The sequence below is a fragment of the Anser anser genome (assembly GCF_964211835.1).
Source record: "Anser anser genome assembly, chromosome: 2".
Taxonomy (NCBI): Eukaryota; Metazoa; Chordata; class Aves; order Anseriformes; family Anatidae; genus Anser; species Anser anser.
Genome location: NC_139721.1, coordinates 108,283,987 through 108,405,882, shown reverse-complemented (window position 1 = coordinate 108,405,882; position 121,896 = coordinate 108,283,987). Strand labels below are relative to the sequence as shown.

Below are 121,896 nucleotides of genomic sequence, written 5' to 3'. Positions count from 1 at the left end.
GATTTTAGCTGACCTAGCATATATCAGTAGTACAGTTAGAGCCAGCAGCCTGCAGGAAAAAGTGGGCACAGGTGTTTCCATAGCAAGGCCTGTGAGTGTCTCCCATACATACTTCCAGTCTAAGCAAGCACATGAAAGGCTTGGCTTGTCGCTTACCTAAGGAACCAGGAAAACAAGGGAAAGCTAGATTTTGCTTGTGTCCTAATGCCCATATAAAAATAAAGACAGATGAAATACCCTTACTACCTTGTTAAATTCCATAAGCCGGAAGAGAATGTGCTGCACACAGGTACAAGTAAAATCCCTTGCTGGCAGGTTTGCAGAAACAAATTTTTTATTTACACAGGCAAGTCTATCTTTAGACCCCATTTACCTCTTTACATTTCTCGAATATTTACATGACTTCATGATGCTCCAAGAAGGGAGTGATGAACAAAAAGATTACAGAAACTGTCAAAAGCATAGCAAAAAAAACCCAACCTATCATTGTGCTTTAAAACTTATGAGCTAGAATAATGTAGAAGAAATGTAGTTTTAGCACTTTGGTCCTAACGGTCATGCTCTAGAAGACACTTAAATAGCAGAGGGGATTTCAGAAGTGACCGTATCCGGAGGTTGCCAGTGACAATTCATGAGTGAATCGTAGAGTTCTTCGCTTGTCTCCGTGAATTGTCTGTTCATTTCATCAACATCCAAGTAGAGCTGTGGATCTGAAAATAAAAGCCTGGTAAGTCCAAGTATCAAATCTGAGGCATTCGCACAAAAAAACTTCACGTGAAATGGCTAATAAAACGTATTTTAAGCTAAGTGTAATAAGCTATTAGATCTACTAATTTTAGTGAGGTATTTAGTCCTCTAAAATTTTGAGCCTCACAACTCCAACTTTTGGGAATTTGTATATTAGAAGGCTGGGACTAGAACTGTCTTTCAAGATAAAGACAAAGACAATGTTTAAGATAGTAAAGATAACGTTTAAGGATAATCAGCCATGAAACCCTCCCAAGAGTCATTTAATTCACTTCTACGGCAATACACGTTACATAGGATAGTTTCTAAACACTAACACAAAATGCCTCCACGTGAGGAACTTTGCAAACCTTCCAGGACACAAATATGTTTTGTACCGTATTTGTAAGTGCAAGCTGAATCCTCCTTTTGGAATCTGCAACATAAGCTTTTACCTCAGGGTGGAGAACAAAGCTTTTGCATATTACTGAGTTTCTAATATAAAATCTGTTTAGCGGAACCAATACAAAGAACAAAATTCTGTCTTAGACCATTTTCAAATGGGAATGAAGGCACAGGTACAAGAAACCTGCTGCGAAGCACTGACAGTGTCCCGTTTTACTTGATGCGGTCAGTGTATGCTGTATCAGCTTTAAAACCCCAGCTGATTGCAGATCAACCCCACAGAGGTTTGACCTCAGCTGAATTTTCAAGATGTTCTTCATCCAGTAGAGGTTGGCTTGTATTGTTAAAAGGCACAAGGATGGCTAAACTCAAGTGACAATGATAGAACCCTTATTACCGTCAGTAATTAGGTCATCACCGATTGCAGTCATAACTGAAGATTCCTGAAAGACAGAAAAGGCTAAGTTTAATCATAACTCATTTCAGAAAGCATCACAGATTCAAAGTGCTGCAGTCTCAACCCATTCCTTCTTCCTACAACTACAAGGATAGATGGCATTTTATCTACTTATTTTTAGAAGAAAGCCAATATTGCAGTACAGGTTGGAAGGGACCTCCGGAGGTCACAACTAATAAATTGACCATGATAAGACCACTTACAACAACTGTTTAATTTGCTTTAAGCAAAGCAAATCAGAAGAACAGGAACAGAAGAAGCATACGCAATTATGCTGTCAAAACCATTCTTTGGTATGCGTGAACAAATAATGGTGTATAAATCACTAATTCTATGGATTTACTATTTAAGCACTTAAATACAAACACCTCTGAATGGAATCTGCTCTTTTAACTTCACACTAAGCAGAAAGCATGTTTTCAACTTCGGATTCTTTTTGCTGATTCACACAAATCTGTACAACGTATTATCTGTGAAATATTTTCTTTACAGCAAGCGTGCAGTATCTTTACCTCAAAAACAGCTGGAGCCATTAAAGAATCTCCTAAAGAGCAGTCTCCAACAGCTTGCATGCTGTCATAGGGAGCATAGGAGCTGTAGTTGTAGTCAGCGTAAGCATCGTAACTCCTCTGCGAGTGGTAGTTCTGGTAATCTTGGCAATAATCATTATAGTTGTATGACTGGTACCGCTGCAATTCTGCTTTCAGTCTGAAACATGAGAAGTTGCATACAGTCAGAGAACAAGAGACTGTAAACCCAGTTCTGAACTTAAACAATTTGTCAGCTTACATACTTCAAAACTTAAAAGGAAGCTTTCCTAAACAGTCACCTAAGTGACAGCTTAAGTCACAGCTCAAAACCTCATTTCTATAGAAGCAAGCATCCTCACCTTTGCCAATACCAGAAGGAATTGTTCTCATGGATTAACTCCAGAGCCTTGACATGGTTACCTGTACACATCAAGTATTTTTAGCGTTGGCATAAGCAAGCTGCTGCTATGTCTATGTGCTTTGCTAAAGATTGATTTAAGACCAGAGACATTTATCAAGCACAGCTGCTTTAAAGATGCAGTCTTAACCCTTCTATCTTTTGTTTGGTTAATTACTAGATCTTATTTCCAGAAAGAAGTGAATGGAGTCAGATTATCCATTTCAAAGAAGCATCTGACGCTGCCTGTCAGTTTGCCATGTCTACCTCCACCTGCTCAGTTTTTTTGTTTGTTTAAAGTCCATTAAACATTCAACAGCTGCCAACTATACCGCTCAGGTGAAGTCAGTCTTGCTTAACAACACAATCGCGATTCTCCAGCATGACGCCTTATTATTAGCGGGAGAATTACAAAATACACTGGTTCTTAAGAAGAAAGGGCCAGCTGATTAGCTTTCACTACTTTCCCTTTCAAGATTTTCTCAGGGGCAGCTTCAGACTAATGACAAGAACCAAGACAAGTGCTATCTGTACTAAAACTGAGGTACACTGCATAAAGAACATTCAGATAACCCAGCTGCATATTCAAAAAAATCCGCTGTTTAGACTTGTCTTCACTGATTCTGTACAGGCAGACCTCCTGTGTTTGCAGTGCCCAGTTTCTCTGACTTGAATTGGGGATGCAGAGAAGTGAGTTCTATGCTTTTGGGGAAGAATACAAGCTGAAGGCATTCTGAAATAGCTTCCAAACTAAGCAAACATGAGGGACAAACTAATCCAATGGCTGGGTATTTCAATGCTAAGAGAGCACGGTACTCAGCCATTCAGAAACGTATTACTGATGTGTATTTTAATACCTACATTTGTTTCAATACTGCAAAGCTACACAAGTTCTAATAAAGAGGTAATCCATTGTCTTGTTACTGTAGTAAACAAACAGAAGATACATCATCTTAGGTCTTCTGCTTCCAACTGCACTCTTCCTACATACAGTTGTGTAGGGAAGGAAAATCTGAAAATACTGTTGACGTTCTTCTGGATAGCCGAAGCAAGAAAACATGTTTGTGGCTTATTCTTGTTTTCAAAATAAAACGATATTAATTTAATCAAAAAATTTTGGCAAAGAAGTTTGGACAGTGCTCTCTTGGAGAAGAGCATTTCCATTCTAAAGCAGAAGGAGGCAACATTTGCAGAATTATGCTAGGTAAACAGAAACAGAAGTGTCATTTTTTACTATTTAACAGAACACACAAGCTGACCTCATGAACATACTGAAATTGTTTATATGAAGTCCTGTTTTGTCAGTATCCTGGATCAAAGTTCATCAAATTTGGTATCAATTCTTTAACCGTTCAGAGACCTGAATTGCCTTAAATAAGTGATAGAACTGAGCCGGTAGAGTAAGAAACCCTCTCAGGAAGTGCTAAGCTTTAAACTCCCCATTGCCCTAAGCTCATGAAAAGCAAAGAATAGCATTCTAAACCTGTTCTAGTAATAACGCCTTTGGCTTTCTCCCTGCGTTCCCATTTTTCCCCCCCACTTCTTTCCTGTCAACCCACTGTAAAACTAGTTATGTGCTTCTCTCAAACTAGAGGGAAAGCTCTAAGAACAAGAACTCCCTAGCATATAAAACCACTTGTTGTCCCTTCTACCTTATGCAGGCCCAAACCTGAAAATATTTACCAATGCATTCAGCTTTGCTACTGTTGAGAAACAAGGCTGGTTACAATGGCAGCTAAGCCCAAGTTGCGCTGTCTGGCTAGACTTAACAGTTGGATTCCCCCAGCCATCCTGAAGCAGGTTGATGAATCCAGGGAGTCAAAACATAGGACTTCTGCATTTCTGGTTTTGTAGACTGCATCCTGTGTACAGCCACTACAGCAAGGGCCACAGACTTTCCAAAGGCAGAGCTACAAGAATCTGATTATTTAGAATAACTGTATCAATGCACAACTCCTTGGTTACCTTTTAGAAATTCCTATGCTCAGCCGGATTCCTTTTCCCCCCAGACCTGGTGCGTTCTGGCAGTCTTGCAGTGCCCTCATCTGATCACCTTGCTCACCAAATCTGACATAGGCATACCCTCTACTATTTTCAAAAGGGAGAAAACCAATTCTAGTATGCATAACAGTTACAAAGCTAACGAATTCAGTTTCTGTCTTCTACAAAAAACAGAAGATAGCAGCTACTATAGCTTCTATTACTTAAGCAACCTCTCTGGCATGTGCACGTGCACAGAAAAGGCTTTCACCAAATTAAAACACTTGGGCCAGAAGCAAAAAGCTTATTCCTTGGTAGCATTAAGATGCAACTCACTGAGAGCCAGCAAAACAATACATTTTAAGTGCTCTCTGCGTAAGTAATCAGATTCCATATTTCTGCATATACAGCAGTTAATCAGTTAGCACTAACCCACTCCTTTTGGAGCCACAAACTTTATTGGTCACAAACACCAAGAGCTGGCTGTAATTATCTGAACCAGTATTAACCGGTACCTCTGAACTCTTCAAACAAAAATATCTTTCAGGTGCTCTTAGAAGAACAACATCAATTGCCTGCAACAATTTGATGGCTTTGCTAAACGGAGCACTGAAAAGCACAGTGGTACAGTTTCTTTTGTAGCCTGTTCAGAAATTATAGCCCCGTGCCTACAGCTTCAAATCAGGCCAAGCTTACCAGCCCAACTCTTACAGCTTAAGTTCACTGCACTTGAATGCCTTCAAGACGTGCTTTTAGGAGCCATGGAGAAGAACCCTCTGGTAAGACCACCATTATAAAGTACTGAGTGTCGTTTTACACTTAAAATAGAACTATCTGTTACAGTCATTCATCAGCTTTCCCTAGGCTGCTGCTCTCTCACTACTGAATGTGATCCTGCTCTCAGTTTGCCACTAACTTTTTCCCCCAGCGTTTATGGCCTCTTTTCATCTATGACACTTTTAAGGGACTACACCGTGTTGAAAAATGCTGGTTAACATTTCCTTTTACACAAGGTGCCTCATCGAATTTTCCTGACTAAACCAAACCCCAGAACCTTAACTAGAAGAGGAAGCACACAAACACACACGCCTCCCTGGCCACCATATCTCCCCAAAACATATCTGTTCAGTAACAGACCAACTGTAAGAATACTGCGATTAAAATCAGTATAGCTCTATACACTGCTTTTGTTCGGGATTACTAGCTAATGTCCTTCCCCTTACCCCTTCTGGAATTAATACTGAATTCTGTACTCTAAAACGCGGTTCTTAAGTCATACAAATGACATTTAACAATCAGAATTTTTCCACACAGTGATCCTCAATAAAAACTTCAATCCTCTACTGCAGTCTTTCAACAAATTAAAGGAATACAAAACTGGCTAATAACTGTTCAGTGATTTTTGGACCTTTGTAGCACTAGAGTAACAGCAGTACACTCTGCAGCATAGTTGCAAGTACGTGGGAATAAGATACTCTCTCTCATCTCTTTTTTTCTCTGAAAAGTGTGAGGCCTCTATTTCACCCTACTAAAGATTTTACCACCAACTGTACTGCTAGCATTGAGACACTGCAACTTCTGTGCTTGTATGAGATGCAGGACAGGTTCCTTAAGGTGTCGCAATTTTTTGTCTAAACCTAGTGTTGAGATCAAAAAAGGGATTGCTACTAATTGCGTACGTATCAATAACCAGGACAGAAGACATGCTGCATATAGGAATTAAACTTTTTCTAAAGCTCTAGTACATGAACATATCAAATCCCGCAGATTTTTTCTAGTATGGTTTCAGAGGTCTTACTTGATGGACATAAGCGCACAAGTGAAGACAAAAGATACACTGTTTACCTGAAGTACTGGTTTGCAAGTACTGCTTCTCTTCTGTCCTTCCCAAAATAAACTGTGAGGCAGCTGCAGACTCTGCACCTGAACACTCTGAGTGAACACCCAATGTAAATGATGGCAAGGCAGCATTTTGTGGACGCAGCCGCAGCACCAAAACCTGCAGAAATAAGTGAATGTCAAGTCCGTAACCCACGGTGTATCTGCAGTACGTGAAGGTTTGAACTACATTCTAGTCCTGATCTTTCCAGTCAAAACTGTTTAACAAACAACCCACCAAACAGTAAAACAAACAAGAAAACCCCATGCTTCCTCTCTACATAAAACTTTTCACAATTGTGTTTTCTGCCCACCACCTGGCTTTAAAAAGTATACGAACTTCTTTGATGTTTTTAGTCTGAACTCCAAATGAACAAAGTGTAGGGCATGTAAAGAACAAGCACGTCATTAATGAAAGCTTTTCTCTAAAAAGGATAAACTTATTCTTGGGGAAAAGTGTGGAAACAGATGTTATCTAGGCAATATTCCTACAGGAAAAACGAATAATTTTGCCACACCTCAAAGGAAAAAATAATTGTGCTTAACAGGTAAGAAAATAAAAAAAATCAGAGCAAACCAAAAAATAAATCACAGAATATGCATCCTCGTTTTAATCATTAAGTATTACCTTTGAGCTCTGCTTTGGTGCTTGGCATTGCACTTTCACAGGCTACACACTTCGTGGCCTCTGCTTTGTTTTGAACCAAGCAGGTCTCCCAATCCCAGCTTCCTTCAGGCTTCTTGAATTTGTCTAAATCCAGAAATTCTCCAGAAGGAGCAGAAAATGCAGATGCACTACTACTGGTCACAGGTGTTGGACCCTCTGTGAGACAAACAAGACAGTTAACCATCCTGTTTGAACATGAACTATAAAATGAGCATTAACTTTTAAATTTGATTTGTCAAATCCCACAGAAATGTTCAAAACTACTCCGCAACTCCCCCCCCCGCCCCTGAAAAAAATAAAAGCCACCAAAAACCCACAAAGAAACAAAGAAACAAACAAAAAAACCAGAGTGGAACTCAAAGCTTCCAAACAACACACAACTCTGTTCAGCACACAAGCTTCTGCTGCTGTTGACGACAGTGTAACCTCCATAAAGAGGCCTGACAGGTGCCTTTTAAAAAAAAGGTGCCTTTTAAGAGAGAAGCAGAAGATAACGCTTCTAATTCAAAACCGGAAAGACAAGAATGGCTCTTCCCTTCCACAGCACACGCAGAAAACTTTTATCCTAGTATTACTTGCATCGCTCTTCCTCTTGACAAGTGCAACGTAACCGTGCAATTCACTGCACCATGGTCACAGTAAACCCCTCATTTCCAAAATTCCTCCTTGCAATGGCAAGAGCCTCAGACAAAGATGCCGACTGACCGCTCAGAGGTTGGAAGTCCAAGAGAATCAACTCTGTCTGAAATCCATTATCTTACCTCATGAAATTTCAGTCTTACCGCACAGGATGATTACAAAAGCCCGGTCTAGTCCATCTTAATTTGTTTCTTCCACGATATATTTGCACAGGTGTTTTTCGATGTAATGGCATGTTAAATGACATTTAGAGTCAAAGTTAGAATTAGAATCGTATTTTAAAAACAATACAACCACGCTCAAAATCAATTACGGTCACACACAATGGGAAACAACCCAGTACTGCCCTGAAGAAGTTACCCAGCGGGTCACTCGCTTTCTTGAAGCCTACCACTGACCTTCATAGGCATCTCTCTGCTTTAGCTTAAGACTAGTTAAGACTACACTGTCTTGAAATCTGGCTTCACATCTCCCCTCAATTACATACAAACGGTGAGTAGAGGCATTTTGGACACATTCTGTAATTTTTTTTACTTATTTTTTGAAAGAGAAAAACGCAGTCATTTTTAACTCTTTCTATGGAGTTCTCATTTTCGCCAGTGAAAAATCACTATGTTGTTTTTAAATTAAGTCACTCACTTCAGCCATCTTCCCTCACCAGCTGCAAAGCCGGGGGTATCTGCATTGATCCAGCTCCGTACTAATACATTTCACAATCAGTTCAATTTATGCGACAGGCTGGAACCTGGGCTGAGACCTCTGAAGTGCCTGTAAACCAATCCTGCAGACAGCCGCTAACCCATCAACCGTACCTGGGAATCGTGTTGCTTAAAATATTCCATATATGCAACGTACTTTTATTCTGTACAAGATTCACAGAGGCTAGGATGGAAACAACAGGAAAAAAAGGACCATACCTGGTTTCTCAGACTGACAGGCTACACATTTGTTATCTTCCGTCTTATTTGGTACAAGGCATATTCCACAGTCCCAAGAGCCTTTCGCCTTCTTAAATTTGTCTCCAAAGCCCAGAGTGGCTGTTGTGTCAGTGCTGCTCGAGGAGGATGTCACTGTCACCGAGCTGTCTGTGACCACTGGTCATGTCAGAGCAGGCATTACTCCCGTTCCAGGTTTTGGTGTCTCACATGCTATACATTTTGTAGCTTCCGGTTTGTTTTGGACAAGACATGTATCGCAATCCCACGTTCCAGGTACTGTTTTGAATTTGTCTCCAAAGCCCAGCATCCCTGCTGGGGGCGCTGCTGGCTTTGAGGTGTCGCATTGACTTGAACTTACTGTCTGTTTCATACTCTCAACTGTTGAGGCTTTAGTAGCTTGACAAGTTACACATTTGTCCTTTATGTCTTTGTTTTGCAGAAAAGGGTCACATGTATCAGATTGCCAGTACGATGCTTGTTTAGAAGTCTCTTTACCTGCAGAAAAAGTTGTTATTGCAGGCCTAGTATAAACCACTGTGCTTGTTGTAGGTTGTGCAGACGTAGAAGAGCGTGTTTTCAACAATCCAAAGTCTAGGAAGCAAGAAAAAAAAGTCTTCCTGTTAGCGCAGCACCTCACTACATGTAACTAAGTGACTTTACTAGAGGGCAAAAATTTCAACTCAGGTGCCAATGGTTACAACTAGACATTCAGACCGAGCGCAACAGGAAGTCCCCAGAAATCTTATCGAAACGGATGAAATTTCATCTGCTGCACTGGGTCACAACAGAACATTTCGTTAAAGCTTCATTTAACTCTTTGTTTCCAAGCAAGCTTTAAATCAACATTTTCACTGGTCGATACAAGTACAAACAGACAGTAGCTGACTGAAATCTGACAGTCCAACGTGGAATGGAAATAATACAATTTGATTAGGACGCGATGCCCAATCGAATCAAATTTCTAAAGGTCCTCCTTCCGTAGCAGATGACTCAAATCTACTCCAGTAACTGTACAGAAGTTTGTACTCGGAGCAGCAATCCAAACGGTATTTTCCCACAGATGCTGAATATTAATTAAATAATAAAAACTCAAGACAATTGAACAACTGTCTAATTTTCTATAATCTTTTTCAAAATGCATCGGACACAGGACAACTCCTTATTTAAAAGGTGGCAATTTTAACAGAAAAGACAAGCTACTAATACAGAAAGACTAAAGGAAATGCATCTTAAACAGCAGCTCAAGTTGCTTGTAAATCTACCTTGAACATAGTTGTTTTGTGGTTTGTTTGTTGGTTTTTTTTTAGTCAAAAATGAAGTCTTTGAACAATGTGGATTTAGATTCTGCTTCTTTTAAACCGATAAAGAAAGTGAATGTCACTTCACTCAGAGGTCTTTCCTTAAACAAAATGCACAATGTATTTTCTCTCACTTAGCTCTTTCCAGTAGAGAAATGTGCTGCCTTCTTAACAAGTATGTAAGTTAGAAGAAGACTTTTGGGAAAAGATCAAATTCAATAAAGCCCTTTTTCTTAAAAGATATCTTTTCCACAGACACACTTTATGAAACTGTTGAAAACAATTGCAATTGCTTAAAAACAAAATTCAGAAAAGGGTTTTTAACGTAAAACACTCCACTTCTGTTTGCAGTTTAAATTTTAATCCACAGGAGCCATTGTAAGCTAAGGCCCAAAGATTCGCAGCTTTCGCCATGTATTTGGAACTGAAGCTCTTTCCTATTCTTTCTTCACCTGGGCTGAAGGTGGGACAGGAGTGTTGAGTTTTACAAACATTTCCTTTTCAATTCCACAAATTGTATTTACTTAAAATGAAACACCGATTATCTGGCTAATTCTCTTAGTACCTCATTTACAATTACATCCTAACACGTAAAGGAGATGCAACCCATCTGCTTTTCATCTTGCAGTTTTACTTCCAGCAACAAACACCACTTAGAATAGAAGGGGGCAGATGCACCCTAACAAACGCAGCGCTTAATGTAATGCTCTCCTACATTCATATTTATAGCAGATACTCTATTAACCATAAGTCGTGTGTTGGTTTTTTTTTTAATAAAAAATGCTAGCGTATTTTTTGCAGCATCTTTTTAAAAGGAGTTCATTATCTCACCAGGATTTTTTAGAACGTCTAAGACGCTTCCTTCCTTTAAGACGTGGGCAGTGGTGAAGGGACCACCAGCAAAATCTTTGACCTCCTCTTTCTGTGTGTTGATGTTGGTTGAGGTGGTGGTGTCTTTTGAAACAAAAGAAAACAAAACCAGCTTTCACAATGTGACCTAGTTAGAGCAGATTATACTCACTTTTGTTAGAAACAAGAATTTCCAGCTTTCATGCTTCTCACATAAGAATCTTCACAAATTCTACTTACTTTGCAATGCTTTATGATTACAAGCAAAACAAAAAGCAACAAAACAAAAAAAAAATATAAAAGCAGATCTGTCACTGGAAAAATACTGCAGAAGTCCAACACTGCCTGGAATTGCTAGCATGCGCAGACAGGAGAGATTGAAGATTTAATAAAGAAAAAAAGAAAAATCAGCACTTCAGATCTGAAGTGCTAAAGTTTCAGTTACCTAGGGTAAGAAAGGGCGTCACTGGAGTACCACTGGGTCCAGAAAGTTCTGCCGATTTTACAACGGGAACACTAAATGTAAACCCAATCTGCTATGAACAAGAGAGGTTTTTCAGATTCTCAAGCCACAGGAACTTCAATCGAATGCACACACAAAACCAAATCTGAAAGCTGCTCTTCACATTTGTAGCACGCATGCTGAATGACAAATTATAAGCCAGAAGCCTACATACTTTTCTCCATCAAGGCAGATTCTGCTTTAGTGTTCTGCAACAGCCTACTAAATGCCTAAGAAAAAAAGTCAAGCTCCTTTATTATTTTACTTACAGAAGACGTAGGTAGCACTTCTGCCTCAGTAGATTTCACAACTGGAGATGAAAACGCGAACTCAGGACTGCTAACAGTACTTGTTGGTTGTATCTGTATTTTCAAAAGAATTAAAGGTTTATATTTAAGAGCAACAACTACCTGAATTCACTACCCAACAGAAGTCCCGCAGTGACGTTGAAAAACCTGATGTTTGAGTTATTTTGCAGATAAAAGTAATAATAAAACACAGGGAAGTTTCCAAGTGGGTATAGGACAATATCTTCAAAACCAAATTCCAGAAACTGAGAGGAAAAGCTGGAGATGCTACTTAGGTCTAAATGCACGGAAGAGCAAGCCAGGAAGCTGAAGAATGGCAAACTCAGCCCAATGATACTCCAAGAACTTCAGCAAACACCTCAACATGTTAAAGCAGCTGTCTACTTCAAACCGTACAAAAAATATTTCAAGTACTCTGGAACAGATTAATGTTTATTTTATTGCAATAATATGCCAATTATTGCACCCTAGGCTCATCCTATGTGAGGCTTATATGACCACGTTACCTCTAATTTAATAACTTAAATAAAGTTGTGGTTTAACCATTGCAGGCAACTAAGCACCACACAGCCACTCGCTCACTCCCTCCAAGTGGAACAGGGAAAAGAACCGGAAGTAAAGAAGTAAAGTTGTTAAATTTGAGGTAGCATTAATGACTCATCGCATGTAATGGCTACCTGGAAAGACAAATGCCATAACCCTGTACATACTCCCCACTCCTTCCCCTTCTTTCCCCCAGCATTTATTGCTGAGCACGATGCTAAATGGTGTGGAATATCCCTTCGGTCCTCTGGGCTCCGCTGTCCTGGCTGAGTGCCCTCCCAGCCTCTTGTGCATCCCCGACCTCCTCGCTGGCAGGGCAGCGTGAGAAACAGAAAAGGACTTGTCACTGTGTAAGCACTGCTCAGCAACAGCTAAAACACCAGTGCCTTACCAACACTGTTTTGCTCACAAATCTGCAACACAGCATCATCTAGCATCATCTACTACGAAGAAAATTAACTCTACCCCTGCCAAAACCACTATAAATAACGTGGCATAAAGTCCACACCCCCCTTCCCCCCCAGACTTCCACAGCATTTGAAGCAGTTATACAATCACGTTAAATGGGAGTTGGCAGGCTCTAAGACTGAGAGAAGCAGAATCAAAACATTTATGCCTTTTTCCCCAAACTGGCATACAACCCCAATTCATTCAGCTGCGTAGAAACTAATATTTGTTAGTTTCATGAGCACCACAGAAAAAGTCAACTCGCAATAAAGCAGTATACTCATTGTAAACATTATTTATAGCATAAAGATCTACCTTGCCCGCCGCCGTCGCTGCTGCATCTGACATGCCTGCCGCCTCCGTTGAATTTGCCACGCTTGTCGTTGCCGCTGTTGACCTTGATATGTCCTTTGTCATCAGCAGATATGGCATGCCCGCCGCCATTATTGGATATGTCAAGCCTGAGGGCACTGTTGAACACGTTATGCCCGACGTCGCCGTTGTATATATCATGTCCTCCACCTCCTCCTCTGATAGATCTGTCAAGTCCTCCACCTCCGATGGATCTGTCATGCCCTCCACCTCTGATGGATCTGTCATGCCCTCCACCTCTGATGGATTTGCCATGCCCGTCGCAGCTGCTGGAGTTGCCGTGCTCATTGCTGCTGTTGAAACAGCGCTCGGTGACGCTGAGACAGCGCTACTACCAACGAAACTAGAATTGAACTGAGGCAGCGATGCAGCACTGATGGGTAGGGGTATGTTCGGTAGCACTGGTTCCTCCACTTCCTAAAGTTGCAAATTTTAATTTTTCTTATACAAGACATACTACTTTCTCACCCCATCGCACCCAATTTATTAACAAAATTAAATAGAACAAAAATCCATACAAATTAAGAGAAAGTAAGTTTCCAGAAGAAATCCCGATCTCCCCACCTCTGTCTACCACGTCATTTTAATTTATGGCAGGCCTGCTTCCACATTATACTCTATTCAACAACTGTACAGCAAGAACACTGAAAGTTAACTCAGGCAGGGATGTAAGTTGGTACTACTGATATTCAGTGCATCCTGTAGCTTACATCTGTTTCACAGTTTTGATTTGAAAAGTTTATGGAACTGTTGATATTTGGACCATTATTTTATTTGCGTTACAGGAATAAACAACAGTGTTTACGATTTCTTTATATTGCATCATCCGGAAGTCCCATTTAATGATTTGAAACTTAAATTAACTTAAATACTTAATATTAACTTAATATTAATTAAATACTTAATGTTAACGTAAATACTTAAATTAACTTACAGGCAGCTTATATAACATCCAATAAAAGAAAAAATAATCTGAATATTCATGGTCATAGTTTTATGGAATAGATTTTTCCTATTAAAATGAGAAAAAAACTCTCTCACAATGAGTTTGGTGAGTATCAAAAACTGAGTCATCGTTAGCAGACATGCACAATGCTCTCTTCTACTACTCTTTTTCACACTCTTGGCCTGTATCTTTCTGTATGACTTAAATATGAAACCAAAAATTAAGCTTTTTTTTTCTTTTTATACTTGGCACTCGTTTCAAGTATCATTCCTGTAGAAAAACTATACAAACCTTCACCAAAACTTCTCTTCTTAGGACTCATTCATTCAATTGCTAACGAGAAATGTTATAGTTTGAAGAATCTCCAAGGTAAGAGAATTAAAAATTTCAAAATTACATAAGCAAAGTTCAGGTATTCAAACACAGGAAATCAATTGGAGCCTGCTCTGAAACCCACAAGAAAACAAAAACAATGCAAAAATAAAGCGGTATTGTTATAATTTACTATGATGCAATAAAACTGACACACTTAGCTAGTTACTTCAGTAAGCTCAGTGACAGCAATTAATTTAAGAGTCACTTACCTGTTCTTGTACAGCTCTTGATAAATAGTGTATTCCTCTTTCCCTTCTCATTTTGCCGCCTCCGCTACTCACTCCTGAAGACAGACCATTGGACGCAGCAGTACTGAATTTGTAGCTGGTCACATTGCTAGCACACGACAGTACAGAAGTTGGGGGAAACAAGAGAAAAAAAAATTACCAGCCAAATTGTTTTTTCAAGATATTAGAGCTGTTATTAGTCCTAGAATTGAAACCTGCTGATCAGAAAAAAACTAAAGCTGTCTCACAAGTTGCTAAACGCTGGTAAATACTTGATGTTCTAAACAGGAAAAACTTTATTAACAGCAGCAATGAAAAGGACATACATAAGTGCACCGTTCACATGGGAACAATGACTAAGCCAGAAGACCTGAAATAGAAGAGCTGATTTAGATTGTTATTTTCCAGTGCTTCCTTTAAATAGGACTGGTTCTCTGATTCTGCGATGCACGTGTATCTTTTGCAGGGATATAAAAGAACAGCTCACAAAAATACAGAAAGAGTGCACATATGCACACATACACATGGGAAACACTGCCAACAGCTCTGATAGAATAGGGACGCCTTAGACTTGTGTGGCAAGGTAATATGGCCTAAGCTTCAGAAGCAGCTCTGGCTTTCATGTGGCCATCAGCAGGAACAGCAGAGGTGTTTGGGTATGCCAACATTCCAGAAGTCTTTTCAGACATGAATACAGATCCCTTTTGTAAGGCATACAAAGGCGTTTTTCTGGTACTTAAAAAAGCCTAGCTCAAAACCAGAAAGATATCCTAATCCAAGAGCAAATGGGGAAAAAATAACCCAAACCAGAAGTGGAATAGGGAATAACTCTAACAAAAGTACTATGGCAAGAAAATGAAGTATGCCTGGAAAAACCGTGACATCAAAGCTTATCTTGCAGCCAATCAGTCAGTCAGTACAGAAGTGCATTAGATCGCACTGGAAGACACCAGGTCAAACTCCCACAATACTGAGGAGGAGAACTGGTCTAAACTTGTCAAATACTTGACAACAGCCTGCTTAGCACTGTAACTGCATAGAGGAAGACAGATCCCTAAGGCATATGCTCAGATTTTTCTCTAATCCGAACTGTCAATCCATTAGAATTCTGAAAAAAGTCTTACATCAAAATAGATCTTCATTCAGACAACTATCGCTTGCCCATAACAGCCCATATTCCTCTTTCTGTTAACACCTGTGAGCTTCAAGGGGGCAAAGACAGTTGTCAGCCTTCAAGCAAGTCTAATCTACAATTGGACTCAGGTTTAAAATATATACACACACACACACACACATAGATATATAGCATTGGTGGGCCAGAGATTTACTGAGTATTCCAACTCAACTGTCCAAAGGGACTCTTGCCAGCAGATCAGTGTGGTGCTCCTGCTCCAGAACATGGCACCCAACAGAGACCAGCATCACAAAAAACACTACCACCACTACCTACTCTACAAACAAAAGGTAGGGCACTGCAATAAACTTTGTGAACGAAATCAAAAGCAGTATGACTTTGCTGTATCTCCTTCCTAAATGGAGAAGTAGAAAGGAGTTCTAACAGAGACAATTTAGAACAGTTTGAAAAAAACATAATTAAAACCCAGCACCTGATTGCACCTGTACCAGAACCTTAAAGCCAGTCGCTTCCACCCCTAAAAAGGTGGTTGTTGTGAAGTCCAACTTTTAGATGCCAAAACAAAGTGTTGAGTTCTTTCTGCAAGCCAAAGAATGCCCATGGTCACCTAAGAATTGCTTGGCAGATGAGCATAGAGTCAACAAAATTCCCTGCTACTGTTCTTTGAAAAGAGCGACCCCCTAAAAACCGAGTGCAAAGTCTCTTAACTCAAGCATTATTACCCAAAACACCATTTTCCCAGAAGGAAAAGCCATCAATATTATCTGGAGGATAACTCATTTGACCTAAACCAAGAAAGCAGTATAACACAAAGCAGTCTCCTCAAGAAGAAATTCAATTAATTCTGCTGGATTTTTTTTATTTTAGAGATGAGTTAGCATTTGGCCTCAAATGATTCTAAAGAACACATGGTCTTCATGTGAACTCAAAGCAGACAATTAACTTCATCATGAAAGGAGTATTAAAAAAAAGAATAATAAATCATAAACCTTCCTCCATGTTTTTGCTTAAAAAATAAAGAAAAAAACACATCAATAAACATCCTCCTGAACTGTAACTCACTTCCCCTACTTCACCTTCTAAAGAATACTTCAGAAAGAATCATCCCATTAGGACAGAGCTTTCAAACTGCAAGCAATTAAATAGCTAAAACTAATAGCTTTTCCCCTAGGGAACATTAGGAGGGACAAATTATTTTGTTATAAGTAAACTGAGTTATAAACCATGAAATATCTGTCAAAGCAAAATTTGTAACGCTACAGATTTAGTTAAACTACAAAATGAGCCATATTTCCTGTAGAAGGAAAAAATTAGGCCTTCAATAGCAAAGATCCTTTCTGTGGATACAGCATTATAACGTGCCTCGTTTCCCATCTTCATATCCTACTCAGAAGATAAACTTGGGATAAAAAGTGGTGTATCAGTAGTTTTATTCTTGCTCATCTTCCTTCCTTTCATAAAAACAACAATTTTCTCAAAGTTATATTGATCTTCAAACACAATCCAGACTTTGCAGCTGCCTCAAAATACAAAATTTTCATTGGATTTCCCATTCCTTTTACTGAGAACTGTCACCACCTTTCAGGTGCAGACCGTACTGAAAAAGGAGATTTCTTTCTTCCTTCAAGTAAGTTTTAAATTAATAGATGTCATACCTTTCAGATGGTTCTGCTCGCTGTTCTGCAGGCAAAGTCTTCTCTCTCATCCCCTGCAAGTTAAGTTTAGTTCAAGACTTAGCTGAATATGTACAGAATACACAAAGTACCAACAACCACTTAATGTGGTTTTTTGTGGTTTTTATTTTATTTATTTATTTTTAATTTTATAGCACTGAATACACCTCACCTACTTAACGTTGTTCCCTAATTCAGCATTGTGGGTACAGTTCAGTTAAATTTTGGGGCTAAAGTAAGCATCACTGCTTCACTCAGCATTGAGGACAAACTGATAGAACACTAAATCAAATTTGTCAAATCCTCCAACAAAGAAAGTAATTACTTTAAACAAAATGACAAAAATTGTGTGTGTGGGGGGGAGAGTTTTCATCAAAACTTGTGTTTACCAACCCCGTAAAAGGGACATACTTTTCTGTTTTCTATCATTTATCAACAAGAAAAAAAAAAAAAACTCTACCCCCCTAAAAACTAAGCAGTTGCTGCTATTTCACAATGGTTCCCACTGCCTTAAAGCTCGCCTCAAACATACTATCAGTACTTTTTGCAAAGATAGGATAACAATTGGTTTGAGAAACATTCCAAGACTGGAAAAAAAAAACAGGCACATAAGGACTCAAAAATGTACTCACTTGGAACTTTGTGTCTACTCTCTGGCAAATTTTGCTGGACTGAGTAGTTGAAGTCGGTGATGGTTCAGAATACCGCGTATAACGCATCGGTTGACGGTTTACCGTTGGTGTCACAAGTCTCTTAACAGGTGGAGGCTGGAATGCATTCTGGGATTCCAGCTTTGAAAGGGAAACAGCAATCAATTTATCCTTACGTCCACCCAAATTAATTCCAATATTTATTGATGAAAACAAATTACAGAACTATAAACCTCCCCCCATCGGTCTTGGCACTCAGTGAACGCAATTTGAAAATTCTAAAGACCGTTCAACTTGTAGAGGGAAATCACCAGAAAACCAGTAACGAAATCCATAAAGCTATATATAAGTAGCCAAAGTCTGACTGAATTCCATTTCAAAATTTGGCAGTTAGCTTCATAGACAAAATAATTCATGCTACCATAATTAAAATAACCCATGTTCCTAGAATATGCTCCTATCTTTTCCTCTGCCCACACTGTGATTTTTTTTTTTAGTAGCTTAATTCATTAATTTAACATTCGAAGTGTTAAGCAACTAATTATACAGGCTTCTGGGCTTCACATTCCCTACATTTTCCCCCTTCAAAGTTACACAAATAATAGAACACACTCAAAAAAAAAACAACTTGTCAGTCTTACAATAATCTCATTCATTAAAATATGATCCAATGCTTTACATGTGCATTAGATGCACTTCAAGTAGTGGGTTTGACTTCCCTTTTCAAAGCATTTTCACAGACCAGAGTTAATTTTTAACACAGACCACTGCGTGTTCTGCAAAACTGACTTAACTGAACTGTCAGACAGAAAACAAACCCTAAAGGCTACAAGATTTACCGATGGCTCCGCCTGCGGTCTTAAGGATCAGAAAATACAGTCTTAGGAAGCATGCTATTGTTCAAATCAATACCAACAGGAAATTTTTGTTTACGCTGCAGCTTTAATTTCACAGTATCTCCCAGCTCTTAGTAATAGGATTCACACTCTCTCTAAAGTATATAAAAATGCGTCTTTCTAAAAAATATTACATTCAGTTTGAAACCTTGAATAAGACATGTTTTATGTAAGTTCACAAATCTACTTCGAGTGAACGACGGTTCATTGCTGGTTTTAAAGGTAAAAAAGAAAAATATTAATTCCCCCAGTTAGGCATTTAATACACCAAGAGCTATTCTGCCTGGTACAGTTCCTTGAAATAAGAAAAATACCACATCACTGCTACCCACTGCAGAAGTTTAGCCCGAGTGCACAAGTGTTCCGTCAACCGCATGTTCACTTTAGCAGGAAAACACACGATCGTCTCCTCAGCAAATAATTGCTTCTCATCACGGGCTACCCTTCTCCCGCCACCATTATGAATTCTAGTATTATGAATAGACAATCTATCTCCTTTCACCCACTGACAGCTGCGTGCAACATTCATTTAGTGGCTGACAATTTCAGGCTCTCTGTTGCAAATCTGGCAGATCTTTCTTAATGCCTTATCACAGGTGTATTGCTATAATATAACTGAGAATTCACACCAGATTTGGTTTTAGTTATTTGGATAATATTTATGATATACTTCACTTCTCCATGCCCTTGTAATTTGGCAGATGGTGAAAAGATGGTCCAGGAAATCTGAGATGTTTGTAAACTCTGAAGTGATTGTAAACTTAATTATACATCCATCCAATCAAGGAATTAGCACAGAAACTTCTTGAGACACTGTCCCTTTTCTCATTAGAACAGAAGATGAAAAGTTTGCACATCTTGTTATTTCCTTCAGTCACCTGATCTTCAAGTGGTCATTTAAGGGTTTTGCAATTTAATAAGCCCAAGGATACCCCTAACTAAAGTCGTCAAAAAAAGATGACTAGTTTTCATTTTTTAAAGAAAATGAAAGGAAGTCATGCTTTACCACAGCATTATCACCAGTTCTGTGCTACCTCCAAATAGGAATTTAGGAGCGTTAAGATTTATAGCGTCGGAAAAGAAAAAGAAAAAAAAAAACCTCTACCCCCCTAAAAACTAAGCAGTTGCTGCTACATTCATTTTAGAACTTTACCAAATGGAGATTGTGCTGGCTAAACAATACAGAGATTGAAAGAGTTAAAAGCAATAAGCAACCAGTATTACTGTCCACTTTGATTTCCAGCCTAAGAAGCCCATACACTTAACAAGTGGTCATTTGTACACTCAGACTGATACTGGAAACACAGATGTTTTCGCAGAAAGAGATGCCCATTTAATTTTATGGAAAATTTATCAGACTCCAACGATGGTTCATCGCTGGTTTTAAAGGTAAAAATGAAAAATATTAATTCCCCCAGTTAGGCATTTAATACACCAAGAGCTATTGTGCCTGGTACAGTTTTGCAATTTAATGATACCCCTAACTAAAGTCATCAAAAAAAGATGACTAGTTTTCATTTTTTAAAGAAAATGAAAGGAAATCATGCTTTACCACAGCATTATCACCAGTTCTGTGCTACATCCAAATAGGAATTTAGGAGCGTAAGATTTATAGCGTCGGAAATTAACAATTTTCCTCCTCTTTACTTTGAATGGTGATAAAAAGCACAAAAACTAGTTTTCTGTGCCCGAATGAACACGGAAGTCTGTACAAAGTCTATATGACCACTCAAGGAGTATTTTTCTATTTGTGATCATTTCTTCAAGAGAAAACTTGCCTCAACGGGAATTTTAATATGCAGCTTCACCCCAAGTTGGGGGACAAGATAAAACGACTTGGTGTGTTCTAGAGTTGTTGCTCTCAACTTACAAAGATAACATAATTCTTAACCTGAGTAATCTTCACAGCCCATCATCTACTGTGGATACATGCCAATATTAACTTGATTTGATGTCTATGTTGTCACTGAGGTTTGAGAAAATTTTTCTAATAGTGATAAAGCATTGAAAAAGTTATCTACCTCAGCTTAAGACATTATTGGTTCTTACCTTTCTTCGTTTGGACTGGAAGTCAGTAATATCCGGTTTATCTATGTCCGGAGGCTGAGGAAAAAACAAAGCATAACTATTAGAGGGCAATTTTTTTCTCCTGAGAGAGAGGGTTCCCTGCAACAAAAATGTGGGGGTTCATGGTCAACTTACACAACACAGCGGCAAAACAGATGCCATTCTTTTAGCATCCTGTTGAAAAAATAGCGCAATAAATTAAACCTGCCACAACGTAAGGAAGAATAGTTTTATCTTTATCCTTTGATGGCACATTTACTAAGTTTTATAAACACATGAAGCAAAAACAGATTAAAAGAAGTGCTATTTACCAACAAAGGGCTTGACAGCTTCTCCATTGCCTCCAAGATGCGCCGTGCTGAGGTACTTAAGGTAGCGCGGGACCGCACAGTTTCTTGTCTAGCTTTCGCTCTCCTTTGTGCCTGAAAAATTAGCATTTTAAGTGTTACAATGGTCAATTCTGAGCTAAAGAGGCATGTATTTTACGTCCCAAGGCTACACTGATGATACAATCAATATATTCTGATGACAGAGAAACATGCAGTCACTGGGAGTTTAAGCCATAAAGAAGAGAATACATTCGGAGTTTAATGAAGTTTACCTTGGGCCTCAGTGCATCTTGCACGTGCTTGTTGCACGAGCAATAAAAGAACTCCGTACTTGTAAAAGGTCAAGACGGATGATGCTAGGACTGCTAAGGCCTCCGAAGCAGTAATCAGGGAAACAGAACTCAAGAAAAGGCTTGTGGTACAGAAAGCATTTTCAGTAACAACACAGACCTCAGAGTTTCACGATGGTCTAAGTGTACCATCTTAAAATCAGTGTATACAATCATAACCAGGAACTAGTTTTACTTCTCTCTTGCTTCCTCCCTTCCCCCAAGATTAAAGTTGGCTGCAAATCTTTGTCTTAAAAGATAAAGATCTGATTTAAACTGTAACAGATCTAAACATTACACTGAAAAAGTAAACTGTTTATTTGCACCACCCAGCTTCAAATATCAGTCGAAAACTTCCTTTGGTGTGACTTTTTTTCTTCCCAGGTTAAACCCCTCAAATAACCACACTGTGCTTATCACACGATGTGAAGACAGGAAGCAGACCACGCAGCATAGAAAAACACAAGTGAGACTCACAGAACCACAGAATGGTTAAGGTTGGAAGTGACCTCTAGAGATCGCCTGGTCTACCCCCCCGCTCAAGCAGGGCCACCCCGAGCAGGTTGCCCAGGACCATGTCAAGTCAGCTCTTGAAGACCTCCAAAGAGGGAGACTCCACAGCCTCTCCGGGCAACCCGTGCCAGGGCTCCATCACCCGCACAGTGCAAAAGCATTTCCTGATGCTCAGACAGAGCCTCACGTTTCAGTTTGTGCCTGTTGCCTCTTGACCTGGCACTGGGCACCGCTGAAAACACAATGGCTCTCTATGCTCTTTGCACCATCCGTTCAGGTATTTATATACACCAATAAGATCCCCCCTGAACCTCCTCTCCTCCATGCTAAACAGGCCCAGCAGTCCCTGCCTCTCCTCAGAGGAGAGGTGCTCCCAGTCCCTTGATCTTCTTGGTGGCCCTTCGCTGGACTCTCTAGTACCTTGCTGTCATTCACAGCAAGCAGCAAGAAGCAAGCTACTCTCTCCTTTAAAAGCCTAGTATTTTGGTTCCTCTTTTTACCATAATGCAGTAATATTGTAAAAAACAAAAATAGCCGACCAAAGAGGGTTCCCAGCTTTGCACCACAAGGTTTCAAGGTTTCCCTTAAGTGAGGTACTTCTACTGCCCTTTTTCCGTTGCAGAAATGGACTGTCAGAACAGAGCCAGCAAACCCGCGTTTTCATTTTCTTAAAATTCCTTTTGATTTATCGATAAAAGTCACTTTCATTTAAATACATTCCTACCAAACCTGATTTGACTTTCCTTTTCGATTCAGCTCTAGCTAATCAGAGTTGTCAGCAGTTTTTATTTGCTATTTCCAAGAACTCTTGGGGGCAAATAACTCTCTCCAAGAACTATATGAATCGTTCAAAACAGAAAGCATGTTACTGCTTATCTTGGGACTGCATTTAGTCCTGCATGCCTCTGTGTAACAGAAGAACAAAGGATCAGCAAAGTTGATTTTAGATATTTTCAAAGACTGCAGGTTTATACAACATATCCATAGCATGAATGTAGGCATGCTTGGAAAAGAAGATCCACAGATAAATATTAGCCAGGTTTGACTACTGTAGCTTTTGCTACCATAAAGACAAGTTTTCAAAGTTATGCTGTCATTGGTTTTTTTGCATCAAGTTATTTTAACGTAATGTAGTCAGAGGCAGACAATGGCACTTAAATGGAATTTTTTGAAAGACCTAACAACAGAGGAAACCCCAACTACCAACAACTAGCCCAAACTGTCATTCTTGTTCTTTCTGACAAGTATTACCTGTGGTAAAAACTGTCATTAAAGAATTTAAACAGAAATCAATCTCGTCTATTTTTGTAGACCAAGAGGGCAGAAGAGCAACTGTTACCACATATTCAGCTCCCTGCTCAAAGCTCCTTTGGCAGTGCTGCTTTTTTTATTTCCATCACTATTTCCCACTACACTACTTTTCTCATACCTGATAAGGTTCCGTCTTTGGCTGCCTTGATCTTACAGCTGCACCACCGGCATAGGCCGTCTTTCCGGGGTAAAATGGAGAAAACCCAAGCTGGTTTTGCTTAAAAACAGACGTGCTTCCACGTACCTACGGAAACACAGTATGAGAAGTGGATAGAAAAACAGGTACACATTCAAACTGATTAAAAGAAATACTGTGCAGTACTTACAGGACACAGTCCTCCAAAAACAAATAAACTGAATGCAGGTTTCTTAGAGCTAGCTGCAGAATGCTGCGAGAGGGAATGAGTTCTTTCATCTTGTGTGGGCCAGAGCAGTGACGATGAAGTATTTTTTAAAACTGCAACATCTGCCAAAATGACGTATGCTAGATGTAAATGCCTCTCGTACGTACAGAACTTTAACAATAAAGATCACACTAATTCAAGTTCTTCAATACAGAAAAATAAGCATGACTTCAGCTTCTTTAAATAGATCAACTTCACGTACAGACTGAAAACCAAGTATCACCTACAAACTTGAAAACTGTTCACAGAGCTGCAAGTAGTTTTCAGCAATCTTACCAAGTTAATACTGTGCTTCCAATGCAGATATTTTTTTCCTTCAGGCTAAGATAAAAGAGGACCGCATAAACATCAGTGCATTTGTACGGACAAAGCTTTTTTCTGTGTTGGTAAAAGGCTGGAGGCCAGCACAGATCATAATCGCACAGGTTTTAAACCTGGAAGATTCCCCAAAGGCTGCTCTAAGAGTTAACGATCTTCTGCCCATGTATGTTTTACGAAGACACACCAGAAAGTTCTAGTGCACTCAGGTTATATTGCTAAAGCCCAGCAACTCTACTCTCAGCTGTACAAAAGTTCTCTGGAAAACCTGCTGAGCACACGTCAGTCCCTGTCTATATGGGGGACTAGAAAAAGCTGCAAACCTGCTGTTCGCCCTTTCAGCGAGAAGACCTACGTACCAACCTACATCGACACGATGCTTATTTTTTATTTTAAAATGGTGTGCTTTCCTCAATGAATTTGGCAAAAGACATGAAAGTATTGACAGCTGAAGCCTTCTACCAAGAAAGGTCAAAAAACAGCCTATAGCTTATGACAGAGTAGTTTCTTTATCTTCTCTTGCTGAAACACAGGAAAACATCTCGTGTTCCTATTTGTCACCTGCACTTATTCACATTTAACCAGCTGTCTGTTAGATATTCTGAGTCACTCTTCCTTCTAGACAATCAGCCTAGTTGTCAAGCTACGGCAAGTCAGCCTGATTTCCTACCGTCCCAGTTCAAAATTTACATATAACCTAGCTGAACGTGTATATTTCAGCATTGACTCTTTCTAACATCAGGGTATCATAAACGTATTCCAAAGCACGCTTCTATTAAAAAGGTGATAGGATTATATACTTCTAAAACACTAAAAATTCAATTTAATTCTCGCATCCAAAGTTGACATTCACCTATTTTATTTACTAAGGTGATGTGGAATATTAAAGAACGCAAGGTACTTCACATTAAAAAAAAAAGTCAATTAAACAGAGAACACAAAAATCACCTTCATCAGATGCTCTAGAGGAGGAATCACTGGTTGTTGGGATGTTATCATCGTCTTGTTGAGAGGTAGAATCTTCTATTTCTTTTATGAAGGACAGCCTAGGACTGCCAATGCCAAATATAGAAGATGTCGAGGGCTGACAAGGTGGGACAGGAGAATCCAGCATGGTGTAATTCAGACGGCTCCGATGAAGAGAGGGCCTTGTTAACACAACTGGGAAGTTCAGTGCTGATCTACTTGTGGATGGTTCTAGACAAGAACAGGGAGATAATTAGCTTTGCTATAGACAAGCTCACAGAAGCCAAAACCTGTTTCCTATCGACAGCCATGCTATTGCCAAGTTCTAAGGCAAAAAGAGAGAAGCCAAATTTAACTTCTTCCTCACCCAGATAGGGTTGCATCTAACTGTCTGGCTACAACAACAACACTGCTTGCGATACACAGTATTAATGTTGCATCCAGAAGTAGTTAACTATGAGGTTTTACAACACCACATTCTGACCCCGTGCTCAAATGCTCTAACGCTGACTTGGCCGTTCACTAAATCAAACATATATACTCCTTCTCCCATGTACAGCTTGCAATAAGCTTTACAAAATTTGAGATTACACGGTAAATTACAGATAACACTGCAGCTTCCATAATATTGGAACAAAGGTTATATTGATCTGAATACACAACATGAAAATGAACGTTTGCAGTACTTTTTTCCCAAGTTCTTCCATATCAGCTCACGTTAGAGGCAAAACATCATCTCCTACCCATTAACTATTGGGATTTTGACCCAAGGGACAAGGATGTTGACCCAAGTAACCAGATGAGCATTTTTCCCTCTTGAAGCAAAGGGTCTGCAAACAATGCCAGTGGCCTGGAATAGGTGGCCTTGAAGTCTGTCTTGCTAAATGAATGGAACTATGCATGGGTATTTTGCCTGATGAAAGCCTACTGTCTCTCCCAGGAATCTGGGCAATTCAAATGACTTTGAGCCACTATCCTCTTGATACTTGAACTGAAGCTTAAACTAGTTAGTTCAATCTTCATAACCACTGCAGTACCACTAATTAGCTCTCCAAACCATGAGCAGATTTTTAGGACAGCACCGTTTGAGATACAGAAAGGTATTCAGGCGGAAGGCCACCCAATATAGGCTCCAGCACACTGATACCTCAGAACTGAAGAAACACATTGGTTTCAAAATGTAGTAATAATTAAAAAAAAAAATCTTATTCTTAAGCATAGTAAGCGACACCCACGGACAGCAACATAAGCTGCAAAAGGTTCCAGGGTGTCCACCTGCTCCTGATCTCCTGGAGTTAGCAAGCTTGCAGTGCAGCTGTTCTTAATGAAAGCTCCTTTCACGCAGTTACCTAGGAAAGCCAACATGTGTTCCTCAGTCATGAAGACCTTCTCTATTCTTTTCTCCAAACTCATTCCCAAGCTACAGCTACACAGAAAGCCATCAATCTCCTTGTTTACAATTAGATGAGATTGGAGGCAAAGATATTTCCTCATTGTTTTTTGATTCTGCCAACAACAGAAGCAACTGACTTTCCACATTATCTATGGTTACCTACGCACGCTCAGACAAAACTTCTTTACTTATTAAAAGCTGACTTCCCCAAAACAGCTAATTTAAGAGAAACTCAAATAAGAATAGATGCAAATTTATACAACAGGACTACAGGAACAGTGAGAGGCACTGGATATAAGACAAATTAATCTTTCATGAGGTAAAGGACTTGCAAACCTCGTTGCCAACGGTCAAATACCTTCTCAAAGACACCCCCTCCCCCCGCGTAGACCTTAAAGTTATTGAATATTTTAAGGATAATAATCTCATAAACCACATCCGTGCACAAGTTCCCCAGTTCACCATCAAGTTAACGAGGAACTTTACTAAATTGATCAAAGCCCAGAACAAAAAAAAAACACAAAACAAAGTCGGGACACGAGACGGAATTTTCCTCTGCCATTCTAGCATCTAGTCTTTTGTTTCGAAGACTGCAAAACAAATTAATTTTTTTAATTGCCTTAGGCAATTAGACAGATTTTCATTCCATATCTTTTAAAAGATGGAAAATGCAACCCAGCACACTTGCAAATGACTTATTTTCAGCATTTAGCACCTGGCTAATAGAGTACCTAAAGTTAACTGATGCCTTCCAAGAGCATAAGATGTATGCTTCGTAACTGTGTATACAGTTTAAAGCTAAGACGGTTTCACAAACAGTTGTTTTGACTTTTTTTGTTTTTTTTTTCATTCTGTCAAAACCCTCATTCCAATTTCCTTTTGAAATTCAGATTCAAAACTAGAAATCTGTGAATAAATACAGATGGCCAGAATTCCAAATGATTTTTCACATACCTCGTCTACTAATTCTTGCTGGTTCAGGCGTGAATCTCTCATCGATTATGGTATCTTCATCTGAATAATCGTGGTGATAGTTTACCGGAGTCTCCTCCTGGTTTGCAGATTCATTTCTGTCTACACACTCCTCCTCACGCTTATTGAAATACTTCTGCAGCCAGGCCGGTACAATATTTTTCACCGTTTCTGTCATTCTGCTAATTATTCCCTGCTTGAAAGAAAAAACACTTGTTTAATTACAGAAACGCAGTCAACAGCATATGCTGGGATACCACCTTCCACGGACCTTGAAGACAGATATTATACAGCAAATATTCAGAAGACGACGACGAGGTTGATCCCTGGCATAGGATCGCTACACTTCTGGTAAACCTAAAATTCACCTAAGATTGATTTACAACTACCTATCACTTTCTGCACTTCCAAGTGACCTTGGCAAGGTTCAAAGTTCTGAAACCTCTGCCAAAATTCACCAGCAGGTCGTCAATCTGCAAGGCTATCAGGAAACTCTACGCCTGAACAGCTCCTGACCTACAGACTTGTTCCAGGACTCTTCCTCTTCGCACCCTCACGTGAAAACCAACTAAACCAGAAGTTCAGCAATTATCTACTGCGACAGTCAGGACCATACTACCCATTAAAATCAGTGAATCTAAATATTTTCAATTTTAGTAATGCTGAATTGCAGTGACTATACGCACAAAAAACAGTTCTGCTCTCAACAGTCAGGCTAACCCAGAAGATGTCCTGGAAGAAACACAGCTATAGCTATAGCACCAGCACCTCCTCTTGCAAGAGCCTTCTAAAGCTGTTGCTGTATTTTGTAGAAGACTGACTCTGCGGCATACATCGGGTACGATCGGAGAATTCCCACCTGACCGAAAGCCCCAGGAACTACGGTTAAATAAAAGATACATTAATATAAATGAATATAATTAATAATAAAAATTAATAATAAAAAATAATATCCAGAAAGCTGACAATCATTAGCTAGGCATCCTGCTAATCATCCCTCCTGCAGGCAGGGGGAAAAAAAAAAAGTAAATTAGATCCAGGACTAGTTCCCAGGAACTTTGAAGCTGCTAACTATACTGTCTACAGTGCCCAGGCACCTTCAGAGCTTAATGGTAAGAGACAGAGGGTTTGGTGGGCTGTAATTACGATCAGAAGCACACAAAACACATCTATTTAAGTATTTCTAAGAATCGACTTATCGACTAAAGTTGTAGGGGGAAGGATGAGAAAAACAGCGGGGTAGGGATCAGAACCAGAGGTATAACCTCACAAAATCGCATCGGTCGCTTTCGTGCCTCCCCAACTGCATCACTGAGAGACAATTAACATTAAGCCACAGAACCTTCTGCTGAGTGGACATGATATTGAAAATAAACTGAAATTAATTGACAAATGCTCTAAGCAAGCTATCTGCTCAAAGCTCGTCCTTTTACGTTATGAACATTTGCACGATTCGTCTGGTTACAAAGCTAACTGCTATAATAAATGCACACATGTAACACCTATCAGTTTGTCTATTTATCAAATCATTAAAATTCTTCCCCGATAAGTTACTGTTAATTTGATCTGCGCTGGATGTGCAGCAGCCATTCTCTGTGCAGAATCCCCCAGATATCCCCACGCACGTGTTTGCTCTGGCACACTCTTTAAATAAACCTACTGGAAAACACGCAGAGATAACAGACAATGGAAAAGTTAGAAAACCATCTCCACTGATTATTTTTAATCCACGTGTAAGGTTTATCAGTTAGCTACACGGTGTCGGCACACGCAAGCTATGGCACTTTCAACATTAATGCACTGTTCAAGCCAGAGGTTTCAACGGTTGCTCTGTAAGCGTGGGGAATGTTTGCATTGCCCTTCCAGGCCAGCTTTAGATGGACAAGATTGATTGTCAATATATGGTATAAGGGACTTGGCATTTCTGCAAGTGATAAAAACCTAATTGAGCAGCTATCCATGCGTAGCGCTCCCTTGGTTTTGCATATGATAATCAATCCCCTCAGCTACGTTGCTCATTTCATAGCGGAGAGGTTTTGGCTGAACAAACATGTGCAGAGGGCATCTCCAGAGCATCTCTCTGGGCGTCCTGACATTTCTTAGCAAAGAGCTGCTGGGAGGGATCTCGGCGCGTCCCCCCTCCAGCACGGGGATTTTCACACCCCGAATTGACGGACCGCTTTCACCGTCAACCTGCTGTACCCTACAGCACAAACGAGAAGCAAAGCCTGGCAGGTAACGTTCAGAGAATTGATGATGGGCTGAGGAGGGGTGCAGGGAGCGGGGAAAGCCCTGGGGGTGGCACTGGGGGTCCTGAGGGCAGCGGGCTGGGGGTGAAGGGGAGGGGGAGGAGGGGGGTAATGGGCTGGGTAGAGGGGTAAGGGGGTAAGTAAGGGGCTGAGGGGATAACTGAGGGGGTTAGGAAGGGGCTGAGGGGGTAACTAAGGGGGTAACTAAGCCGTTGAGGGGGTAACTAAGGGGGTAACTAAGCGGTCGAGGGGGTAACTAAGGGGGTAAGGAGGTGGGTAGGGGGTAACTAAGGGGATAAAGGGGCGGGTAAGGTAAGGGGGTAAGTAAGGGGGTAACTGGTGGGCTGAGGGGGAAGGGCCCGCTGTGGGGGGGCCGCTCCTCACCCGCTTGCTCCTGGCACAGGGGGGCTTCGCGGCGCCCAAACGGTGGCGCCGCCTCTTCACCTTGCCGCCGGCCGCTCCTCCTCCTCCTCCTCCTCCTCCTCCTCCTCCTCCTCCTCCTCCTCCTCCTCCTGCTCCTCCTCCTCCTGATCGGGCTCCTGGGCTGCCGCCCGGCGCCCCGCCGCCACCGGCCCTGCCACCGCCGGCCATGCCGCTGCCGGTCGCGCCGCTACCGGTCGCGCCGCCCGAGGCCATACCGCCCCCCCCCCGCGTTCGGTGCCGTCACGGGGCCCCCCCGCCCCCCGCCGCCACGCGCCGCGGGGCCTGCCCTGCCCCTCGTGGGAATAAAAATGTTGTTTTTGCAGAGTTACGTTGTTTAAAGGTAAGGAATGGGGTATTGAGGTGTGCTTGCAGCGATAAGAACGCTTAGCAGGCGACCTTGTAAAATGCAGACAACCAGACTCCGTAGAACAATTCGGGGAAAATCACGGTGTTGAGTCAAGTCAGGTAAGTGAAGAAACATTACCGCTTCAACCAGTAAAAAAGTCAAAAGAAATTCGAAATTTAACAGGCCGGCAACTGAAGGCCATGCATTGTCTGGGAAGCATCAGACAGATTGTGAGCCTGGATCACCCCCTCAGTGGGGAAACAGGGGAGGGTCCCGTCATCAAAAAGTATATAAACTGGGTTTTGGAACCAGCAGGGGCGCTCCTGCTCGTGGGACGCCCGCCACTGCGATCGCGAATAAATTCCTGCTTCGCTGAGCTCCTCGCCTGAGCCCAAGTTCTTGGCTACGGAGTGTTTCTCACAATTTGGGGGCTCGTCCGGGAGCCAGTCGCCTACTGGGGAGCCCCACCGCCGCAGCAGCAGGAAGGCATGCCCCGCTGATTTCAGCGGTCCTGTGCATCGACGGCGGCGGTTCTGCGGAGAGCTGACAGAGGGCCCGAGACTGATGAAAGAGGCAGGATCCGTGAAGGAGTGGGGAAGGGAAGAAGGCAGGCACTCCGGCTTTGAGAATTGATCCGGTAACTCTGTGCACAGACCAAGGTAAGAAATAGGAAGTATTGCCTTGGGGGTCGGGTGAGACTCTGTGTGCCGTGTGATTGAGACGTACTTTTGTACGGAGCGAGTGTGGAGTCCTGATCCGCGGTTCCGCAGCTCCGCGAGGGGCGCGGCCGGAGACGGACGAAGCGTGAGATAAGGGAGAGAAAGGAAGAGTCTCGGGAAATGCGGTGTATGGTAAGCCCTTGCACGGGGAAGTGCTTGGCAATACACCAGGGAAATTTGGTGTGCGGTAGTCCTCGCACGGACGGGACGCCCGCCACTGCGATCGCGAATAAATTCCTGCTTCGCTGAGCTCCTCGCCTGAGCCCAAGTTCTTGGCTACGGAGTGTTTCTCACACCCTCCCCCTCCCTCCCTCGCGCGCCCCCTCCCCTCACGGGAACGCGCGCCCCCCCCTCCCGCTGCCGCTCCCGTTCCTCGCCCCGCCCCGGTCCCGTCCCGGTCCCGCCGCCCTCCCGCTCCCGCCCTCAGGACCCGGCCGCCATAATGAACCCCGGCCCGGCCACCGTAAGCACGGGGCTAGGAGTCACCTCCAGAGCCTCCCCGCGCCGTGGCGCCGACCGCCGGTGTGCCGCAGCACCGCGCCGGGCGTGGGACGGCGCCCCGAGCCCACAGTGCTCGTCAGAAAAGCCCCGCACCGACAACCGATACCCCCGCACCGACAACCGATACCCCCGCACCGACAACCAACAGCCCCCACGCCGACAACCAACGCACAAGCAGTGTTTTAGGCCGGATTCGTGGCCCCGTTGGTCCGGGAAGCAGTCGTCACGCTAAATTCTACCCCACGGCAGGGGAACGATGGGCATCGTGACAGATCGCCGCCCCAGAAAATAAACACATAAATAAATAATAAAAACGATAACGGGACGTGAATCGTGCCCTTAATAACAGACATTGGGCAGTGAAATCACCGACTTCTGCAACAATACGTGCTCAGGGAACTGACTAAAACCCCTCCTGCATTGGCCATGTAATAGCTAGGCAAACATCACATAATGCTTCCCTCCCTCATGTACACCAAAGCTATTAAGGCAACCATAGTAGTGTGATAACGTGATTTTTCTCCTCCAGATCAGCGTCAAAGGCAGCTACGCTAGGTTTGCTCATAAGTTCAAACGCTGCTTTATTTGTTTATTTAAATGCCATTTTTCTTATTTAGAAGGATTTCCATAGGGTGACAGGCCTTTAATGACACTCACGACTCAGAAACATTTGCCGATGCAGTCAAACGGTGTCTATTAACGCGAGGCACTGAAGTTAATTGGTATTAAAAATGAGCCAAAACGAAAGGCAAGTATCTGCGTGTCCAGCAGAATGACAGCGATCATCACCATTTGATCAACCTTCCCTGTGAGTTCTATCTGCAAGTTACTTTGAGGTAGCGCTAGAAAGAAGCGGTTGGTCCGGAGCATCCCTGCAAAAAGAAACATCCACGGCTTAAGTACCATTTACTCTTTTGGTATCCTTTTAAGTACTTTTTACCCGTTTCGGACTCCTGCCTTTTCCCGGCTCACTGATGACAGCATTAGTAGCCCCTCAAGCTACTGTCCTACAGCCTTTCCCATCAGTGAAGAGATAGGAAAAACCCCACTACTTCTTGGAAAAGAAAACCAGCAGGTTTTTGAATAAAAGCACTCTCTGTTGCAGCTAGGTACAACGAAAAGAGTTTATGAAATCATTACGGGACATTCTTGTAGAAAACTTCCTCAAGCTTGGAAGAAAAAAAAACATTTCAGCTAAGTAAAACAGAAAATAACTGGAAGAAGTGAAGTATGGCGGTGTTGGAAAAGTTGCTTCAAAGACTTGTTTAATTAAAAAGAAGGAAGAAAGCAAGTTCCTACTGCAATCCCATCTTTGTCAAACTGATGGCGGGCACCAGTACGATGTGTTCAGCTAACACAGGCTGGAAGTTGTAACTGCAGCTGTGAAGTTTACCCAGTAAAAAGACTCCGCAAAGCATTGTAGCAGTTCCGATGCAATCACTGCTTCCTGAATTTGTGACTCATGGTTAACACGGCAGTACAGGAAGAAGTCTGGCATTCAGTGTGCTCTTACGGTAAAGAATCTGCACTGCCGCACACCATCCCAAGCCAGGTATGCGCTCCTAACAGGAAAGGACGATAGGCTGATAAGTCTCAGCAGAGGGAAAAAGACATCAGAGAACTACTTTATAACAGCAGCACGCGGGCTGCAACCAACGTTCTCTTCCTCTCATCATTTTCATTTCTGTGGACTCCAAGAGAATACACTCCCAACATTTTTCAGCTCTGGAGAACAAACAGCCCAACCAATCTCATTCACTGAACTACAAAACTGGTATTTTCGCTATCTAGTCCGGAAAAGGAGGCACACGTCTCTAACGTACAGTGTAGAGACCTTGTTAATAGGCAAAGTCTGCATAAAATAGGTGGCCACAGCCTGATTTTCTGACGTTCAGGGCCTTGGGTCACACACCACCACAGCATCAGACTTAATGAAGTCACCAATCTATGTGGGCCCCTCGTTACACAGGTCACATGTTATGGACCAACCTCTCAAAGGCCAAAAAACAGCACTGATACTGCCGGGCCAACACATATCTGTAGCATCCCATTTCTGGGTGACAACACAATGAATGTTTCCACAAAGTACTCGATGCAACCTAACTACTGTGTTTGGTGATGCAAAGCAAGCCGTGTCAAAGCAGCGTAGCACCCAGGCACATTCCTGGAAGATGTTTTGCTGCTCACGTTGAAGAAAATAGATAAAAAAATCCTGTGCAGTTTGCACTTCTGAGCTCAAGTACCACAGCTATGCACTACAATTGAAGTGGCATCAAACCTTGTAAGGTTTTGAAGCTTCAGCACTGCCATCCAAATTCAAGGAGGCTGCATCTATTATCTTGAATTTGCCCCAGCTCAGTCCCCTGAAACAATTCCATAGACACGTACAAGCAACCCTTTTCCCACCCAGATTCTTTGCTTCATCTATTCCACCTCTACCTTGTGTCATATTCTTATTAATCTGCCCCTCAAAAGACTCCCTGGCTCACACAAAGAAGCAATCCAACAAATCCCTGTTCCCAGCCACGTTGCTTTCATGCTTTGGGAAGAGTTAACTGAGACAGCTCTAACTGTGATGCCACCTCACCCCCTCCACCTATGTGAGGTTCTTTGCCTTCTGTCTCCTCCTACGTGTACACCTGTGCTAGAACCAGGAAGAATGTGCTTCCTACAATACTCCAAGAGCCTCTTCTGTTTCAGGATGTCATCATTTCAATTCAGGACTGAAAGTATTCCTAGCAAAAACCCAACAGCTAATAGCTAACAGAAGCAGTTGCTGGTGATCAGCTACAAGTAACCTGGAAGTACTGAGGAGTCACAAAAGAGAATTTGCATTACATTTAAGAACAGCATGCAGCTTAGGACCACTGCTTTCACTGACTACACTAAGCCATAAAAAAGAATTGGATTCTTACCTGCCATCACAGCAATTATGGTTTATGTTGCCCCCAAAACACACACGGCAGTACCAGAACTGTGTCAACTAGCTTTAACAGCTTCCCCAGCTATTAAGTACAGTAATTTCTGCTTCCTTTTTTTTCTTGGAGGAATATTCTTTTGTTTCCAGCCTCACTTACTTATTATACACACTGTTAATTAGCAACTATTTCTCCATACTCATAGGGTTATGGAGTCCCTATGACTGGAAAAGACTCTGTACCCTTCAAGATAAGAACAGCATAAAGGCAGCAACTCGCAAGACTGCTCTAGCTTAAAGCAAAGCTTTCCTCTTTGCTCTCATCTCCTTTGACTTGAGTACTGTCATCCTTCTACCAGAGCTTTAAAAACTTCATTACCACGAATGAAGGAAGACCAGAGCAATCAGAGAGGGTAGCAGAGGGTATAACTTAAGGAGCTGTTACTAGGATTTTTTTGTTGTTCCTGGTGGACTATTTTTCTCCTTGCCAGCAAGGAGGGAAAACCAGCAAGTTGTTTTCTCCAAGATTTTTTTTTTTTAGGTTTAAGAACACGGATTATGTTGTAGCAATTTCTTCGCTGTAAAGCGTCAGCTGAGAAGTCTAACAGTAAGAAGGGCAAGGGAAAACTGAATGCTGATGCAGAGAGTGCCAGCAGACATCATCCTCATTCCACGGGATGTTTGTAGCTATGGCAGTTGAAGTCTACACTTCCATATGCTTAACATACCCTATTTATAAGCCGATTTTAGCTGACCTAGCATATATCAGTAGTACAGTTAGAGCCAGCAGCCTGCAGGAAAAAGTGGGCACAGGTGTTTCCATAGCAAGGCCTGTGAGTGTCTCCCATACATACTTCCAGTCTAAGCAAGCACATGAAAGGCTTGGCTTGTCGCTTACCTAAGGAACCAGGAAAACAAGGGAAAGCTAGATTTTGCTTGTGTCCTAATGCCCATATAAAAATAAAGACAGATGAAATACCCTTACTACCTTGTTAAATTCCATAAGCCGGAAGAGAATGTGCTGCACACAGGTACAAGTAAAATCCCTTGCTGGCAGGTTTGCAGAAACAAATTTTTTATTTACACAGGCAAGTCTATCTTTAGACCCCATTTACCTCTTTACATTTCTCGAATATTTACATGACTTCATGATGCTCCAAGAAGGGAGTGATGAACAAAAAGATTACAGAAACTGTCAAAAGCATAGCAAAAAAAACCCAACCTATCATTGTGCTTTAAAACTTATGAGCTAGAATAATGTAGAAGAAATGTAGTTTTAGCACTTTGGTCCTAACGGTCATGCTCTAGAAGACACTTAAATAGCAGAGGGGATTTCAGAAGTGACCGTATCCGGAGGTTGCCAGTGACAATTCATGAGTGAATCGTAGAGTTCTTCGCTTGTCTCCGTGAATTGTCTGTTCATTTCATCAACATCCAAGTAGAGCTGTGGATCTGAAAATAAAAGCCTGGTAAGTCCAAGTATCAAATCTGAGGCATTCGCACAAAAAAACTTCACGTGAAATGGCTAATAAAACGTATTTTAAGCTAAGTGTAATAAGCTATTAGATCTACTAATTTTAGTGAGGTATTTAGTCCTCTAAAATTTTGAGCCTCACAACTCCAACTTTTGGGAATTTGTATATTAGAAGGCTGGGACTAGAACTGTCTTTCAAGATAAAGACAAAGACAATGTTTAAGATAGTAAAGATAACGTTTAAGGATAATCAGCCATGAAACCCTCCCAAGAGTCATTTAATTCACTTCTACGGCAATACACGTTACATAGGATAGTTTCTAAACACTAACACAAAATGCCTCCACGTGAGGAACTTTGCAAACCTTCCAGGACACAAATATGTTTTGTACCGTATTTGTAAGTGCAAGCTGAATCCTCCTTTTGGAATCTGCAACATAAGCTTTTACCTCAGGGTGGAGAACAAAGCTTTTGCATATTACTGAGTTTCTAATATAAAATCTGTTTAGCGGAACCAATACAAAGAACAAAATTCTGTCTTAGACCATTTTCAAATGGGAATGAAGGCACAGGTACAAGAAACCTGCTGCGAAGCACTGACAGTGTCCCGTTTTACTTGATGCGGTCAGTGTATGCTGTATCAGCTTTAAAACCCCAGCTGATTGCAGATCAACCCCACAGAGGTTTGACCTCAGCTGAATTTTCAAGATGTTCTTCATCCAGTAGAGGTTGGCTTGTATTGTTAAAAGGCACAAGGATGGCTAAACTCAAGTGACAATGATAGAACCCTTATTACCGTCAGTAATTAGGTCATCACCGATTGCAGTCATAACTGAAGATTCCTGAAAGACAGAAAAGGCTAAGTTTAATCATAACTCATTTCAGAAAGCATCACAGATTCAAAGTGCTGCAGTCTCAACCCATTCCTTCTTCCTACAACTACAAGGATAGATGGCATTTTATCTACTTATTTTTAGAAGAAAGCCAATATTGCAGTACAGGTTGGAAGGGACCTCCGGAGGTCACAACTAATAAATTGACCATGATAAGACCACTTACAACAACTGTTTAATTTGCTTTAAGCAAAGCAAATCAGAAGAACAGGAACAGAAGAAGCATACGCAATTATGCTGTCAAAACCATTCTTTGGTATGCGTGAACAAATAATGGTGTATAAATCACTAATTCTATGGATTTACTATTTAAGCACTTAAATACAAACACCTCTGAATGGAATCTGCTCTTTTAACTTCACACTAAGCAGAAAGCATGTTTTCAACTTCGGATTCTTTTTGCTGATTCACACAAATCTGTACAACGTATTATCTGTGAAATATTTTCTTTACAGCAAGCGTGCAGTATCTTTACCTCAAAAACAGCTGGAGCCATTAAAGAATCTCCTAAAGAGCAGTCTCCAACAGCTTGCATGCTGTCATAGGGAGCATAGGAGCTGTAGTTGTAGTCAGCGTAAGCATCGTAACTCCTCTGCGAGTGGTAGTTCTGGTAATCTTGGCAATAATCATTATAGTTGTATGACTGGTACCGCTGCAATTCTGCTTTCAGTCTGAAACATGAGAAGTTGCATACAGTCAGAGAACAAGAGACTGTAAACCCAGTTCTGAACTTAAACAATTTGTCAGCTTACATACTTCAAAACTTAAAAGGAAGCTTTCCTAAACAGTCACCTAAGTGACAGCTTAAGTCACAGCTCAAAACCTCATTTCTATAGAAGCAAGCATCCTCACCTTTGCCAATACCAGAAGGAATTGTTCTCATGGATTAACTCCAGAGCCTTGACATGGTTACCTGTACACATCAAGTATTTTTAGCGTTGGCATAAGCAAGCTGCTGCTATGTCTATGTGCTTTGCTAAAGATTGATTTAAGACCAGAGACATTTATCAAGCACAGCTGCTTTAAAGATGCAGTCTTAACCCTTCTATCTTTTGTTTGGTTAATTACTAGATCTTATTTCCAGAAAGAAGTGAATGGAGTCAGATTATCCATTTCAAAGAAGCATCTGACGCTGCCTGTCAGTTTGCCATGTCTACCTCCACCTGCTCAGTTTTTTTGTTTGTTTAAAGTCCATTAAACATTCAACAGCTGCCAACTATACCGCTCAGGTGAAGTCAGTCTTGCTTAACAACACAATCGCGATTCTCCAGCATGACGCCTTATTATTAGCGGGAGAATTACAAAATACACTGGTTCTTAAGAAGAAAGGGCCAGCTGATTAGCTTTCACTACTTTCCCTTTCAAGATTTTCTCAGGGGCAGCTTCAGACTAATGACAAGAACCAAGACAAGTGCTATCTGTACTAAAACTGAGGTACACTGCATAAAGAACATTCAGATAACCCAGCTGCATATTCAAAAAAATCCGCTGTTTAGACTTGTCTTCACTGATTCTGTACAGGCAGACCTCCTGTGTTTGCAGTGCCCAGTTTCTCTGACTTGAATTGGGGATGCAGAGAAGTGAGTTCTATGCTTTTGGGGAAGAATACAAGCTGAAGGCATTCTGAAATAGCTTCCAAACTAAGCAAACATGAGGGACAAACTAATCCAATGGCTGGGTATTTCAATGCTAAGAGAGCACGGTACTCAGCCATTCAGAAACGTATTACTGATGTGTATTTTAATACCTACATTTGTTTCAATACTGCAAAGCTACACAAGTTCTAATAAAGAGGTAATCCATTGTCTTGTTACTGTAGTAAACAAACAGAAGATACATCATCTTAGGTCTTCTGCTTCCAACTGCACTCTTCCTACATACAGTTGTGTAGGGAAGGAAAATCTGAAAATACTGTTGACGTTCTTCTGGATAGCCGAAGCAAGAAAACATGTTTGTGGCTTATTCTTGTTTTCAAAATAAACCAATATTAATTTAATCAAAAAATTTTGGCAAAGAAGTTTGGACAGTGCTCTCTTGGAGAAGAGCATTTCCATTCTAAAGCAGAAGGAGGCAACATTTGCAGAATTATGCTAGGTAAACAGAAACAGAAGTGTCATTTTTTACTATTTAACAGAACACACAAGCTAACCTCATGAACATACTGAAATTGTTTATATGAAGTCCTGTTTTGTCAGTATCCTGGATCAAAGTTCATCAAATTTGGTATCAATTCTTTAACCGTTCAGAGACCTGAATTGCCTTAAATAAGTGATAGAACTGAGCCGGTAGAGTAAGAAACCCTCTCAGGAAGTGCTAAGCTTTAAACTCCCCATTGCCCTAAGCTCATGAAAAGCAAAGAATAGCATTCTAAACCTGTTCTAGTAATAACGCCTTTGGCTTTCTCCCTGCGTTCCCATTTCTTCCCCCCACTTCTTTCCTGTCAACCCACTGTAAAACTAGTTATGTGCTTCTCTCAAACTAGAGGGAAAGCTCTAAGAACAAGAACTCCCTAGCATATAAAACCACTTGTTGTCCCTTCTACCTTATGCAGGCCCAAACCTGAAAATATTTACCAATGCATTCAGCTTTGCTACTGTTGAGAAACAAGGCTGGTTACAATGGCAGCTAAGCCCAAGTTGCGCTGTCTGGCTAGACTTAACAGTTGGATTCCCCCAGCCATCCTGAAGCAGGTTGATGAATCCAGGGAGTCAAAACATAGGACTTCTGCATTTCTGGTTTTGTAGACTGCATCCTGTGTGCAGCCACTACAGCAAGGGCCACAGACTTTCCAAAGGCAGAGCTACAAGAATCTGATTATTTAGAATAACTGTATCAATGCACAACTCCTTGGTTACCTTTTAGAAATTCCTATGCTCAGCCGGATTCCTTTTCCCCCCAGACCTGGTGCGTTCTGGCAGTCTTGCAGTGCCCTCATCTGATCACCTTGCTCACCAAATCTGACATAGGCATACCCTCTACTATTTTCAAAAGGGAGAAAACCAATTCTAGTATGCATAACAGTTACAAAGCTAACGAATTCAGTTTCTGTCTTCTACAAAAAACAGAAGATAGCAGCTACTATAGCTTCTATTACTTAAGCAACCTCTCTGGCATGTGCACGTGCACAGAAAAGGCTTTCACCAAATTAAAAAACTTGGGCCAGAAGCAAAAAGCTTATTCCTTGGTAGCATTAAGATGCAACTCACTGAGAGCCAGCAAAACAATACATTTTAAGTGCTCTCTGCGTAAGTAATCAGATTCCATATTTCTGCATATACAGCAGTTAATCAGTTAGCACTAACCCACTCCTTTTGGAGCCACAAACTTTATTGGTCACAAACACCAAGAGCTGGCTGTAATTATCTGAACCAGTATTAACCGGTACCTCTGAACTCTTCAAACAAAAATATCTTTCAGGTGCTCTTAGAAGAACAACATCAATTGCCTGCAACAATTTGATGGCTTTGCTAAACGGAGCACTGAAAAGCACAGTGGTACAGTTTCTTTTGTAGCCTGTTCAGAAATTATAGCCCCGTGCCTACAGCTTCAAATCAGGCCAAGCTTACCAGCCCAGCTCTTACAGCTTAAGTTCACTGCACTCGAATGCCTTCAAGACGTGCTTTTAGGAGCCATGGAGAAGAACCCTCTGGTAAGACCACCATTATAAAGTACTGAGTGTGGTTTTACACTTAAAATAGAACTATCTGTTACAGTCATTCATCAGCTTTCCCTAGGCTGCTGCTCTCTCACTACTGAATGTGATCCTGCTCTCAGTTTCCCACTAACTTTTTCCCCCACCGTTTATGGCCTCTTTTCATCTATGACACTTTTAAGGGACTACACCGTGTTGAAAAATGCTGGTTAACATTTCCTTTTACACAAGGTGCCTCATCGAATTTTCCTGACAAAACCAAACCCCAGAACCTTAACTAGAAGAGGAAGCACACAAACACACACGCCTCCCTGGCCACCATATCTCCCCAAAACATATCTGTTCAGTAACAGACCAACTGTAAGAATACTGCGATTAAAATCAGTATAGCTCTATACACTGCTTTTGTTCGGGATTACTAGCTAATGTCCTTCCCCTTACCCCTTCTGGAATTAATACTGAATTCTGTACTCCAAAACGCGGTTCTTAAGTCATACAAATGACATTTAACAATCAGAATTTTTCCACACAGTGATCCTCAATAAAAACTTCAATCCTCTACTGCAGTCTTTCAACAAATTAAAGGAATACAAAACTGGCTAATAACTGTTCAGTGATTTTTGGACCTTTGTAGCACTAGAGTAACAGCAGTACACTCTGCAGCATAGTTGCAAGTATGTGGGAATAATCTCTTTTTTTCTCTGAAAGGTGTGAGGCCTCTATTTCACCCTACTAAAGATTTTACCACCAACTGTACTGCTAGCACTGAGACACTGCAACTTCTGTGCTTGTATGAGATGCAGGACAGGTTCCTTAAGGTGTCGCAATTTTTTGTCTAAACCTAGTGTTGAGATGCTGTGTCTTTGACTCTTCAGTGTCAGCTTTCTTTCCAAACACTAACGGAGCAGCAGTAGTGACAGAATCCTGCTTCTCTTCTGTCCTTCCCAAAATAAACTGTGAGGCAGCTGCAGACTCTGCACCTGAACACTCTGAGTGAACACCGAATGTAAATGATGGCAAGGCAGCATTTTGTGGACGCAGTCGCAGTACCAAAACCTGCAGAAATAAGTGAATGTCAAGTCCGTAACCCACGGTGTATCTGCAGTACGTGAAGGTTTGAACTACATTCTAGTCCTGATCTTTCCAGTCAAAACTGTTTAACAAAGAACCAACCAAACAGTAAAACAAACAAGAAAACCCCATGCTTCCTCTCTACATAAAACTTTTCACAATTGTGTTTTCTGCCCACCACCTGGCTTTAAAAAGTATACGAACTTCTTTGAAAGATCATGTTTTTAGTCTGAACTCCAAATGAACAACGTGTAGGGCATGTAAAGAACAAGCACGTCATTAATGAAAGCTTTTCTCTAAAAAGGATAAACTTATTCTTGGGGAAAAGTGTGGAAACAGATGTTATCTAGGCAATATTCCTACAGGAAAAACGAATAATTTTGCCACACCTCAAAGGAAAAAATAATTGTGCTTAACAGGTAAGAAAATAAAAAAAATCAGAGCAAACCAAAAAATAAATCACAGAATATGCATCCTCGTTTTAATCATTAAGTATTACCTTTGAGCTCTGCTTTGGTGCTTGGCTTTGCACTTTCACAGGCTACACACTTCGTGGCCTCTGCTTTGTTTTGAACCAAGCAGGTCTCCCAATCGCAGCTTCCTTCAGGCTTCTTGAATTTGTCTAAATCCAGAAATTCTCCAGAAGGAGCAGAAAATGCAGATGCACTGCTACTGGTCACAGGTGTTGGACCCTCTGTGAGACAAACAAGACAGTTAACCATCCTGTTTGAACATGAACTATAAAATGAACATTAACTTTTAAATTTGATTTGTCAAATCCCACAGAAATGTTCAAAACTACTCCGCAACTCCCCCCCCCGCCCCTGAAAAAAATAAAAGCCACCAAAAACCCACAAAGAAACAAAGAAACAAACAAAAAAAACAGAGTGGAACTCAAAGCTTCCAAACAGCACACAACTCTGTTCAGCACACAAGCTTCTGCTGCTGTTGACGACAGTGTAACCTCCATAAAGAGGCCTGACAGGTGCCTTTTAAAAAAAAGGTGCCTTTTAAGAGAGAAGCAGAAGATAACGCTTCTAATTCAAAACCGGAAAGACAAGAATGGCTCTTCCCTTCCACAGCACACGCAGAAAACTTTTATCCTAGTATTACTTGCATCGCTCTTCCTCTTGACAAGTGCAACGTAACCGTGCAATTCACTGCACCATGGTCACAGTAAACCCCTCATTTCCAAAATTCCTCCTTGCAATGGCAAGAGCCTCAGACAGAGATGCCGACTGACCGCTCAGAGGTTGGAAGTCCAAGAGAATCAACTCTGTCTGAAATCCATTATCTTACCTCATGAAATTTCAGTCTTACCGCACAGGATGATTACAAAAGCCCGGTCTAGTCCATCTTAATTTGTTTCTTCCACGATATATTTGCACAGGTGTTTTTCGATGTAATGGCATGTTAAATGACATTTAGAGTCAAAGTTAGAATTAGAATCGTATTTTAAAAACAATACAACCACGCTCAAAATCAATTACGGTCACACACAATGGGAAACAACCCAGTACTGCCCTGAAGAAGTTACCCAGCGGGTCACTCGCTTTCTTGAAGCCTACCACTGACCTTCATAGGCATCTCTCTGCTTTAGCTTAAGACTAGTTAAGACTACACTGTCTTGAAATCTGGCTTCACATCTCCCCTCAATTACATACAAACGGTGAGTAGAGGCATTTTGGCCACATTCTGTAATTTTTTTTACTTATTTTTTGAAAGAGAAAAACGCAGTCATTTTTAACTCTTTCTATGGAGTTCTCATTTTCGCCAGTGAAAAATCACTATGTTGTTTTTAAATTAAGTCACTCACTTCAGCCATCTTCCCTCACCAGCTGCAAAGCCGGGGGTATCTGCATTGATCCAGCTCCGTACTAATACATTTCACAATCAGTTCAATTTATGCGACAGGCTGGAACCTGGGCTGAGACCTCTGAAGTGCCTGTAAACCAATCCTGCAGACAGCCGCTAACCCATCAACCGTACCTGGGAATCGTGTTGCTTAAAATATTCCATATATGCAACGTACTTTTATTCTGTACAAGATTCACAGAGGCTAGGATGGAAACAACAGGAAAAAAAGGACCATACCTGGTTTCTCAGACTGACAGGCTACACATTTGTTATCTTCCGTCTTATTTGGTACAAGGCATATTCCACAGTCCCAAGAGCCTTTCGCCTTCTTAAATTTGTCTCCAAAGCCCAGAGTGGCTGTTGTGTCAGTGCTGCTCGAGGAGGATGTCACTGTCACCGAGCTGTCTGTGACCACTGGTCATGTCAGAGCAGGCATTACTCCCGTTCCAGGTTTTGGTGTCTCACATGCTATACATTTTGTAGCTTCCGGTTTGTTTTGGACAAGACATGTATCACAATCCCACGTTCCAGGTACTGTTTTGAATTTGTCTCCAAAGCCCAGCATCCCTGCTGGGGGCGCTGCTGGCTTTGAGGTGTCGCATTGACTTGAACTTACTGTCTGTTTCATACTCTCAACTGTTGACGCTTTAGTAGCTTGACAAGTTACACATTTGTCCTTTATGTCTTTGTTTTGCAGAAAAGGGTCACATGTATCAGATTGCCAGTATGATGCTTGTTTAGAAGTCTCTTTACCTGCAGAAAAAGTTGTTATTGCAGGCCTAGTATAAACCACTGTGCTTGTTGTAGGTTGTGCAGACGTAGAAGAGCGTGTTTTCAACAATCCAAAGTCTAGGAAGCAAGAAAAAAAAGTCTTCCTGTTAGCGCAGCACCTCACTACATGTAACTAAGTGACTTTACTAGAGGGCAAAAATTTCAACTCAGGTGCCAATGGTTACAACTAGACATTCAGACCGAGCGCAACAGGAAGTCCCCAGAAATCTTATCGAAACGGATGAAATTTCATCTGCTGCACTGGGTCACAACAGAACATTTCGTTAAAGCTTCATTTAACTCTTTGTTTCCAAGCAAGCTTTAAATCAACATTTTCACTGGTCGATACAAGTACAAACAGACAGTAGCTGACTGAAATCTGACAGTCCAACGTGGAATGGAAATAATACAATTTGATTAAGACGCGATGCCCAATCGAATCAAATTTCTAAAGCTCCTCCTTCCGTAGCAGATGACTCAAATCTACTCCAGTAACTGTACAGAAGTTTGTACTCGGAGCAGCAATCCAAACGGTATTTTCCCACAGATGCTGAATATTAATTAAATAATAAAAACTCAAGACAATTGAACAACTGTCTAATTTTCTATAATCTTTTTCAAAATGCATCGGACACAGGACAACTCCTTATTTAAAAGGTGGCAATTTTAACAGAAAAGACAAGCTACTAATACAGAAAGACTAAAGGAAATGCATCTTAAACAGCAGCTCAAGTTGCTTGTAAATCTACCTTGAACATAGTTGTTTTGTGGTTTGTTTGTTGGTTTTTTTTTAGTCAAAAATGAAGTCTTTGAACAATGTGGATTTAGATTCTGCTTCTTTTAAACCGATAAAGAAAGTGAATGTCACTTCACTCAGAGGTCTTTCCTTAAACAAAATGCACAATGTATTTTCTCTCACTTAGCTCTTTCCAGTAGAGAAATGTGCTGCCTTCTTAACAAGTATGTAAGTTAGAAGAAGACTTTTGGGAGAAGATCAAATTCAATAAAGCCCTTTTTCTTAGAAGATATCTTTTCCACAGACACACTTTATGAAACTGTTGAAAACAATTGCAATTGCTTAAAAACAAAATTCAGAAAAGGGTTTTTAACGTAAAACACTCCACTTCTGTTTGCAGTTTAAATTTTAATCCACAGGAGCCATTGTAAGCTAAGGCCCAAAGATTCGCAGCTTTCGCCATGTATTTGGAACTGAAGCTCTTTCCTATTCTTTCTTCACCTGGGCTGAAGGTGGGACAGGAGTGTTGAGTTTTACAAACATTTCCTTTTCAATTCCACAAATTGTATTTACTTAAAATGAAACACCGATTATCTGGCTAATTCTCTTAGTACCTCATTTACAATTACATCCTAACACGTAAAGGAGATGCAACCCATCTGCTTTTCATCTTGCAGTTTTACTTCCAGCAACAAACACCACTTAGAATAGAAGGGGGCAGATGCACCCTAACAAACGCAGCGCTTAATGTAATGCTCTCCTACATTCATATTTATAGCAGATACTCTATTAACCATAAGTCGTGTGTTGTTTTTTTTTTAATAAAAAATGCTAGCGTATTTTTTGCAGCATCTTTTTAAAAGGAGTTCATTATCTCACCAGGATTTTTTAGAACGTCTAAGACGCTTCCTTCCTTTAATACGAGGGCAGTGGTGAAGGGACCACCAGCAAAATCTTTGACCTCCTCTTTCTGTGTGTTGATGTTGGTTGAGGTGGTGGTGTCTTTTGAAACAAAAGAAAACAAAAACAGCTTTCACAATGTGACCTAGTTAGAGCAGATTATACTCACTTTTGTTAGAAACAAGAATTTCCAGCTTTCATGCTTCTCACATAAGAATCTTCACAAATTCTACTTACTTTGCAATGCTTTATGATTACAAGCAAAACAAAAAGCAACAAAACAAAACAAAAATTATAAAAGCAGATCTGTCACTGGAAAAATACTGCAGAAGTCCAACACTGCCTGGAATTGCTAGCATGCGCAGACAGGACAGATTGAAGATTTAATAAAGAAAAAAAGGAAAATCAGCACTTCAGATCTGAAGTGCTAAAGTTTCAGTTACCTAGGGTAAGAAAGGGCGTCACTGGAGTACCACTGGGTCCAGAAAGTTCTGCCGATTTTACAACGGGAACACTAAATGTAAACCCAATCTGCTATGAACAAGAGAGGTTTTTCAGATTCTCAAGCCACAGGAACTTCAATCGAATGCACACACAAAACCAAATCTGAAAGCTGCTCTTCACATTCGTAGCACGCATGCTGAATGACAAATTATAAGCCAGAAGCCTACATACTTTTCTCCATCAAGGCAGATTCTGCTTTAGTGTTCTGCAACAGCCTACTAAATGCCTAAGAAAAAAAGTCAAGCTCCTTTATTATTTTACTTACAGAAGACGTAGGTAGCACTTCTGCCTCAGTAGATTTCACAACTGGAGATGAAAACGCGAACTCAGGACTGCTAACAGTACTTGTTGGTTGTATCTGTATTTTCAAAAGAATTAAAGGTTTATATTTAAGAGCAACAACTACCTGAATTCACTACCCAACAGAAGTCCCGCAGTGACGTCGAAAAACCTGATGTTTGAGTTATTTTGCAGATAAAAGTAATAATAAAACACAGGGAAGTTTCCAAGTGGGTATAGGACAATATCTTCAAAACCAAATTCCAGAAACTGAGAGGAAAAGCTGGAGATGCTACTTAGGTCTAAATGCACGGAAAAGCAAGCCAGGAAGCTGAAGAACGGCAAACTCAGCCCAATGATACTCCAAGAACTTCAGCAAACACCTCAACATGTTAAAGCAGCTATCTACTTCAAACCGTACAAAAAATATTTCAAGTACTCTGGAACAGATTAATGTTTATTTTATTGCAATAATATGCCAATTATTGCACCCTAGGCTCATCCTATGTGAGGCTTATATGACCACGTTACCTCTAATTTAATAACTTAAATAAAGTTGTGGTTTAACCATTGCAGGCAACTAAGCACCACACAGCCACTCGCTCACTCCCTCCAAGTGGAACAGGGAAAAGAACCGGAAGTAAAGAAGTAAAGTTCTTAAATTTGAGGTAGCATTAATGACTCATCGCATGTAATGGCTACCTGGAAAGACAAATGCCATAACCCTGTACATACTCCCCACTCCTTCCCCTTCTTTCCCCCAGCATTTATTGCTGAGCACGATGCTAAATGGTGTGGAATATCCCTTCGGTCCTCTGGGCTCCGCTGTCCTGGCTGAGTGCCCTCCCAGCCTCTTGTGCATCCCCGAACTCCTCGTTGGCAGGGCAGCGTGAGAAACAGAAAAGGACTTGTCACTGTGTAAGCACTGCTCAGCAACAGCTAAAACACCAGTGCCTTACCAACACTGTTTTGCTCACAAATCTGCAACACAGCATCATCTAGCATCATCTACTACGAAGAAAATTAACTCTACCCCTGCCAAAACCACTATAAATAACGTGGCATAAAGTCCACACCCCCCTTCCCCCGCAGACTTCCACAGCATTTGAAGCAGTTATACAATCACGTTAAATGGGAGTTGGCAGGCTCTAAGACTGAGAGAAGCAGAATCAAAACATTTATGCCTTTTTCCCCAAACTGGCATACAACCCCAATTCATTCAGCTGCGTAGAAACTAATATTTGTTAGTTTCATGAGCACCACAGAAAAAGTCAACTCGCAATAAAGCAGTATACTCATTGTAAACATTATTTATAGCATAAAGATCTACCTTGCCCGCCGCCGTCGCTGCTGCATCTGACATGCCTGCCGCCTCCGTTGAATTTGCCACGCTTGTCGTTGCCGCTGTTGACCTTGATATGTCCTTTGTCATCAGCAGATATGGCATGCCCGCCGCCATTATTGGATATGTCAAGCCTGAGGGCACTGTTGAACACGTTATGCCCGACGTCGCCGTTGTATATATCATGTCCTCCACCTCCTCCTCTGATAGATCTGTCAAGTCCTCCACCTCCGATGGATCTGTCATGCCCTCCACCTCTGATGGATCTGTCATGCCCTCCACCTCTGATGGATTTGCCATGCCTGTCGCAGCTGCTGGAGTTGCCGTGCTCATTGCTGCTGTTGAAACAGCGCTCGGTGACGCTGAGACAGCGCTACTACCAACGAAACTAGAATTGAACTGAGGCAGCGATGCAGCACTGATGGGTAGGGGTATGTTCGGTAGCACTGGTTCCTCCACTTCCTAAAGTTGCAAATTTTAATTTTTCTTATACAAGACATACTACTTTCTCACCCCATCGCACCCAATTTATTAACAAAATTAAATAGAACAAAAATCCATACAAATTAAGAGAAAGTAAGTTTCCAGAAGAAATCCCGATCTCCCCACCTCTGTCTACCACGTCATTTTAATTTATGGCAGGCCTGCTTCCACATTATACTCTATTCAACAACTGTACAGCAAGAACACTGAAAGTTAACTCAGGCAGGGATGTAAGTTGGTACTACTGATATTCAGTGCATCCTGTAGCTTACATCTGTTTCACAGTTTTGATTTGAAAAGTTTATGGAACTGTTGATATTTGGACCATTATTTTATTTGCGTTACAGGAATAAACAACAGTGTTTACGATTTCTTTATATTGCATCATCCGGAAGTCCCATTTAATGATTTGAAACTTAAATTAACTTAAATACTTAATATTAACTTAATATTAATTAAATACTTAATGTTAACGTAAATACTTAAATTAACTTACAGGCAGCTTATATAACATCCAATAAAAGAAAAAATAATCTGAATATTCATGGTCATAGTTTTATGGAATAGATTTTTCCTATTAAAATGAGAAAAAAACTCTCTCACAATGAGTTTGGTGAGTATCAAAAACTGAGTCATCGTTAGCAGACATGCACAATGCTCTCTTCTACTACTCTTTTTCACACTCTTGGCCTGTATCTTTCTGTATGACTTAAATATGAAACCAAAAATTAAGCTTTTTTTTCTTTTTATACTTGGCACTCGTTTCAAGTATCATTCCTGTAGAAAAACTATACAAACCTTCACCAAAACTTCTCTTCTTAGGACTCATTCATTCAATTGCTAACGAGAAATGTTATAGTTTGAAGAATCTCCAAGGTAAGAGAATTAAAAATTTCAAAATTACATAAGCAAAGTTCAGGTATTCAAACACAGGAAATCAATTGGAGCCTGCTCTGAAACCCACAAGAAAACAAAAACAATGCAAAAATAAAGCGGTATTGTTATAATTTACTATGATGCAATAAAACTGACACACTTAGCTAGTTACTTCAGTAAGCTCAGTGACAGCAATTAATTTAAGAGTCACTTACCTGTTCTTGTACAGCTCTTGATAAATAGTGTATTCCTCTTTCCCTTCTCATTTTGCCGCCTCCGCTACTCACTCCTGAAGACAGACCACTGGACGCAGCAGTACTGAATTTGTAGCTGGTCACATTGCTAGCACACGACAGTACAGAAGTTGGGGGAAAAAAGAGAAAAAAAAATTACCAGCCAAATTTTTTTTTCAAGATATTAGAGCTGTTATTAGTCCTAGAATTGAAACCTCAGATCAGATCAGAAAAAAAGATCAGAAAAAAACTAAAGCTGTCTCACAAGTTGCTAAACGCTGGTAAATACTTGATGTTCTAAACAGGAAAAACTTTATTAACAGCAGCAATGAAAAGGACATACATAAGTGCACCGTTCACACGGGAACAATGACTAAGCCAGAAGACCTGAAATAGAAGAGCTGATTTAGATTGTTATTTTCCAGTGCTTCCTTTAAATAGGACTGGTTCTCTGATTCTGCGATGCACGTGTATCTTTTGCAGGGATATAAAAGAACAGCTCACAAAAATACAGAAAGAGTGCACATATGCACACATACACATGGGAAACACTGCCAACAGCTCTGATAGAATAGGGACGCCTCAGACTTGTGTGGCAAGGTAATATGGCCTAAGCTTCAGAAGCAGCTCTGGCTTTCATGTGGCCATCAGCAGGAACAGCAGAGGTGTTTGGGTATGCCAACATTCCAGAAGTCTTTTCAGACATGAATACAGATCCCTTTTGTAAGGCATACAAAGGCGTTTTTCTGGTACTTAAAAAAGCCTAGCTCAAAACCAGAAAGATATCCTAATCCAAGAGCAAATGGGGAAAAAATAACCCAAACCAGAAGTGGAATAGGGAATAACTCTAACAAAAGTACTATGGCAAGAAAATGAAGTATGCCTGGAAAAACCGTGACATCAAAGCTTATCTTGCAGCCAATCAGTCAGTCAGTACAGAAGTGCATTAGATCGCACTGGAAGACACCAGGTCAAACTCCCACAATACTGAGGAGGAGAACTGGTCTAAACTTGTCAAATACTTGACAACAGCCTGCTTAGCACTGTAACTGCATAGAGGAAGACAGATCCCTAAGGCATATGCTCAGACTTTTCTCTAATCCGAACTGTCAATCCATTAGAATTCTGAAAAAAGTCTTACATCAAAACAGATCTTCAGACAACTATCGCTTGCCCATAACAGCCCATATTCCTCTTTCTGTTAACACCTGTGAGCTTCAAGGGGGCAAAGACAGTTGTCAGCCTTCAAGCAAGTCTAATCTACAATTGGACTCAGGATATAAAATATATATATATATACACACACACACATAGATATATAGCATTGGTGGGCCAGAGATTTACTGAGTATTCCAACTCAACTGTCCAAAGGGACTCTTGCCAGCAGATCAGTGTGGTGCTCCTGCTCCAGAACATGGCACCCAACAGAGACCAGCATCACAAAAAACACTACCACCACTACCTACTCTACAAACAAAAGGTAGGGCACTGCAATAAACTTTGTGAACGAAATCAAAAGCAGTGTGAGTTTTCTGTATCTCCTTCCTAAATGGAGAAGTAGAAAGGAGTTCTAACAGAGACAATTTAGAACAGTTTGAAAAAAACATAATTAAAACCCAGCACCTGGTTGCACCTGTACCAGAACCTTAAAGCCAGTCGCTTCCACCCCTAAAAAGGTGGTTGTTGTGAAGTCCAACTTTTAGATGCCAAAACAAAGTGTTGAGTTCTTTCTGCAAGCCAAAGAATGCCCATGGTCACATAAGAATTGCTTGGCAGATGAGCATAGAGTCAACAAAATTCCCTGCTACTGTTCTTTGAAAAGAGCAACCCCCTAAAAACCGAGTGCAAAGTCTCTTAACTCAAGCATTATTACCCAAAACACCATTTGCCCAGAAGGAAAAGCCATCAATATTATCTGGAGGATAACTCATTTGACCTAAACCAAGAAAGCAGTGTAACACAAAGCAGTCTCCTCAAGAAGAAATTCAATTAATTCTGCTGGATTTTTTTTATTTTAGAGATGAGTTAGCATTTGGCCTCAAATGATTCTAAAGAACACATGGTCTTCATGTGAACTCAAAGCAGACAATTAACTTCATCATGAAAGGAGTATTAAAAAAAAGAATAATAAATCATAAATCTTCCTCCATGTTTTTGCTTAAAAAATAAAGAAAAAAACACATCAATAAACATCCTCCTGAACTGTAACTCACTTCCCCTACTTCACCTTCTAAAGAATACTTCAGAAAGAATCATCCCATTAGGACAGAGCTTTCAAACTGCAAGCAATTAAATAGCTAAAACTAATAGCTTTTCCCCTAGGGAACATTAGGAGGGACAAATTATTTTGTTATAAGTAAACTGAGTTATAAACCATGAAATATCTGTCAAAGCAAAATTTGTAACACTACAGATTTAGTTAAACTACAAAATGAGCCATATTTCCTGTAGAAGGAAAAAATTAGGCCTCCAATAGCAAAGATCCTTTCTGTGGATACAGCATTATAACGTGCCTCGTTTCCCATCTTCGTATCCTACTCAGAAGATAAACTTGGGATAAAAAGTGGTGTATCAGTACTTTTATTCTTGCTCATCTTCCTTCCTTTCATAAAAACAACAATTTTCTCAAAGTTATATTGATCTTCAAACACAATCCAGACTTTGCAGCTGCCTCAAAATACAAAATTTTCATTGGATTTCCCATTCCTTTTACTGAGAACTGTCACCACCTTTCAGGTGCAGACCGTACTGAAAAAGGAGATTTCTTTCTTCCTTCAAGTAAGTTTTAAATTAATAGATGTCATACCTTTCAGATGGTTCTGCTCGCTGTTCTGCAGGCAAAGTCTTCTCTCTCATCCCCTGCAAGTTAAGTTTAGTTCAAGACTTAGCTGAATATGTACAGAATACACAAAGTACCAACAACCACTTAATGTGGTTTTTTGTGGTTTTTATTTTATTTATTTATTTTTAATTTTATAGCACTGAATACACCTCACCTACTTAACGTTGTTCCCTAATTCAGCATTGTGGGTACAGTTCAGTTAAATTTGGGGGCTAAAGTAAGCATCACTGCTTCACTCAGAATTGAGGATAAACTGATAGAACACTAAGTCAAATTTGTCAAATCCTCTAACAAAGAAAGTAATTATTTTAAACAAAATGACAAAAATTGTGTGTGTGGGGGGGAGAGTTTTCATCAAAACTTGTGTTTACCAACCCCGTAAAAGGGACATACTTTTCTGTTTTCTATCATTTATCAACAAACAAGAAAAAAAAAACCTCTACCCCCCTAAAAACTAAGCAGTTGCTGCTACATTCATTTTAGAACTTTACCAAATGGAGATTGTGCTGGCTAAACAATACAGAGATTGAAAGAGTTAAAAGCAATAAGCAACCAGTATTACTGTCCACTTTGATTTCCAGCCTAAGAAGCCCATACACTTAACACGTGGTCATTTGTACACTCAGACTGATACTGGAAACACAGATGTTTTCGCAGAAAGAGATGCCCATTTAATTTTATGGAAAATTTATCAGACCCCCTCTACTCCAAAGCAATCAAAACCGATAACTCAGCACATTGTCAGAACTCTCACTTGGAGCACATAGCTCACCTGGAATAGTTTACACACAACACGAGCATGTTTCATCAGTGATAGCTTTGTGTACATGAGAATATAAAAGGAAAACATTTCTGTCTTTTAATATTCTTTCACTGAGAACAGGATGACTCAGTGTTCCAAAAACAGAATTAAATCCATAAAAGCTCAATCTATTTCACAATGGTTCCCACTGCCTTAAAGCTCGCCTCAAACATACTATCAGTACTTTTTGCAAAGATAGGATAACAATTGGTTTGAGAAACATTCCAAGACTGGAAAAAAAAAACAGGCACATAAGGACTCAAAAATGTACTCACTTGGTACTTTGTGTCTACTCTCTGGCAAATTTTGCTGGACTGAGTAGTTGAAGTCGGTGATGGTTCAGAATACCGCGTATAACGCATCGGTTGACGGTTTACCGTTGGTGTCACAAGTCTCTTAACAGGTGGAGGCTGGAATGCATTCTGCGATTCCAGCTTTGAAAGGGAAACAGCAATCAATTTATCCTTACGTCCACCCAAATTAATTCCAATATTTATTGATGAAAACAAATTACAGAACTATAAACCTCCCCCCATCGGTCTTGGCACTCAGTGAATACAATTTGAAAATTCTAAAGACCGTTCAACTTGTAGAGGGAAATCACCAGAAAACCAGTAACGAAATCCATAAAGCTATATATAAGTAGCCAAAGTCTGACTGAATTCCATTTCAAAATTTGGCAGTTAGCTTCATAGACAAAATAATTCATGCTACCATAATTAAAATAACCCATGTTCCTAGAATATGCTCCTATCTTTTCCTCTGCCCACACTGTGATTTTTTTTTTTAGTAGCTTAATTCATTAATTTAACATTCGAAGTGTTAAGCAACTAATTATACAGGCTTCTGGGCTTCACATTCCCTACATTTTCCCTCTTCAAAGTTACACAAACAATAGAACACACTCAAAAAAAACAACTTGTCAATCTTACAATAATCTCGTTCATTAAAATATGATCCAATGCTTTACATGTGCATTAGATGCACTTCAGGTAGTGGGTTTGACTTCCCTTTTCAAAGCATTTTCACAGACCAGAGTTAATTTTTAACACAGACCACTGCGTGTTCTGCAAAACTGACTTAACTGAACTGTCAGACAGAAAACAAACCCTAAAGGCTACAAGATTTACCGATGGCTCCGCCTGCGGTCTTAAGGATCAGAAAATACAGTCTTAGGAAGCATGCTATTGTTCAAATCAATACCAACAGGAAATTGTTTACGCTGCAGCTTTAATTTCACAGTATCTCCCAGCTCTTAGTAATAGGATTCACACTCTCTCTAAAGTATACAAAAATACATCTTTCTAAAAAATATTACATTCAGTTTGAAACCTTGAATGAGACATGTTTTATGTAAGTTCACAAATCTACTTCGAGTGAACGACGGTTCATTGCTGGTTTTAAAGGTAAAAAAGAAAAATATTAATTCCCCCAGTTAGGCATTCAATACACCAAGAGCTATTCTGCCTGGTACAGTTCCTTGAAATAAGAAAAATACCACATCACTGCTACCCACTGCAGAAGTTTAGCCCGAGTGCACAAGTGTTCCGTCAACCGCATGTTCACTTTAGCAGGAAAACACACGATCGTCTCCTCAGCAAATAATTGCTTCTCATCGCGGGCTACCCTTCTCCCGCCACCATTATGAATTCTAGTATTATGAATAGACAATCTATCTCCTTTCACCCACTGACAGCTGCGTGCAACATTCATTTACTGGCTGACAATTTCAGGCTCTCTGTTGCAAATCTGGCAGATCTTTCTTAATGCCTTATCACAGGTGTATTGCTATAATATAACTGAGAATTCACACCAGATTTGGTTTTAGTTATTTGGATAATATTTATGATATACTTCACTTCTCCATGCCCTTGTAATTTGGCAGATGGTGAAAAGATGGTCCAGGAAATCTGAGATGTTTGTAAACTCTGAAGTGATTGTAAACTTAATTATACATCCATCCAATCAAGGAATTAGCACAGAAACGTCTTGAGACACTGTCCCTTTTCTCATTAGAACAGAAGATGAAAAGTTTGCACATCTTGTTATTTCCTTCAGTCACCTGATCTTCAAGTGGTCATTTAAGGATTTTGCAATTTAATAAGCCCAAGGATACCCCTAACTAAAGTCGTCAAAAAAAGATGACTAGTTTTCATTTTTTAAAGAAAATGAAAGGAAATCATGCTTTACCACAGCATTATCACCAGTTCTGTGCTACCTCCAAATAGGAATTTAGGAGCGTAAGATTTATAGCGTCGGAAATTAACAATTTTCCTCCTCTTTACTTTGAATGGTGATAAAAAGCACAAAAACTAGTTTTCTGTGCCCGAATGAACACGGAAGTCTGTACAAAGTCTATATGACCACTCAATCAGTATTTTTCTATTTGTGATCATTTCTTCAAGAGAAAACTTGCCTCAACAGGAATTTTAATATGCAGCTTCACCCCGAGTTGGGGGACAAGATAAAACGACTTGGTGTGTTCTAGAGTTGTTGCTCTCAACTTACAAAGATAACATAATTCTTAACCTGAGTAATCTTCACAACCCATCATCTATTGTGGATACATGCCAATATTAACTTGATTTGATGTCTATGTTGTCACTGAGGTTTGAGAAAATTTTTCTAATAGTGATAAAGCATTGAAAAAGTTATCTACCTCAGCTTAAGACATTATTGGTTCTTACCTTTCTTCGTTTGGACTGGAAGTCAGTAATATCCGGTTTATCTATGTCCGGAGGCTGAGGGAAAAAACAAAGCATAACTATTAGAGGGCAATTTTTTTTTCCTGAGAGAGAGGGTTCCCTGCAACAAAAATGTGGGGGTTCACGGTCAACTTACACAACACAGCGGCAAAACAGATGCCATTCTTTTAGCATCCTGTTGAAAAAACAGCGCAATAAATTAAACCGGCCACAACGTAAGGAAGAATAGTTTTATCTTTATGCTTTGATGGCACATTTACTAAGTTTTATAAACACATGAAGCAAAAACAGATTAAAAGAAGTGCTATTTACCAACAAAGGGCTTGACAGCTTCTCCATTGCCTCCAAGATGCGCCGTGCTGAGGTACTTAAGGTAGCACGGGACCACACAGTTTCTTGTCTAGCTTTCGCTCTCCTTTGTGCCTGAAAAATTAGCATTTTAAGTGTTACAATGGTCAATTCTGAGCTAAAGAGGCATGTATTTTACGTCCCAAGGCTACACTGATGATACAATCAATATATTCTGATGACAGAGAAAAATGCAGTCACTGGGAGTTCAAGCCATAAAGAAGAGAATACATTCGGAGTTTAATGAAGTTTACCTTGGGCCTCAGTGCATCTTGCACGTGCTTGTTGCACGAGCAATAAAAGAACTCCGTACTTGTAAAAGGTCAAGACGGATGATGCTAGGACTGCTAAGGCCTCCGAAGCAGTAATCAGGGAAACAGAACTCAAGAAAAGGCTTGTGGTACAGAAAGCATTTTCAGTAACAACACAGACCTCAGAGTTTCACGATGGTCTAAGTGTACCATCTTAAAATCAGTGTATACAATCATAACCAGGAACTAGTTTTACTTCTCTCTTGCTTCCTCCCTTCCCCCAAGATTAAAGTTGGCTGCAAATCTTTGTCTTAAAAGATAAAGATCTGATTTAAACTGTAACAGATCTAAACATTACACTGAAAAAGTAAACTGTTTATTTGCACCACCCAGCTTCAAATATCAGTCAAAAACTTCCTTTGGTGTGACTTTTTTTCTTCCCAGGTTAAACCCCTCAAATAACCACACTGTGCTTATCACACGATGTGAAGACAGGAAGCAGACCACGCAGCATAGAAAAACACAAGTGAGACTCACAGAACCACAGAATGGTTAAGGTTGGAAGTGACCTCTAGAGATCGCCTGGTCTACCCCCCGCTCAAGCAGGGCCACCCCGAGCAGGTTGCCCAGGACCATGTCAAGTCAGCTCTTGAAGACCTCCAAAGAGGGAGACTCCACAGCCTCTCCGGGCAACCTGTGCCAGGGCTCCATCACCCGCACAGTGCAAAAGCATTTCCTGATGCTCAGACAGAGCCTCACGTTTCAGTTTGTGCCTGTTGCCTCTTGACCTGGCACTGGGCACCGCTGAAAACACAATGGCTCTCTATGCTCTTTGCACCATCCGTTCAGGTATTTATATACACCAATAAGATCCCCCCGAACCTCCTCTCCTCCATGCTAAACGGGCCCAGCAGTCTCTGCCTCTCCTCAGAGGAGAGGTGCTCCCAGTCCCTTGATCATCTTGGTGGCCCTTCGCTGGACTCTCTAGTACCTTGCTGTCATTCACAGCAAGCAGCAAGAAGCAAGCTACTCTCTCCTTTAAAAGCCTAGTATTTTGGTTCCTCTTTTTACCATAATGCAGTAATATTGTAAAAAACAAAAATAGCCGACCAAAGAGGGTTCCCAGCTTTGCACCACAAGGTTTCAAGGTTTCCCGTAAGTGAGGTACTTGTACTGCCCTTTTTCCGTTGCAGAAATGGACAGTCAGAACAGAGCCAGCAAACCCGCATTTTCATTTTCTTAAAATTCCTTTTGATTTATCGATAAAAGTCACTTTCATTTAAATACATTCCTACCAAACCTGATTTGACTTTCCTTTTCGATTCAGCTCTAGCTAATCAGAGTTGTCAGCAGTTTTTATTTGCTATTTCCAAGAACTCTTGGGGGCAAATAACTCTCTCCAAGAACTATATGAATCGTTCAAAACAGAAAGCATGTTACTGCTTATCTTGGGACTGCATTTAGTCCTGCATGCCTCTGTGTAACAGAAGAACAAAGGATCAGCAAAGTTGATTTTAGATATTTTCAAAGACTGCAGGTTTATACAACATATCCATAGCATGAATGTAGGCATGCCTGGAAAATAAGATCCACAGATAAATATTAGCCAGGTTTGACTACTGTAGCTTTTGCTACCATAAACACAAGTTTTCAAAGTTATGCTGTCATTGGTTTTTTTGCATCAAGTTATTTTAACGTAATGTAGTCAGAGGCAGACAATGGCACTTAAATGGAATTTTTTGAAAGACCTAACAACAGAGGAAACCCCAACTACCAACAGCTAGCCCAAACTGTCATTCTTGTTCTTTCTGACAAGTATTACCTGTGGTAAAAACTGTCATTAAAGAATTTAAACAGAAATCAATCTCGTCTATTTTTGTAGACCAAGAGGGCAGAAGAGCAACTGTTACCACATATTCAGCTCCCTGCTCAAAGCTCCTTTGGCAGTGCTGCTTTTATTATTTCCATCACTATTTCCCACTACACTACTTTTCTCATACCTGATAAGGTTCCGTCTTTGGCTGCCTTGATCTTACAGCTGCACCACCGGCATAGGCCGTCTTTCCGGGGTAAAATGGAGAAAACCCAAGCTGGTTTTGCTTAAAAACAGACGTGCTTCCACGTACCTACGGAAACACAGTATGAGAAGTGGATAGAAAAACAAGTACACATTCAAACTGATTAAAAGAAATACTGTGCAGTACTTACAGGACACAGTCCTCCAAAAACAAATAAACTGAATGCAGGTTTCTTAGAGCTAGCTGCAGAATGCTGCGAGAGGGAATGAGTTCTTTCAGCTTCTGTGGGCCAGAGCAGTGACGATGAAGTATTTTTTAAAACTGCAACATCTGCCAAAATGACGTATGCTAGATGTAAATGCCTCTCGTACGTACAGAACTTTAACAATAAAGATCACACTAATTCAAGTTCTTCAATACAGAAAAATAAGCATGACTTCAGCTTCTTTAAATAGATCAACTTCACGTACAGACTGAAAACCAAGTATCACCTACAAACTTGAAAACTGTTCACAGAGCTGCAAGTAGTTTTCAGCAATCTTACCAAGTTAATACTGTGCTTCCAATGCAGATATTTTTTTCCTTCAGGCTAAGATAAAAGAGGACCGCATAAACATCAGTGCATTTGTACGGACAAAGCTTTTTTCTGTGTTGGTAAAAGGCTGGAGGCCAGCACAGATCATAATCGCACAGGTTTTAAACCTGGAAGATTCCCCAAAGGCTGCTCTAAGAGTTAACGATCTTCTGCCCATGTATGTTTTACGAAGACACACCAGAAAGTTCTAGTGCACTCAGGTTATATTGCTAAAGCCCAGCAACTCTACTCTCAGCTGTACAAAAGTTCTCTGGAAAACCTGCTGAGCACACGTCAGTCCCTGTCTATATGGGGGACTAGAAAAAGCTGCAAACCTGCTGTTTGCCCTTTCAGCGAGAAGACCTACGTACCAACCTACATCGACACGATGCTTATTTTTTATTTTAAAATGGTGTGCTTTCCTCAATGAATTTGGCAAAAGACATGAAAGTATTGACAGCTGAAGCCTTCTACCAAGAAAGGTCAAAAAACAGCCTATAGCTTATGTCAGAGTAGTTTCTTTATCTTCTCTTGCTGAAACACAGGAAAACATCTCGTGTTCCTATTTGTCACCTGCACTTATTCACATTTAACCAGCTGTCTGTTAGATATTCTGAGTCACTCTTCCTTCTAGACAATCAGCCTAGTTGTCAAGCTACGGCAAGTCAGCCTGATTTCCTACCGTCCCAGTTCAAAATTTACATATAACCTAGCTGAATGCGTATATTTCAGCATTGACTCTTTCTAACATCAGGGTATCATAAACGTATTCCAAAGCACGCTTCTATTAAAAAGGTGATAGGATTATATACTTCTAAAACACTAAAAATTCAATTTAATTCTCGCATCCAAAGTTGACATTCACCTATTTTATTTACTAAGGTGATGTGGAATATTAAAGAACGCAAGGTACTTCACATTAAAAAAAAAGTCAATTAAACAGAGAACACAAAATCACCTTCATCAGATGCTCTAGAGGAGGAATCACTGGTTGTTGGGATGTTATCATCGTCTTGTTGAGAGGTAGAATCTTCTATTTCTTTTATCAAGGACAGCCTAGGACTGCCAATGCCAAATATAGAAGATGTCGAGGGCTGACAAGGTGGGACAGGAGAATCCAGCATGGTATAATTCAGACGGCTCCGATGAAGAGAGGGCCTTGTTAACACAACTGGGAAGTTCAGTGCTGATCTACTTGTGGATGGTTCTAGACAAGAACAGGGAGATAATTAGCTTTGCTATAGACAAGCTCACAGAAGCCAAAACCTGTTTCCTATCGACAGCCATGCTATTGCCAAGTTCTAAGTGCAAAAAGAGAGAAGCCAAATTTAACTTCTTCCTCACCCAGATAGGGTTGCATCTAACTGTCTGGCTACAACAACAACACTGCTTGCGATACACAGTATTAATGTTGCATCCAGAAGTAGTTAACTATGAGGTTTTACAACACCACATTCTGACCCCGTGCTCAAATGCTCTAACGCTGACTTGGCCGTTCACTAAATCAAACATATATACTCCTTCTCCCATGTACAGCTTGCAATAAGCTTTACAAAATTTGAGATTACACGGTAAATTACAGATAACACTGCAGCTTCCATAATATTGGAACAAAGGTTATATTAATCTGAATACACAACATGAAAATGAACGTTTGCAGTACTTTTTTCCCAAGTTCTTCCATATCAGCTCACGTTAGAGGCAAAACATCATCTCCCACCCATTAACTATTGGGATTTTGACCCAAGGGACAAGGATGTTGACCCAAGTAACCAGATGAGCATTTTTCCCTCTTGAAGCAAAGGGTCTGCAAACAATGCCAGTGGCCTGGAATAGGTGGCCTTGAAGTCTATCTTGCTAAATGAATGGAACTATTCATGGGTATTTTGCCTGATGAAAGCCTACTGTCTCTCCCAGGAATCTGGGCAATTCAAATGACTTTGAGCCACTATCCTCTTGATACTTGAACTGAAGCTTAAACTAGTTAGTTCAATCTTCATAACCACTGCAGTACCACTAATTAGCTCTCCAAACCATGAGCAGATTTTTAGGACAGCACCGTTTGAGATACAGAAAGTTCTTCAGGTGGAAGGCCACCCAATATAGGTTCCAGCACACTGATACCTCAGAACTGAAGAAACACATTGGTTTCAAAATGTAGTAATAATTAAAAAAAAAAATCCTATTCTTAAGCATAGTAAGCGACACCCACGGACAGCAACATAAGCTGCAAAAGGTTCCAGGGTGTCCACCTGCTCCTGATCTCCTGGAGTTAGCAAGCTTGCAGTGCAGCTGTTCTTACTGAAAGCTCCTTTCACGCAGTTACATAGGAAAGCCAACATGTGTTCCTCAGTCACGAAGACCTTCTCTATTCTTTTCTCCAAACTCATTCCCAAGCTACAGCTACACAGAAAGCCATCAATCTCCTTGTTTACAATTAGATGAGATGGGAGGCAAAGATATTTCCTCCTTGTTTTTTGATTCTGCCAACAACAGAAGCAACTGACTTTCCACATTATCTATGGTTACCTACGCACGCTCAGACAAAACTTCTTTACTTATTTAAAGCTGACTTCCCCAAAACAGCTAATTTAAGAGAAACTCAAATAAGAATAGATGCAAATTTATACAACAGGACTACAGGAACAGTGAGAGGCACTGGATATAAGACAAATTAATCTTTCATGAGGTAAAGGAGTTGCAAACCTCGTTGCCAACGGTCAAATACCTTTTCAAAGACACCCCCTCCCCCCGCGTAGACCTTAAAGTTATTGAATATTTTAAGGATAATAATCTCATAAACCACATCCGTGCACAAGTTCCCCAGTTCACCATCAAGTTAACGAGGAACTTTACTAAATTGATCAAAGCCCAAAACAAAACAAAACAAAACAAAACAAACAAAGTCGGGACACGAGACGGAATTTTCCTCTGCCATTCTAGCATCTAGTCTTTTGTTTCGAAGACTGCAAAACAAATTAATTTTTTTAATTGCCTTAGGCAATTAGACAGATTTTCATTCCATATCTTTTAAAAGATGGAAAATGCAACCCAGCACACCTGCAAATGACTTATTTTCAGCATTTAGCACCTGGCTAATAGAGTACCTAAAGTTAACTGATGCCTTCCAAGAGCATAAGATGTATGCTTCGTAACTGTGAGCACAGTGAATGCCAGACTTCTTCCTGTACTGCCGTGTTAACCATGAGTCACAAATTCAGGAAGCAGTGATTGCATCGGAACTGCTAGAATGCTTTGCGGAGTCTTTTTACTGGGTAAACTTCACAGCTGCAGTTACAACTTCCAGCCTGTGTTAGCTGAACACATCGTACTGGTGCCCGCCATCAGTTTGACAAAGATGGGATTGCAGTAGGAACTTGCTTTCTTCCTTCTTTTTAATTAAACAAGTCTTTGAAGCAACTTTTCCAACACCGCCATACTTCACTTCTTCCAGTTATTTTCTGTTTTACTTAGCTGAAATGTTTTTTTTTCTTCCAAGCTTGAGGAAGTTTTCTACAAGAATGTCCCGTAATGATTTCATAAACTCTTTTCGTTGTACCTAGCTGCAACAGAGAGTGGGGGGAAGATTGATCAAATGGTGATGATCGCTGTCATTCTGCTGGACACGCAGATACTTGCCTTTCGTTTTGGCTCATTTTTAATACCAATTAACTTCAGTGCCTCGCGTTAATAGACACCGTTTGACTGCATCGGCAAATGTTTCTGAGTCGTGAGTGTCATTAAAGGCCTGTCACCCTATGGAAATCCTTCTAAATAAGAAAAATGGCATTTAAATAAACAAATAAAGCAGCGTTTGAACTTATGAGCAAACCTAGCGTAGCTGCCTTTGACGCTGATCTGGAGGAGAAAAATCACGTTATCACACTACTATGGTTGCCTTAATAGGTTTGGTGTACATGAGGGAGGGAAGCATTATGTGATGTTTGCCTAGCTATTACATGGCCAATGCAGGAGGGGTTTTAGTCAGTTCCCTGAGCACGTATTGTTGCAGAAGTCGGTGATTTCACTGCCCAATGTCTGTTATTAAGGGCACGATTCACGTCCCGTTATCGTTTTTATTATTTATTTATGTGTTTATTTTCTGGGGCGGCGATCTGTCACGATGCCCATCGTTCCCCTGCCGTGGGGTAGAATTTAGCGTGACGACTGCTTCCCGGACCAACGGGGCCACGAATCCGGCCTAAAACACTGCTTGTGCGTTGGTTGTCGGCGTGGGGGCTGTTGGTTGTCGGTGCGGGGGTATCGGTTGTCGGTGCGGGGGTATCGGTTGTCGGTGCGGGGCTTTTCTGACGAGCACTGTGGGCTCGGGGCGCCGTCCCACGCCCGGCGCGGTGCTGCGGCACACCGGCGGTCGGCGCCACGGCGCGGGGAGGCTCTGGAGGTGACTCCTAGCCCCGTGCTTACGGTGGCCGGGCCGGGGTTCATTATGGCGGCCGGGTCCTGAGGGCGGGAGCGGGAGGGCGGCGGGACCGGGACGGGACCGGGGCGGGGCGAGGAACGGGAGCGGCAGCGGGAGGGGGGGGCGCGCGTTCCCGTGAGGGGAGGGGGCGCGCGAGGGAGGGAGGGGGAGGGTGTGAGAAACACTCCGTAGCCAAGAACTTGGGCTCAGGCGAGGAGCTCAGCGAAGCAGGAATTTATTCGCGATCGCAGTGGCGGGCGTCCCGTCCGTGCGAGGACTACCGCACACCAAATTTCCCTGGTGTATTGCCAAGCACTTCCCCGTGCAAGGGCTTACCATACACCGCATTTCCCGAGACTCTTCCTTTCTCTCCCTTATCTCACGCTTCGTCCGTCTCCGGCCGCGCCCCTCGCGGAGCTGCGGAACCGCGGATCAGGACTCCACACTCGCTCCGTACAAAAGTACGTCTCAATCCCACGGCACACAGAGTCTCACCCGACCCCCAAGGCAATACTTCCTATTTCTTACCTTGGTCTGTGCACAGAGTTACCGGATCAATTCTCAAAGCCGGAGTGCCTGCCTTCTTCCCTTCCCCACTCCTTCACGGATCCTGCCTCTTTCATCAGTCTCGGGCCCTCTGTCAGCTCTCCGCAGAACCGCCGCCGTCGATGCACAGGACCGCTGAAATCAGCGGGGCATGCCTTCCTGCTGCTGCGGCGGTGGGGCTCCCCAGTAGGCGACTGGCTCCCGGACGAGCCCCCAAATTGTGAGAAACACTCCGTAGCCAAGAACTTGGGCTCAGGCGAGGAGCTCAGCGAAGCAGGAATTTATTCGCGATCGCAGTGGCGGGCGTCCCACGAGCAGGAGCGCCCCTGCTGGTTCCAAAACCCAGTTTATATACTTTTTGATGACGGGACCCTCCCCTGTTTCCCCACTGAGGGGGTGATCCAGGCTCACAATCTGTCTGATGCTTCCCAGACAATGCATGGCCTTCAGTTGCCGGCCTGTTAAATTTCGAATTTCTTTTGACTTTTTTACTGGTTGAAGCGGTAATGTTTCTTCACTTACCTGACTTGACTCAACACCGTGATTTTCCCCGAATTGTTCTACGGAGTCTGGTTGTCTGCATTTTACAAGGTCGCCTGCTAAGCGTTCTTATCGCTGCAAGCACACCTCAATACCCCATTCCTTACCTTTAAACAACGTAACTCTGCAAAAACAACATTTTTATTCCCACGAGGGGCAGGGCAGGCCCCGCGGCGCGTGGCGGCGGGGGGCGGGGGGGCCCCGTGACGGCACCGAACGCGGGGGGGGGGCGGTATGGCCTCGGGCGGCGCGACCGGTAGCGGCGCGACCGGCAGCGGCATGGCCGGCGGTGGCAGGGCCGGTGGCGGCGGGGCGCCGGGCGGCAGCCCAGGAGCCCGATCAGGAGGAGGAGGAGCAGGAGGAGGAGGAGGAGGAGGAGGAGGAGGAGCGGCCGGCGGCAAGGTGAAGAGGCGGCGCCACCGTTTGGGCGCCGCGAAGCCCCCCTGTGCCAGGAGCAAGCGGGTGAGGAGCGGCCCCCCCACAGCGGGCCCTTCCCCCTCAGCCCACCAGTTACCCCCTTACTTACCCCCTTACCTTACCCGCCCCTTTATCCCCTTAGTTACCCCCTACCCACCTCCTTACCCCCTTAGTTACCCCCTCGACCGCTTAGTTACCCCCTTAGTTACCCCCTCAACGGCTTAGTTACCCCCTTAGTTACCCCCTCAGCCCCTTCCTAACCCCCTCAGTTATCCCCTCAGCCCCTTACTTACCCCCTTACCCCTCTACCCAGCCCATTACCCCCCTCCTCCCCCTCCCCTTCACCCCCAGCCCGCTGCCCTCAGGACCCCCAGTGCCACCCCCAGGGCTTTCCCCGCTCCCTGCACCCCTCCTCAGCCCATCATCAATTCTCTGAACGTTACCTGCCAGGCTTTGCTTCTCGTTTGTGCTGTAGGGTACAGCAGGTTGACGGTGAAAGCGGTCCGTCAATTCGGGGTGTGAAAATCCCCGTGCTGGAGGGGGGACGCGCCGAGATCCCTCCCAGCAGCTCTTTGCTAAGAAATGTCAGGACGCCCAGAGAGATGCTCTGGAGATGCCCTCTGCACATGTTTGTTCAGCCAAAACCTCTCCGCTATGAAATGAGCAACGTAGCTGAGGGGATTGATTATCATATGCAAAACCAAGGGAGCGCTACGCATGGATAGCTGCTCAATTAGGTTTTTATCACTTGCAGAAATGCCAAGTCCCTTATACCATATATTGACAATCAATCTTGTCCATCTAAAGCTGGCCTGGAAGGGCAATGCAAACATTCCCCACGCTTACAGAGCAACCGTTGAAACCTCTGGCTTGAACAGTGCATTAATGTTGAAAGTGCCATAGCTTGCGTGTGCCGACACCGTGTAGCTAACTGATAAACCTTACACGTGGATTAAAAATAATCAGTGGAGATGGTTTTCTAACTTTTCCATTGTCTGTTATCTCTGCGTGTTTTCCAGTAGGTTTATTTAAAGAGTGTGCCAGAGCAAACACGTGCGTGGGGATATCTGGGGGATTCTGCACAGAGAATGGCTGCTGCACATCCAGCGCAGATCAAATTAACAGTAACTTATCGGGGAAGAATTTTAATGATTTGATAAATAGACAAACTGATAGGTGTTACATGTGTGCATTTATTATAGCAGTTAGCTTTGTAACCAGACGAATCGTGCAAATGTTCATAACGTAAAAGGACGAGCTTTGAGCAGATAGCTTGCTTAGAGCATTTGTCAATTAATTTCAGTTTATTTTCAATATCATGTCCACTCTGCAGAAGGTTCTGTGGCTTAATGTTAATTGTCTCTCAGTGATGCAGTTGGGGAGGCACGAAAGCGACCGATGCGATTTTGTGAGGTTATACCTCTGGTTCTGATCCCTACCCCGCTGTTTTTCTCATCCTTCCCCCTACAACTTTAGTCGATAAGTCGATTCTTAGAAATACTTAAATAGATGTGTTTTGTGTGCTTCTGATCGTAATTACAGCCCACCAAACCCTCTGTCTCTTACCATTAAGCTCTGAAGGTGCCTGGGCACTGTAGACAGTATAGTTAGCAGCTTCAAAGTTCCTGGGAACTAGTCCTGGATCTAATTTACTTTTTTTTTTTTCCCCCTGCCTGCAGGAGGGATGATTAGCAGGATGCCTAGCTCATGATTGTCTGCTTTCTGGATATTAATTTTTATTATTAATTTTTATTATTAATTATATTCATTTATATTAATGTATCTTTTATTTAACCGTAGTTCCTGGGGCTTTCGGTCAGGTGGGAATTCTCCGATCGTACCCGATGTATGCCGCAGAGTCAGTCTTCTACAAAATACAGCAACAGCTTTAGAAGGCTCTTGCAAGAGGAGGTGCTGGTGCTATAGCTATAGCTGTGTTTCTTCCAGGACATCTTCTGGGTTAGCCTGACTGTTGAGAGCAGAACTGTTTTTTGTGCGTATAGTCACTGCAATTCAGCATTACTAAAATTGAAAATATTTAGATTCACTGATTTTAATGGGTAGTATGGTCCTGACTGTCGCAGTAGATAATTGCTGAACTTCTGGTTTAGTTGGTTTTCACGTGAGGGTGCGAAGAGGAAGAGTCCTGGAACAAGTCTGTAGGTCAGGAGCTGTTCAGGCGTAGAGTTTCCTGATAGCCTTGCAGATTGACGACCTGCTGGTGAATTTTGGCAGAGGTTTCAGAACTTTGAACCTTGCCAAGGTCACTTGGAAGTGCAGAAAGTGATAGGTAGTTGTAAATCAATCTTAGGTGAATTTTAGGTTTACCAGAAGTGTAGCGATCCTATGCCAGGGATCAACCTCGTCGTCGTCTTCTGAATATTTGCTGTATAATATCTGTCTTCAAGGTCCGTGGAAGGTGGTATCCCAGCATATGCTGTTGACTGTGTTTCTGTAATTAAACAAGTGTTTTTTCTTTCAAGCAGGGAATAATTAGCAGAATGACAGAAACGGTGAAAAATATTGTACCGGCCTGGCTGCAGAAGTATTTCAATAAGCGTGAGGAGGAGTGTGTAGACAGAAATGAATCTGCAAACCAGGAGGAGACTCCGGTAAACTATCACCTCGATTATGCAGATGAAGATACCATAATCGATGAGAGATTCACGCCTGAACCAGCAAGAATTAGTAGACGAGGTATGTGAAAAATCATTTGGAATTCTGGCCATCTGTATTTATTCACAGATTTCTAGTTTTGAATCTGAATTTCAAAAGGAAATTGGAATGAGGGTTTTGACAGAATGAAAAAAAAACAAAAAAAGTCAAAACTGTTTGTGAAACCGTCTTAGCTTTAAACTGTATACACAGTTACGAAGCATACATCTTATGCTCTTGGAAGGCATCAGTTAACTTTAGGTACTCTATTAGCCAGGTGCTAAATGCTGAAAATAAGTCATTTGCAAGTGTGCTGGGTTGCATTTTCCATCTTTTAAAAGATATGGAATGAAAATCTGTCAAATTCCCTAAGGCAATTAAAAAAATTAATTTGTTTTGCAGTCTTCGAAACAAAAGACTAGATGCTAGAATGGCAGAGGAAAATTCCGTCTCGTGTCCCGACTTTGTTTGTTTTGTTTTGTTTTGTTTTGTTTTGGGCTTTGATCAATTTAGTAAAGTTCCTCGTTAACTTGATGGTGAACTGGGGAACTTGTGCACGGACGTGGTTTATGAGATTATTATCCTTAAAATATTCAATAACTTTAAGGTCTACGCGGGGGGAGGGGGTGTCTTTGAAAAGGTATTTGACCGTTGGCAACGAGGTTTGCAAGTCCTTTACCTCATGAAAGATTAATTTGTCTTATATCCAGTGCCTCTCACTGTTCCTGTAGTCCTGTTGTATAAATTTGCATCTATTCTTATTTGAGTTTCTCTTAAATTAGCTGTTTTGGGGAAGTCAGCTTTTAATAAGTAAAGAAGTTTTGTCTGAGCGTGCGTAGGTAACCATAGATAATGTGGAAAGTCAGTTGCTTCTGTTGTTGGCAGAATCAAAAAATAAGGAGGAAATATCTTTGCCTCCAATCTCATCTAATTGTAAACAAGGAGATTGATGGCTTTCTGTGTAGCTGTAGCTTGGGAATGAGTTTGGAGAAAAGAATAGAGAAGGTCTTCGTGACTGAGGAACACATGTTGGCTTTCCTATGTAACTGCGTGAAAGGAGCTTTCAGTAAGAACAGCTGCACTGCAAGCTTGCTAACTCCAGGAGATCAGGAGCAGGTGGACACCCTGGAACCTTTTGCAGCTTACGTTGCTGTCCGTGGGTGTCGCTTACTATGCTTAAGAATAAGATTTTTTTTTTTAATTATTACTACATTTTGAAACCAATGTGTTTCTTCAGTTCTGAGGTATCAGTGTGCTGGAGCCTATATTGGGTGGCCTTCCGCCTGAATACCTTTCTGTATCTCAAACGGTGCTGTCCTAAAAATCTGCTCATGGTTTGGAGAGCTAATTAGTGGTACTGCAGTGGTTATGAAGATTGAACTAACTAGTTTAAGCTTCAGTTCAAGTATCAAGAGGATAGTGGCTCAAAGTCATTTGAATTGCCCAGATTCCTGGGAGAGACAGTAGGCTTTCATCAGGCAAAATACCCATGAATAGTTCCATTCATTTAGCAAGATAGACTTCAAGGCCACCTATTCCAGGCCACTGGCATTGTTTGCAGACCCTTTGCTTCAAGAGGGAAAAATGCTCATCTGGTTACTTGGGTCAACATCCTTGTCCCTTGGGTCAAAATCCCAATAGTTAATGGGTAGGAGATGATGTTTTGCCTCTAACGTGAGCTGATATGGAAGAACTTGGGAAAAAAGTACTGCAAACGTTCATTTTCATGTTGTGTATTCAGATTAATATAACCTTTGTTCCAATATTATGGAAGCTGCAGTGTTATCTGTAATTTACCGTGTAATCTCAAATTTTGTAAAGCTTATTGCAAGCTGTACATGGGAGAAGGAGTATATATGTTTGATTTAGTGAACGGCCAAGTCAGCGTTAGAGCATTTGAGCACGGGGTCAGAATGTGGTGTTGTAAAACCTCATAGTTAACTACTTCTGGATGCAACATTAATACTGTGTATCGCAAGCAGTGTTGTTGTTGTAGCCAGACAGTTAGATGCAACCCTATCTGGGTGAGGAAGAAGTTAAATTTGGCTTCTCTCTTTTTGCCTTAGAACTTGGCAATAGCGTGGCTGTCGATAGGAAACAGGTTTTGGCTTCTGTGAGCTTGTCTATAGCAAAGCTAATTATCTCCCTGTTCTTGTCTAGAACCATCCACAAGTAGATCAGCACTGAACTTCCCAGTTGTGTTAACAAGGCCCTCTCTTCATCGGAGCCGTCTGAGTTACACCATGCTGGATTCTCCTGTCCCACCTTGTCAGCCCTCGACATCTTCTATATTTGGCATTGGCAGTCCTAGGCTGTCCTTGATAAAAGAAATAGAAGATTCTACCTCTCAACAAGACGATGATAACATCTCAACAACCAGTGATTCCTCCTCTAGAGCATTTGATGAAGGTGATTTTTGTGTTCTCTGTTTAATTGACTTTTTTTTAATGTGAAGTACCTTGCGTTCTTTAATATTCCACATCACCTTAGTAAATAAAATAGGTGAATGTCAACTTTGGATGCGAGAATTAAATTGAATTTTTAGTGTTTTAGAAGTATATAATCCTATCACCTTTTTAACAGAAGCGTGCTTTGGAATACGTTTATGATACCCTGATGTTAGAAAGAGTCAATGCTGAAATATACACATTCAGCTAGGTTATATGTAAATTTTGAACTGGGACGGTAGGAAATCAGGCTGACTTGCCGTAGCTTGACAACTAGGCTGATTGTCTAGAAGGAAGAGTGACTCAGAATATCTAACAGACAGCTGGTTAAATGTGAATAAGTGCAGGTGACAAATAGGAACACGAGATGTTTTCCTGTGTTTCAGCAAGAGAAGATAAAGAAACTACTCTGACATAAGCTATAGGCTGTTTTTTGACCTTTCTTGGTAGAAGGCTTCAGCTGTCAATACTTTCATGTCTTTTGCCAAATTCATTGAGGAAAGCACACCATTTTAAAATAAAAAATAAGCATCGTGTCGATGTAGGTTGGTACGTAGGTCTTCTCGCTGAAAGGGCGAACAGCAGGTTTGCAGCTTTTTCTAGTCCCCCATATAGACAGGGACTGACGTGTGCTCAGCAGGTTTTCCAGAGAACTTTTGTACAGCTGAGAGTAGAGTTGCTGGGCTTTAGCAATATAACCTGAGTGCACTAGAACTTTCTGGTGTGTCTTCGTAAAACATACATGGGCAGAAGATCGTTAACTCTTAGAGCAGCCTTTGGGGAATCTTCCAGGTTTAAAACCTGTGCGATTATGATCTGTGCTGGCCTCCAGCCTTTTACCAACACAGAAAAAAGCTTTGTCCGTACAAATGCACTGATGTTTATGCGGTCCTCTTTTATCTTAGCCTGAAGGAAAAAAATATCTGCATTGGAAGCACAGTATTAACTTGGTAAGATTGGTGAAAACTACTTGCAGCTCTGTGAACAGTTTTCAAGTTTGTAGGTGATACTTGGTTTTCAGTCTGTACGTGAAGTTGATCTATTTAAGGAAGCTGAAGTCATGCTTATTTTTCTGTATTGAAGAACTTGAATTAGTGTGATCTTTATTGTTAAAGTTCTGTACGTACGAGAGGCATTTACATCTAGCATACGTCATTTTGGCAGATGTTGCAGTTTTAAAAAATACTTCATCATCACTGCTCTGGCCCGCAGGAGCTGAAAGAACTCATTCCCTCTCGCAGCATTCTGCAGCTAGCTCTAAGAAACCTGCATTCGGTTTATCTGCTTTTGGAGGACTGTGTCCTGTAAGTACTGCACAGTATTTCTTTTAATCAGTTTGAATGTGTACCTGTTTTTCTATCCACCTATCGTACTGTGTTTCCGTAGGCACGTGGAAGCACATCTGTTTTTAAGCAAAACCAGCTTGGGTTTTCTCCATTTTACCCCGGAAAGACGGCCTATGGTGGTGCAGCTGTAAGATCAAGGCAGCAAAGAACGGAACCTTATCGGGTATGACAAAAGTAGCGTAGTATTAGTAGTCAAATGTAGTAGTCAAACCTGGCTAATATTTATCTGTGGATCTTGTTTTCCAAGCATGCCTACATTCATGCTATGGATATGTTGTATAAACCTGCAGTCTTTGAAAATATCTAAAATCAACTTTGCTGATCCTTTGTTCTTCTGTTACACAGAGGCATGAAGGACTAAATGCAGTCTCAAGATAAGCAGTAATATGCTTTCTGTTTTGAACGATTCATATAGTTCTTGGAGAGAGTTATTTGCCCCCAAGAGTTCTTGGAAATAGCAAATAAAAACTGCTGACAACTCTGATTAGCTAGAGCTGAATCGAAAAGGAAAGTCAAATCAGGTTTGGTAGGAATGTATTTAAATGAAAGTGATTTTTATCGATAAATCAAAAGGAATTTGAAGAAAATGAAAACGCGGGTTTGCTGGCTCTGTTCTGACAGTCCATTTCTGCAACGGAAAAAGGGCAGTACAAGTACCTCACTTACGGGAAACCTTGAAACCTTGTGGTGCAAAGCTGGGAACCCTCTTTGGTCAGCTATTTTTGTTTTTTACAATATTACTGCATTATGGTAAAAAGAGGAACCAAAATACTAGGCTTTTAAAGGAGAGAGTAGCTTGCTTCTTGCTGCTTGCTGTGAATGACAGCAAGGTACTAGAGAGTCCAGCGAAGGGCCACCAAGATGATCAAGGGACTGGGAGCACCTCTCCTCTGAGGAGAGGCAGAGACTGCTGGGCCCGTTTAGCATGGAGGAGAGGAGGTTTGGGGGGATCTTATTGGTGTATATAAATACCTGAACGGATGGTGCAAAGAGCATAGAGAGCCATTGTGTTTTCAGCAGTGCCCAGTGCCAGGTCAAGAGGCAACAGGCACAAACTGAAACGTGAGGCTCTGTCTGAGCATCAGGAAATGCTTTTGCACTGTGCGGGTGATGGAGCCCTGGCACAGGTTGCCCGGAGAGGCTGTGGAGTCTCCCTCTTTGGAGGTCTTCAAGAGCTGACTTGACATGGTCCTGGGCAACCTGCTCGGGGTGGCCCTGCTTGAGCGGGGGGGTAGACCAGGCGATCTCTAGAGGTCACTTCCAACCTTAACCATTCTGTGGTTCTGTGAGTCTCACTTGTGTTTTTACACGCTGCGTGGTCTGCTTCCTGTCTTCACATGGTGTGATAAGCACAGTGTGGTTATTTGAGGGGTTTAACCTGGGAAGAAAAAAAGTCACACCAAAGGAAGTTTTTGACTGATATTTGAAGCTGGGTGGTGCAAATAAACAGTTTACTTTTTCAGTGTAATGTTTAGATCTGTTACAGTTTAAATCAGATCTTTATCTTTTAAGACAAAGATTTGCAGCCAACTTTAATCTTGGGGGAAGGGAGGAAGCAAGAGAGAAGTAAAACTAGTTCCTGGTTATGATTGTATACACTGATTTTAAGATGGTACACTTAGACCATCGTGAAACTCTGAGGTCTGTGTTGTTACTGAAAATGCTTTCTGTACCACAAGCCTTTTCTTGAGTTCTGTTTCCCTGATTACTGCTTCGGAGGCCTTAGCAGTCCTAGCATCATCCGTCTTGACCTTTTACAAGTACGGAGTTCTTTTATTGCTCGTGCAACAAGCACATGCAAGATGCACTGAGGCCCAAGGTAAACTTCATTAAACTCCGAATGTATTCTCTTCTTTATGGCTTAAACTCCCAGTGACTGCATTTTTCTCTGTCATCAGAATATATTGATTGTATCATCAGTGTAGCCTTGGGACGTAAAATACATGCCTCTTTAGCTCAGAATTGACCATTGTAACACTTAAAATGCTAATTTTTCAGGCACAAAGGAGAGCGAAAGCTAGACAAGAAACTGTGCGGTCCCGCGCTACCTTAAGTACCTCAGCACGGCGCATCTTGGAGGCAATGGAGAAGCTGTCAAGCCCTTTGTTGGTAAATAGCACTTCTTTTAATCTGTTTTTGCTTCATGTGTTTATAAAACTTAGTAAATGTGCCATCAAAGGATAAAGATAAAACTATTCTTCCTTACGTTGTGGCAGGTTTAATTTATTGCGCTGTTTTTTCAACAGGATGCTAAAAGAATGGCATCTGTTTTGCCGCTGTGTTGTGTAAGTTGACCGTGAACCCCCATATTTTTGTTGCAGGGAACCCTCTCTCTCAGGAAAAAAAAATTGCCCTCTAATAGTTATGCTTTTTTTTTTCCCTTAGCCTCCGGACATAGATAAACCGGATATTACTGACTTCCAGTCCAAACGAAGAAAGGTAAGAACCAATAATGTCTTAAGCTGAGGTAGATAACTTTTTCAATGCTTTATCACTATTAGAAAAATTTTCTCAAACCTCAGTGACAACATAGACATCAAATCAAGTTAATATTGGCATGTATCCACAATAGATGATGGGTTGTGAAGATTACTCAGGTTAAGAATTATGTTATCTTTGTAAGTTGAGAGCAACAACTCTAGAACACACCAAGTCGTTTTATCTTGTCCCCCAACTTGGGGTGAAGCTGCATATTAAAATTCCTGTTGAGGCAAGTTTTCTCTTGAAGAAATGATCACAAATAGAAAAATACTGATTGAGTGGTCATATAGACTTTGTACAGAATTCCGTGTTCATTCGGGCACAGAAAACTAGTTTTTGTGCTTTTTATCACCATTCAAAGTAAAGAGGAGGAAAATTGTTAATTTCCGACGCTATAAATCTTACGCTCCTAAATTCCTATTTGGATGTAGCACAGAACTGGTGATAATGCTGTGGTAAAGCATGATTTCCTTTCATTTTCTTTAAAAAATGAAAACTAGTCATCTTTTTTTGATGACTTTAGTTAGGGGTATCATTAAATTGCAAAACTGTACCAGGCACAATAGCTCTTGGTGTATTAAATGCCTAACTGGGGGAATTAATATTTTTCATTTTTACCTTTAAAACCAGCGATGAACCATCGTTGGAGTCTGATAAATTTTCCATAAAATTAAATGGGCATCTCTTTCTGCGAAAACATCTGTGTTTCCAGTATCAGTCTGAGTGTACAAATGACCACTTGTTAAGTGTATGGGCTTCTTAGGCTGGAAATCAAAGTGGACAGTAATACTGGTTGCTTATTGCTTTTAACTCTTTCAATCTCTGTATTGTTTAGCCAGCACAATCTCCATTTGGTAAAGTTCTAAAATGAATGTAGCAGCAACTGCTTAGTTTTTAGGGGGGTAGAGGTTTTTTTTTTTCTTTTTCTTTTCCGACGCTATAAATCTTAACGCTCCTAAATTCCTATTTGGAGGTAGCACAGAACTGGTGATAATGCTGTGGTAAAGCATGATTTCCTTTCATTTTCTTTAAAAAATGAAAACTAGTCATCTTTTTTTGACGACTTTAGTTAGGGGTATCCTTGGGCTTATTAAATTGCAAAACCCTTAAATGACCACTTGAAGATCAGGTGACTGAAGGAAATAACAAGATGTGCAAACTTTTCATCTTCTGTTCTAATGAGAAAAGGGACAGTGTCTCAAGAAGTTTCTGTGCTAATTCCTTGATTGGATGGATGTATAATTAAGTTTACAATCACTTCAGAGTTTACAAACATCTCAGATTTCCTGGACCATCTTTTCACCATCTGCCAAATTACAAGGGCATGGAGAAGTGAAGTATATCATAAATATTATCCAAATAACTAAAACCAAATCTGGTGTGAATTCTCAGTTATATTATAGCAATACACCTGTGATAAGGCATTAAGAAAGATCTGCCAGATTTGCAACAGAGAGCCTGAAATTGTCAGCCACTAAATGAATGTTGCACGCAGCTGTCAGTGGGTGAAAGGAGATAGATTGTCTATTCATAATACTAGAATTCATAATGGTGGCGGGAGAAGGGTAGCCCGTGATGAGAAGCAATTATTTGCTGAGGAGACGATCGTGTGTTTTCCTGCTAAAGTGAACATGCGGTTGACGGAACACTTGTGCACTCGGGCTAAACTTCTGCAGTGGGTAGCAGTGATGTGGTATTTTTCTTATTTCAAGGAACTGTACCAGGCAGAATAGCTCTTGGTGTATTAAATGCCTAACTGGGGGAATTAATATTTTTCTTTTTTACCTTTAAAACCAGCAATGAACCGTCGTTCACTCGAAGTAGATTTGTGAACTTACATAAAACATGTCTTATTCAAGGTTTCAAACTGAATGTAATATTTTTTAGAAAGACGCATTTTTATATACTTTAGAGAGAGTGTGAATCCTATTACTAAGAGCTGGGAGATACTGTGAAATTAAAGCTGCAGCGTAAACAAAAATTTCCTGTTGGTATTGATTTGAACAATAGCATGCTTCCTAAGACTGTATTTTCTGATCCTTAAGACCGCAGGCGGAGCCATCGGTAAATCTTGTAGCCTTTAGGGTTTGTTTTCTGTCTGACAGTTCAGTTAAGTCAGTTTTGCAGAACACGCAGTGGTCTGTGTTAAAAATTAACTCTGGTCTGTGAAAATGCTTTGAAAAGGGAAGTCAAACCCACTACTTGAAGTGCATCTAATGCACATGTAAAGCATTGGATCATATTTTAATGAATGAGATTATTGTAAGACTGACAAGTTGTTTTTTTTTTGAGTGTGTTCTATTATTTGTGTAACTTTGAAGGGGGAAAATGTAGGGAATGTGAAGCCCAGAAGCCTGTATAATTAGTTGCTTAACACTTCGAATGTTAAATTAATGAATTAAGCTACTAAAAAAAAAAATCACAGTGTGGGCAGAGGAAAAGATAGGAGCATATTCTAGGAACATGGGTTATTTTAATTATGGTAGCATGAATTATTTTGTCTATGAAGCTAACTGCCAAATTTTGAAATGGAATTCAGTCAGACTTTGGCTACTTATATATAGCTTTATGGATTTCGTTACTGGTTTTCTGGTGATTTCCCTCTACAAGTTGAACGGTCTTTAGAATTTTCAAATTGCGTTCACTGAGTGCCAAGACCGATGGGGGGAGGTTTATAGTTCTGTAATTTGTTTTCATCAATAAATATTGGAATTAATTTGGGTGGACGTAAGGATAAATTGATTGCTGTTTCCCTTTCAAAGCTGGAATCCCAGAATGCATTCCAGCCTCCACCTGTTAAGAGACTTGTGACACCAACGGTAAACCGTCAACCGATGCGTTATACGCGGTATTCTGAACCATCACCGACTTCAACTACTCAGTCCAGCAAAATTTGCCAGAGAGTAGACACAAAGTTCCAAGTGAGTACATTTTTGAGTCCTTATGTGCCTGTTTTTTTTTTCCAGTCTTGGAATGTTTCTCAAACCAATTGTTATCCTATCTTTGCAAAAAGTACTGATAGTATGTTTGAGGCGAGCTTTAAGGCAGTGGGAACCATTGTGAAATAGCAGCAACTGCTTAGTTTTTAGGGGGGTAGAGTTTTTTTTTTTTTCTTGTTGATAAATGATAGAAAACAGAAAAGTATGTCCCTTTTACGGGGTTGGTAAACACAAGTTTTGATGAAAACTCTCCCCCCCACACACACAATTTTTGTCATTTTGTTTAAAGTAATTACTTTCTTTGTTGGAGGATTTGACAAATTTGATTTAGTGTTCTATCAGTTTGTCCTCAATGCTGAGTGAAGCAGTGATGCTTACTTTAGCCCCAAAATTTAACTGAACTGTACCCACAATGCTGAATTAGGGAACAACGTTAAGTAGGTGAGGTGTATTCAGTGCTATAAAATTAAAAATAAATAAATAAAATAAAAACCACAAAAAACCACATTAAGTGGTTGTTGGTACTTTGTGTATTCTGTACATATTCAGCTAAGTCTTGAACTAAACTTAACTTGCAGGGGATGAGAGAGAAGACTTTGCCTGCAGAACAGCGAGCAGAACCATCTGAAAGGTATGACATCTATTAATTTAAAACTTACTTGAAGGAAGAAAGAAATCTCCTTTTTCAGTACGGTCTGCACCTGAAAGGTGGTGACAGTTCTCAGTAAAAGGAATGGGAAATCCAATGAAAATTTTGTATTTTGAGGCAGCTGCAAAGTCTGGATTGTGTTTGAAGATCAATATAACTTTGAGAAAATTGTTGTTTTTATGAAAGGAAGGAAGATGAGCAAGAATAAAACTACTGATACACCACTTTTTATCCCAAGTTTATCTTCTGAGTAGGATATGAAGATGGGAAACGAGGCACGTTATAATGCTGTATCCACAGAAAGGATCTTTGCTATTGAAGGCCTAATTTTTTCCTTCTACAGGAAATATGGCTCATTTTGTAGTTTAACTAAATCTGTAGCGTTACAAATTTTGCTTTGACAGATATTTCATGGTTTATAACTCAGTTTACTTATAACAAAATAATTTGTCCCTCCTAATGTTCCCTAGGGGAAAAGCTATTAGTTTTAGCTATTTAATTGCTTGCAGTTTGAAAGCTCTGTCCTAATGGGATGATTCTTTCTGAAGTATTCTTTAGAAGGTGAAGTAGGGGAAGTGAGTTACAGTTCAGGAGGATGTTTATTGATGTGTTTTTTTCTTTATTTTTTAAGCAAAAACATGGAGGAAGGTTTATGATTTATTATTCTTTTTTTTAATACTCCTTTCATGATGAAGTTAATTGTCTGCTTTGAGTTCACATGAAGACCATGTGTTCTTTAGAATCATTTGAGGCCAAATGCTAACTCATCTCTAAAATAAAAAAAATCCAGCAGAATTAATTGAATTTCTTCTTGAGGAGACTGCTTTGTGTTATACTGCTTTCTTGGTTTAGGTCAAATGAGTTATCCTCCAGATAATATTGATGGCTTTTCCTTCTGGGCAAATGGTGTTTTGGGTAATAATGCTTGAGTTAAGAGACTTTGCACTCGGTTTTTAGGGGGTCGCTCTTTTCAAAGAACAGTAGCAGGGAATTTTGTTGACTCTATGCTCATCTGCCAAGCAATTCTTAGGTGACCATGGGCATTCTTTGGCTTGCAGAAAGAACTCAACACTTTGTTTTGGCATCTAAAAGTTGGACTTCACAACAACCACCTTTTTAGGGGTGGAAGCGACTGGCTTTAAGGTTCTGGTACAGGTGCAATCAGGTGCTGGGTTTTAATTATGTTTTTTTCAAACTGTTCTAAATTGTCTCTGTTAGAACTCCTTTCTACTTCTCCATTTAGGAAGGAGATACAGCAAACTCATACTGCTTTTGATTTCGTTCACAAAGTTTATTGCAGTGCCCTACCTTTTGTTTGCAGAGTAGGTAGTGGTGGTAGTGTTTTTTGTGATGCTGGTCTCTGTTGGGTGCCATGTTCTGGAGCAGGAGCACCACACTGATCTGCTGGCAAGAGTCCCTTTGGACAGTTGAGTTGGAATACTCAGTAAATCTCTGGCCCACCAATGCTATATATCTATGTGTGTGTGTGTGTGTGTATATATTTTAAACCTGAGTCCAATTGTAGATTAGACTTGCTTGAAGGCTGACAACTGTCTTTGCCCCCTTGAAGCTCACAGGTGTTAACAGAAAGAGGAATATGGGCTGTTACGGGCAAGCGATAGTTGTCTGAATGAAGATCTATTTTGATGTAAGACTTTTTTCAGAATTCTAATGGATTGACAGTTCGGATTAGAGAAAAATCTGAGCATATGCCTTAGGGATCTGTCTTCCTCTATGCAGTTACAGTGCTAAGCAGGCTGTTGTCAAGTATTTGACAAGTTTAGACCAGTTCTCCTCCTCAGTATTGTGGGAGTTTGACCTGGTGTCTTCCAGTGCGATCTAATGCACTTCTGTACTGACTGACTGATTGGCTGCAAGATAAGCTTTGATGTCATGGTTTTTCCAGGCATACTTCATTTTCTTGCCATAGTACTTTTGTTAGAGTTATTCCCTATTCCACTTCTGGTTTGGGTTATTTTTTCCCCATTTGCTCTTGGATTAGGATATCTTTCTGGTTTTGAGCTAGGCTTTTTTAAGTACCAGAAAAACGCCTTTGTATGCCTTACAAAAGGGATCTGTATTCATGTCTGAAAAGACTTCTGGAATGTTGGCATACCCAAACACCTCTGCTGTTCCTGCTGATGGCCACATGAAAGCCAGAGCTGCTTCTGAAGCTTAGGCCATATTACCTTGCCACACAAGTCTGAGGCGTCCCTATTCTATCAGAGCTGTTGGCAGTGTTTCCCATGTGTATGTGTGCATATGTGCACTCTTTCTGTATTTTTGTGAGCTGTTCTTTTATATCCCTGCAAAAGATACACGTGCATCGCAGAATCAGAGAACCAGTCCTATTTAAAGGAAGCACTGGAAAATAACAATCTAAATCAGCTCTTCTATTTCAGGTCTTCTGGCTTAGTCATTGTTCCCGTGTGAACGGTGCACTTATGTATGTCCTTTTCATTGCTGCTGTTAATAAAGTTTTTCCTGTTTAGAACATCAAGTATTTACCAGCGTTTAGCAACTTGTGAGACAGCTTTAGTTTTTTTCTGATCTTTTTTTCTGATCTGATCTGAGGTTTCAATTCTAGGACTAATAACAGCTCTAATATCTTGAAAAAAAAATTTGGCTGGTAATTTTTTTTTCTCTTGTTTCCCCCAACTTCTGTACTGTCGTGTGCTAGCAATGTGACCAGCTACAAATTCAGTACTGCTGTGTCCAATGGTCTGTCTTCAGGAGTGAGTAGCGGAGGCGGCAAAATGAGAAGGGAAAGAGGAATACACTATTTATCAAGAGCTGTACAAGAACAGGTAAGTGACTCTTAAATTAATTGCTGTCACTGAGCTTACTGAAGTAACTAGCTAAGTGTGTCAGTTTTATTGCATCATAGTAAATTATAACAATACCGCTTTATTTTTGCATTGTTTTTGTTTTCTTGTGGGTTTCAGAGCAGGCTCCAATTGATTTCCTGTGTTTGAATACCTGAACTTTGCTTATGTAATTTTGAAATTTTTAATTCTCTTACCTTGGAGATTCTTCAAACTATAACATTTCTCGTTAGCAATTGAATGAATGAGTCCTAAGAAGAGAAGTTTTGGTGAAGGTTTGTATAGTTTTTCTACAGGAATGATACTTGAAACGAGTGCCAAGTATAAAAAGAAAAAAAAGCTTAATTTTTGGTTTCATATTTAAGTCATACAGAAAGATACAGGCCAAGAGTGTGAAAAAGAGTAGTAGAAGAGAGCATTGTGCATGTCTGCTAACGATGACTCAGTTTTTGATACTCACCAAACTCATTGTGAGAGAGTTTTTTTCTCATTTTAATAGGAAAAATCTATTCCATAAAACTATGACCATGAATATTCAGATTATTTTTTCTTTTATTGGATGTTATATAAGCTGCCTGTAAGTTAATTTAAGTATTTACGTTAACATTAAGTATTTAATTAATATTAAGTTAATATTAAGTATTTAAGTTAATTTAAGTTTCAAATCATTAAATGGGACTTCCGGATGATGCAATATAAAGAAATCGTAAACACTGTTGTTTATTCCTGTAACGCAAATAAAATAATGGTCCAAATATCAACAGTTCCATAAACTTTTCAAATCAAAACTGTGAAACAGATGTAAGCTACAGGATGCACTGAATATCAGTAGTACCAACTTACATCCCTGCCTGAGTTAACTTTCAGTGTTCTTGCTGTACAGTTGTTGAATAGAGTATAATGTGGAAGCAGGCCTGCCATAAATTAAAATGACGTGGTAGACAGAGGTGGGGAGATCGGGATTTCTTCTGGAAACTTACTTTCTCTTAATTTGTATGGATTTTTGTTCTATTTAATTTTGTTAATAAATTGGGTGCGATGGGGTGAGAAAGTAGTATGTCTTGTATAAGAAAAATTAAAATTTGCAACTTTAGGAAGTGGAGGAACCAGTGCTACCGAACATACCCCTACCCATCAGTGCTGCATCGCTGCCTCAGTTCAATTCTAGTTTCGTTGGTAGTAGCGCTGTCTCAGCGTCACCGAGCGCTGTTTCAACAGCAGCAATGAGCACGGCAACTCCAGCAGCTGCGACGGGCATGGCAAATCCATCAGAGGTGGAGGGCATGACAGATCCATCAGAGGTGGAGGGCATGACAGATCCATCAGAGGTGGAGGACTTGACAGATCTATCAGAGGAGGAGGTGGAGGACATGATATATACAACGGCGACGTCGGGCATAACGTGTTCAACAGTGCCCTCAGGCTTGACATATCCAATAATGGCGGCGGGCATGCCATATCTGCTGATGACAAAGGACATATCAAGGTCAACAGCGGCAACGACAAGCGTGGCAAATTCAACGGAGGCGGCAGGCATGTCAGATGCAGCAGCGACGGCGGCGGGCAAGGTAGATCTTTATGCTATAAATAATGTTTACAATGAGTATACTGCTTTATTGCGAGTTGACTTTTTCTGTGGTGCTCATGAAACTAACAAATATTAGTTTCTACGCAGCTGAATGAATTGGGGTTGTATGCCAGTTTGGGGAAAAAGGCATAAATGTTTTGATTCTGCTTCTCTCAGTCTTAGAGCCTGCCAACTCCCATTTAACGTGATTGTATAACTGCTTCAAATGCTGTGGAAGTCTGCGGGGGAAGGGGGGTGTGGACTTTATGCCACGTTATTTATAGTGGTTTTGGCAGGGGTAGAGTTAATTTTCTTCGTAGTAGATGATGCTAGATGATGCTGTGTTGCAGATTTGTGAGCAAAACAGTGTTGGTAAGGCACTGGTGTTTTAGCTGTTGCTGAGCAGTGCTTACACAGTGACAAGTCCTTTTCTGTTTCTCACGCTGCCCTGCCAGCGAGGAGGTCGGGGATGCACAAGAGGCTGGGAGGGCACTCAGCCAGGACAGCGGAGCCCAGAGGACCGAAGGGATATTCCACACCATTTAGCATCGTGCTCAGCAATAAATGCTGGGGGAAAGAAGGGGAAGGAGTGGGGAGTATGTACAGGGTTATGGCATTTGTCTTTCCAGGTAGCCATTACATGCGATGAGTCATTAATGCTACCTCAAATTTAAGAACTTTACTTCTTTACTTCCGGTTCTTTTCCCTGTTCCACTTGGAGGGAGTGAGCGAGTGGCTGTGTGGTGCTTAGTTGCCTGCAATGGTTAAACCACAACTTTATTTAAGTTATTAAATTAGAGGTAACGTGGTCATATAAGCCTCACATAGGATGAGCCTAGGGTGCAATAATTGGCATATTATTGCAATAAAATAAACATTAATCTGTTCCAGAGTACTTGAAATATTTTTTGTACGGTTTGAAGTAGACAGCTGCTTTAACATGTTGAGGTGTTTGCTGAAGTTCTTGGAGTATCATTGGGCTGAGTTTGCCATTCTTCAGCTTCCTGGCTTGCTTTTCCGTGCATTTAGACCTAAGTAGCATCTCCAGCTTTTCCTCTCAGTTTCTGGAATTTGGTTTTGAAGATATTGTCCTATACCCACTTGGAAACTTCCCTGTGTTTTATTATTACTTTTATCTGCAAAATAACTCAAACATCAGGTTTTTCAACGTCACTGCGGGACTTCTGTTGGGTAGTGAATTCAGGTAGTTGTTGCTCTTAAATATAAACCTTTAATTCTTTTGAAAATACAGATACAACCAACAAGTACTGTTAGCAGTCCTGAGTTCGCGTTTTCATCTCCAGTTGTGAAATCTACTGAGGCAGAAGTGCTACCTACGTCTTCTGTAAGTAAAATAATAAAGGAGCTTGACTTTTTTTCTTAGGCATTTAGTAGGCTGTTGCAGAACACTAAAGCAGAATCTGCCTTGATGGAGAAAAGTATGTAGGCTTCTGGCTTATAATTTGTCATTCAGCATGCGTGCTACAAATGTGAAGAGCAGCTTTCAGATTTGGTTTTGTGTGTGCATTCGATTGAAGTTCCTGTGGCTTGAGAATCTGAAAAACCTCTCTTGTTCATAGCAGATTGGGTTTACATTTAGTGTTCCCGTTGTAAAATCGGCAGAACTTTCTGGACCCAGTGGTACTCCAGTGACGCCCTTTCTTACCCTAGGTAACTGAAACTTTAGCACTTCAGATCTGAAGTGCTGATTTTTCTTTTTTTCTTTATTAAATCTTCAATCTCTCCTGTCTGCGCATGCTAGCAATTCCAGGCAGTGTTGGACTTCTGCAGTATTTTTCCAGTGACAGATCTGCTTTTATATTTTTTTTTTGTTTTGTTGCTTTTTGTTTTGCTTGTAATCATAAAGCATTGCAAAGTAAGTAGAATTTGTGAAGATTCTTATGTGAGAAGCATGAAAGCTGGAAATTCTTGTTTCTAACAAGAGTATAATCTGCTCTAACTAGGTCACATTGTGAAAGCTGGTTTTGTTTTCTTTTGTTTCAAAAGACACCACCACCTCAACCAACATCAACACACAGAAAGAGGAGGTCAAAGATTTTGCTGGTGGTCCCTTCACCACTGCCCACGTATTAAAGGAAGGAAGCGTCTTAGACGTTCTAAAAAATCCTGGAGAGATAATGAACTCCTTTTAAAAAGATGCTGCAAAAAATACGCTAGCATTTTTTATTAAAAAAAAAACCAACACACGACTTATGGTTAATAGAGTATCTGCTATAAATATGAATGTAGGAGAGCATTACATTAAGCGCTGCGTTTGTTAGGGTGCATCTGCCCCCTTCTATTCTAAGTGGTGTTTGTTGCTGGAAGTAAAACTGCAAGATGAAAAGCAGATGGGTTGCATCTCCTTTACGTGTTAGGATGTAATTGTAAATGAGGTACTAAGAGAATTAGCCAGATAATCGGTGTTTCATTTTAAGTAAATACAATTTGTGGAATTGAAAAGGAAATGTTTGTAAAACTCAACACTCCTGTCCCACCTTCAGCCCAGGTGAAGAAAGAATAGGAAAGAGCTTCAGTTCCAAATACATGGCGAAAGCTGCGAATCTTTGGGCCTTAGCTTACAATGGCTCCTGTGGATTAAAATTTAAACTGCAAACAGAAGTGGAGTGTTTTACGTTAAAAACCCTTTTCTGAATTTTGTTTTTAAGCAATTGCAATTGTTTTCAACAGTTTCATAAAGTGTGTCTGTGGAAAAGATATCTTTTAAGAAAAAGGGCTTTATTGAATTTGATCTTTTCCCAAAAGTCTTCTTCTAACTTACATACTTGTTAAGAAGGCAGCACATTTCTCTACTGGAAAGAGCTAAGTGAGAGAAAATACATTGTGCATTTTGTTTAAGGAAAGACCTCTGAGTGAAGTGACATTCACTTTCTTTATCGGTTTAAAAGAAGCAGAATCTAAATCCACATTGTTCAAAGACTTCATTTTTGACTAAAAAAAAACCAACAAACAAACCACAAAACAACTATGTTCAAGGTAGATTTACAAGCAACTTGAGCTGCTGTTTAAGATGCATTTCCTTTAGTCTTTCTGTATTAGTAGCTTGTCTTTTCTGTTAAAATTGCCACCTTTTAAATAAGGAGTTGTCCTGTGTCCGATGCATTTTGAAAAAGATTATAGAAAATTAGACAGTTGTTCAATTGTCTTGAGTTTTTATTATTTAATTAATATTCAGCATCTGTGGGAAAATACCGTTTGGATTGCTGCTCCGAGTACAAACTTCTGTACAGTTACTGGAGTAGATTTGAGTCATCTGCTACGGAAGGAGGACCTTTAGAAATTTGATTCGATTGGGCATCGCGTCCTAATCAAATTGTATTATTTCCATTCCACGTTGGACTGTCAGATTTCAGTCAGCTACTGTCTGTTTGTACTTGTATCGACCAGTGAAAATGTTGATTTAAAGCTTGCTTGGAAACAAAGAGTTAAATGAAGCTTTAACGAAATGTTCTGTTGTGACCCAGTGCAGCAGATGAAATTTCATCCGTTTAGATAAGATTTCTGGGGACTTCCTGTTGCGCTCGGTCTGAATGTCTAGTTGTAACCATTGGCACCTGAGTTGAAATTTTTGCCCTCTAGTAAAGTCACTTAGTTACATGTAGTGAGGTGCTGCGCTAACAGGAAGACTTTTTTTTCTTGCTTTCTAGACTTTGGATTGTTGAAAACACGCTCTTCTACGTCTGCACAACCTACAACAAGCACAGTGGTTTATACTAGGCCTGCAATAACAACTTTTTCTGCAGGTAAAGAGACTTCTAAACAAGCATCGTACTGGCAATCTGATACATGTGACCCTTTTCTGCAAAACAAAGACATAAAGGACAAATGTGTAACTTGTCAAGCTACTAAAGCCTCAACAGTTGAGAGTATGAAACAGACAGTAAGTTCAAGTCAATGCGACACCTCAAAGCCAGCAGCGCCCCCAGCAGGGATGCTGGGCTTTGGAGACAAATTCAAAACAGTACCTGGAACGTGGGATTGCGATACATGTCTTGTCCAAAACAAACCGGAAGCTACAAAATGTATAGCATGTGAGACACCAAAACCTGGAACGGGAGTAATGCCTGCTCTGACATGACCAGTGGTCACAGACAGCTCGGTGACAGTGACATCCTCCTCGAGCAGCACTGACACAACAGCCACTCTGGGCTTTGGAGACAAATTTAAGAAGGCGAAAGGCTCTTGGGACTGTGGAATATGCCTTGTACCAAATAAGACGGAAGATAACAAATGTGTAGCCTGTCAGTCTGAGAAACCAGGTATGGTCCTTTTTTTCCTGTTGTTTCCATCCTAGCCTCTGTGAATCTTGTACAGAATAAAAGTACGTTGCATATATGGAATATTTTAAGCAACACGATTCCCAGGTACGGTTGATGGGTTAGCGGCTGTCTGCAGGATTGGTTTACAGGCACTTCAGAGGTCTCAGCCCAGGTTCCAGCCTGTCGCATAAATTGAACTGATTGTGAAATGTATTAGTACGGAGCTGGATCAATGCAGATACCCCCGGCTTTGCAGCTGGTGAGGGAAGATGGCTGAAGTGAGTGACTTAATTTAAAAACAACATAGTGATTTTTCACTGGCGAAAATGAGAACTCCATAGAAAGAGTTAAAAATGACTGCGTTTTTCTCTTTCAAAAAATAAGTAAAAAAAATTACAGAATGTGTCCAAAATGCCTCTACTCACCGTTTGTATGTAATTGAGGGGAGATGTGAAGCCAGATTTCAAGACAGTGTAGTCTTAACTAGTCTTAAGCTAAAGCAGAGAGATGCCTATGAAGGTCAGTGGTAGGCTTCAAGAAAGCGAGTGACCCGCTGGGTAACTTCTTCAGGGCAGTACTGGGTTGTTTCCCATTGTGTGTGACCGTAATTGATTTTGAGCGTGGTTGTATTGTTTTTAAAATACGATTCTAATTCTAACTTTGACTCTAAATGTCATTTAACATGCCATTACATCGAAAAACACCTGTGCAAATATATCGTGGAAGAAACAAATTAAGATGGACTAGACCGGGCTTTTGTAATCATCCTGTGCGGTAAGACTGAAATTTCATGAGGTAAGATAATGGATTTCAGACAGAGTTGATTCTCTTGGACTTCCAACCTCTGAGCGGTCAGTCGGCATCTTTGTCTGAGGCTCTTGCCATTGCAAGGAGGAATTTTGGAAATGAGGGGTTTACTGTGACCATGGTGCAGTGAATTGCACGGTTACGTTGCACTTGTCAAGAGGAAGAGCGATGCAAGTAATACTAGGATAAAAGTTTTCTGCGTGTGCTGTGGAAGGGAAGAGCCATTCTTGTCTTTCCGGTTTTGAATTAGAAGCGTTATCTTCTGCTTCTCTCTTAAAAGGCACCTTTTTTTTAAAAGGCACCTGTCAGGCCTCTTTATGGAGGTTACACTGTCGTCAACAGCAGCAGAAGCTTGTGTGCTGAACAGAGTTGTGTGTTGTTTGGAAGCTTTGAGTTCCACTCTGGTTTTTTTGTTTGTTTGTTTCTTTCTTTGTGGGTTTTTGGTGGCTTTAATTTTTTTCAGGGGCGGGGGGGGGAGTTGCGGAGTAGTTTTGAACATTTCTGTGGGATTTGACAAATCAAATTTAAAAGTTAATGCTCATTTTATAGTTCATGTTCAAACAGGATGGTTAACTGTCTTGTTTGTCTCACAGAGGGTCCAACACCTGTGACCAGTAGCAGTGCATCTGCATTTTCTGCTCCTTCTGGAGAATTTCTGGATTTAGACAAATTCAAGAAGCCTGAAGGAAGCTGGGATTGGGAGACCTGCTTGGTTCAAAACAAAGCAGAGGCCACGAAGTGTGTAGCCTGTGAAAGTGCAATGCCAAGCACCAAAGCAGAGCTCAAAGGTAATACTTAATGATTAAAACGAGGATGCATATTCTGTGATTTATTTTTTGGTTTGCTCTGATTTTTTTTATTTTCTTACCTGTTAAGCACAATTATTTTTTCCTTTGAGGTGTGGCAAAATTATTCGTTTTTCCTGTAGGAATATTGCCTAGATAACATCTGTTTCCACACTTTTCCCCAAGAATAAGTTTATCCTTTTTAGAGAAAAGCTTTCATTAATGACGTGCTTGTTCTTTACATGCCCTACACTTTGTTCATTTGGAGTTCAGACTAAAAACATCAAAGAAGTTCGTATACTTTTTAAAGCCAGGTGGTGGGCAGAAAACACAATTGTGAAAAGTTTTATGTAGAGAGGAAGCATGGGGTTTTCTTGTTTGTTTTACTGTTTGGTGGGTTGTTTGTTAAACAGTTTTGACTGGAAAGATCAGGACTAGAATGTAGTTCAAACCTTCACGTACTGCAGATACACCGTGGGTTACGGACTTGACATTCACTTATTTCTGCAGGTTTTGGTGCTGCGGCTGCGTCCACAAAATGCTGCCTTGCCATCATTTACATTGGGTGTTCACTCAGAGTGTTCAGGTGCAGAGTCTGCAGCTGCCTCACAGTTTATTTTGGGAAGGACAGAAGAGAAGCAGTACTTGCAAACCAGTACTTCAGGTAAACAGTGTATCTTTTGTCTTCACTTGTGCGCTTATGTCCATCAAGTAAGACCTCTGAAACCATACTAGAAAAAATCTGCGGGATTTGATATGTTCATGTACTAGAGCTTTAGAAAAAGTTTAATTCCTATATGCAGCATGTCTTCTGTCCTGGTTATTGATACGTACGCAATTAGTAGCAATCCCTTTTTTGATCTCAACACTAGGTTTAGACAAAAAATTGCGACACCTTAAGGAACCTGTCCTGCATCTCATACAAGCACAGAAGTTGCAGTGTCTCAATGCTAGCAGTACAGTTGGTGGTAAAATCTTTAGTAGGGTGAAATAGAGGCCTCACACTTTTCAGAGAAAAAAAGAGATGAGAGAGAGTATCTTATTCCCACGTACTTGCAACTATGCTGCAGAGTGTACTGCTGTTACTCTAGTGCTACAAAGGTCCAAAAATCACTGAACAGTTATTAGCCAGTTTTGTATTCCTTTAATTTGTTGAAAGACTGCAGTAGAGGATTGAAGTTTTTATTGAGGATCACTGTGTGGAAAAATTCTGATTGTTAAATGTCATTTGTATGACTTAAGAACCGCGTTTTAGAGTACAGAATTCAGTATTAATTCCAGAAGGGGTAAGGGGAAGGACATTAGCTAGTAATCCCGAACAAAAGCAGTGTATAGAGCTATACTGATTTTAATCGCAGTATTCTTACAGTTGGTCTGTTACTGAACAGATATGTTTTGGGGAGATATGGTGGCCAGGGAGGCGTGTGTGTTTGTGTGCTTCCTCTTCTAGTTAAGGTTCTGGGGTTTGGTTTAGTCAGGAAAATTCGATGAGGCACCTTGTGTAAAAGGAAATGTTAACCAGCATTTTTCAACACGGTGTAGTCCCTTAAAAGTGTCATAGATGAAAAGAGGCCATAAACGCTGGGGGAAAAAGTTAGTGGCAAACTGAGAGCAGGATCACATTCAGTAGTGAGAGAGCAGCAGCCTAGGGAAAGCTGATGAATGACTGTAACAGATAGTTCTATTTTAAGTGTAAAACGACACTCAGTACTTTATAATGGTGGTCTTACCAGAGGGTTCTTCTCCATGGCTCCTAAAAGCACGTCTTGAAGGCATTCGAGTGCAGTGAACTTAAGCTGTAAGAGTTGGGCTGGTAAGCTTGGCCTGATTTGAAGCTGTAGGCACGGGGCTATAATTTCTGAACAGGCTACAAAAGAAACTGTACCACTGTGCTTTTCAGTGCTCCGTTTAGCAAAGCCATCAAATTGTTGCAGGCAATTGATGTTGTTCTTCTAAGAGCACCTGAAAGATATTTTTGTTTGAAGAGTTCAGAGGTACCGGTTAATACTGGTTCAGATAATTACAGCCAGCTCTTGGTGTTTGTGACCAATAAAGTTTGTGGCTCCAAAAGGAGTGGGTTAGTGCTAACTGATTAACTGCTGTATATGCAGAAATATGGAATCTGATTACTTACGCAGAGAGCACTTAAAATGTATTGTTTTGCTGGCTCTCAGTGAGTTGCATCTTAATGCTACCAAGGAATAAGCTTTTTGCTTCTGGCCCAAGTGTTTTAATTTGGTGAAAGCCTTTTCTGTGCACGTGCACATGCCAGAGAGGTTGCTTAAGTAATAGAAGCTATAGTAGCTGCTATCTTCTGTTTTTTGTAGAAGACAGAAACTGAATTCGTTAGCTTTGTAACTGTTATGCATACTAGAATTGGTTTTCTCCCTTTTGAAAATAGTAGAGGGTATGCCTATGTCAGATTTGGTGAGCAAGGTGATCAGATGAGGGCACTGCAAGACTGCCAGAACGCACCAGGTCTGGGGGGAAAAGGAATCCGGCTGAGCATAGGAATTTCTAAAAGGTAACCAAGGAGTTGTGCATTGATACAGTTATTCTAAATAATCAGATTCTTGTAGCTCTGCCTTTGGAAAGTCTGTGGCCCTTGCTGTAGTGGCTGTACACAGGATGCAGTCTACAAAACCAGAAATGCAGAAGTCCTATGTTTTGACTCCCTGGATTCATCAACCTGCTTCAGGATGGCTGGGGGAATCCAACTGTTAAGTCTAGCCAGACAGCGCAACTTGGGCTTAGCTGCCATTGTAACCAGCCTTGTTTCTCAACAGTAGCAAAGCTGAATGCATTGGTAAATATTTTCAGGTTTGGGCCTGCATAAGGTAGAAGGGACAACAAGTGGTTTTATATGCTAGGGAGTTCTTGTTCTTAGAGCTTTCCCTCTAGTTTGAGAGAAGCACATAACTAGTTTTATAGTGGGTTGACAGGAAAGAAGTGGGGGGGAAAAATGGGAACGCAGGGGGAAAGCCAAAGGCGTTATTACTAGAACAGGTTTAGAATGCTATTCTTTGCTTTTCATGAGCTTAGGGCAATGGGGAGTTTAAAGCTTAGCACTTCCTGAGAGGGTTTCTTACTCTACCGGCTCAGTTCTATCACTTATTTAAGGCAATTCAGGTCTCTGAACGGTTAAAGAATTGATACCAAATTTGATGAACTTTGATTCAGGATACTGACAAAACAGGACTTCATATAAACAATTTCAGTATGTTCATGAGGTTAGCTTGTGTGTTCTGTTAAATAGTAAAAAATGACACTTCTGTTTCTGTTTACCTAGCATAATTCTGCAAATGTTGCCTCCTTCTGCTTTAGAATGGAAATGCTCTTCTCCAAGAGAGCACTGTCCAAACTTCTTTGCCAAAATTTTTTGATTAAATTAATATCGTTTTATTTTGAAAACAAGAATAAGCCACAAACATGTTTTCTTGCTTCGGCTATCCAGAAGAATGTCAACAGTATTTTCAGATTTTCCTTCCCTACACAACTGTATGTAGGAAGAGTGCAGTTGGAAGCAGAAGACCTAAGATGATGTATCTTCTGTTTGTTTACTACAGTAACAAGACAATGGATTACCTCTTTATTAGAACTTGTGTAGCTTTGCAGTATTGAAACAAATGTAGGTATTAAAATACACATCAGTAATATGTTTCTGAATGGCTGAGTACCGTGCTCTCTTAGCATTGAAATACCCAGCCATTGGATTAGTTTGTCCTTCATGTTTGCTGAGTTTGGAAGCTATTTCAGAATGCCTTCAGCTTGTATTCTTCCCCAAAAGCATAGAACTCACTTCTCTGCATCCCCAATTCAAGTCAGAGAAACTGGGCACTGCAGACACAGGAGGTCTGCCTGTACAGAATCAGTGAAGACAAGTCTAAACAGCGGATTTTTTTGAATATGCAGCTGGGTTATCTGAATGTTCTTTATGCAGTGTACCTCAGTTTTAGTACAGATAGCACTTGTCTTGGTTCTTGTCATTAGTCTGAAGCTGCCCCTGAGAAAATCTTGAAAGGGAAAGTAGTGAAAGCTAATCAGCTGGCCCTTTCTTCTTAAGAACCAGTGTATTTTGTAATTCTCCCACTAATAATAAGGCGTCATGCTGGAGAATCGCGATTGTGTTGTTAAGCAAGACTGACTTCACCTGAGCGGTATAGTTGGCAGCTGTTGAATGTTTAATGGACTTTAAACAAACAAAAAAACTGAGCAGGTGGAGGTAGACATGGCAAACTGACAGGCAGCGTCAGATGCTTCTTTGAAATGGATAATCTGACTCCATTCCCTTCTTTCTGGAAATAAGATCTAGTAATTAACCAAACAAAAGATAGAAGGGCTAAGACTGCATCTTTAAAGCAGCTGTGCTTGATAAATGTCTCTGGTCTTAAATCAATCTTTAGCAAAGCACAGAGACTTAGCAGCAGCTTGCTTATGCCAACGCTAAAAATACTTGATGTGTACAGGTAACCATGTCAAGGCTCTGGAGTTAATCCATGAGAACAATTCCTCCTGGTATTGGCAAAGGTGAGGATGCTTGCTTCTATAGAAATGAGGTTTTGAGCTGTGACTTAAGCTGTCACTTAGGTGACTGTTTAGGAAAGCTTCCTTTTAAGTTTTGAAGTATGTAAGCTGACAAATTGTTTAAGTTCAGAACTGGGTTTACAGTCTCTTGTTCTCTGACTGTATGCAACTTCTCATGTTTCAGACTGAAAGCAGAATTGCAGCGGTACCAGTCATACAACTATAATGATTATTGCCAAGAGTACCAGAACTACCACTCGCAGAGGAGTTACGATGCTTACGCTGACTACAACTACAGCTCCTATGCTCCCTATGACAGCATGCAAGCTGTTGGAGACTGCTCTTTAGGAGATTCTTTAATGGCTCCAGCTGTTTTTGAGGTAAAGATACTGCACGCTTGCTGTAAAGAAAATATTTCACAGATAATATGTTGTACAGATTTGTGTGAATCAGCAAAAAGAATCCGAAGTTGAAAACATGCTTTCTGCTTAGTGTGAAGTTAAAAGAGCAGATTCCATTCAGAGGTGTTTGTATTTAAGTGCTTAAATAGTAAATCCATAGAATTAGTGATTTATACACCATTATTTGTTCACGCATACCAAAGAATGGTTTTGACAGCATAATTGCGTACGCTTCTTCTGTTCCTGTTCTTCTGATTTGCTTTGCTTAAAGCAAATTAAACAGTTGTTTTAAGTGGTCTTATCGTGGTCAATGTATTAGTTGTGACCTCCGGAAGTCCCTTCCAACCTGTACTGTAATATTGGCTTTCTTCTAAAAATAAATAGATAAAATGCCATCTATCCTTGTAGTTGTAGGAAGAAGGAATGGGTTGAGACTGCAGCACTTTGAATCTGTGATGCTTTCTGAAATGAGTTATGATTAAACTTAGCCTTTTCTGTCTTTCAGGAATCTTCAGTTATGACTGCAATCGGTGATGACCTAATTACTGACGGTAATAAGGGTTCTATCATTGTCACTTGAGTTTAGCCATCCTTGTGCCTTTTAACAATACAAGCCAACCTCTACTGGATGAAGAACATCTTGAAAATTCAGCTGAGGTCAAACCTCTGTGGGGTTGATCTGCAATCAGCTGGGGTTTTAAAGCTGATACAGCATACACTGACCGCATCAAGTAAAACGGGACACTGTCAGTGCTTCGCAGCAGGTTTCTTGTACCTGTGCCTTCATTCCCGTTTGAAAATGGTCTAAGACAGAATTTTGTTCTTTGTATTGGTTCCGCTAAACAGATTTTATATTAGAAACTCAGTAATATGCAAAAGCTTTGTTCTCCACCCTGAGGTAAAAGCTTATGTTGCAGATTCCAAAAGGAGGATTCAGCTTGCACTTACAAATACGGTACAAAACATATTTGTGTCCTGGAAGGTTTGCAAAGTTCCTCACGTGGAGGCATTTTGTGTTAGTGTTTAGAAACTATCCTATGTAACGTGTATTGCCGTAGAAGTGAATTAAATGACTCTTGGGAGGGTTTCATGGCTGATTATCCTTAAACGTTATCTTTACTATCTTAAACATTGTCTTTGTCTTTATCTTGAAAGACAATTCTAGTCCCAGCCTTCTAATATACAAATTCCCAAAAGTTGGAGCTGTGAGGCTCAAAATTTTAGAGGACTAAATACCTCACTAAAATTAGTAGATCTAATAGCTTATTACACTTAGCTTAAAATACATTTTATTAGCCATTTCACGTGAAGTTTTTTTGTGCGCGTGCCTCAGATTTGATACTTGGACTTACCAGGCTTTTATTTTCAGATCCACAGCTCTACTTGGATGTTGATGAAATGAACAGACAATTCACGGAGACAAGCGAAGAACTCTACGATTCACTCATGAATTGTCACTGGCAACCTCTGGATACGGTCACTTCTGAAATCCCCTCTGCTATTTAAGTGTCTTCTAGAGCATGACCGTTAGGACCAAAGTGCTAAAACTACATTTCTTCTACATTATTCTAGCTCATAAGTTTTAAAGCACAATGATAGGTTGGGGTTTTTTTGCTATGCTTTTGACAGTTTCTGTAATCTTTTTGTTCATCACTCTCTTCTTGGAGCATCATGAAGTCATGTAAATATTCGAGAAATGTAAAGAGGTAAATGGGGTCTAAAGATAGACTTGCCTGTGTAAATAAAAAATTTGTTTCTGCAAACCTGCCAGCAAGGGATTTTACTTGTACCTGTGTGCAGCATGTTCTCTTCCGGCTTATGGAATTTAACAAGGTAGTAAGGGTATTTCATCTGTCTTTATTTTTATATGGGCGTTAGGACACAAGCAAAATCTAGCTTTCCCTTGTTTTCCTGGTTCCTTAGGTAAGCGACAAGCCAAGCCTTTCATGTGCTTGCTTAGACTGGAAGTATGTATGGGAGACACTCACAGGCCTTGCTATGGAAACACCTGTGCCCACTTTTTCCTGCAGGCTGCTGGCTCTAACTGTACTACTGATACATGCTAAGTCAGCTAAAATCGGCTTATAAATAGGGTATGTTAAGCATACGGAAGTGTAGACTTCAACTGCCATAGCTACAGACATCCCGTGGAATGAGGATGATGTCTGCTGGCACTCTCTGCATCAGCATTCAGTTTTCCCTTGCCCTTCTTACTGTTAGACTTCTCAGCTGACGCTTTACAGCGAAGAAATTGCTACAACATAATCCGTGTTCTTAAACCTAAAAAAAAAAAATCTTGGAGAAAACAACTTGCTGGTTTTCCCTCCTTGCTGGCAAGGAGAAAAATAGTCCACCAGGAACAACAAAAAAATCCTAGTAACAGCTCCTTAAGTTATACCCTCTGCTACCCTCTCTGATTGCTCTGGTCTTCCTTCATTCACGGTAATGAAGTTTTAAAGCTCTGGTAGAAGGATGACAGCACTCAAGTCAAAGGAGATGAGAGCAATGAGGAAAGCTTTGCTTTAAGCTAGAGCAGTCTTGCGAGTTGCTGCCTTTATGCTGTTCTTATCTTGAAGGGTACAGAGTCTTTTCCAGTCATAGGGACTCCATAACCCTATGAGTATGGAGAAATAGTTGCTAATTAACAGTGTGTATAATAAGTAAGTGAGGCTGGAAACAAAAGAATATTCCTCCAAGAAAAAAAAGGAAGCAGAAATTACTGTACTTAATAGCTGGGGAAGCTGTTAAAGCTAGTTGACACAGTTCTGGTACTGCCGTGTGTGTTTTGGGGGCAACATAAACCATAATTGCTGTGATGGCAGGTAAGAATCCAATTCTTTTTTATGGCTTAGTGTAGTTAGTGAAAGCAGTGGTCCTAAGCTGCATGCTGTTCTTAAATGTAATGCAAATTCTCTTTTGTGACTCCTCAGTACTTCCAGGTTACTTGTAGCTGATCACCAGCAACTGCTTCTGTTAGCTATTAGCTGTTGGGTTTTTGCTAGGAATACTTTCAGTCCTGAATTGAAATGATGACATCCTGAAACAGAAGAGGCTCTTGGAGTATTGTAGGAAGCACATTCTTCCTGGTTCTAGTGCAGGTGTACACGTAGGAGGAGACAGAAGGCAAAGAACCTCACATAGGTGGAGGGGGTGAGGTGGCATCACAGTTAGAGCTGTTGCAGTTAACTCTTCCCAAAGCATGAAAGCAACGTGGCTGGGAACAGGGATTTGTTGGGTTGCTTCTTTGTGTGAGCCAGGGAGTCTTTTGAGGGGCAGATTAATAAGAATATGACACAAGGTAGAGGTGGAATAGATGAAGCAAAGAATCTGGGTGGGAAAAGGGTTGCTTGTACGTGTCTATGGAATTGTTTCAGGGGACTGAGCTGGGGCAAATTCAAGATAATAGATGCAGCCTCCTTGAATTTGGATGGCAGTGCTGAAGCTTCAAAACCTTACAAGCTTTGATGCCACTTCAATTGTAGTGCATAGCTGTGGTACTTGAGCTCAGAAGTGCAAACTGCACAGGATTTTTTTATCTATTTTCTTCAACGTGAGCAGCAAAACATCTTCCAGGAATGTGCCTGGGTGCTACGCTGCTTTGACACGGCTTGCTTTGCATCACCAAACACAGTAGTTAGGTTGCATCGAGTACTTTGTGGAAACATTCATTGTGTTGTCACCCAGAAATGGGATGCTACAGATATGTGTTGGCCCGGCAGTATCAGTGCTGTTTTTTGGCCTTTGAGAGGTTGGTCCATAACATGTGACCTGTGTAACGAGAGGCCCACATAGATTGGTGACTTCATTAAGTCTGATACTGTGGTGGTGTGTGACCCAAGGCCCTGAACGTCAGAAAATCAGGCTGTGGCCACCTATTTTATGCAGACTTTGCCTATTAACAAGGTCTCTACACTGTACGTTAGAGACGTGCGCCTCCTTTTCCGGACTAGATAGTGAAAATACCAGTTTTGTAGTTCAGTGAATGAGATTGGTTGGGCTGTTTGTTCTCCAGAGCTGAAAAATGTTGGGAGTGTATTCTCTTGGAGTCCACAGAAATGAAAATGATGAGAGGAAGAGAACGTTGGTTGCAGCCCGCGTGCTGCTGTTATAAAGTAGTTCTCTGATGTCTTTTTCCCTCTGCTGAGACTTATCAGCCTATCGTCCTTTCCTGTTAGGAGCGCATACCTGGCTTGGGATGGTGTGCGCAGTGCAGATTCTTTACCGTAAGAGCACACTGAATGCCAGACTTCTTCCTGTACTGCCGTGTTAACCATGAGTCACAAATTCAGGAAGCAGTGATTGCATCGGAATTGCTACAATGCTTTGCGGAGTCTTTTTACTGGGTAAACTTCACAGCTGCAGTTACAACTTCCAGCCTGTGTTAGCTGAACACATCGTACTGGTGCCCGCCATCAGTTTGACAAAGATGGGATTGCAGTAGGAACTTGCTTTCTTCCTTCTTTTTAATTAAACAAGTCTTTGAAGCAACTTTTCCAACACCGCCATACTTCACTTCTTCCAGTTATTTTCTGTTTTACTTAGCTGAAATGTTTTTTTTTCTTCCAAGCTTGAGGAAGTTCTCTACAAGAATGTCCCGTAATGATTTCATAAACTCTTTTCGTTGTACCTAGCTGCAACAGAGAGTGCTTTTATTCAAAAACCTGCTGGTTTTCTTTTCCAAGAAGTAGTGGGGTTTTTCCTATCTCTTCACTGATGGGAAAGGCTGTAGGACAGTAGCTTGAGGGGCTACTAATGCTGTCATCAGTGAGCCGGGAAAAGGCAGGAGTCCGAAACGGGTAAAAAGTACTTAAAAGGATACCAAAAGAGTAAACGGTACTTAAGCCGTGGATGTTTCTTTTTGCAGGGATGCTCCGGACCAACCGCTTCTTTCTAGCGCTACCTCAAAGTAACTTGCAGATAGAACTCACAGGGAAGGTTGATCAAATGGTGATGATCGCTGTCATTCTGCTGGACACGCAGATACTTGCCTTTCGTTTTGGCTCATTTTTAATACCAATTAACTTCAGTGCCTCGCGTTAATAGACACCGTTTGACTGCATCGGCAAATGTTTCTGAGTCGTGAGTGTCGTTAAAGGCCTGTCACCTGTTGTGGTTTAACCCGGCTGGCAGCTAAACACCACACAGCCGTTCGCTCACCCTCCCCCCTCCCTCTCTGGGATGGGGGAGAGAAACGGGAAAGTGAAGCCGGTGAGTTGAGATAAAGACAGTTTATTAAGACAGGAATATAATAATAACAATAATAGTAATAATAGTGATAATGATAATAGTATTAATAATAATAATGTGTAAGAAAACAAGTGATGCACAACGCAATTGCTCACCACCCGCTGACCGATGCCCAGCCTATCCCCGAGCAGCCGGCCCCCCACCCCAGCCAGCCACCCCTATGTATTGTTTAGCATGACGCCAGATGGTATGGAATACCCCTTTGGCCAGTTTGGGTCAGCTGTCCTGGGTCTGTCCCCTCCCAGCTCCTGCTGCACCCCCAGCCTGCTCGCTGGCGGGACAGAGCGAGAAGCCGAAAAGTCCTTGGCCTGGTGTAAACACTGCTCTGCAACAATTAAAACATCAGCATGTTATCAGCGCTCTTCTCATCCTAATCCAAAACATAGCACCCTACCAGCTACTATGAGGGAAAATTAACTCTGTCCTAACTGGAACCAGGACAAACTGCTTCAGCACTTTTGATCTTTTACAAACTCAGCTAAATTATTTAAGTTCTACTTTGGGCACCGTGTTCCTTCATCAGCCAGGATTTTGTGGATAGAGTTGAGTCTTCTTATCACGCGAGGCCAATAAAACAACTGAGTAATTTAAACCTTTGTGGCTGCTCCCACCCCCAACACTTTCCCATTCCCATGACGACTTCTCATCCCCCAAATGACTTCTCACCCCCAGGTCTCACTCGGGGACCCACCACCCGCAGCCGCTCCCCATCAGGAGCAGACATCCCCAAACCAATTGGCGACGCGGGCAGCGGCAGAGGGCTGCGTTCAGCCCCCACCCCCCCCACCCCCCCCCGCTGACCGATGCAGGAAATAAGTGCAGGCAGAGGCTTTGCAGGGTGGAACAGTTTGTAATTTATTCCCGGGGTAATTAATTGTGGCTGCCACCCCCAGCCCGTCCCCAGGTGAGGCCCGGCCGCCTGCTCAGGCGGGGGGCCCGGCCTGCCGGCCCGTGCGGTCTCCGGCCCCCGGCTCCTCCTGCCTGACCCTATGCAGCCAGGACGTGTCCCCGACGTCGTCGTCCTGCTGGGACCTTGGCAGTCTGCGCCCCACCTGCCCCGCGTGCCAGGAGAAGCTCCTGACGAGCTCTCCTGCCATGGAGGGGCTGCGCTCCCTGCGCCGGGGCGAGACGCTGCGGGAGCGGTAGCTGGAGGGGCTCGTCTGGCGCTGCTGCTGCTGCTGCCGCTGCCCCAGCCGTGCGTTGCGCTGGAACCTCCTGCGTGGTCGTCGGGCCAGGCGCACGATGCCAATGATGTGCCCGCGGCACAGCGGGCAGGTGTCTCTTTCGGCAGCCCAGACGTGGACACACTCCAGGCAGAAGATGTGCCTGCAGGGGTCGATGCGAGCCGCGCTGGACATGCGCTCCAAACAGATGGGGCACGTCTCCTCCTCGGGGGCCTCCTCTGGCTGCCGCCGTGGCCGCCAGCTCATGATGCCTGTGGCCGCCGCAACGTGGAGCTGGTTTTCGTCTGGGGGAGGCTGCCCTGGTGCCAGGCACTTAGCAGCAGCCTGGGGTCTTCAGCACCCCCCGGGTCGCCGGCAGGACCTCGATGCCTTGCGTGTCGCTGTCTGGATCTCGACGCTTGGCGTGACACCAGCAGGACTACTGCAGATAGGAGCAGGAAGAAAACATTGCAGCAGCAAAGAGACATCAGCTTTCTAGGTTCAACCAATTGTCTAGAGTACTGTAGCGGTAACTGTTCTGTGTATGGATTGCAGACATTGCCGTTAGAATGGCAAATCTGCTTGTGGTAGGTTATACATGGCAAGACCGCGCTTAGGACAGATGAGGCACATAGATGTCTATAGATTTGAGAACATTACCGAAGGACCTCGATGGCTCGGGTGCAACAGCAATGGCTTCGCGTGTGCCTCTCGGCACACCTCCGCCTCTCTCTTTCCTTCCAGCCTTAGGACCTCGAGCTTTCGATACCGCCAGCTGGACTGGCCGCAGGCGCGCCGCTCAGGGCGTTTATAGCCAGCCACCTTTTGTGAGGCAATAGGGTGACATCACCAGGGTCTCGGGGTGCCCATCAAGCACTGACTTGATGGGAGTCTCACGTATTTGAACGTATTTGAAGTGACACTTTATTCTTGATACCTTAGGGCCCACTCCTTGGCCCACTCTTGGGTTCGGTCTCTTCCGAGATGGCTTTTCTTAATTAGCCTGATACCGCTCTCCTTGCTTGGCTTCTGTCAGCATGGAGCAGCCATCTCACATCAGCATTTTCTCGCAACAATCAGGTGATCTCTGTCAGTGCTGCCAACAGGGGCACCCCGAGACCCTGGTGATGTCACCCTATTGCCTCACAAAAGGTGGCTGGCTATAAACGCCCTGAGCGGCGCGCCTGCGGCCAGTCCAGCTGGCGGTATCGAAAGCTCGAGGTCCTAAGGCTGGAAGGAAAGAGAGAGGCGGAGGTGTGCCGAGAGGCACACGCGAAGCCATTGCTGTTGCACCCGAGCCATCGAGGTCCTTCGGTAATGTTCTCAAATCTATAGACATCTATGTGCCTCATCTGTCCTAAGCGCGGTCTTGCCATGTATAACCTACCACAAGCAGATTTGCCATTCTAACGGCAATGTCTGCAATCCATACACAGAACAGTTACCGCTACAGTACTCTAGACAATTGGTTGAACCTAGAAAGCTGATGTCTCTTTGCTGCTGCAATGTTTTCTTCCTGCTCCTATCTGCAGTAGTCCTGCTGGTGTCACGCCAAGCGTCGAGATCCAGACAGCGACACGCAAGGCATCGAGGTCCTGCCGGCGACCCGGGGGGTGCTGAAGACCCCAGGCTGCTGCTAAGTGCCTGGCAGCAGGGCAGCCTCCCCCAGACGAAAACCAGCTCCACGTTGCGGCGGCCACAGGCATCATGAGCTGGCGGCCACGGCGGCAGCCAGAGGAGGCCCCCGAGGAGGAGACGTGCCCGATCTGTTTGGAGCGCATGTCCAGCGCGGCTCGCATCGACCCCTGCAGGCACATCTTCTGCCTGGAGTGTGTCCACGTCTGGGCTGCCGAAAGAGACACCTGCCCGCTGTGCCGCGGGCACATCATTGGCATCGTGCGCCTGGCCCGACGACCACGCAGGAGGTTCCAGCGCAACGCACGGCTGGGGCAGCGGCAGCAGCAGCAGCAGCGCCAGACGAGCCCCTCCAGCTACCGCTCCCGCAGCGTCTCGCCCCGGCGCAGGGAGCGCAGCCCCTCCATGGCAGGAGAGCTCGTCAGGAGCTTCTCCTGGCACGCGGGGCAGGTGGGGCGCAGACTGCCAAGGTCCCAGCAGGACGACGACGTCGGGGACACGTCCTGGCTGCATAGGGTCAGGCAGGAGGAGCCGGGGGCCGGAGACCGCACGGGCCGGCAGGCCGGGCCCCCCGCCTGAGCAGGCGGCCGGGCCTCACCTGGGGACGGGCTGGGGGTGGCAGCCACAATTAATTACCCCGGGAATAAATTACAAACTGTTCCACCCTGCAAAGCCTCTGCCTGCACTTATTTCCTGCATCGGTCAGCGGGGGGGGGTGGGGGGGGTGGGGGCTGAACGCAGCCCTCTGCCGCTGCCCGCGTCGCCAATTGGTTTGGGGATGTCTGCTCCTGATGGGGAGCGGCTGCGGGTGGTGGGTCCCCGAGTGAGACCTGGGGGTGAGAAGTCATTTGGGGGATGAGAAGTCGTCATGGGAATGGGAAAGTGTTGGGGGTGGGAGCAGCCACAAAGGTTTAAATTACTCAGTTGTTTTATTGGCCTCGCGTGATAAGAAGACTCAACTCTATCCACAAAATCCTGGCTGATGAAGGAACACGGTGCCCAAAGTAGAACTTAAATAATTTAGCTGAGTTTGTAAAAGATCAAAAGTGCTGAAGCAGTTTGTCCTGGTTCCAGTTAGGACAGAGTTAATTTTCCCTCATAGTAGCTGGTAGGGTGCTATGTTTTGGATTAGGATGAGAAGAGCGCTGATAACATGCTGATGTTTTAATTGTTGCAGAGCAGTGTTTACACCAGGCCAAGGACTTTTCGGCTTCTCGCTCTGTCCCGCCAGCGAGCAGGCTGGGGGTGCAGCAGGAGCTGGGAGGGGACAGACCCAGGACAGCTGACCCAAACTGGCCAAAGGGGTATTCCATACCATCTGGCGTCATGCTAAACAATACATAGGGGTGGCTGGCTGGGGTGGGGGGCCGGCTGCTCGGGGATAGGCTGGGCATCGGTCAGCGGGTGGTGAGCAATTGCGTTGTGCATCACTTGTTTTCTTACACATTATTATTATTAATACTATTATCATTATCACTATTATTACTATTATTGTTATTATTATATTCCTGTCTTAATAAACTGTCTTTATCTCAACTCACCGGCTTCACTTTCCCGTTTCTCTCCCCCATCCCAGAGAGGGAGGGGGGAGGGTGAGCGAACGGCTGTGTGGTGTTTAGCTGCCAGCCGGGTTAAACCACAACAGGTGACAGGCCTTTAACGACACTCACGACTCAGAAACATTTGCCGATGCAGTCAAACGGTGTCTATTAACGCGAGGCACTGAAGTTAATTGGTATTAAAAATGAGCCAAAACGAAAGGCAAGTATCTGCGTGTCCAGCAGAATGACAGCGATCATCACCATTTGATCAATCTTCCCCCCACTCTCTGTTGCAGCTAGGTACAACGAAAAGAGTTTATGAAATCATTACGGGACATTCTTGTAGAAAACTTCCTCAAGCTTGGAAGAAAAAAAAACATTTCAGCTAAGTAAAACAGAAAATAACTGGAAGAAGTGAAGTATGGCGGTGTTGGAAAAGTTGCTTCAAAGACTTGTTTAATTAAAAAGAAGGAAGAAAGCAAGTTCCTACTGCAATCCCATCTTTGTCAAACTGATGGCGGGCACCAGTACGATGTGTTCAGCTAACACAGGCTGGAAGTTGTAACTGCAGCTGTGAAGTTTACCCAGTAAAAAGACTCCGCAAAGCATTGTAGCAATTCCGATGCAATCACTGCTTCCTGAATTTGTGACTCATGGTTAACACGGCAGTACAGGAAGAAGTCTGGCATTCAGTGTGCTCTTACGGTAAAGAATCTGCACTGCGCACACCATCCCAAGCCAGGTATGCGCTCCTAACAGGAAAGGACGATAGGCTGATAAGTCTCAGCAGAGGGAAAAAGACATCAGAGAACTACTTTATAACAGCAGCACGCGGGCTGCAACCAACGTTCTCTTCCTCTCATCATTTTCATTTCTGTGGACTCCAAGAGAATACACTCCCAACATTTTTCAGCTCTGGAGAACAAACAGCCCAACCAATCTCATTCACTGAACTACAAAACTGGTATTTTCACTATCTAGTCCGGAAAAGGAGGCGCACGTCTCTAACGTACAGTGTAGAGACCTTGTTAATAGGCAAAGTCTGCATAAAATAGGTGGCCACAGCCTGATTTTCTGACGTTCAGGGCCTTGGGTCACACACCACCACAGTATCAGACTTAATGAAGTCACCAATCTATGTGGGCCTCTCGTTACACAGGTCACATGTTATGGACCAACCTCTCAAAGGCCAAAAAACAGCACTGATACTGCCGGGCCAACACATATCTGTAGCATCCCATTTCTGGGTGACAACACAATGAATGTTTCCACAAAGTACTCGATGCAACCTAACTACTGTGTTTGGTGATGCAAAGCAAGCCGTGTCAAAGCAGCGTAGCACCCAGGCACATTCCTGGAAGATGTTTTGCTGCTCACGTTGAAGAAAATAGATAAAAAAATCCTGTGCAGTTTGCACTTCTGAGCTCAAGTACCACAGCTATGCACTACAATTGAAGTGGCATCAAAGCTTGTAAGGTTTTGAAGCTTCAGCACTGCCATCCAAATTCAAGGAGGCTGCATCTATTATCTTGAATTTGCCCCAGCTCAGTCCCCTGAAACAATTCCATAGACACGTACAAGCAACCCTTTTCCCACCCAGATTCTTTGCTTCATCTATTCCACCTCTACCTTGTGTCATATTCTTATTAATCTGCCCCTCAAAAGACTCCCTGGCTCACACAAAGAAGCAACCCAACAAATCCCTGTTCCCAGCCACGTTGCTTTCATGCTTTGGGAAGAGTTAACTGCAACAGCTCTAACTGTGATGCCACCTCACCCCCTCCACCTATGTGAGGTTCTTTGCCTTCTGTCTCCTCCTACGTGTACACCTGCACTAGAACCAGGAAGAATGTGCTTCCTACAATACTCCAAGAGCCTCTTCTGTTTCAGGATGTCATCATTTCAATTCAGGACTGAAAGTATTCCTAGCAAAAACCCAACAGCTAATAGCTAACAGAAGCAGTTGCTGGTGATCAGCTACAAGTAACCTGGAAGTACTGAGGAGTCACAAAAGAGAATTTGCATTACATTTAAGAACAGCATGCAGCTTAGGACCACTGCTTTCACTAACTACACTAAGCCATAAAAAAGAATTGGATTCTTACCTGCCATCACAGCAATTATGGTTTATGTTGCCCCCAAAACACACACGGCAGTACCAGAACTGTGTCAACTAGCTTTAACAGCTTCCCCAGCTATTAAGTACAGTAATTTCTGCTTCCTTTTTTTTCTTGGAGGAATATTCTTTTGTTTCCAGCCTCACTTACTTATTATACACACTGTTAATTAGCAACTATTTCTCCATACTCATAGGGTTATGGAGTCCCTATGACTGGAAAAGACTCTGTACCCTTCAAGATAAGAACAGCATAAAGGCAGCAACTCGCAAGACTGCTCTAGCTTAAAGCAAAGCTTTCCTCATTGCTCTCATCTCCTTTGACTTGAGTGCTGTCATCCTTCTACCAGAGCTTTAAAACTTCATTACCGTGAATGAAGGAAGACCAGAGCAATCAGAGAGGGTAGCAGAGGGTATAACTTAAGGAGCTGTTACTAGGATTTTTTTGTTGTTCCTGGTGGACTATTTTTCTCCTTGCCAGCAAGGAGGGAAAACCAGCAAGTTGTTTTCTCCAAGATTTTTTTTTTTTAGGTTTAAGAACACGGATTATGTTGTAGCAATTTCTTCGCTGTAAAGCGTCAGCTGAGAAGTCTAACAGTAAGAAGGGCAAGGGAAAACTGAATGCTGATGCAGAGAGTGCCAGCAGACATCATCCTCATTCCACGGGATGTCTGTAGCTATGGCAGTTGAAGTCTACACTTCCGTATGCTTAACATACCCTATTTATAAGCCGATTTTAGCTGACTTAGCATGTATCAGTAGTACAGTTAGAGCCAGCAGCCTGCAGGAAAAAGTGGGCACAGGTGTTTCCATAGCAAGGCCTGTGAGTGTCTCCCATACATACTTCCAGTCTAAGCAAGCACATGAAAGGCTTGGCTTGTCGCTTACCTAAGGAACCAGGAAAACAAGGGAAAGCTAGATTTTGCTTGTGTCCTAACGCCCATATAAAAATAAAGACAGATGAAATACCCTTACTACCTTGTTAAATTCCATAAGCCGGAAGAGAACATGCTGCACACAGGTACAAGTAAAATCCCTTGCTGGCAGGTTTGCAGAAACAAATTTTTTATTTACACAGGCAAGTCTATCTTTAGACCCCATTTACCTCTTTACATTTCTCGAATATTTACATGACTTCATGATGCTCCAAGAAGAGAGTGATGAACAAAAAGATTACAGAAACTGTCAAAAGCATAGCAAAAAAACCCCAACCTATCATTGTGCTTTAAAACTTATGAGCTAGAATAATGTAGAAGAAATGTAGTTTTAGCACTTTGGTCCTAACGGTCATGCTCTAGAAGACACTTAAATAGCAGAGGGGATTTCAGAAGTGACCGTATCCAGAGGTTGCCAGTGACAATTCATGAGTGAATCGTAGAGTTCTTCGCTTGTCTCCGTGAATTGTCTGTTCATTTCATCAACATCCAAGTAGAGCTGTGGATCTGAAAATAAAAGCCTGGTAAGTCCAAGTATCAAATCTGAGGCACGCGCACAAAAAAACTTCACGTGAAATGGCTAATAAAATGTATTTTAAGCTAAGTGTAATAAGCTATTAGATCTACTAATTTTAGTGAGGTATTTAGTCCTCTAAAATTTTGAGCCTCACAGCTCCAACTTTTGGGAATTTGTATATTAGAAGGCTGGGACTAGAATTGTCTTTCAAGATAAAGACAAAGACAATGTTTAAGATAGTAAAGATAACGTTTAAGGATAATCAGCCATGAAACCCTCCCAAGAGTCATTTAATTCACTTCTACGGCAATACACGTTACATAGGATAGTTTCTAAACACTAACACAAAATGCCTCCACGTGAGGAACTTTGCAAACCTTCCAGGACACAAATATGTTTTGTACCGTATTTGTAAGTGCAAGCTGAATCCTCCTTTTGGAATCTGCAACATAAGCTTTTACCTCAGGGTGGAGAACAAAGCTTTTGCATATTACTGAGTTTCTAATATAAAATCTGTTTAGCGGAACCAATACAAAGAACAAAATTCTGTCTTAGACCATTTTCAAACGGGAATGAAGGCACAGGTACAAGAAACCTGCTGCGAAGCATTGACAGTGTCCCGTTTTACTTGATGCCGTCAGTGTATGCTGTATCAGCTTTAAAACCCCAGCTGATTGCAGATCAACCCCACAGAGGTTTGACCTCAGCTGAATTTTCAAGATGTTCTTCATCCAGTAGAGGTTGGCTTGTATTGTTAAAAGGCACAAGGATGGCTAAACTCAAGTGACAATGATAGAACCCTTATTACCGTCAGTAATTAGGTCATCACCGATTGCAGTCATAACTGAAGATTCCTGAAAGACAGAAAAGGCTAAGTTTAATCATAACTCATTTCAGAAAGCATCACAGATTCAAAGTGCTGCAGTCTCAATCCATTCCTTCTTCCTACAACTACAAGGATAGATGGCATTTTATCTATTTATTTTTAGAAGAAAGCCAATATTACAGTACAGGTTGGAAGGGACCTCCGGAGGTCACAACTAATAAATTGACCACGATAAGACCACTTAAAACAACTGTTTAATTTGCTTTAAGCAAAGCAAATCAGAAGAACAGGAACAGAAGAAGCGTACGCAATTATGCTGTCAAAACCATTCTTTGGTATGCGTGAACAAATAATGGTGTATAAATCACTAATTCTATGGCTTTACTATTTAAGCACTTAAATACAAACACCTCTGAATGGAATCTGCTCTTTTAACTTCACACTAAGCAGAAAGCATGTTTTCAACTTCGGATTCTTTTTGCTGATTCACACAAATCTGTACAACATATTATCTGTGAAATATTTTCTTTACAGCAAGCGTGCAGTATCTTTACCTCAAAAACAGCTGGAGCCATTAAAGAATCTCCTAAAGAGCAGTCTCCAACAGCTTGCATGCTGTCACAGGGAGCATAGGAGCTGTAGTTGTAGTCAGCGTAAGCATCGTAACTCCTCTGCGAGTGGTAGTTCTGGTAATCTTGGCAATAATCATTATAGTTGTATGACTGGTACCGCTGCAATTCTGCTTTCAGTCTGAAACATGAGAAGTTGCATACAGTCAGAGAACAAGAGACTGTAAACCCAGTTCTGAACTTAAACAATTTGTCAGCTTACATACTTCAAAGCTTAAAAGGAAGCTTTCCTAAACAGTCACCTAAGTGACAGCTTAAGTCACAGCTCAAAACCTCATTTCTATAGAAGCAAGCATCCTCACCTTTGCCAATACCAGAAGGAATTGTTCTCATGGATTAACTCCAGAGCCTTGACATGGTTACCTGTACACATCAAGTATTTTTAGCGTTGGCATAAGCAAGCTGCTGCTAAGTCTCTGTGCTTTGCTAAAGATTGATTTAAGACCAGAGACATTTATCAAGCACAGCTGCTTTAAAGATGCAGTCTTAACCCTTCTATCTTTTGTTTGGTTAATTACTAGATCTTATTTCCAGAAAGAAGGGAATGGAGTCAGATTATCCATTTCAAAGAAGCATCTGACGCTGCCTGTCAGTTTGCCATGTCTACCTCCACCTGCTCAGTTTTTTTGTTTGTTTAAAGTCCATTAAACATTCAACAGCTGCCAACTATACCGCTCAGGTGAAGTCAGTCTTGCTTAACAACACAATCGCGATTCTCCAGCATGACGCCTTATTATTAGTGGGAGAATTACAAAATACACTGGTTCTTAAGAAGAAAGGGCCAGCTGATTAGCTTTCACTACTTTCCCTTTCAAGATTTTCTCAGGGGCAGCTTCAGACTAATGACAAGAACCAAGACAAGTGCTATCTGTACTAAAACTGAGGTACACTGCATAAAGAACATTCAGATAACCCAGCTGCATATTCAAAAAAATCCGCTGTTTAGACTTGTCTTCACTGATTCTGTACAGGCAGACCTCCTGTGTTTGCAGTGCCCAGTTTCTCTGACTTGAATTGGGGATGCAGAGAAGTGAGTTCTATGCTTTTGGGGAAGAATACAAGCTGAAGGCATTCTGAAATAGCTTCCAAACTCAGCAAACATGAGGGACAAACTAATCCAATGGCTGGGTATTTCAATGCTAAGAGAGCACGGTACTCAGCCATTCAGAAACGTATTACTGATGTGTATTTTAATACCTACATTTGTTTCAATACTGCAAAGCTACACAAGTTCTAATAAAGAGGTAATCCATTGTCTTGTTACTGTAGTAAACAAACAGAAGATACATCATCTTAGGTCTTCTGCTTCCAACTGCACTCTTCCTACATACAGTTGTGTAGGGAAGGAAAATCTGAAAATACTGTTGACGTTCTTCTGGATAGCCGAAGCAAGAAAACATGTTTGTGGCTTATTCTTGTTTTCAAAATAAAACAATATTAATTTAATCAAAAAATTTTGGCAAAGAAGTTTGGACAGTGCTCTCTTGGAGAAGAGCATTTCCATTCTAAAGCAGAAGGAGGCAACATTTGCAGAATTATGCTAGGTAAACAGAAACAGAAGTGTCATTTTTTACTATTTAACAGAACACACAAGCTAACCTCATGAACATACTGAAATAGTTTATATGAAGTCCTGTTTTGTCAGTATCCTGGATCAGAGTTCATCAAATTTGGTATCAATTCTTTAACCGTTCAGAGACCTGAATTGCCTTAAATAAGTGATAGAACCGAGCCGGTAGAGTAAGAAACCCTCTCAGGAAGTGCTAAGCTTTAAACTCCCCATTGCCCTAAGCTCATGAAAAGCAAAGAATAGCATTCTAAACCTGTTCTAGTAATAACGCCTTTGGCTTTCTCCCTGCGTTCCCATTTTTTCCCCCCACTTCTTTCCTGTCAACCCACTGTAAAACTAGTTATGTGCTTCTCTCAAACTAGAGGGAAAGCTCTAAGAACAAGAACTCCCTAGCATATAAAACCACTTGTTGTCCCTTCTACCTTATGCAGGCCCAAACCTGAAAATATTTACCAATGCATTCAGCTTTGCTACTGTTGAGAAACAAGGCTGGTTACAATGGCAGCTAAGCCCAAGTTGCGCTGTCTGGCTAGACTTAACAGTTGGATTCCCCCAGCCATCCTGAAGCAGGTTGATGAATCCAGGGAGTCAAAACATAGGACTTCTGCATTTCTGGTTTTGTAGACTGCATCCTGTGTACAGCCACTACAGCAAGGGCCACAGACTTTCCAAAGGCAGAGCTACAAGAATCTGATTATTTAGAATAACTGTATCAATGCACAACTCCTTGGTTACCTTTTAGAAATTCCTATGCTCAGCCGGATTCCTTTTCCCCCCAGACCTGGTGCGTTCTGGCAGTCTTGCAGTGCCCTCATCTGATCACCTTGCTCACCAAATCTGACATAGGCATACCCTCTACTATTTTCAAAAGGGAGAAAACCAATTCTAGTATGCATAACAGTTACAAAGCTAACAAATTCAGTTTCTGTCTTCTACAAAAAACAGAAGATAGCAGCTACTATAGCTTCTATTACTTAAGCAACCTCTCTGGCATGTGCATGTGCACAGAAAAGGCTTTCACCAAATTAAAAAACTTGGGCCAGAAGCAAAAAGCTTATTCCTTGGTAGCATTAAGATGCAACTCACTGAGAGCCAGCAAAACAATACATTTTAAGTGCTCTCTGCGTAAGTAATCAGATTCCATATTTCTGCATATACAGCAGTTAATCAGTTAGCACTAACCCACTCCTTTTGGAGCCACAAACTTTACTGGTCACAAACACCAAGAGCTGGCTGTAATTATCTGAACAACTATTAACCGGTACCTCTGAACTCTTCAAACAAAAATATCTTTCAGGTGCTCTTAGAAGAACAACATCAATTGCCTGCAACAATTTGATGGCTTTGCTAAACGGAGCACTGAAAAGCACAGTGGTACAGTTTCTTTTGTAGCCTGTTCAGAAATTATAGCCCCGTGCCTACAGCTTCAAATCAGGCCAAGCTTACCAGCCCAACTCTTACAGCTTAAGTTCACTGCACTCGAATGCCTTCAAGACGTGCTTTTAGGAGCCATGGAGAAGAACCCTCTGGTAAGACCACCATTATAAAGTACTGAGTGTTGTTTTACACTTAAAATAGAACTATCTGTTACAGTCATTCATCAGCTTTCCCTAGGCTGCTGCTCTCTCACTACTGAATGTGATCCTGCTCTCAGTTTCCCACTAACTTTTTCCCCCAGCGTTTATGGCCTCTTTTCATCTATGACACTTTTAAAGGCATTTTTCAGGTACTTAAAAAAGCCTAGCTCAAAACCAGAAAGATATCCTAATCCAAGAGCAAATGGGGAAAAAATAACCCAAACCAGAAGTGGAATAGGGAATAACTCTAACAAAAGTACTATGGCAAGAAAATGAAGTATGCCTGGAAAAACTGTGACATCAAAGCTTATCTTGCAGCCAATCAGTCAGTCAGTACAGAAGTGCATTAGATCGCACTGGAAGACACCAGGTCAAACTCCCACAATACTGAGGAGGAGAACTGGTCTAAACTTGTCAAATACTTGACAACAGCCTGCTTAGCACTGTAACTGCATAGAGGAAGACAGATCCCTAAGGCATATGCTCAGATTTTTCTCTAATCCGAACTGTCAATCCATTAGAATTCTGAAAAAAGTCTTACATCAAAATAGATCTTCATTCAGACAACTATCGCTTGCCCATAACAGCCCATATTCCTCTTTCTGTTAACACCTGTGAGCTTCAAGGGGGCAAAGACAGTTGTCAGCCTTCAAGCAAGTCTAATCTACAATTGGACTCAGGTTTAAAATATATACACACACACACACACACATAGATATATAGCATTGGTGGGCCAGAGATTTACTGAGTATTCCAACTCAACTGTCCAAAGGGACTCTTGCCAGCAGATCAGTGTGGTGCTCCTGCTCCAGAACATGGCACCCGACAGAGACCAGCATCACAAAAAACACTACCACCACTACCTACTCTACAAACAAAAGGTAGGGCACTGCAATAAACTTTGTGAACGAAATCAAAAGCAGTATGAGTTTGCTGTATCTCCTTCCTAAATGGAGAAGTAGAAAGGAGTTCTAGCAAAGACAATTTAGAACAGTTTGAAAAAAACATAATTAAAACCCAGCACCTGATTGCACCTGTACCAGAACCTTAAAGCCAGTCGCTTCCACCCCTAAAAAGGTGGTTGTTGTGAAGTCCAACTTTTAGATGCCAAAACAAAGTGTTGAGTTCCTTCTGCAAGCCAAAGAATGCCCATGGTCACCTAAGAATTGCTTGGCAGATGAGCATAGAGTCAACAAAATTCCCTGCTACTGTTCTTTGAAAAGAGCAATCCCCTAAAAACTGAGTGCAAAGTCTCTTAACTCAAGCATTATTACTCAAAACACCATTTGCCCAGAAGGAAAAGCCATCAATATTATCTGGAGGATAACTCATTTGACCTAAACCAAGAAAGCAGTGTAACACAAAGCAGTCTCCTCAAGAAGAAATTCAATTAATTCTGCTGGATTTTTTTTATTTTAGAGATGAGTTAGCATTTGGCCTCAAATGATTCTAAAGAACACATGGTCTTCATGTGAACTCAAAGCAGACAATTAACTTCATCATGAAAGGAGTATTAAAAAGAAGAATAATAAATCATAAATCTTCCTCCATGTTTTTGCTTAAAAAATAAAGAAAAAAACACATCAATAAACATCCTCCTGAACTGTAACTCACTTCCCCTACTTCACCTTCTAAAGAATGCTTCAGAAAGAATCATCCCATTAGGACAGAGCTTTCAAACTGCAAGCAATTAAATAGCTAAAACTAATAGCTTTTCCCCTAGGGAACATTAGGAGGGACAAATTATTTTGTTATAAGTAAACTGAGTTATAAACCATGAAATATCTGTCAAAGCAAAATTTGTAACACTACAGATTTAGTTAAACTACAAAATGAGCCATATTTCCTGTAGAAGGAAAAAATTAGGCCTCCAATAGCAAAGATCCTTTCTGTGGATACAGCATTATAACGTGCCTTGTTTCCCATCTTCATATCCTACTCAGAAGATAAACTTGGGATAAAAAGTGGTGTATCAGTAGTTTTATTCTTGCTCATCTTCCTTCCTTTCATAAAAACAACAATTTTCTCAAAGTTATATTGATCTTCAAACACAATCCAGACTTTGCAGCTGCCTCAAAATACAAAATTTTCATTGGATTTCCCATTCCTTTTACTGAGAACTGTCACCACCTTTCCAAAAAGACAGGCATGCAGACCGTACTGAAAAAGGAGATTTCTTTCTTCCTTCAAGTAAGTTTTAAATTAATAGATGTCATACCTTTCAGATGGTTCTGCTCGCTGTTCTGCAGGCAAAGTCTTCTCTCTCATCCCCTGCAAGTTAAGTTTAGTTCAAGACTTAGCTGAATATGTACAGAATACACAAAGTACCAACAACCACTTAATGTGGTTTTTTGTGGTTTTTATTTATTTATATTTAATTTTATAGCACTGAATACACCTCATCTACTTAACGTTGTTCCCTAATTCAGCATTGTGGGTACAGTTCAGTTAAATTTTGGGGCTAAAGTAAGCATCACTGCTTCACTCAGCATTGAGGACAAACTGATAGAACACTAAATCAAATTTGGCAAATCCTCTAACAAAGAAAGTAATTACTTTAAACAAAATGACAAAAATTGTGTGTGTGTGGGGGAGAGTTTTCATCAAAACTTGTGTTTACCAACCCCGTAAAAGGGACATACTTTTCTGTTTTCTATCATTTATCAACAAACAAGAAAAAAAAAAAAACCTCTACCCCCACAAAAAACTAAGCAGTTGCTGCTACATTCATTTTAGAACTTTACCAAATGGAGATTGTGCTGGCTAAACAATACAGAGATTGAAAGAGTTAAAAGCAATAAGCAACCAGTATTACTGTCCACTTTGATTTCCAGCCTAAGAAGCCCATACACTTAACACGTGGTCATTTGTACACTCAGACTGATACTGGAAACACAGATGTTTTCGCAGAAAGAGATGCCCATTTAATTTTATGGAAAATTTATCAGACTCCATCTACTCCAAAGCAATCAAAAACGATAACTCAGCACATTGTCAGAACTCTCACTTGGAGCACATAGCTCACCTGGAATAGTTTACACAGAACACGAGCATGTCTCATCAGTGACAGCTTTGTGTACATGAGAATATAGAAGGAAAACATTTCTGTCTTTTAATATTCTTTCACTGAGAACAGGATGACTCAATAGCACATCATGACATCGTGAAAACAACCACAGGACACTGAGTGTTCCAAAAACAGAATTAAATCCATAAAAGCTCAATCTATTTCACAATGGTTCCCACTGCCTTAAAGCTCGCCTCAAACATACTATCAGTACTTTTTGCAAAGATAGGATAACAATTGGTTTGAGAAACATTCCAAGACTGGAAAAAAAAAACAGGCACATAAGGACTCAAAAATGTACTCACTTGGTACTTTGTGTCTCCTCTCTGGCAAATTTTGCTGGACTGAGTAGTTGAAGTCGGTGATGGTTCAGAATACCGCGTATAACGCATCGGTTGACGGTTTACCGTTGGTGTCACAAGTCTCTTAACAGGTGGAGGCTGGAATGCATTCTGGGATTCCAGCTTTGAAAGGGAAACAGCAATCAATTTATCCTTACGTCCACCCAAATTAATTCCAATATTTATTGATGAAAACAAATTACAGAACTATAAACCTCCCCCCATCGGTCTTGGCACTCAGTGAATACAATTTGAAAATTCTAAAGACCGTTCAACTTGTAGAGGGAAATCACCAGAAAACAGTAACGAAATCCATAAAGCTATATATAAGTAGCCAAAGTCTGACTGAATTCCATTTCAAAATTTGGCAGTTAGCTTCATAGACAAAATAATTCATGCTACCATAATTAAAATAACCCATGTTCCTAGAATATGCTCCTATCTTTTCCTCTGCCCACACTGTGATTTTTTTTTATAGTAGCTTAATTCATTAATTTAACATTCGAAGTGTTAAGCAACTAATTATACAGGCTTCTGGGCTTCACATCCCCTACATTTTCCCCCTTCAAAGTTACACAAACAATAGAACACACTCAAAAAAAACAACTTGTCAATCTTACAATAATCTCATTCATTAAAATGTGATCCAATGCTTTACATGTGCATTAGATGCACTTCAAGTAGTGGGTTTGACTTCCCTTTTCAAAGCATTTTCACAGACCAGAGTTGATTTTTAACACAGACCACTGCGTGTTCTGCAAAACTGACTTAACTGAACTGTCAGACAGAAAACAAACCCTAAAGGCTACAAGATTTACCGATGGCTCCGCCTGCGGTCTTAAGGATCAGAAAATACAGTCTTAGGAAGCATGCTATTGTTCAAATCAATACCAACAGGAAATTGTTTACGCTGCAGCTTTAATTTCACAGTATCTCCCAGCTCTTAGTAATAGGATTCACACTCTCTCTAAAGTATACAAAAATACATCTTTCTAAAAAATATTACATTCAGTTTGAAACCTTGAATAAGACATGTTTTATGTAAGTTCACAAATCTACTTCGAGTGAACGACGGTTCATTGCTGGTTTTAAAGGTAAAAAAGAAAAATATTAATTCCCCCAGTTAGGCATTCAATACACCAAGAGCTATTCTGCCTGGTACAGTTCCTTGAAATAAGAAAAATACCACATCACTGCTACCCACTGCAGAAGTTTAGCCTGAGTGCACAAGTGTTCCGTCAACCGCATGTTCACTTTAGCAGGAAAACAAACGATCATCTCCTCAGCAAATAATTGCTTCTCATCGCGGGCTACCCTTCTCCCGCCACCATTATGAATTCTAGTATTATGAATAGACAATCTATCTCCTTTCACCCACTGACAGCTGCGTGCAACATTCATTTAGTGGCTGACAATTTCAGGCTCTCTGTTGCAAATCTGGCAGATCTTTCTTAATGCCTTATCACAGGTGTATTGCTATAATATAACTGAGAATTCACACCAGATTTGGTTTTAGGTATTTGGATAATATTTATGATATACTTCACTTCTCCATGCCCTTGTAATTTGGCAGATGGTGAAAAGATGGTCCAGGAAATCTGAGATGTTTGTAAACTCTGAAGTGATTGTAAACTTAATTATACATCCATCCAGTCAAGGAATTAGCACAGAAACTTCTTGAGACACTGTCCCTTTTCTCATTAGAACAGAAGATGAAAAGTTTGCACATCTTGTTATTTCCTTCAGTCACCTGATCTTCAAGTGGTCATTTAAGAGTTTTGCAATTTAATAAGCCCAAGGATACCCCTAACTAACTGGTTCATGGTCAACTTACACAACACAGCGGCAAAACAGATGCCATTCTTTTAGCATCCTGTTGAAAAAACAGCGCAATAAATTAAACCTGCCACAACGTAAGGAAGAATAGTTTTATCTTTATGCTTTGATGGCACATTTACTAAGTTTTATAAACACATGAAGCAAAAACAGATTAAAAGAAGTGCTATTCACCAATAAAGGGCTTGACAGCTTCTCCATTGCCTCTAAGATGCGCCGTGATGAGGTACTTAAGGTAGCGTGGAACCACACAGTTTCTTGTCTAGCTTTCGCTCTCCTATGTGCCTGAAAAATTAGCATTTTAAGTGTTACAATGGTCAATTCTGAGCTAAAGAGGCATGTATTTTATGTCCCAAGGCTACACTGATGATACAATCAATATATTCTGATGACAGAGAAACATGCAGTCACTGGGAGTTCAAGCCATAAAGAAGAGAATACATTCGGAGTTTAATGAAGTTTACCTTGGGCCTCAGTGCATCTTGCACGTGCTTGTTGCACAAGCAATAAAAGAACTCCGTACTTGTAAAAGGTCAAGACGGATGATGCTAGGACTGCTAAGGCCTCCGAAGCAGTAATCAGGGAAACAGAACTCAAGAAAAGGCTTGTGGTACAGAAAGCATTTTCAGTAACAACACAGACCTCAGAGTTTCACGATGGTCTAAGTGTACCATCTTAAAATCAGTGTATACAGTCATAACCAGGAACTAGTTTTACTTCTCTCTTGCTTCCTCCCTTCCCCCAAGATTAAAGTTGGCTGCAAATCTTTGTCTTAAAAGATAAAGATCTGATTTAAACTGTAACAGATCTAAACATTACACTGAAAAAGTAAACTGTGTATTTGCACCACCCAACTTCAAATATCAGTCAAAAACTTCCTTTGGTGTGACTTTTTTTCTTCCCAGGTTAAACCCCTCAAATAACCACACTGTGCTTATCACACGATGTGAAGACAGGAAGCAGACCACGCAGCATAGAAAAACACAAGTGAGACTCACAGAACCACAGAATGGTTAAGGTTGGAAGTGACCTCTAGAGATCGCCTGGTCTACCCCCCCGCTCAAGCAGGGCCACCCCGAGCAGGTTGCCCAGGACCATGTCAAGTCAGCTCTTGAAGACCTCCAAAGAGGGAGACTCCACAGCCTCTCCGGGCAACCCGTGCCAGGGCTCCATCACCCGCGCAGTGCAAAAGCATTTCCTGATGCTCAGACAGAGCCTCACGTTTCAGTTTGTGCCTGTTGCCTCTTGACCTGGCACTGGGCACCGCTGAAAACACAATGGCTCTCTATGCTCTTTGCACCATCCATTCAGATATTTATATACACCAATAAGATCCCCCCTGAACCTCCTCTCCTCCATGCTAAACAGGCCCAGCAGTCTCTGCCTCTCCTCATAGGAGAGGTGCTCCCAGTCCCTTGATCATCTTGGTGGCCCTTCGCTGGACTCTCTAGTACCTTGCTGTCATTCACAGCAAGCAGCAAGAAGCAAGCTACTCTCTCCTTTAAAAGCCTAGTATTTTGGTTCCTCTTTTTACCATAATGCAGTAATATTGTAAAAAACAAAAATAGCCGACCAAAGAGGGTTCCCAGCTTTGCACCACAAGGTTTCAAGGTTTCCCGTAAGTGAGGTACTTGTACTGCCCTTTTTCCGTTGCAGAAATGGACTGTCAGAACAGAGCCAGCAAACCCGCGTTTTCATTTTCTTAAAATTCCTTTTGATTTATCGATAAAAGTCACTTTCATTTAAATACATTCCTACCAAACCTGATTTGACTTTCCTTTTCGATTCAGCTCTAGCTAATCAGAGTTGTCAGTAGTTTTTATTTGCTATTTCCAAGAACACTTGGGGGCAAATAACTCTCTCCAAGAACTATATGAATCGTTCAAAACAGAAAGCATGTTACTGCTTATCTTGGGACTGCATTTAGTCCTGCATGCCTCTGTGTACCAGAAGAACAAAGGATCAGCAAAGTTGATTTTAGATATTTTCAAAGACTGCAGGTTTATACAACATATCCATAGCATGAATGTAGGCATGCTTGGAAAAGAAGATCCACAGATAAATATTAGCCAGGTTTGACTACTACGTTTGACTACTACATTTGACTACTACTCTACTTTTGTCATACCCGATAAGGTTCCGTTCTTCGATGCCTTGATTTTGCAGCTGCACCACCATAGGCCGTCTTTCCAGGGTAAAATGGAGAAAACCCAAGCTGGTTTTGCTTAAAAACAGATGTGCTTCCACGTGCCTATGGAAACACAGTACGATAGGTGGATAGAAAAACAGGTACACGTTCAAACTGATTAAAAGAAATACTGTGCAGTACTTACAGGACACAGTCCTCCAAAAGCAGATAAACCGAATGCGGGTTTCTTAGAGCTAGCTGCAGAATGCTGCGAGAGGGAATGAGTTCTTTCAGCTCCTGCGGGCAAGAGCAGTGATGATGAAGTATTTTTTAAAACTGCAACATCTGCCAAAATGACGTATGCTATATGTAAATGCCTCTAGTACGTACAGAACTTTAACAATAAAGATCACACTAATTCAAGTTCTTCAATACAGAAAAATAAGCATGACTTCAGCTTCTTTAAATAGATCAACTTCACGTACAGACTGAAAACCAAGTATCACCTACAAACTTGAAAACTGTTCACAGAGCTGCAAGTAGTTTTCAGCAATCTTACCAAGTTAACACTGTGCTTCCAATGCAGATTTTTTTTTCCTTCAGGCTAAGATAAAAGAGGACTGCATAAACATCAGTGCATTTGTACGGACAAAGCTTTTTTCTGTGTTGGTAAAAGGCTGGAGGCCAGCACAGATCATAATCGCACAGGTTTTAAACCTGGAAGATTCCCCAAAGGCTGCTCTAAGAGTTAACGATCTTCTGCCCATGTATGTTTTACGAAGACACACCAGAAAGTTCTAGTGCACTCAGGTTATATTGCTAAAGCCCAGCAACTCTACTCTCAGCTGTACAAAAGTTCTCTGGAAAACCTGCTGAGCACATGTCAGTCCCTGTCTATATGGGGGACTAGAAAAAGCTGCAAACCTGCTGTTCGCCCTTTCAGCGAGAAGACCTACGTACCAACCTACATCGACACGATGCTTATTTTTTTTGTTTTAAAATGGTGTGCTTTCCTCAATGAATTTGGCAAAAGACATGAAAGTACTGACAGCTGAAGCCTTCTACCAAGAAAGGTCAAAAAACAGCCTATAGCTTATGTCAGAGTAGTTTCTTTATCTTCTCTTGCTGAAACACAGGAAAACATCTCGTATTCCTATTTGTCACCTGCACTTATTCACATTTAACCAGCTGTCTGTTAGATATTCTGAGTCACTCTTCCTTCTAGACAATCAGCCTAGTTGTCAAGCTACAGCAAGTCAGCCTGATTTCCTACCGTCCCAGTTCAAAATTTACATATAACCTAGCTGAATGTGTATATTTCAGCATTGACTCTTTCTAACATCAGGGTATCATAAACGTATTCCAAAGCACGCTTCTATTAAAAAGGTGATAGGATTATATACTTCTAAAACACTAAAAATTCAATTTAATTCTCGCATCCAAAGTTGACATTCACCTATTTTATTTACTAAGGTGATGTGGAATATTAAAGAACGCAAGGTACTTCACATTAAAAAAAAAGTCAATTAAACAGAGAACACAAAAATCACCTTCATCAGATGCTCTAGAGGAGGAATCACTGGTTGTTGAGATGTTATCATCGTCTTGTTGAGAGGTACAATCTTCTATTTCTTTTATGAAGGACAGCCTAGGACTGCCAGTGCCAAATATAGAAGATGTCGAGGGCTGACAAGGTGGGACAGGAGAATCCAGCATGGTATAATTCAGACGGCTCCGATGAAGAGAGGGCCTTGTTAACGCAACTGGGAAGTTCAGTGCTGATCTACTTGTGGATGGTTCTAGACAAGAACAGGGAGATAATTAGCTTTGCTATAGACAAGCTCACAGAAGCCAAAACCTGTTTCCTATCGACAGCCATGCTATTGCCAAGTTCTAAGCGCAAAAAGAGAGAAGCCAAATTTAACTTCTTCCTCACCCAGATACGGTTGCATTTAACTGTCTGGCTACAACAACAACACTGCTTGCGATACACAGTATTAATGTTGCATCCAGAAGTAGTTAACTATGAGGTTTTACAACACCACATTCTGACCCCGTGCTCAAATGCTCTAACGCTGACTTGGCCGTTCACTAAATCAAACATATATACTCCTTCTCCCATGTACAGCTTGCAATAAGCTTTACAAAATTTGAGATTACACGGTAAATTACAGATAACACTGCAGCTTCCATAATATTGGAACAAAGGTTATATTAATCTGAATACACAACATGAAAATGAACGTTTGCAGTACTTTTTTCCCAAGTTCTTCCATATCAGCTCATGTTAGAGGCAAAACATCATCTCCTACCCATTAACTATTGGGATTTTGACCCAAGGGACAAGGATGTTGACCCAAGTAACCAGATGAGCATTTTTCCCTCTTGAAGCAAAGGGTCTGCAAACAATGCCAGTGGCCTGGAATAGGTGGCCTTGAAGTCTATCTTGCTAAATGAATGGAACTATTCATGGGTATTTTGCCTGATGAAAGCCTGCTGTCTCTCCCAGGAATCTGGGCAATTCAAATGACTTTGAGCCACTATCCTCTTGATACTTGAACTGAAGCTTAAACTAGTTAGTTCAATCTTCATAACCACTGCAGTACCACTAATTAGCTCTCCAAACCATGAGCAGATTTTTAGGACAGCACCGTTTGAGATACAGAAAGGTATTCAGGCGGAAGGCCACCCAATATAGGCTCCAGCACACTGATACCTCAGAACTGAAGAAACACATTGGTTTCAAAATGTAGTAATAATTAAAAAAAAAAATCTTATTCTTAAGCATAGTAAGCGACACCCACGGACAGCAACGTAAGCTGCAAAAGGTTCCAGGGTGTCCACCTGCTCCTGATCTCCTGGAGTTAGCAAGCTTGCAGTGCAGCTGTTCTTACTGAAAGCTCCTTTCACGCAGTTACATAGGAAAGCCAACATGTGTTCCTCAGTCACGAAGACCTTCTCTATTCTTTTCTCCAAACTCATTCCCAAGCTACAGCTACACAGAAAGCCATCAATCTCCTTGTTTACAATTAGATGAGATTGGAGGCAAAGATATTTCCTCCTTGTTTTTTGATTCTGCCAACAACAGAAGCAACTGACTTTCCACATTATCTATGGTTACCTACGCACGCTCAGACAAAACTTCTTTACTTATTAAAAGCTGACTTCCCCAAAACAGCTAATTTAAGAGAAACTCAAATAAGAATAGATGCAAATTTATACAACAGGACTACAGGAACAGTGAGAGGCACTGGATATAAGACAAATTAATCTTTCATGAGGTAAAGGACTTGCAAACCTCGTTGCCAACGGTCAAATACCTTTTCAAAGACACCCCCTCCCCCCGCGTAGACCTTAAAGTTATTGAATATTTTAAGGATAATAATCTCATAAACCACGTCCGTGCACAAGTTCCCCAGTTCACCATCAAGTTAACGAGGAACTTTACTAAATTGATCAAAGCCCAAAACAAAACAAAACAAAACAAAACAAACAAAGTCGGGACACGAGACGGAATTTTCCTCTGCCATTCTAGCATCTAGTCTTTTGTTTCGAAGACTGCAAAACAAATTAATTTTTTTAATTGCCTTAGGGAATTTGACAGATTTTCATTCCATATCTTTTAAAAGATGGAAAATGCAACCCAGCACACTTGCAAATGACTTATTTTCAGCATTTAGCACCTGGCTAATAGAGTACCTAAAGTTAACTGATGCCTTCCAAGAGCATAAGATGTATGCTTCGTAACTGTGTATACAGTTTAAAGCTAAGACGGTTTCACAAACAGTTTTGACTTTTTTTGTTTTTTTTTCATTCTGTCAAAACCCTCATTCCAATTTCCTTTTGAAATTCAGATTCAAAACTAGAAATCTGTGAATAAATACAGATGGCCAGAATTCCAAATGATTTTTCACATACCTCGTCTACTAATTC

At 41.4% G+C, this 121,896-nt stretch overlaps 6 protein-coding genes across 23 annotated transcripts in view; 2 read left to right on the top strand and 4 right to left on the bottom strand.

Annotated features, from left to right (window-relative positions):
- Nucleotides 1-315: 315 nt before the first annotated feature.
- Nucleotides 316-8,776, bottom strand: LOC310894404 (uncharacterized protein C6orf52). Its single transcript, XM_083824466.1, has 6 exons — nt 8,597-8,776; nt 7,002-7,196; nt 6,341-6,494; nt 2,101-2,296; nt 1,529-1,574; nt 316-710 (listed from the first exon to the last, which is right to left on the bottom strand). The coding sequence occupies exons 2-6, from the start codon at nt 7,027-7,029 to the stop codon at nt 574-576; spliced, it is 561 nt and encodes a 186-aa protein (XP_083680592.1). The 5' UTR covers nt 7,030-7,196; nt 8,597-8,776; the 3' UTR covers nt 316-573.
- Nucleotides 8,776-30,325, bottom strand: LOC310894372 (nuclear pore complex protein Nup153-like; the record flags this gene model as incomplete). The annotated part of the gene is made up of 15 exons (XM_083824367.1): nt 8,776-9,208; nt 10,747-10,869; nt 11,210-11,300; nt 11,536-11,628; nt 12,880-13,353; nt 14,467-14,593; nt 17,275-17,327; nt 17,925-18,083; nt 20,888-20,941; nt 21,217-21,327; nt 23,506-23,631; nt 23,714-23,853; nt 25,058-25,306; nt 27,423-27,636; nt 30,074-30,325. 15 exons carry the CDS (start codon nt 30,323-30,325, stop codon nt 8,778-8,780), a joined length of 2,697 nt encoding a protein of 898 aa, XP_083680493.1. The 3' UTR covers nt 8,776-8,777.
- A 5,328-nt stretch (nt 30,326-35,653) lies between these two features.
- LOC310894384 (nuclear pore complex protein Nup153-like) lies at nt 35,654-64,291 on the bottom strand. Of its 11 annotated transcripts, none has more exons than XM_083824416.1 (20): nt 64,155-64,285; nt 62,314-62,769; nt 60,165-60,413; nt 58,823-58,962; nt 58,615-58,740; nt 56,328-56,438; nt 55,998-56,051; nt 53,586-53,744; nt 52,473-52,525; nt 49,649-49,775; nt 48,063-48,536; nt 46,719-46,811; nt 46,393-46,483; nt 45,929-46,051; nt 43,780-44,391; nt 42,185-43,053; nt 38,714-38,887; nt 37,438-37,633; nt 36,866-36,911; nt 35,654-36,047 (listed from the first exon to the last, which is right to left on the bottom strand). In XM_083824416.1, the coding sequence occupies exons 3-15, from the start codon at nt 60,328-60,330 to the stop codon at nt 43,961-43,963; spliced, it is 2,148 nt and encodes a 715-aa protein (XP_083680542.1). In that variant the 5' UTR covers nt 60,331-60,413; nt 62,314-62,769; nt 64,155-64,285; the 3' UTR covers nt 35,654-36,047; nt 36,866-36,911; nt 37,438-37,633; nt 38,714-38,887; nt 42,185-43,053; nt 43,780-43,960. The 11 variants fall into 11 exon arrangements, with proteins under 11 accessions (XP_083680542.1, XP_083680540.1, XP_083680541.1 ...); XM_083824414.1 differs by lacking the exon at nt 38,714-38,887 and having other exon boundaries at nt 42,185-42,379; nt 42,985-43,053; XM_083824415.1 differs by lacking the exon at nt 38,714-38,887 and having other exon boundaries at nt 42,185-42,379; nt 43,006-43,053.
- Nucleotides 64,292-64,946: 655 nt separating this feature from the next.
- On the top strand, nt 64,947-86,139 carry LOC310894378 (nuclear pore complex protein Nup153-like; the record flags this gene model as incomplete). 5 transcript variants are annotated; one of them, XM_083824398.1, is made up of 15 exons in its annotated part: nt 64,947-65,174; nt 67,613-67,826; nt 69,945-70,193; nt 71,396-71,535; nt 71,618-71,740; nt 73,576-73,686; nt 73,824-73,862; nt 73,963-74,016; nt 76,821-76,979; nt 77,576-77,628; nt 80,327-80,453; nt 81,566-82,039; nt 83,291-83,383; nt 83,619-83,709; nt 85,707-86,139. In XM_083824398.1, 15 exons carry the CDS (start codon nt 64,947-64,949, stop codon nt 86,135-86,137), a joined length of 2,586 nt encoding a protein of 861 aa, XP_083680524.1. In that variant the 3' UTR covers nt 86,138-86,139. The 5 variants fall into 5 exon arrangements, with proteins under 5 accessions (XP_083680524.1, XP_083680526.1, XP_083680525.1 ...); XM_083824400.1 differs by lacking the exon at nt 85,707-86,139 and adding an exon at nt 84,046-84,206 and having other exon boundaries at nt 83,622-83,709; XM_083824399.1 differs by lacking the exon at nt 85,707-86,139 and adding an exon at nt 84,046-84,206.
- Nucleotides 86,139-94,598, top strand: LOC310894402 (uncharacterized protein C6orf52). The gene is made up of 6 exons (XM_083824463.1): nt 86,139-86,318; nt 87,719-87,913; nt 88,421-88,574; nt 92,619-92,814; nt 93,341-93,386; nt 94,205-94,598. The coding sequence occupies exons 2-6, from the start codon at nt 87,886-87,888 to the stop codon at nt 94,339-94,341; spliced, it is 561 nt and encodes a 186-aa protein (XP_083680589.1). The 5' UTR covers nt 86,139-86,318; nt 87,719-87,885; the 3' UTR covers nt 94,342-94,598.
- Nucleotides 94,599-105,588: 10,990 nt separating this feature from the next.
- LOC310894386 (nuclear pore complex protein Nup153-like) overlaps nt 105,589-121,896 on the bottom strand; it is a gene marked incomplete at its 5' end in the record, with an annotated part of 19,179 nt that continues 2,871 nt past the window's right edge. For 2 of the 4 annotated variants that reach the window (XM_083824422.1, XM_083824423.1), the window contains 10 exons: nt 105,589-105,979; nt 106,798-106,843; nt 107,370-107,565; nt 112,810-112,862; nt 113,964-114,122; nt 116,010-116,120; nt 117,964-118,086; nt 118,169-118,308; nt 119,514-119,762; nt 121,882-121,896. The exon at nt 121,882-121,896 is cut by the window's right edge. In XM_083824422.1, coding sequence (XP_083680548.1) covers nt 105,843-105,979; nt 106,798-106,843; nt 107,370-107,565; nt 112,810-112,862; nt 113,964-114,122; nt 116,010-116,120; nt 117,964-118,086; nt 118,169-118,308; nt 119,514-119,762; nt 121,882-121,896 — 1,229 coding nt within the window. In that variant the 3' untranslated portion in view covers nt 105,589-105,842. The remainder of the gene's footprint in view (nt 105,980-106,797; nt 106,844-107,369; nt 107,566-112,809; nt 112,863-113,963; nt 114,123-116,009; nt 116,121-117,963; nt 118,087-118,168; nt 118,309-119,513; nt 119,763-121,881) is intronic. The other 2 variants (XM_083824424.1, XM_083824425.1) reach the window with 2 other exon arrangements.

Excerpts from the sequence above, each read along its gene's own strand:
- LOC310894402 (XM_083824463.1), top strand. The coding sequence starts at position 87,886 with ATGCCAAGCACCAAAGCAGAGCTCAAAG. Across the intron at positions 88,575-92,618 it reads CTTGCAAACCAGTACTTCAG|ACTGAAAGCAGAATTGCAGC; the intron begins GTAAACAGTGTA and ends CTCATGTTTCAG. Across the intron at positions 92,815-93,340 it reads TGGCTCCAGCTGTTTTTGAG|GAATCTTCAGTTATGACTGC; the intron begins GTAAAGATACTG and ends TCTGTCTTTCAG.
- LOC310894404 (XM_083824466.1), bottom strand. The coding sequence starts at position 7,029 with ATGCCAAGCACCAAAGCAGAGCTCAAAG. Across the intron at positions 2,297-6,340 it reads CTTGCAAACCAGTACTTCAG|ACTGAAAGCAGAATTGCAGC; the intron begins GTAAACAGTGTA and ends CTCATGTTTCAG. Across the intron at positions 1,575-2,100 it reads TGGCTCCAGCTGTTTTTGAG|GAATCTTCAGTTATGACTGC; the intron begins GTAAAGATACTG and ends TCTGTCTTTCAG.
- LOC310894384 (XM_083824413.1), bottom strand. The coding sequence starts at position 60,330 with ATGCTGGATTCTCCTGTCCCACCTTGTCAGCCCTCGACATCTTCTATA. Across the intron at positions 53,745-55,997 it reads TCCAGTCCAAACGAAGAAAG|CTGGAATCGCAGAATGCATT; the intron begins GTAAGAACCAAT and ends TCCCTTTCAAAG. Across the intron at positions 52,526-53,585 it reads GAGTAGACACAAAGTACCAA|GGGATGAGAGAGAAGACTTT; the intron begins GTGAGTACATTT and ends CTTAACTTGCAG.